This window comes from Haliotis rufescens, unplaced genomic scaffold, assembly GCF_023055435.1.
Source record: "Haliotis rufescens isolate VD_foot unplaced genomic scaffold, xgHalRufe1.0.p SCAF_31, whole genome shotgun sequence".
Lineage (NCBI taxonomy): Eukaryota > Metazoa > Mollusca > Gastropoda > Lepetellida > Haliotidae > Haliotis > Haliotis rufescens.
Genome location: NW_025964013.1, coordinates 5,625,623 through 5,748,115, shown reverse-complemented (window position 1 = coordinate 5,748,115; position 122,493 = coordinate 5,625,623). Strand labels below are relative to the sequence as shown.

At 43.4% G+C, this 122,493-nt stretch overlaps 5 protein-coding genes across 13 annotated transcripts; 1 reads left to right on the top strand and 4 right to left on the bottom strand.

Annotated features, from left to right (window-relative positions):
- Window positions 1–4,148: 4,148 nt before the first annotated feature.
- LOC124114756 (abl interactor 2-like) lies at window positions 4,149–21,925 on the bottom strand. 3 transcript variants are annotated; one of them, XM_046475490.2, is made up of 8 exons: window positions 21,414–21,924; window positions 17,741–17,908; window positions 16,363–16,551; window positions 15,178–15,595; window positions 14,623–14,655; window positions 12,226–12,276; window positions 9,079–9,300; window positions 4,149–7,368 (listed from the first exon to the last, which is right to left on the bottom strand). In XM_046475490.2, exons 1-8 carry the CDS (start codon window positions 21,534–21,536, stop codon window positions 7,205–7,207), a joined length of 1,368 nt encoding a protein of 455 aa, XP_046331446.1. In that variant the 5' UTR covers window positions 21,537–21,924; the 3' UTR covers window positions 4,149–7,204. The 3 variants fall into 3 exon arrangements, with proteins under 3 accessions (XP_046331446.1, XP_046331448.1, XP_046331449.1); XM_046475492.2 differs by lacking the exon at window positions 14,623–14,655 and having other exon boundaries at window positions 21,414–21,925; XM_046475493.2 differs by lacking the exon at window positions 12,226–12,276 and having other exon boundaries at window positions 21,414–21,923.
- Window positions 21,926–22,658: 733 nt separating this feature from the next.
- On the bottom strand, window positions 22,659–39,712 carry LOC124114757 (abl interactor 1-like). 4 transcript variants are annotated; one of them, XM_046475494.2, is made up of 8 exons: window positions 39,570–39,712; window positions 38,522–38,689; window positions 35,117–35,305; window positions 34,353–34,737; window positions 33,772–33,813; window positions 31,845–31,910; window positions 28,042–28,230; window positions 22,659–27,315 (listed from the first exon to the last, which is right to left on the bottom strand). In XM_046475494.2, exons 1-8 carry the CDS (start codon window positions 39,690–39,692, stop codon window positions 27,152–27,154), a joined length of 1,326 nt encoding a protein of 441 aa, XP_046331450.2. In that variant the 5' UTR covers window positions 39,693–39,712; the 3' UTR covers window positions 22,659–27,151. The 4 variants fall into 4 exon arrangements, with proteins under 4 accessions (XP_046331450.2, XP_046331452.2, XP_046331451.2 ...); XM_046475496.2 differs by lacking the exon at window positions 31,845–31,910; XM_046475495.2 differs by lacking the exon at window positions 33,772–33,813.
- A 2,461-nt stretch (window positions 39,713–42,173) lies between these two features.
- On the top strand, window positions 42,174–68,678 carry LOC124114759 (max-like protein X). 4 transcript variants are annotated; one of them, XM_046475502.2, is made up of 9 exons: window positions 42,174–42,234; window positions 50,888–50,927; window positions 51,644–51,757; window positions 58,053–58,150; window positions 62,431–62,527; window positions 63,429–63,528; window positions 65,004–65,088; window positions 66,128–66,244; window positions 67,972–68,678. In XM_046475502.2, exons 2-9 carry the CDS (start codon window positions 50,894–50,896, stop codon window positions 68,029–68,031), a joined length of 705 nt encoding a protein of 234 aa, XP_046331458.1. In that variant the 5' UTR covers window positions 42,174–42,234; window positions 50,888–50,893; the 3' UTR covers window positions 68,032–68,678. The 4 variants fall into 4 exon arrangements, with proteins under 4 accessions (XP_046331458.1, XP_046331457.1, XP_046331455.1 ...); XM_046475501.2 differs by having other exon boundaries at window positions 50,888–50,933; XM_046475499.2 differs by lacking the exon at window positions 42,174–42,234 and adding an exon at window positions 49,946–50,037 and having other exon boundaries at window positions 50,888–50,933.
- Window positions 68,679–72,875: 4,197 nt separating this feature from the next.
- Window positions 72,876–99,973, bottom strand: LOC124114761 (pneumococcal serine-rich repeat protein-like). The gene is made up of 10 exons (XM_046475503.2): window positions 79,822–99,973; window positions 79,471–79,553; window positions 78,956–79,014; window positions 77,273–77,481; window positions 76,533–76,638; window positions 76,197–76,400; window positions 74,822–75,027; window positions 74,346–74,398; window positions 73,989–74,044; window positions 72,876–73,428 (listed from the first exon to the last, which is right to left on the bottom strand). Exons 1-9 carry the CDS (start codon window positions 99,959–99,961, stop codon window positions 73,991–73,993), a joined length of 21,114 nt encoding a protein of 7,037 aa, XP_046331459.2. The 5' UTR covers window positions 99,962–99,973; the 3' UTR covers window positions 72,876–73,428; window positions 73,989–73,990.
- Window positions 99,974–121,961, bottom strand: LOC124126495 (pneumococcal serine-rich repeat protein-like; the record flags this gene model as incomplete). The annotated part of the gene is made up of 2 exons (XM_048380501.1): window positions 121,949–121,961; window positions 99,974–121,701 (listed from the first exon to the last, which is right to left on the bottom strand). Coding segments are annotated over exons 1-2 (21,741 nt in total), but the record flags the coding sequence as incomplete, so codon positions are not given.
- Window positions 121,962–122,493: the final 532 nt, after the last annotated feature.

The following is a 122,493-nucleotide window of genomic DNA, read 5'->3' as shown; positions in this document are numbered from 1 at the left end:
GTTGACAACTGTAAACATATTACTTAACACTGTCTAGGGATAACCTGTTTACTTGTTCAATCATATCCTCAATACGAACTGTACAATGAAACAAGTTAGTTCATATTGTACCATGCGCAGTGAAGCAGATGTTCAAGCATATCCTCAATATGAACTGTACAGCAAAACGTGATAGTTCAGATGAAGCAATCTGGATCAAAAAGAAAAATGTCTGTAATAACGAGAGCGCCAGTCATGTCTAAAGCTGCTTTGAACAGTGTTTCAGTTATATCAGAGCGTGTCAGCTTCATGTGGTACCGTTTGTCATGGTTGCGGTGCTGACAAACCAAGGATCACAATCAGGGATTCAAACCCATGACCATGATTCTGGCATGTTAAGGGACGTAACTCTGTAAACTTAGACAACTTTATCACTGGGTGTCCGTCTCTGGACAAACAGTTTTCCTGGAAATAGCCAATAGCCTGTGAAAATATTGAGTATTATTTCTGACATTCACGACTGTAAGTTTACTTGATACTTCTAGACAGTAGGGGCGTCACAATACGATAATATCACATACATATACTGCTAATTACCCCAATATAGGGTACATATCAGTACACGGCAATGTGGTCTATAACAGCTTCCGTGTACAACATCAGCAACTTGCACAGCTATCATCAATGAAGGACTCTCTGAACCGCTCCGAGATCAATATAGTTCAATATTAGACTCATACCAGAAGCAATGCCAGAGTGCGCTGATACAGTTTGAACAACATGGGAAATCACATCACCTGCACAGGGACATGCTCTGCCAACGCTAGGCCTTATGTACTTTATCAGTTTACAAGACCTAAAATGAGAAGAAGAAAATACTTTTGACACAGTGAGGTGAGTTCTCAGCAATATCCCAGTTGAAAATTGAAGTCCAAAAATAGGAACAAGTTATGAATCGTAGGTCCCTATTAGGGCTGGGACGAGTCCAAATTTATTACCCGGGTACCCAGCCCCCAATTACCTATTACATCATTCAATATCATATGTAATTGCAATCCAGAAATTGTCAAAAGCTATTTGCACAGACTAAACTGAGATGTAAACGACTATCTTCCCATATGAAACAACTCTACTTCAGAGAGGCGACACAGCAGCACAAACCGGCAAACTAACAACCACGTTCAGAGTAGTTATAACAATAATTACAAAATACTCATTCTCCAAGATTTACCAGCAGTGTGTGTTGATGTCACTCAGCAATATCCCAGTCATGTCATGGCTGAGGGACACGGAATGGCTACACACATTGTACCCATGAGAAAGCAGGTTTGATGGCCAAAAGCTTTAACAAACAGGCTACACCTGTGAAGCACTGCCTTGTTATCTAGGTGTGCCCTATATGCAGGCATCCACTCTTGGTCATCACAAAAGGCTGCAACAGTGCTGACAATATGCATTCATTCTTTGTTGAATCTGAAATTGGCCATCTATTCACAATACTGGCTATTAATTTTAACAATGGCATTATTTACCACCTCTTAAGTTTTTGATATTAATTATTCAAATTGTAAAACCTATCCATATCAATCATAATGATACTTGATTAATTGTGTCCACACAGTAATCAAAATACAAACAGTATTCAAATGAGATCTGTATGAAAAAAAAAAAAATTCAGCGTTTTCCATCACATTTCTAGACATGTATGAACTAGAGTTGATGGACATACTGAAAGTCAGGATACAAGACATCATGATGCCCTCATAATACTGCCTTAATATATGCTTTTATTGTTATAACACAGAAAAACAAAAGCAGGTATGTTTGTCTACATCAGCTCATGATGTCAGATGTTATTTCAAGACAAAGGTATTCTAGTATAAGACAGAGTAATAGAACTGACAAAGCCTAAACGTCAAACAGTTGAAATTTGAAGTACAAACAAGTTATGGATGGTAGGTCCCTATTAGGGCTGGAACGAGTCCAAATTTACTACCCGGGTACCCAGCCCCCTATAACCCTACCTTAGCCAGTACAAAATATCCGATTGGGAACAGTTTGACCTTAGCCTTGGCCAAATATATTTAGATATGTGTATAAAACGATCTGGATGTGAATACCCTGAAGTTGACTGCAAAGAAATGCGAACATTAGTGACTTGTAGTGTAACCATGGCCTTCTAGATAAGTTTTGTCATTAAACAATTAATCACGAGACTAACCACAGGCTTGGGTAGTCCTGTGGGTACCCGGGTCCTACTCAGTACCCACACGACCCGAGTAACGAGTTACCCGTCCCAGCCCTAGTGCGTATACAGAATGAAGTAAATACTGTATCACATCCTTCAGAATAATATCAAGGTGAATCAGAGTGAATCTTATCAGCCTCAGTATCAACAAACCTTGAAAGTTAACATCAGGTAATATACCAACGCCAATAAAAGCAAGAAATCCTCTATCTCACAATTTCACATACACTACGAAGTGATGCTACCTGTCTCAGGACCCGAAGATGGAACAAACTACACAAACATAAAATAGAAACTATTTTATGCATTTTAGAAAAATACAAAAGATAGAAAATAAATTAAGAGTTGAAGATTTACACTTGAATTGTTTGACAAGGTAAGTCATATACCAGTAGATCATAATGGTCTAAAGATTATATGTAACCATGGTAACTGCTGGAATAAGTTAACAAATAGGTTTTAGATGGGGAACAATACAACAAGAAGATAGCTGCTACACAAGTATAAATATGCATGTGATTGTATAGGTATTGAGTAAACTGCAGTCAACAACAGTGTAAGGATGGAATCCCAGGTTGTCGCTGATACTGAAGCACTGATGCTTCCAAAAGATGTGTCAAATACTCACAAGTCGGTATCAGGGACTCTTTCAAAATATGTAAATCAAAACAAACTGAAATAACAAAAACATTACTCAGTTCAAGGTAAAATATAAGAAATGGCACAGAGGTAAAACTAGGTGTGCTCCATGAAAAGTGATATTTACCATGTCTGCCATGTGTACAGCACTCCAATAAATTCATTACTCTTCAAACTTTGGACAATTTTAGTATGTTAACTTTACTTCTAAAATTAAACAAACTAATGGACACATTTGAAACACTACACTGTAAGTAGCAGGTCTTGACTAGATCGTATAATGCACCATTTCAACGTCATAAATAAGACTTAAACATCATTCAATATCATATGTAATTGCAATCCAGAAATTGTCAAAAGCTATTTTGCACTGACTAAACTGAGATGTAAACGACTATCTTCCGATATGAAACAACTCTACTTCAGAGAGGCGATACAGCAGCACAAACCGGCAAACTAACAAACACGATCAGAGTAGTTATAACAATAATAACAAAATACTCATTCTCAAAGGTTTACCAGCAGTGTGTGTAGATGTCACACATCATTGATTGGTATGTCCACATGTAAACAGTGGAACCTTGGTAATCTGGACATAAACATCCCTGGGATCAGCCAGGTCAACACAGTTCACGTAACGACTCATGGGTATGTAATCATGTACTCAGACACTACAAGGCTATTGGTATATATTTGTGTTTCTCATCTCCCTATACTGTCCTGCTAAAAAGTAGTTAACGTTTTTATATCTACCATTTGCCCACTTGAAATATATATTGTCATGCCCTTGAAATAAAACATAGAAATTCCCATTTTTCATTAAAAACATTCTGCTTTGTTATAGAAATACAAGCTCCTCACAGCGATAGTACGTTCCCGGAGCTCTCTATACTATCGCTGCCACCAGTCAAAACTCTGTGAAAAGGTGGCCACAACCATGCTTGGAGTTGAATTCGCAACCGAATGACCGTTATGTTTACAAACAAGTGACGACTGTCGTGACGCCGAATACACTTATCGCTGCTAAATTACTTTCTTAGTTTGTCGATTTGAATTTCTGTTTCATTAAAACTATCGTGTTATTGATATAGTAAGAATGTAAGGGAGAAGTTGGTTGATTTTCCATTAGTCTGCAATCTCGAACCAATCTGATTATCAAAACAACAAAGTAAATTTATCTGGAAAACATGGTCAGTCGTAAACCTTTTCAAATTGAAATATAATGGCATTCCCAAAGACATAAACAAAAGTATAAACGTTACTACATATGGGGTTGGAGGGCAAATTTCAAGATTCTTGTAATGGCCGCGCCCACACTGGTGGCAGCGATGTTACCGAGAGTGTAACGAAGGTGTCACGCGCTGGGAAGGAGCTTGATAGAAATATTCAAAAGGGAGGTAACTCTGTTTATTGCTTTTGAACCCTCCACTTCCTACTCATAAAACTCTAACTTCATTACAGAAACAGTTGCAAGTCGAACACAGCACAATGACAACTAAACTGTGGACACATATCGAACATACAACTTGTCATTTGTATTCTCAATCAAAGCCATTTTCATATATTTTTTTTAAATATTTCCAGCCCAACTACTGCCTCTGAAACTGATGATGGAGATAAGAAACACACATATCATCCATCCATGACCAAACAGTAAATCTTCAGAAGGTGAAACTTACAAGGTCCAGATTAACAAGGTTCAACTGTGTATATCCAACCTGGTACAGCCAGTAACAGTGGTCCTCACCCGACTACTGATGAGATATATATAAACTAACTAATGTGACTTGAAGTGTGTACATGCCATTTACAGGGGACCCTATATCAAGCAATTACATTGCCAACATTCATCTCCTAAGGTATCAGTTTGATTAATAAGCAGCAACAGGAAACTACATTTCTAATATTGTTGAAAACATACCATCAACTGTTTTGACTTGCATTTGCACAAAAACATCTTTGATTTGTATATTGCACGGTTCATAAACATATTTACTAAACTGTAATTACTACATCATATTTCAGTCAAATATCAAATGCGGCAAACATCTACAAAGCTATCAGTCTAAGCTACATAATGCTTATTATGCTTTAGGTAAATGTCACACAGATTTATCAGAAACAACGTTTGTGGGCCTAGTGAGTGAGTGAGTGAGTGAGTATGGTTTTACGCCGCTTTTAGCAATATTCCAGCAACATCACGGCGGGGGACACCAGAAATGGGCTTCACATATTGTACCCATGTTGGGAATCGAACCCGGGTCTTCAGCATGACGAGCGAATGCTTTAACCACTAGGCTACCCGACTGCCCCTTGTGGGCCTAGTACTGATGACAGCACTATACAGGGGCACCTGCTGCAGATGGTCTGGCATTCCACAAGGGGATCTTCACACTAAGACCTCCATACTTAACATACACTAACAACAGACTGTTGTACGTGGCCCTTAATCCCACTAACTCTGAAGGATTACTGATGAAGGGAGGTAACTCTCCCCAACTATAGGTGCAGGCTGAAGCACATTCAGTTAATGTGATGTGTATGGGGATCAAGCTGTGCTCCAGCCTACAGCCATACACCTACTGCAATACAAGACATTTCTTTGTCATATAACGGATAGTATTCTCGATGCCATAAATTAATCCAATAACCTTGGTTTGGTCTCACGATCTGATAAAGTTTCCAAAACATCAAGTATGTAAAGAATGACCATGACCATGACCAACCATATTACAGTAAAACATTAAGTAAACTGAAACAAATTAAGACCTCTTGAAGATACTGTTGGAAAATAGTATTTAGTAATTCTCACAACATCGTGTCCTCCCATGTCCTGTTCCGCAACAGTGATCTTAAGTTGATCATAACTCATATTCTTTAACATAGGTTTATGACAGTCATAGCTCTATGTGATCGAACACGGAACAGGACCCAGTTCTATATCATAACACAACCTTGGAGTTTTGGCTTACAGTCCGAGAAGAACAATGGCTGAAAACAACCAACTGAATGATTCTAAAAAAGATTGCTTGTGTTGAACTGTCTCTCGGACATATCAAAAAGATCTTATTAGGTACATATCTTGGACGTCAGCAAGAATGTGAGGTCACAATACCCTTATTCATAACTGGACATCAAAGCTGCAATCAGAAGATGCATTTCCCTCAAATGAATATAAGTTTTCAAAATATGTAATTTGGATGTTATTATTTTGAAAAAATCGTGCCATTACTTCTCTCAACTAAATTCTCACATTAAAACCCACATTAAACATGTGCTTCAAAGTACTTCAGTCTATGTTTTGGATGGTGGGCCCCCATACCGCATGTTATGTAAACCTGTGTTCATGGCTGAGAATGTGTGCGAGTGTGAGCCTGTAGAGTAATGTATAGTGAACAAAAAAAGTTAGGGATCGTGGATATTTTTTTGGAAATTATATTTTTAGTGAAGACTTTGCACACAATTTCATCAAGTATCACCCCAAATATTCACGCCTCAACTTTTATTGTTGTGTATATGTCCTGGGGAGATGCACAGGTGTATGGGAGGAGGAGGGGGCCCCATGCTGAAGGCAACTACAATCACCACGTCCAACACAATGCCGAGTACACATGTTGATATTGAGCACAATTTTGATTTAAGTGAAATGACAATCTAATGTAACAATGACACCAATATCCATCGGATTATCTTGAATATTGCAATAAAACTGACTTGTGATTGTAAAAATAAACATAAAATAACCATCCAACAATTTCTATTATAAGACAAGATGAAATGCAACTGACAAAAGCTGACAGATATAAATCAATACAAACATAAATTGTGACTAAAAAGTCTCAGAAAATAACAAAACACATTTATGCACATAAAAAGCAATGAAAGCATGTATACCCTTATAAAGCAATATATTCTGAAAGTAACACTTGATTCCAAATATAATTATGATTAAATATGTAATGGTGAAATACGTAATAAACTTCATGGTAAGGACTGAAATATTCAGTGTAATACTTGTCATGTCAAATACCTGGAAGACAGCCACAACAGGGAGCTAGCTACCCTTCGTACTAATCGAGTTAAGAGTATGAACAAATTACTGACCATAAAAATGGCCTTTTGTCTAATATCAAGAGGGTGAAACTGAAGTTGAGCGTCTCAGCTCTCAACTAACGCTGTTAAGGTGTCTATAATCTTAAGTAGTTATTACATAAATATGTGCGTTCCAACAAATGGTTAGATTCTACACCTTGGACAAAACAACTCGGTGAGAATGTTACAGAACATAAAGGTGAGATTCCCCTGCTGGTTGTCTGTGTGATTGTGGCGCTAGACAGGTCAGATGCAGGGTTCCACGTAGTTGGAGGGGAACAGCCCTGTGGTGCCGTCCATCACACCCTCCCACCAGCCGTCGTCATTCTTCTTTATCACATAGATGACTGCATTCTCAGAAAATGTCAGCTCGTCGCCCTTGTCAGCATCATAGTCAAATATTGCAACCACTGAAACATTCCATTGCCACGTTAATTTGCATTTCTCAGCGACAAATAACATTTTTAGTCCACTATTCCTTATAATGATAACATAGCAAAACCCTTCAAAATTGGCAAATTTCTACTAGTCTTTATTATACCTTAACTATTGGGCAGTTTCGCAAGGACTACAGGACTAGTGCCAATTTCTAACACTGTGTCTTCTCAGTGTACTTCCCATTCCGGGACAGAATAGGTCAAGACAGTTGACAGGAGACTTTGTTCCAGTGGTAATGCGACCTGGCTTATTGTGCAGCCTTTGAAGTTCACGCTAGTCTGCTAGCCTGCGACACCTAACCTGTGTTGTGGACAAGCAAGAATCAAATGATAGTAGGCCTCATTACCAGGGGTTATTATTCTTAACCTGTTCTCAATGACTTAATTTTGCTACGAATTGGTAAAGAATGAAACTGACAGAAAATGTAAACACTGTAAACGTCTTGTTCAAGCAGGCCTAGCTACAGAATCTGAGGATCAGTGACATCAGATTATACTTCCTCTGGACCAGTTGAAAAACAAAACTAATTTCTGAGTCTGACTGACTGTGTCATTATGACTACTCTGTGATGTGGAAGGTTCCATGGCCCAAACCCCATTATTCACGGGTCGCCATGACATAGCGGGAATATTGCTGACTGCGGCATAAAACAACAATAGTTCACTTCCCCGAAAGTTATGAAGTAAATTGCACCCACAAAGAATAATGTGGCAAGGTGCAACACAGACGGCACATCTACCTGGGACACCTGGGCCACCCCCACAACTGTGCACAACTCTGGTCCAACAGCTGGTATGTTGAATTGGTCACCCCCACAACTGTACACAACTCTGGGACAACAGCTGGTGTGTTAAACAGGCCTCTCTCTCCCTGGGTCATCCTCTACCCACCTTACCCCGGAATCTCCATGCCAGTTATACTTGCTGATACTGCTGTGACGTGGAGTGTGACCCACCTTACCCCATAATCTCCATGCCAGTTATACTTGCTGATACTGGTGTGACGTGGAGTGTGACCCACCTTACCCCGGAATCTCCATGCCAGTTATACTTGCTGATACTGGTGTGACGTGAAGTGTGACCCACCTTACCCCGGAATCTCTATGCCAGTTATACTTGCTGATACTGCTGTGACGTGGAGGGTGACCCACCTTACCCCGGAATCTCCATGCCAGTTATACTTGCTGATACTGGTGTGACGTGAAGTGTGACCCACCATACCCCAGAATCTCTATGCCAGTTATACTTGCTGATACTGGTGTGAAGTGGAGTGTGACCCACCTTACCCCGGAATCTCTATGCCAGTTATACTTGCTGATACTGGTGTGACGTGGAGTGTGACCCACCTTACCCCGGAATCTCTATGCCAGTTATACTTGCTGATACTGGTGTGACGTGGAGTGTGACCCACCTTACCCCGGAATCTCTATGCCAGTTATACTTGCTGATACTGGTGTGACGTGAAGTGTGACCCACCTTACCCCGGAATCTCCATGCCAGTTATACTTGCTGATACTGCTGTGACGTGGAGTGTGACCCACCTTACCCCGGAATCTCTATGCCAGTTATACTTGCTGATACTGGTGTGACGTGGAGGGTGACCCACCTTACCCCGAAATCTCTATGCCAGTTATACTTGCTGATACTGGTGTGACGTGGGGTGTGACGTGGAGTGTGACCCACCTTTCTCCTGGTACTCCTTGGGCACCCAGGCTGGCTGGGCGGTAAACTGCGGCCCCGTGGCGGCGTAGGGATCCTCCTCCTTGTGCTGGTGGTTCTGCGGATGCTCCTCATAGTCGTCGCTGAAGTTGTGGGGTGGGGGAGGGGCCGACCCTCCGTATTCAAACTTAGGGGGACCAGGGCCAGGTCGAGCATGCTCTGGGGGAGGGGGGAGAGGTGGGGATGCTGAAATAGTAGGTTACATACATCACTGGTGGCAGACATGATCAATGACTAAGTGTACAGGTGTGGACTTTATGTAAAAAATGTCAGTAAGCTCAAATGTGATTTATCAGGGGTTTATCTAAACATACTCAGAGGATGATAGTCAGCGCCCTGTATGCAGCAAATGTGAAAAAAGAAATTCCTGGATTGGGATTAAAATGTCAATATGGTTTTAGCCAATGTTAGGCTGTAAAGGTGACTTGTTTGTCACTGATATCATGATCAGTAATGAGGAACAGGCTGTATTGCTTAGACTTACAATGCCATGTTAAAATAAAGTGTTAAAGTAAACGTACCCTTTATTAAGAACATAAGAACTTATGAAAATATCAATTTTGAACAACAAAACAACTATTCTTGTCTCTGGGCACTTAGTCCTAGATAAATGCCTGTTTCATAAAACGACTGTCTATTTATCATGTTCATACTTAGGTCAAAGTAAAACAAGATATTTTATGGATGACAACTTCTTATTCAATTATTTTGCGACGTTTAGGCTAATAAAAATAAAAGAATTGGTTCTCAGACAATGACTTTTGAAAATATAGTGTGGGCAATATTTTGCTTTTTCAAACTAGTACGTAACCAAACAAGTGCAAAAGTGAGCGTGACTCACTAATACCCCTGACCTGCCTAGTGTGTCAGTAGTTACAAATTAAATAGCTAGGATAGGGTTAGGGTTTGAAAAATTCATAAAAAAATGGAAAACTAATAAATACAATATTTTACTTTTGACTGCATCCCTCCATATGACACATATTATATGTACTAAGTTTGAGATGAATCCACTGAATAGTTTAAGAGAAATCGCGCGGACAAAGTTTTCAGACAGACGTTAGGGTTTGAAAAATTCATAAAAAAATGGAAAATTAATAAAAACATTTTTTTTCTTTTGACTGCACCCCTCCATATGACACAGATTACTAAGTTTGAGATGAATCCCCTGAATAGTTTAAGAGAAATTGCGCGGACAAAGTTTTCGGACGGACAGAACCTTGGTATAACTATATACCCCCGACATTTTGTTGGGGGTATAATAAACAGTTGTGTACCATCAACCTGGGATAGGGCCTCCCAACATAAACAAGCAAACAAACTCCCATTGCCTCCATGTCCATAACAGGAGATGCACAGTAAAGCAGTGCGCATGTAAAGGGAAGTAACTTCGTGCTATATTGATTGGATCACATTGTATTTAAGCAATAGGATTTGTAAACAAGAGTGCTCTAAGAGCACAACATCCCCCGCATGAATTTTTTTAACGAGTCAAACGAAGCTCCGTAAAACAGGGGCCGTAAACTCTGTCAAAATTAGTCGAAACGAAACGGGACTGCGATATGCGTATCATCAACATGTCGACATCTTGTGTGTAGACACTGTAGAGTGTCAGGGATATTCTCTGGAAACTGTAGGAGGAGTTGATTTCACAAGCTTAGTACCCTCTCTCACAATTAGGCAAATAAAGCTCCGTAAAACAGGGGCAGTAACTCAGTCAAAATTAGTCGAAATAAAACGGGACTGCGATATGCGTATCATCAACATGTCACCATCTTGTGTGTAGAGTGTCAGGGATATTCTCTGGAAACTGTAGGAGAAGATGATTTCACAAGCTTAGTACCCTCTCTCACAATAAGGCAAATGAAGTTCCGTAAAACAGGGGCAGTAACTCAGTCAAAATTAGTCGAAACGAAACGGGACTGCGATATGCATATCATTAACATGTCAACATCTTGTGTGTAGAGTGTCAGGGATATTCTTTGGAAACTGTAGGAGGAGTTGATTTCACAAGCTTAGTACCCTCTCTCACAATTAGGCAAATGAAGCTCTGTAAAATAGGGGCAGTAACTCAGTCAAAATTAGTCAAAACGAAATGGGACTGCGATATGCGTATCATCAACATGTCGACATCTTGTGTGTAGAGTGTCAGGGATATTCTCTGGAAAGTGTAGGAGAAGATGATTTCACAAGCTTAGTACCCTCTCTCACAATAAGGCAAATGAAGCTCAGTAAAACAGGGGCAGTAACTCTGTCAAAATTAGTCGAAACGAAATGGGACTGCGATATGCGTATTATCAACATGTCGACATCTTGTGTGTAGAGTGTCAGGGATATTCTCTGGAAACTGTAGGAGGAGTTGATTTCACAAGCTTTGTACCCTCTGTGGGACGGACAGATGGACGGACTGTGGCACGACATAATCCCCCTTTGGCCATTCTGGCCCAGCGGGGGATAAAAAAACTATTTAAATGGAAACAAAAAAGAAATGTGCTGCAGACTTTCTGATGATGCAGGTGGTGCCTGAGAACCAAGTTTGGAAGCCTTAGGTAAAGATTCTTATACCACTGTCAAGCAAAAGTTGCTTGATAACAGTATAGGGATCAATACCAAAACGTCTCATCATAATAGAATAAAGAAGACGTCATCCAAAAAAATATCTTGTCTTTACTGATACTTCTAAAGATGTTAATCAAACAGTTCATATCTAGGTAACATATATTAAATTTCAAGGCCAATACATCAAGCTTAAAGTGGATAAGATAATTATGGATCTTATTTGGAGGAAAACCAGTGGTTGATATCATGAGCAGCATCACACACTGTCCAGATACAAGGACACGTAATAAACCACATCACCAAGTATGACCACCCAACTATCTTGGTTGCTGCTTATGACAAGCAGTACTATATAGATACCTTGTCACTGACCAAGCAACATGTGCATGTATCTTTAGGCTAAACATGTTTAGTGACACACTAACTACAAACAATACTAACTTTGTACATCAATCTACATGATGCCAGGCTAAACAGTAAAGGACACAAATCCATGTAACTTGAAGACAGAAAGTCACCAGTTGATGATGATGAGAATAGAAGCATGCAAACCTGGTATTGTCATGACATCGACCGAGCGGTTGACATCTGGAGGCGGGGGATCTGTAATATACACAATCATGCAACATTCACAACACCTACAAGCAAAAGGAATAGAAAAGTAGTATTATATATACCAAAACCCTGAAAACAGACAAAGTCTGGCTGGCTAAATATGTTCAACTGAATGAGAGTCAGACACAGATCACACACTAGTCACAGTAGGAGATCTGACTTGACACAGACAAACTTGTGTCTGACAGTGTAAACATGCGTCCAGTCTGTCTGGGGCATCCCCCATTATGCAGTGTAATGTCCTATCAAGTCTATGTTGGTAAATACCCTGGGCCAATCACTTACAAAGTTTTGTTTTGGGTCTGATTTGAATGACACAAACTAAAAATAGCCCTAGAACCTGTACAGGGGATGCAACTCTTGCATCATATTCGGAGGAGATCTTTCCCAAACTCTCATTCAGACAAGTGAGAAAACTCATTTTGATTAGTTGTTGACTTCAAACTCACATGGAGGGAAAATCTGTGGCAAGCTAAGAGGGATGGAGACATTACTTCCCAACAGAAGCTATGGTAGCTAGCGGGTCCAGGGTAGTTATCATAGTGGAACGGGGATATAACACACTGGACAATGGAGGATGTCTCACGGAATGACGACACCAAAGTACTACCAGCCAGGTCACAGCAGACCGTAGTCATCCCATACCATCAAGGCAACTTCACAGCTCAGTGTGAGGACCAAGTGTGAAACCCAAGTGAAACCCAAGTGTGAAACCCAAGTGTGAGGCCCAAGTGTGAAACCCAAGTGTGCGGCCCAAGAGTGATACCAAAGTGTGAAACCCAAGTGTGAAAAGGCCCAAGTGTAAAACCCAAGTGTGAAACCCAAGTGTGTGGCCCAAGAGTGACACCAAAGTGTGAAACCCAAGTGTGACCCAAGTGTGAGACCCAAGTGTAAGACCCCAGTGTGAGACCCAAGTGTGAGGTTTCAATGGACCTGATAGATGTAGATCATGGAAAGTCATGGTAACAATGTCATGTTTACTGGGCAGGTTCTACTTACACCCAGTAATAACAATATGGCTACAAAATTACATATTTTCTAATTTTTCTATGGATTATTCTATTACAGATATTCATGTTCTTGTTGCCCTGTGAGTGAGTTAGTCAGTGAGTCAGTGAGTGAGTACAAGGGCCTTCACAGACAGCGCACATCAAACAGCCTCAGTGTGGTGAGGGAACACACACGTTTCCACATCTCAGTAAGTTATCCTACTGACAAGATCAACCACCTAAGACTTTCTTGCGTGTGATGTCAAAGTCATGAAGAAAAAAGAAATCATACAAGGATAGCACCATAAACAATCTGAATCCAGTACACAATTCATGCAGTTCCTATTGCGACTACTGCAATATGTGAATATATGCACAAGCAACTATCTCTCCTGAGACAAAGGCTGGCACCATGTTCATAAAGCAATGTTAGCACTGTGTCATGTGTCGGTGTGCTAACATGGCTTTGTGAAATGTTCCTAGATAAATTCAGTGGGACTACTACTAGTCTAACACACAGAGGTGGTCAAGATGAAATGAATGCCAGAGGCACAGGGAAGCAGAACATCACCAAACATTGTGCAGTAGAAGAAAGGGCGAAGGCTGCACCTTTCATTGTTTTGCCACCGTCCTAAAATGACAACCGGTAGTTATCACTGATAACGCCTACCTGGGTGACACAGAACCTATTTGTTCCGACCATTCCCCTAAATGGCGATTCTAAGACTAAGCAAGGATATTCTCAGTTCCAGACATGGGTACATCATCAAACACATTGTTTCTGCTTTTGAGCTTAAGTCAGGGTAAGAGAAACATGAGGACAAATTTTACAAAAAAGTATAATAATATAATAAACTGACACAAATTCTTCTCCACCAGTACAATACTTAGGACAGTTACCCAACTTCCATGCAACTTGGTTAAGATGGCACACAATCACAAAACCATGAAAACTGATGCAATGAATTTGTTAGTTACTTTTTTGTTTAACACCACACTTTGCAATATTCCAGCTATATGATGGCAGCCTGTAAATCATGGAGTCTGGACCAGACAAACCAGTGATCGATATTGTGAGCAACACTCCATGACATAGGGGTATTATGACCACCCAATCCATTTCTTCGCCTCATACGACCACCAGGTTGCAGGCCAAGAGCATGGTCTATTACTAACAAGCATGGGGAACCTGGGAAGCTGGATATGTTACTGCTGAATACACTGCTACATATACACATCAAGATATATGTCCTAGTCTACGGTTGCCATAGTCTATGGTACAGAAGATAGAGGGTGAGAGACCATGCAGGATGGAGAAGGAGGAGGAGGAGGGGGAGTATCTCACCTTTCCAGCCATGGCTGGCATATCGGAGCTGAGCTGTAGGGAACAAGAGACAGATCATGTACAACACACGTCTACAGGTAACTGGACAAACCAAGACAAAGTGTTCACATAAACAGGTGAATGAATGCAATATCCCAGCTATATCAGCCTCAAGGTTTAACATGTTTAATCTAGCCTGGATAAAGGAAACCAGTGGTTGACAGTATGAGCACCTTATAACAAGGACACCACATGAGCCAGGCTACAACAGTAAATGTTGATGACATCACCTCAAATTTCACTGTAGCTGCAGCGTTCATGGGTTACTATGAACACAAAATTTGAACTTGCACAAAACTTTTCAAATTAACATGTACTCTAGGATGTTTTGTATTCACTACAGAAGCAAAACCAACATTTCTAGTTCTTAAAAAAAAAGGACTTTGAAGAGGAAAGCAAATTTTCTTCATGAAGACTTCCAGTGTCAAGTCTCAAGTTGTATACAGTTACATACTCGTCAGTGAACCTATACATAACACATACAAACATGCAGAACATACATACAAATATACATACCAACTGAATCTTGGTAGGCCAATGGTGGCTGTGTGGGTCGTACCATACTGGGAGATGCTGGGGGGCCAGGCCTTTGTGAAATGGGTCGTGCCATTCCAACAAGGGGGGGTGAGTGCACTGTCCCCATGACACTGGGGGCATAGTTCATCTCGTACCGCTCCCTGGGACCTGGTTGAGGAGGGTGGTGGATCACTTGGCCAAAATGTGAATGCTGATTGGCTGGCACAGACGGTGGAGCCACTGGGGGTGCGACGGAGCGGTAATGGCCTCCCTGGCTCCGCCCAAGGGTTCCTGAGTTGGAGCTAGCTGTAGAGCCAGACCTTGTAATGGGTGGGGTTGGTGGTTTCGTCGTTGGTGCTTGGGAGCCTTGGCTGCTGATGGATGGTGTACGGTTGGGCCGTGGAACAGACGAATGCAACTGAAAATAATTAAGAAACATTATAAAATGTCAGTAACCATAGTAACACTTTACTTCCACCTGTTGAATGGACAAAAACATCTCTGAATCACTGTTTATTCTAAACATGCTAAAGCCGTTTGTTGTTGAGATTTTTCTCTATGATGTGCCACGCAATTTAGTGCAGGTCAAGATGTCATTTGTACCGGGGGTGAAAATGACTGGGTAGTCACTGAAATCAGTTATTACTAAAATATATATGAGTGAAGAACTCAAATTACATTTGCTATCCTGCCAATTTGGCAAACCATGATATCTCTCAGATCCTGACATGATATTTAGTTACAGAATTCAGTCTGCTGAAATCTTTTTGTTTTTGTTTGTTTGTTGTTCAATGCGACACTCTGCCATATTCCAGCTAAATGACAGCGACCTGTAAATAATTGAGTCTGGACCAGACAAACCAGTGATTGACATCATGAGCTACAATCCACACAATTGGGATAAGATGACATCCATCAACCAAGTCAAAGAGCCTTACCACCCCATCCCGTTAGTCACCTCTTATGACATGCATAGTCGCCTCTTACAACAAGCATGGGTTGCTGAAGACCTATTCTAACCCCGATCTTCACGGGTGCTGCTGAAATCTAAGTGACAGTAAAGAACTCTGCAATATTTCTTATCCATGTGATATTGTGCTTTGTAGTTTTATAACAGCCATTCTTTCTAAGCATTTTGAAGAGGTAGGGGAAAACATGACCGATAATGATGTTTGTAGATTTTACCCTAACTCCGTGGCCAATGTCATCCAATACTGTGTAGTCAATGGGTTTGCGGGTATATTTGATTGGTCGTTCAGCCTGCTCAGGGAATACAATACCACTCTTCACTCCCAGAGGGCGGGTTGAACTTCTGTTTGTTGTCAAAACACCAATTTCTCTTCTTGCAACTTTCTCCTTGTGGATGTTTACAATCTGAAATAATAATGAAAATAATAACACCATTTTACATCACAACACAAACTAAGCTATATGGTACCTGTGAGACGGTTGACACTGAGAGACTACGTGGTACCTGTGAGATGGTTGACACTGAGAGACTATATGGTACCTGTGAGATGGTTGACACTGAGAGACTATATGGTACCTGTGAGATGGTTGACACTGAGAGACTATATTGTACCTGTGAGATGGTTGACATTGAGAGACTTTATGGTACCTGTGAGATGGTTGACATTGAGAGACTATGTGGTACCTGTAAGATGGTTGACAATCAGTTACTATGTGGTACCTGTGAGATGGTTGACAATGAGAGACTATATGGTACCTGTGAGAGGTGGTTGACACTGAGAGACTATGTGGTACCTGTGAGATGGTTGACACTGAGAGACTATATGGTACCTGTGAGATGGTTGACACTGAGAGACTATATGGTACCTGTGAGATGGTTGACAATGAGAGACTATATGGTACCTGTGACAGATGGTTGACACTGAGAGACTATATGGTACCTGTGAGATGGTTGACAATGAGAGACTATATGGTACCTGTGAGAGATGGTTGACACTGAGAGACTTTATTGTACCTGTGTGAGATGGTTGACACTGAGAGACTATATGGTACCTGTGAGATGGTTGACACTGAGAGACTATATGGTACCTGTGAGATGGTTGACACTGAGAGACTATATGGTACCTGTGAGATGGTTGACATTGAGAGACTATATGGTACCTGTGAGATGGTTGACACTGAGAGACTATATGGTACCTGTGAGATGGTTGACAATGAGAGACTATATGGTACCTATGAGAGATGGTTGACACTGAGAGACTTTATTGTACCTGTGTGAGATGGTTGACAATCAGTTACTATGTGGTACCTGTGAGAGATGTTTGTTTGTTGTTTAACGCCGCACTCAACAATATACCAGCTATATCATGTATATGATGGCCATCTGTATATAATTGAGTCTGGACCAGACAATCCAGTGATTGGCATCATGAGCATCAATCCTGTGAGAGATGGTTGACACTGAGTGACTATGTACTACCTGTGAGAGATGGTTGACACTGAGAGACTATATTGTACCTGTGTGAGATTGTTGACACTGAGGGACTATATTGTACCTGTGAGAGATGGTTGACGCTGAGTGACTATGTACTACCTGTGATAGATGGTTGACGCTGGACTCCATCTCGGCCAGTTGGTTCTGCTGCAGGTCGAGGAGCTTGAGGAAGTTGGTTGCCAGGCTGTTGATCTGGTAGGCCACACTGGCCAGAGAATGTGTTGTATAGTTTTTAGTTTCTTCCAATGCATGGCGCTTGTCCTTGGCCTACAAACATGTAGAATGCTCAGTATTAGCAACATGGCTGGGTACAACAAAGATACATTTGGTTGAACATGTTGAAACTAAGGATGTAACAGCACACTGATGCAACAATGTCAACATGTATGTTTTAATGCCACTTTTAGCAATATGAGGGGACACCAGAAATGGGCTTCACATATTGTACCCATGTGTTATGCAGTGATGTGTTATAAGCTACCATGGTCATAAGAAATTAACGATGAGGAGGACTTGTTTATCGTACAATATTTTTTTAGATGTGAAGTTTACATGATATATGGCTTTTCCATTGGATGAGAGGTCGGTCACATGACCGTGAAATTGACACTCATAAGTGTATGAATGACAAAAGTTGACGTTCATATGTTTATCACGAGACGGTTACAGGAAGTGATGTAAACACTACTTCCACATTCCTCGGGTAACCCCTGGCTTTCACTGGCACGAATACATACAGAATACATACAGAATACATACAGAAGTGTTGTTTCTGATCAATTAGACCCTTTAAAAAATCTTGAACTCAGAGTATTAGCATACATTGAGAAATGTCAGAGAGTTTGACTGCATGAGTGTTCACAAATATCCTTGCAACGACCCATACTAGCGAAAAAAGAAAAGAAATGCACATTGTAACTATCGTAGTATCGCCTCGATCCGTGTCTAGACTGACAAGTGACAGCCTACAGAAATCGATGATTTTACCTTAATATCTATAGGACACATCTCTATAAACACCCTTCAATGATCGGCTAACTGATCAATGATGATCAACAGATATAACTGCCACATGTTCATTATTAACAACTTTGGAAATCTCTCCTGTCACACGTTTATCGTGTCGGCCGTATTAACGTCTTGTACTTGATGTAAATGTATTACAGTACGCTGTCATTCTGACTGATTTGCTGAGGTCATTCTTTACACAACTTTCTCATCCAAAGACGATATTATTTGAATATATTTGTTGTAAACAAACTACAACAGTTTTCTGTGGAGCAAGTTGAGCATACATACGCTATTGTCACCTCCCTTTTTGAGCAACTATCTTATTCCATGAAACAGATGGTTGTTGTACGGCCTTCTAGTCACACTAGATACTAAATAAAATTGTGTATAGATCTCAACCTACATCCTTCCAGGTAAACATTTGTGATATACAAGGTGAAAGTCAATTCTTATAATTTTTTATATCACTAATTTTTACAAGATAGACACAATTTTATGGATAACAACTTCTTTAATACTGTAAAAAGCGACGTTTCGGTATAGATCCTTATACCGTTGTCAAACAAGACTGAATGAGGGACATAGTGCAGAATATATATAGCAAGTGGAGGATTAACAGTAGAGGATTAACAGTAACAACAAGGGCATACATGAGTGGGATAACATAGGTAGGTGTGACAACAAGGATGATGCTATCACAACACGATGGACAGAAAACACATAGCTAGAAGCCAATGGGGCATGAAGCCAATAAACAGGTGATTATTGTTTGATGAGTTCATAGTAGGCGGATGGGATGAAATAGCCTTGATCTCTGTTGATTGATGGGTTGTGGCAGCGAATGTGGACTGCTTCTGTTAGTTTTCTTTTGGTGAAATCATGGAGGTTGTTGGCGAGGATTTGGACGTTGTCCCAGTTGATGATGTGATTGGGACAGTTGATATGGTCCGAGATGGCTGATTTGCTGTCGGATTTGATGGTGGAGGTTTTATGCTCTTTGATTCTAGTGTTGATTGGGCGGGATGTTTCACCTACGTAAGATTGCCGCAGTTGCAGTCAATTTTGTAGACTACACCTTTAACCTCTTGGGGTTTAGATGTGTTCCTGCCGTTGGCTCTTAGCAGGGTGTTGAGGGAGTTGGAGCTGGTGAAGTGGGTGTCGATGTTGGCTTGCTGTTTGAGGAGGCGGCTGATGATGTGGGAGGCTTCTCCTATGAACGGGAGGGCGATGCGGAAGGGCGCTGATTCGGGTTTAAGGGCCGCAGGTCTGGGTGTGGGATAGAGTACAAAGGCGATGACTTTGTCGACTAGTTTGGCCGGATAATTGTTGAGGTGGGTGAAGACTTGGCGGAGGTGTGCGATCTCAGGTTTGGGGTCAGCAGAGGAAAGGTTGATGGCACGTTTGGTAAGGGTGGAAATCATCCTTGTTGTCACACCTACCTATGTTATCCCACTCATGTATGCCCTTGTTGTTACTGTTAATCCTCTACTGTTAATCCTCCACTTGCTATATATATTCTGCACTATGTCCCTCATTCAGTCTTGCTTGACAACGGTATAAGGATCTATACCGAAACGTCGCTTTTTACAGTATTAAAGAAGTTGTTAACCATAAAATTGTGTCTATCTTGTCATCCACCAACTTCTAAGTAATGCCTATCAAACACACTAATTTTTACCTCGAAGGATATAGGTTGAGATCTATGCACAATTTTATTTAGTAAAATGAACTCCAATGAACTCATACAAGGTGAAAGTCAATTCTTATAATTTTTTATGAGTTCATTGGAGTATGAACCTTCAAAGTGTGAGGGCCAAACATTGTATGTACTCATACAAAGGGAAAGCCAATTCTTAAATAAAACACTGCAGGGAGAATAAACCATGAGGGGTGCCCTACCCTCTCAAAATTAAGGTTGTCCAATTTTTGACGCCATCGAAGTTGTGTGTGTGTGTCCGAATCTCGAGAAATGACATAATGATAGAACAATGTTTTAACATGAAATAAACCATGTTTCGTTATTTATTGTTCTTGATGATTTATCACATAGATATCTCACATTAACTTAAAATACCAGGTGCTAAGAAGTATGTATATAATTTTTTTTTTTATTTATTTATTTTATTTTATTGGTGAAAGACTGGAAAAAAATGGAAGTGGACACAATAAGACTATTTCAACTCACTACACACCACTGCATTTCTAGCAATGTCCTAAATTTGCTAAATATATGGTAGTTGCAATCAATTTTATCACTGGAGTCTGATTTCGAGTGATATGACATATGACACTTTGACATCCCCACTGCTCTGTACCCGTATAATACTGTATCTTCATAAACAGGACATCCAAAGCACATACAACAGTAGGGGCACCTCAACTCGTACTCGAAACAATCGATTTCTGTGTTTATTATCGTCAAGGACAATTTTCACCATATTTTTCATAACACTGTCGTCAGTGTCCCAGACATAAAAATAGTGATCGGACATTTGCCGGCATATAATAGCAATTGTTGGGAATTTTGTTGTACTGCTTGCTGTTTTCTCTTTTATTTATTCTTTCTTTTTTCCTCTTTACGTATTAAAATCAGACCATTTTACGCATCGTATAACACTCTCGGCCCAGGATACAGACACGACATCGATTATAATCTAGCCTATGTGAGATGTTTATGAAAAACAATGTTTTGAATGACAGGTGCGTTCATGGACGATGTCGTCTGTATTTAGGACGCAATAGCAATTAAAGTTATCTCAACCTGAAGGTAGTTTCCTTCGCAATACTGTGCAACCCTTTCCAAGTTGGCATGGCTGTCCTGTAAACTCTGGCGTCCCTCTGGAAGCTCTGCCTCAATCAACTGCATCACTTCGTTTGCAGCCATTTTTGTATCCGACTTCCGGTAAGCGCATTCAGAACATCTCGTTATCCTCCGACTCCCTCATCACTTCGTTGTCACTCGCTCCTTCAGTAGCCGAGCTGCGGATTACGTCGCGCTTTTCGAACGCGAGGACATTCGGGTTACTTCGGCGTATTCCGTAAAAGTAGATGTGACCTAGTGACTAACATATATTTTGTGACGCCACACAATATTAGTGAATCAGCCGTGATCAGTCAGCTGAATTTAAGAGATGAGCTTTTGGTACCATGCACGTTCACAAGGCTCGCGTCCTTGGGTGTAGCCTGTCTCCCTGAACCATATTATCCGTTCCACTCAGCCCTAACTGTGATGCACATGCCTTAAATGAAGCAAGTCTAGATTTCCCTCAGGTTCTTAATCACTCATCTCAATGGGACTCCTTTCCAATTTCAGTGGAGTTATTTGTTTCTATCAATATTATATGTTTTCAGAGACATAGCGTTAGTCTACCTTGGATGCTGCAATACTACCAACTCATTTATTGGTGGCATCATACTTCGTATTTCTGAAAGATTTTATGCCGCTTCATTTAATAATTTGTTATGTTACATTATTTAAAGTGATCATCAGTTTTTTAACTCCTCTATTTTGGGGGTAAAAATCACTCCAAATTTAATAAAGCATAAATATCAATTTTGGGGATTTTTTTCGTATTGCTTGCTGTTTTCTCTTTTAATTGTTCTTTTTTTTCTCTCTCTTTACATATTAAAATCAGGACCTTTTACACATCCTATAAAACACTATTTAATGTAGTGATGAACCAAATTCCTCGAGTCTCCATAACAGAAATTGTTTTACAGAATTTGATTCTGTGTGTAGAACCCAAATTGCCTTGACTGTCATTCAGGAGTTGTTACTGCTTCACGTACCAACAGCTGAAATAACAAATAGGACTACTATGCTTGTCAGGTGATGGTTTCCAAATCAACTACTGCCATCATAGGTTTCTTCCCAAAATATAAATTACTACCCAAATTGTAAAACAGACAATCTTCTAGGTCTTCATCCAAGTTCAAATATCCATTCCCAGGGTCATATCGTTCGTAACCGGGTTCGCATATGGTCCAATAACAACATCACATACAATATCACTCAACTTGATTTTATTCTTAAGTGTGATAATGGAAGAGCATTTGTACAAGTAATACTGCATAATAAATGTAAAACAAAAATCTTGTTCATTATCAGGTGGAAAGTATCAGCGGTATTATCACTAATGGCTACTCTGTAGTCACTACTCAAAATCACCATGGCAACACAAGTGTTATTTCTAGGATAAGAGAATTGAGAATGCCTATTCAAAACTGAAAAAAACCCAAACCTTTGACAAAACTTCAACCTGTATGTAAACCGTGACCACCATGGCAATATTATATAGGAAGACAATTAGGCATGAATTCTATCAATTCTTACATCAGTAATATTTTTTAAAGTAATAATTAATGAACACGAAAACATCATGTCAATAAAAAAACAACCCTCCCAAATGTTTTAGCTACAAAACTCATGTAAGTGAAAAAAAGAGTTTAAATTTCCCTAATTTCTCTATCTTCAAAAGCAAATTCTGTGTAAAGTGAAGAAATCAACAACTGTGTGACATCTGAGCTGAAATAACAACAGTGCATCAACAATTAAGGAAATGTCCCTCAACACACAAGTCCATAAACATGATAAACAGTACAAAGATCTTAAAACTCATTCAAAAATATATTCATCAATGGACCATGGATTTTGAAAATTTACAGAAAATAAATTCATCCCAAGGAGTTGAGATTTTATGCCCCTTATAAAATGTTTTCCGTCAAAGCACACAGCACCACAGGTCAACAATGTTCAAGGACAACAGTGTTGAGGCACGCATGGTAATATTTCATTAATAGGGAAATACTATGACTTTGTACACATAACTAATGCACATATCAAGGCACATTAATATTTGCAGTTAAGAAAAACATGTCTTTTACACATCTGTCACTAAATTTTCACCCAACCCCTAAAACACACCAGAAATAAATGACAAAATCTTAACTTGGACCATTTCCAACAAGGAGCGTGAGTGCACATTTATTCTAGTGAATCATTGAAGCTACACTAAATAATCCTGAAGACTTAATAATGACTTTAACACTGCACTCAGACATATTCCAGCTATATGACAGCGGCTTGAAAATTATCAAGTCTGGACCAGAAAATCCATTGACTGACATCATGAGCATCAATCAATCAATGCAATCAACCAAGTCACTGAGCTTGACGACCCGATCCACTTTATTGCCTCTAATGAACGGAATAGAGGCGATCCCCTTGTACAAATGCTCCAGTGGCCCTTTCTCTGTCTGTGAGTCCACCTAAAACTAACTTCTTATATCTTATGAATGCAACTGTGTCAAACAACTACACTCTGTTATTACCATACATGACATGCTAAACACTAAGGGTATGTGAATCTCTTTCAATGTTGGTGCTTATTATGACTATCTATTTAACTTTGATTTAACCAACCCGTGAAGATCTGGGGTCTTCAGCAACCCATGCTTGCCGTAAAGGTCAGTTGAAGTTAGGATTTCAAAATGTGCGGAACCCTTTTCAAGGCCCGAGTGCATTGTCTATCTTATACAGCATGAGAGTTACAACAAGGCAAGCTAGTGAACTTCACTTGGTGAACACAGTGTGATAGGAAATGAATTGTAGCCATGGCAACAGCATGTACATGACATGACTGACAAGCAACTGCAGGAACAGGAAGTAGTTGTGCATGATTGTCATTTGCCAAATATGGTAATGAACCTAGTCCTTCAGAAATATTGCAAAATTCTCACCTAACAATAGAAACTATGGCAGATGGATATTGTTTGAACGAATTCTTAATAAAACAAATTGCTTAATTAACACAACAGAATGAATGGAAAGAAATGAATGACATAGTTAAGTTTTACCATACTCCTTACTGTCAGATTTATTAACTAATGCCCCTTTAACAGAATCCTTAGAACTGGTATATTTTATAAAAACAAAACATTGATATTATTCAAAATGATTTTCCTAACAATAACACAAAATATGACAAGATTTGACAAATAAATATGAAAAAACTCAAAATCAGATCTAAATACAGAAACAGACAAAAAAAAGAAGAAGAATAATCTGTTTGATCAATGTAAATAATCAATCTAAAAAAAAGAACCACAGGTGAAAATAATGCCATGTCAACCAGTGCAGTGTCGGGTGTACATATGGAAATATCTATTCTCTGGAAAACAATGAGCAATAGTGACTATGAGACAATCGCCAGTCTAACATCAATGCACCTCAATATGAAAGGAGTGAGTCGGGTTAACTCCAACTAGAGTGAGTGAGTATGGTTTTACGCTGCTTTTAGCAATATTCCAGCAATATCATGGCGGGGGACACCAGAAATGGGCCTTCATACCCATGTCGGGAATCGAACCCGGGTCTTCGGCATGACGAGCAAACGCTTTAACCACTAGGCTACCTGACCCCCCCAACTCCACCTAGAACAGTATTTAGTCCCCTGGACTGCAAGCCTAAGTTACACAGGTTGTAAATGTTCACCAGTACAGCAAACATGGTGCTGAGGGACCAAGGTAACCGCTAACCAGGACAATATGGGATTCCAACCACTTATCAGCATATTTTGGCTGGCTTAGGATAAAAAGACCAGATAACATGACACAGATTTATCCAAGGTTTCAAAAGAAGTACCCAGGGCAGGCAAAATGGGAAAATATCTTTTTGTTCAAATTTGGATTTTTGTTCAAGTTGTTATTTTCTTAAATTCAGTGCTATATTAATGTTGCATTCAAAGCAACAATGTAAAACTAAGCATTTAATCCTGTTCCTCTTTATTGGTCCTGCTAACTGTTGGGTAACTAATTGGGTAAGTTTTTAATTCTACTTTGGGAATTCTTTCTCTGACATTGCTGCAGACTTGGGGCTGAATATCAGGCCCTGAGCAGGTCAAGAGATATATCACTGGATACCATGTACTCAACACCAATGAGCAATGCTGCTCGTCAGATACATGATTCAAAACTAGGTAGCTGGTCAGTTAACATAATAATCATGCTTATATTACCAGGGCTGACAAACCCAGTATTATCAGCAATTGGCACAGCAAAGGGACACAACTCTGCAAAGCAATATTAGTGCACCTGTAGGTCAGAACACTTATAAACATACATCTACATACAAATAACAATATGTCAGGTTCTACTGAAACCCTAGCACCCATAACACAAACATAACAAACACAGTTTCCTTGAGAGTGATTTATCATGAAAATAAACAATAATCACAGTTTTTGAAGGCCTTCTGGAATGAATCATATCATTGGAATGGTCCAATATCTACATGTATGGTATTAATATGTTTAACATTGCTTGAACATGCTGTTGGCACCAAGCTTAAAATAATTTTATATATAAAACTATTAAAACCTTATGGCAAAATGGAGTAACAGTGATAGAAACTAACAATTTTAGCCCACTAGTCCTTATAATGATAACATATACCGGTAGCAAAAACCTTAAAAAGTACAAATTTCTACATGACCTTGAGATACCTTAAACTAACGGGCAGTTTGGCAAGAACTATAGGACTAGTGCCAATGTCTATCGCTGGAGTAAGGCAAGAAAGTGACAAGGCACGGAGAAACTGTGGTCATTTATCAATGTGGATTCACAAACTCCTTGTTACGAAAATATGCATAAATCTCATTAGAGAAAGGTCAATGGAATTTGTGCTCATTTGAAAACATATTGGCTCTTCAATTTTGACCAAACATATACATGAAACAAGACCTGACGAGACCTGATACAAAATAAATTCTGACAATGACACACCATCATAAATATATTACATATCAACCTAGCAAACCAACAACAACAGTTGATAGTTTCTACTTGCCACAATGTACACAAGTGCTTCAAGGGATACAATCTGTATATGGCATAGATTATGTTTTCCATTAACATCACAAATAAAATAATATAAATTGTATAAACAAAACAGTTTGCTAATTGCTAGTCTTTTCTAAGATGCAAACTGAACACTTCATTCTGTGCATACACATGCTGAAGCTATGGAATGATAAGAAATAATAAATGTCATGACACAGTCTGCATGTGACTTAATGCAATATATTACATGCTCTAGTAAGGCCCCATCTAACTTTGGATATAAAGAAGTCTGTTGAACTGAACTGTACTTATGACACTATTATGACACTAACCAAAAATGATGAAACCTGACAGGTTACTGTAACAATGACGTGTATGATGAGACATCAATTTGCTCTACAGTCTAGCACTTCTATCTTGGCCCATGATGTTGTAACTAGTGACTTGTCAAGCCCAGGTATGGCCAGTGCATAAAGGCACCATTATCAATAACTGGTAGCTGGTCTAGTCACTCAAATAATCTACACCTAACAAAGTGACTCAAAATGACTTGATTCAAATGTGCAGGGTGTGCCAAATGACCTGGGTGGTGAGAGCCTAGCTATTGGGATATACATCTGTGTTGAAGTGTGCATATTTGTTGTGACACACTTGTGTAGTCTACATGCAGGGTTCCACGTAGTTGGATGGGAACAGGCCACGCTGTCCGTCCATCACTCCCTCCCACCAGTCGTCCTCATTCTTCTTCAGCACAAAAATCAGCGAGTTCTCCGAAAATGTCAGCTCATCCTCCTTCTCTGCCTTGTAGTCATAGATGGCTATAACTGAAGACACAGACAACATTTATACATCACACACTGCAATAACTGGGCTACAAAATCAATAATTTATACATCAGTGATCATTAATTGCTGAAACTGAAGCAAAAAGAACATATAAGACAGGGCTGGGACGTATAACTTAGGTCCTTGGGTCTGGTAATAGGGGTATGGGTACCCGGGTAGTAAATTTGGACTTGTCCCAGCCCTAATATTTAACAAAACCTATTGCAGAAATTGGGGGATAAAACAATACTTTATATATCTAACACTGCTATAGCTGAAGATAAAAACCGTTATCACACAGCTTTCAGCATGCACATGAGAGCCAAGGCTTCCACTGATGGTGTGTTGTGATTGTTGCAGGAATGAACAGTTATTGTGAAGAGGTTTTTATATGAACTTGCCTCTGAACCCTCTCTGGTGACATGACTCATTTGCATATGGTAGGAGTGCTCCTTATATGGACTGTGTTTGTTACCCTACCATGCCTACCTTCATTGTTCTTTCTATGGTATATATTTCCATACACAGCAGTACAATTGTTTGACTGATCCTCTTTGTGTTTTGTATGTCACAAGAACATTTGGGTGTAGTTCCAACATGGATTAACTGCAGTGCTGGCAGAGAAGACCATCAGCACCTCTCTCTATCAACATTAGATCATCACCGTTAGAACATCATTAAATCTTTATTAGGTCATCATCAGTCTAACAGTGCATGACTAGTTACCCTTTTCCTGGTACTGTTTGGGGATCCAGTCCGGCTGCGTGGTGAGCTGGGGCCCTGTCTCCATGTAGGGGTCATCAGGGGGTGGAGGCGGGGGCTGACTGTCTGTGTCACTGAACTCAGGGGGTGGCGGAGGAGGGTCACTGCCATGGGGATACGCAGCCTGGGGAGGTGGGGGTGGGGGTGGCGACACTAGTGATGGAAGAAAGGCCAGTCATTAGATAATCATAATTCGTAATTTCACAATTATTGAATTATTTGGGTTTATTAATCTTTGAAGTTTTTTCACAGCAAGTCAAGAGGAAGGCTCAAAGTGACCACGGTCACAGACTCCCGGAGACATGGTGCAGATAGACCAAGGGTCAAGCCCAACCTGTGATGAAAAGCCACCATATTGGATCCTGGCATGGCTTCATGACACCTTAGACCAGTGGGACACTTTATCCAGCCTTAGAAATACTTTTTCTTCAAAGACTAGCCTGATGACTAGGGTAAACTTATTTCACTAGTCCTCAGAGTTTGTAGCTAGTTCTGCTTGAACAAGACAGAAATGTTTACTATTTTTGCATTTTCTGTCAGTCATGTTTTTGTTTGTTTGTTGTTTGACACCGCACTCAGCAATATTCCAGCTATATGATGGCAGTCTGTAAATAATCAAGTCTGGACCAGACAATCCAGTAACTGACATCATGCACAATTGGGATACGGTGACATGAATCAACCAATCATGAAATCCGATATGAAGTTCCAATTAGTAGCAAAATTAAATCATTGAGAACTGGTTAAGTATTATAGCCCTATAAAATGCTAGTAGTCAATGAGGATGACCATCATTGCATTTTTACTAGTCCTCAGCACAATTTAGTAGTCCCAGGCTAGCAGACTAGCATGAACTGAGCTGTGCATCCCTGGTAAGACTTTTGACTGACAGCTTATGTTTCAAGTGCAGCTGTATCTTGCATCTGTATCAACTAATACGACTAGCACAGGCCTGTGTCTAAAGCAGGGGTCTGGAAACGCTCATATGCGCCTGACGTGTCCGATTGGGAATCTCAAATGTCCGGTTTAAAATATTGCTTACCGGACATTTAAATTTTTCTGTTCGGACAATTTTTAAAACAAACGGGGTCCAAATAATTGATGAGCGTTATCGTATCCCTTCAGCGAATTCAGGTGAATAAACAGGTATAACAAACTTGGTCTATAAACGTATGAAATTTGACATAAAACATCACTAGTTATGATGATTTAGCATTTAAAATGTATTTCCTGCTCTCCAAGGCATTGTTTTATATGCAGAGATTAAGATTAACATGAGTATTTTCTCGTAAACTAAGCCGGAAATAGCAATCAGCTGTGCACACGTTTCCTCCCAATCTACCGGTGATTCAGTTAAAACGTTCCCAATGATACAACTTCAAAGAATTTTGATGCAGTGGTCAGAAGAAATTGTATCTGAAATTATTATTTTATCAGGAATAAAACATTCCAATATCATGTTATTTTAGTTGCAGCTTCCACCATATAGACTCTAAAGATATGTCTGGAGCAGAGCAGTTAGTCTGGACTTTGGTTATTAACCCTTGTTTCACATCACAGGTTGTGTTTGTTGTTTAATGCTGCACTCAGCAATATCTCAGCTATATGATGGCTGTCTGTAAATAATCAATTTTATATTGTTATACCTCTATTAAGAATCTAGCAATTCCATTGGTTAATCCATAGCACGTGACGAAACAATACATTTATATGAAGACCCCAAGATTCTGTGACTGACACTGACCTTGAATATTGACTCTTCACATGATCAGTGCTGATACTGTCATGTGATGAATATTGATTCATCTGATAGAATACAAGGTGGCGTCTTATACTAACATTTCATGGTTCATGTTACCACAATGAAACAGGACGGTTTAAAGTCTTCATAAACTCTAAATTGAATTTCGGTATAACAAAACGATTGATTCCTCTTGACGAGGTCAATATGCAAAAAGAAGGACCCTCAGACCTGACCCCTTCGGCAGTCACACCAGTCCTTGTTTTTGCATATTGACCTGGCCAAGAGTATTGTATTATTTATATATTGTGAATATCAGTGTCACTCAGTTAGTCAGGTATATGTTATCCTTGTATATTATCATTATTTGATCATTATCATCAGATGTTATCACCTGAAGCTGCTGGGGATAATGACATGATACAACTAGTGGTGTCACAATTCACCGATGTATTGATGTTACCATGGTTACCCTTGACATTAGGATACACTTACCTATGTATCATGCATATCGATCCATATGATCGTTCGTTTGTGATTTGCAAACAGTATTGCAATAACCTATCCTGGTATCACCATGATCACAAAACAACACGCAAAATCTGATTGCCTATTGCTGGCGGAAAAAGCCTACTTAACCAGTCATGGTGTTCGACACAAACTGGTTGATCACAACAACCTCTTGTAGCTGAATGTCACTCAAATAAGTTGCAAATTAAGTATCACAATACATAGTGAATCAAGCATTGTGATTTGTATCGATACGTACGCTTGGCATATTGTGACACCCTTAGATACTATACATACGATGTACCAAGTATCACCTTTAACATCCAAGTAAATAATTTCACCCCCCTCAGGCTTGAACACGGGTATGTCATCTTTTCATACCGAAACTGCCAAGAGAGAGCCAGTAACACTGTGTAAGAGTATTGTGATGCCCAGAATTTTGGATCAGGTTTTACACCCTACTGACCTGGTTATACCACACAAACAAGCAGTGTCCGAAAGAGCTGCCTGCCCGCCGGCCTGTACCTGGCAACTTTTCTGTCGGCTGCATGAAATTTTACTTCACCTGCCCGACTGTCTGGCAGATAATGTTAAGACTACTTACTTATCAATCTCATTAAAATCAGATCTTAGTTCTCGCTACCACTTAAAAAAGATCTGAGGACATTCCATTAGGGGTCATGTCAGAACGACCTTTCATCTGTCCAAACAGAGCGTCACTTACCAGATCATTTAAAGGACAGTCTGAATGTGATTTCTAATCATGCAACCCCGAAAACTTTAACACAGGTTATTCCGAACGATAGTTACAGACTTAGCGACTGAATCCATACAATCTAGACCATCTAGTTAGCCATTCCAGAATGTTCTTTTGTTCAGGTTTCAAATTTTTAAGCGAGAATTTGTCAAAACATGTTTCGAAGCATAGAAATTACTGCCATAAAGCATGAGAAGGCTGCCTTCTGATTGGATAATGTCGACTTCTTGTTAGTCATTCCATTGGTTGGTCAGAGTTCACGAAAGGTCGTTCTGACGTGACCCGTAATGGGATGTCCTCAGATCATTGTTTAGTGGTAGCGAAACTAAGATCTGATATTAACGAGATTGACTTATTCAAATATATTCCTTGTAGGTTCTCTAGTAATTGTTTGCATTATTTTAACTGAATCAAGACAGGATTCATCTCTTAGTTTTTGTGATTTTTCCATATTTATAATGTCTGAATGAGGGCAGGTAACTTTGAAGATGGGCAGGCAACACTTATGGGTCACCAGCCCAACTGCCTTGTTTGGTTATAAAATTATTTTAAACACAGCAAATAAATCCTCCAACATAGTTGTCAGCAGGAAGTGCCTACTCAGCACATCTACATCTAGCTGAAGCACTGCTCTCTAGAACAAGCATCTTTGTAAGAACCTACTAACACTGCGATTATAATAGTTGGTTAAAAGAGGGGCGTAAAGCGGGATGGGCAAAGAGGGTAAGGGTGGCGACAATAGCGCTGAATCATGCCGACCTGTTGAAGCAAGGGCATCCTGACCTTCATTGTCCATGGCTGGAGGGGGAGGAGGCAGCGGCACATCTGTAACCATGACAACACAACATGCAGGAAGCATACACCCCATTACCTGGCAAGCTGGCTTACTACAACTAATTCTACTATATAACTGCAATGTATACGCTAACAGCTTTACTGCTGCATACATATCTAGAGTAATGAAACATGAACATGGTCAGTCATAAAAATGTGTAATTAACCGACATTATTTCTACTTACCCGTACATCTGTCTCGATCTCCTAATTCATGACTCTCCTGAGTATATTTTCCTATACTCCTATCACCCAGACACATTGTCTGCACAACACCTTCATGTATATTAACCTTAATCAAGAATAATCCTAGGAAAATTGAATTTTCATGCTTCAGAGTTGATGAAGAGAATAGAACAAAAAAAAGAGATACTTCAAAAACGGTCCACTTTGGAAATAATCCTTGCAATAATCCAGAGGTTTGCAAAATACCAGATGGAAAATTGAACAGAAGTTGAACATAAAGCAAGGATCTGGACATGTTGGCTCAAAAAGATCAGAAAAAAATTCAGACTGACCAAGTTGCCAAAGTTATGAGATGATCGTTCACCTGTATCAATTTTAATCATTCTGTTCCGAATTGACCACTTCTTCCCAAATATTTACATGTCCTATTGCTACACAAATGATCTCAAGCCTATGACTATACCATGATTACGTACTCAAGTTTTATCTTTCCTAAAAACACCCGAATATCACTGAAGCTCAACAACAAGGCATTTGTATGTTTTATGTTTAACGAACCTCTAACTGCCTAACGATTCAACGACACCTACGATATCATCGATACTAAGGCACAAACAATACTTGTATTGTCAGTCTGTGTGATCGTTACACGCTATAAATAGAACAGAAACTGACTAGAGTTACCTCCTGTAAAGGCTGAAGAAGCATTGCGCAACTTGTAAGCATAGTGCAACTTGTAAGCATAAGGTTAAAAGTTAAATTTCCGTGACTTCATCATTTCTTACTATTTGTTGGTGTATCGTGATAGCAGCGGTATCATGTCTGTATCGTGATACATATTGCATTGCAAGATACCAGGCGAAACTCAGCTCTAATATACGCTGTTGTTGTTGTTTGTTGTTTAACGCCATACTCAGCATTATTCCAGCTATATGACGACAGTCTATAAAAAATCGAGTGATTGATATCATGAGCATCGATCCTGGCAATTGGGATACGATGACATGCATCAACCAAGTCAGGGAGCCTGAGCACCAAATTCCGTTAGTCGCCTCTTACGAACAGCATAATCACCTTCTACGACAAGCATAGTAGCCTTCTACGACAAGCATATTCACCTTCTACGACAAGCATAGTCGCCTTTTACGGCAAGCATGGGTTGCTTAAGACCAATTCTACCCCGGATCTTCACGGGTCTAATATACACTGATAACAGAGAGGTACATCTGAAGAGAGGAGAACAAGGCAGATCTGGCGACATACAAGGTACAGCAACAGCAGCAACAGCAGCCCGAATATCGGCATAGCAACCAGACACAAGGTACAGAAGCCTGGCACCACTATAGTCTTATGCTAGCATACTACATGGAAGCCATCAACTAACATGGACATAGTTGTTGTCAGCCTTCATACTAAATAGAGTACAGGTATGGTGCTGACAAACCAAGAAACATGATCAAGGAGAATCTGGGATTTAAACCCATGGTCTTTGGTTCCTGACATGCCTAAGGGACACAACTCTGTAGAGAGAAATGTGGCACTTTAGACAACTTAGCTTCCCATCAACGTATTAACTAAAAGCTGACTATAGACTAATCTCTGCACCATACAGATGCCATTCTCATGCATTATACTGGAGTATTCATTCCCATGCAGGAAGTCTCACCACGCCTACTTGCATTCTGGTAACCCATGTATGAAAACGGAGCTGTGTTGATAAGATAGAACATGTCATATGAAAATTAACGGATACTTAACAGATGAAATATAAACATGATAAAATTGACAGCAGAAAAAATGGTCATGAATTATTCACAAAATAATCTAATTGGTGTTAAATAGATACAAGTAAAAAAAGCAGAAAAAAACAAAGGTCCTGGGCCCGGTTCCACAAAATGAGTGAGTGAGTGAGTGAGTGAGTATGGTTTTACGCCACTTTTAGCAATATTCCAGCAATATCACGGCTGGGGACACCAGAAATGGGCTTCACACATTGTACCCATGTCAGGAATCGAACCCGGGTCTTCGGCGTGACGAGCCAACGCTTTAACCACTAGGCTGAGTCCCATCCAGGATTCGGACCTGCACTCTCACAGTGTGGCACCTAATTGCCAGCACACAAAGTCTGTGATCTAACCCACTCAGCCAACTAGGCTTCCACAAAAATGGAAGTCTGACAACTGGTAGTCTAGATCAGCCCCCTTGGCCAAAAGCTATGAATAAAAATTTATATATATCTCTACTTACCACCTGTTGATTCCCGATGGTAGGACACCCTGTCTGACACGGGGCGTGCCATTCCAACAGGAGGGGGTGAGTGGACTGTACCCATTACACTGGGGGCATACAGCATTTCATATCTGTCCCTGGCACCATGCTGGGATTGACCCGGGGCGTACTGTTGACCGACTGGGACAGATGGCGGTGCGACGGGGGGAGCCACTGATCGGTAATGGCTTCTTCCCAGGGTTCCATAGATTGTACCCGATGTGGAGACCCCAGAGATGGATCCTCCTGACACGGAGCCGGACCGCGAGATGGGTGGTGTCGGGGGTCTGGTGGTGGGAGCATGAGAGGAGCCCTGGCTGGCTATAGAAGGGGGTCGGCTGTTCTTGGGGGCAGCAGATGGTGCCTACATAGCAAGAAACATAAGTCAGAGAGAGAAACTTCAGAGAAATCGCAAAATGTTTCTGATGTTCTTTGATGTAATCATATCCAATGATTTAAATATGCTAGTCATTAAATCATTTGGACTTTATGTAGCGTTATTAGATTTAAGGAGAAAACAACATGTCGGTCGACTATGATTCTGAAAGAAAGACCACAGGATAGATATTTTGCTCCGACCATGATGTTATAAAGTTCAAAGGATTTTGTTACTTTGTATTTTATGTCAGAAAACATAAGCGTAACTGGAACCTTCTTTGTAACGATGTCTAGTTACTTGTGCCTTATCCATAACATCACCCTCACAGCTAATGTTATGATACAAATGAAACAACTGCTTTCACCTTGATTCCATGTCCAGTAGAGTCCAGTGTCGAGTAATCTACGGGTTTGCGCTGATATTTGACTGGACGTTCAGCCTGCTCGGGGAATATGATGCCGTTCTTGGTTCCAACTGCCCTCAGTGAGGTCCTGTTGGTCGTGAGAACACCGATCTCTCGTCTGGCCACCTTCTCTTTGTGTATGTTTACAATCTACAGAGACAGAACAAGAGATTACAACAACAATAATACAATAATGAAAACATTACTGCTGCACACACACTAGTCCTTCAGCAGCATGGGTGTTAGCTCATGTTGGACATCACTTCATCAGCCATGGTTTTCTTGCCACCAACATTCATGTAAAATAATTTGACAAATGATAATGTCAAGGGCTCATGCCATCATGTCACATGACTTGTACCCACTGTCAACATGGTCAAGAGAAGCTTGTTATTGAGAGAAGAATATAAAACATGCGCCATTACACCCAAAGCCATCTGCCCAAAGAAATATTCGAGTGAGTGATCAAAGGCATTTCCAATACATATTCACTGACAGATTGAGTTGGAATACATCTACCAGCTAGTCCTTCTTACAAACCAGCTGATGTGGTACCTTTGAGAGATGGTTGATGCTAGCCTCTACCAGCTAGGACGACATATATACCAATAGCTGATGTACCTGTGAGAGATGGTTGATGCTAGCCTCTACCAGCTAGTACTACATATACGAATAGCTGATGTGGTACAGTCATGCCCCGCTTATAGTGACTTCAGATATCCGGAAACCTCGGTTGGGCGATTTTCATTCAAAACGAAATAATTACTACATAAATTTACCCGTATATATATATACGGAAATTCAGTTTCCGGAACCGGATGGTCATTTTCATACACAAAACACTGAAAATGCACACAAAATTGTCTCACTTACCCGGACAATACACTTCCGCTGGTGGTAGTCAACCAGCGAAACGTAAGCGACAAGCAGTTACAGCACGCGAAAAAAGGGAAATTTGTCTGTTTAAGGAAAAACACCCGTCAGCAAGTTTGGAAACCATCAGTAAGCATTATGGCACTGAATTTGGACATACCATAGGAGAATTGACAATTGGTGACATTTTAAAAGACAAACAGAAATGGCTTAATCTCCTGGAAAATTCAAATGACTTATCACAATCCCGTGTAGCAAAACACCAGAAGCTGGAAGATGCATTATATCTTTGGTTGTGTGACATGACAAGTCGTAATGTGACCGTTAATGATGAAATACTGATAGAGAAAGCTAGCGATTTTGGTGGCAAAATGGACATTTCTGACTTGGCATATTCTCATGGGTGGCTCACTCGATTCAAATCCAGACTCAAAATGTGGTAAAGTTCAAACTTCCATGACAGATTTTTTTAAATGTGTATGTCTTGAATAAAGATTGAGTGGATGTATCTGTTTGCTCTGTCATCTGTCATGAGTTGCATAATTGAAGGGAAGTAACTCTTCCAGTAAGAAGCTGGTTTCAGTTATATGGACGAATTGTGAAATGACGCAAGTGTCCGTATAAACGAGGCACGACTGTACCTGTGAGGGATGGTTGATGCTAGCCTCTACCAGCTAGTACTACATACACCACTAGCTGACGTGGTGCCTGTGAGAGATGGTTGATGCTAGCCTCTACCAGCTCGTCCTACATATACCACTAGCTGACGTGGTACCTGAGAGAGATGGCTGATACTAGCCTCTACCAGCTAGTACTACATATACAATAGCTGATGTACCTGTGAGAGATGGTTGATGCTAGCCTCTACCAGCTCGTCCTACATATACAATAGCTGACGTGGTACCTGTGAGAGATGGTTGATGCTAGCCTCTACCAGCTAGTACTACATATACAATAGCTGACGTGGTACCTGTGAGAGATGGTTGATGCTAGCCTCTACCAGCTAGTACTACATATACAATAGCTGACGTGGTACCTGTGAGAGATGGTTGATGCTAGCCTCTACCAGCTAGTACTACATATACAATAGCTGATGAGGTACCTGTGAGAGATGGTTGATGCTAGCCTCTACCAGCTAGTACTACATACACAATAGCTGATGTACCTGTGAGAGATGGTTGATGCTAGCCTCTACCAGCTAGTACTACATACACCACTAGCTGATGTGGTACCTGTGAGAGATGGTTGATGCTAGCCTCTACCAGCTAGTACTTCATATACACTAGCTAATGTGGTACCTGTGAGAGATGGTTGATGCTAGCCTCTACCAGCTAGTACTACATACACCACTAGCTGATGTGGTACCTGTGAGAGATGGTTGATGCTAGCCTCTACCAGCTAGTACTACATGCACCACAAGCTGATGAGGTACCTGTGAGAGATGGTTGATGCTAGCCTCTACCAGCTAGTACTACATACACCACTAGCTGATGTGGTACCTGTGAGAGATGGTTGATGCTAGCCTCTACCAGCTAGTACTACATATACAATAGCTAATGTGGTACCTGTGAGAGATGGTTGATGCTAGCCTCTACCAGCTAGTACTACATATACAATAGCTGATGTGGTACCTGTGAGAGATGGTTGATGCTAGCCGCTACCAGCTAGTACTACATATACAATAGCTAATGTGGTACCTGTGAGAGATGGTTGATGCTAGCCTCTACCAGCTAGTACTACATACACCACTAGCTGATGTGGTACCTGTGAGAGATGGTTGATGCTAGCCTCTACCAGCTCGTCCTACATATACAATAGCTGACGTGGTACCTGTGAGAGATGGTTGATGCTAGCCTCTACCAGCTAGTACTACATATACAATAGCTAATGTGGTACCTGTGAGAGATGGTTGATGCTAGCCTCTACCAGCTAGTACTACATACACCACAAGCTGACGTTGTGCCTGTGAGAGATGGTTGATGCTAGCCTCTACCAGCTAGTACTACATACACCACAAGCTGACGTGGTACCTGTGAGAGATGGTTGATGCTAGCCTCTACCAGCTAGTACTACATATACAATAGCTGATGAGGTACCTGTGAGAGATGGTTGATGCTAGCCTCTACCAGCTCGTCCTACATATACAATAGCTGACGTGGTACCTGTGAGAGATGGTTGATGCTAGCCTCTACCAGCTAGTACTACATATACAATAGCTAATGTGGTACCTGTGAGAGATGGTTGATGCTAGCCTCTACCAGCTAGTACTACATACACCACAAGCTGACGTGGTGCCTGTGAGAGATGGTTGATGCTAGCTTCTACCAGCTCGTCCTACATATACAATAGCTGATGTGGTACCTGTGAGAGATGGTTGATGCTAGCCTCTACCAGCTAGTACTACATATACAATAGCTGATGAGGTACCTGTGAGAGATGGTCGATGCTAGCCTCTACCAGGTAGTACTACATATACAATAGCTGATGAGGTACCTGTGAGAGATGGTTGATGCTGGACTCCATCCCCGAGAGTTGGTTTCCCTGCATGTCCAGCAGGTTGAGGAAGTTGGCTGCCAGGGTGTGGATCTGGTAGGCCACGCTGGCAAGAGAGTGGGTGGTGTAGTTCTTTGTCTCCTCCAGGACCTGCTGCTTGTCATCTGCCTGTTACAAAACACAGCATAAGTAGTGAGCAGTACGGGACTTACTGGACAGAGCCAATAGTAGGCGGTCTTGGTCTTAAGTCATAGTTAAACGACAGTGACGTTGCTAGAGACAAACATCATAAAGATATATTCATGATTTTAGCAAATTATGACGGGTTATTCTTCCATATTATCACTAATATCTTTAGGATATTTTGGATAACAATCGGTCAACGTCAGAGAAAATGAACCAATCTGAAACTCTGAATGATCACTTCTACTTAAAAAAATAATAATTTCATGACACAGTATCTTCATGTTCACATGATGTTTTCACACTTTGAAGCAATAAACATACAATTCTAAACAAGGGTGTCATATTGTAGTGTTCTTTTCCTCAAAAACAATTTGCTTCAGTAAAAATCAACTATTTGAATACTAGGAAACAATATGTATCAAAATAGTGTTGCCAAAGTTAGTTCAATGATCATGTGATAAATTGTGTTTGTTTATATAGAAATAGAATTTCAATTCACCAATATTTGCCTACTGCCACTGCATATTGGACAAATGTAGAGTAAAATGCACTCGGATGCTGACAATACCAACTCGAAAGGCCTAATTCTGTGAAATCTGCTGCTTTTGATGTCATGATGTTGAATTGGACATGTCGAGTCATCTTATCTTGAAACAGTTTTATCAACACTGGAGTACACTAAGTAACAGACAAGGGGTGACACTAGGATACCCACTGGTTACAATATAATCACCTGTCAGCAGCATTCCAGTTCCTGCATTGAACTGAAAACTGAAATATGATGAAAATGAAATGTAAACAGACACCTGTTGATTCAGAATATGAATCACGTTCTCATTTCACCATAGTCATAGCAATGTACCTCTTTATATCGTTCCTCGCAGTGTTCGGCGAGACGTTGAAGGTTTGCATGGTTTTCCTGTAAATTCTGACGGCCATTTGGGATGTCTGTGTCAATCAGCTGGAACACCTCGCTGGCAGCCATCTTAAAAACTTCCGGCTACTCCCAAAGTTTTTCGTTCTAATGCGCATGCGTGTGGAAGTAGGGTCACTGTTCATTCAGGGCGCGAATTTTAATCAACAGTCGACTTCAATATATTATTTGCGTTATTTAGGTATAATAGGTGCATACTGCGATAGTAAATTTACGCACATAGGCTTTTACTTTTATAATGACTCCAAAAAGGCAAACAACATATTGAAGCCTAACTATTTTAATTATAACTAAAAACGTCAGCAATATTAACTTCACAGACTGATCATTTAATCAGTACGAAGGCAGTGACATCATTAAAAAAAACGTACAACTTTATGGATAACAACTTCTGGTTTATTGCATATAGCGACGTTTCGATGTAGATTCCTGCACCGTTATCAAGTTGGAGTCACTCCAGAATATACAACGTCACACGTCGGTATATGCAATATACCAAAAGTTCTCATCTATAAAGTTGTACGTACGTTTTTCTTAATTATTTGCCAACTTCTAGAATGCCAATCAAACAGTTATCAGTGCCATCGCTCAGCGCAAGAACGCAACAAAAGACCCTCCCATTGTATGCTCAGCCAGTCAGGACACAGTAGACCTTTAGCGGGAGTGGCCTATATAAATCTATAGCTACACTTATTTTTCCAACTCTTTCGGTTTGTAAACAATAATATCACCAGTTAAGTGTCTTGGGTGTAAAAATTAAAGGTGAGGTGAGGTGAATTGGGGTTTAACGTCATGTCTAAGATTATTGCACTTATATATAGCGACCTGTATGCGCGGTTGTACTAGTCCGGACTGATGCCGATTTATAGTGCTAGTTCACTGAGATATCATGCCGCAGTTTCACATGAATACCCCACTCAGACACAGTATACTGACTCCGAGCCGACCAGTCATTGTTTTAGCCCCTTAATGCCGAGCGCCAGTCAGGGTAACAACAAGTACCATCTTTTAACATTTATATCCGCTCCCCGGGCGGACGCTCTACCACTAGACCTCGGAGGCGGTCGTAAAAATTAAAGCAAGCCAGATATAGTTGCAGAGCGATTAGTGGTAACGGACGACGTCACACTTGTCTGCAATGGTCCGTAGAAAAAGATGATGATGATAAATAGAGGATATTATAGTGAGTTAGTATGGTTTTACGCCGCTTTTAGCACTATTCCAGCAATATCACGGCGGGGGACACCAGAAATGGGCTTCACACATTGTACCCATGTCGGGAATCGAACCCGGGTCTTCGGCGTGACGACCGAAAGAGGATATTATATGAGTGTTCGTGTCATACTATGTTTACGACACGACTGTCTAAATTCCGGTATTTCCCGAGCGAGAGCGAGTATTGAGATAAACTACTGTTTCGATGTTGAAGGGCAACATTCGAGTTATAGATCATTTCTTTTACGATGAAAAGGGGAGACTCTACGTACATTGATTATTTAAACCTGCGGAAAATTGAGATAAGTGAGTCCTCTCAGTAGTATTTGCATGCTTCTTTGGAATATCCTGTACTTAGTATATCTGTGTTTATGGAAATTGGAAATTAGAAAGAAAAGAAATATTAGAGGGGGACATGGACAACACACGACATTTAATACACACTGTCATTATGATATTGTATTGCATAGTATTGTACAAACACACAGCACAGCACGCACGCACATACGTCTTTGTTCCAGCATAGCCTCGAAAAAACCCATATATAGTCACTTCGGTCAAATATGTAAATGACAGTTCAGCCGGCTTACGTGTAAAATAACCAGCATATATTTATTCTTGTAATGATTGGTAGTGTAGAGCAATTATTTAGTTGTTTACATTACAGGGACAATGATATTCAATATTATTATGTATATATATTTTTAGATTAATTGAATGGGGCATCCCCATGATGTCATTTAATAACTCGGAGCAGAATACACGTACCTGACCATAAAAAAAACACAATGCATGAAATCGACACGTCATCGTGCAAATTTCAAAGAAATTGACCACCAAGGTCACGATATTGAGATCACCAGTTTGAAAAGAACTAATCTTGGACAAAGTTATGTGATAAACATTGCATGTTTGATATTGCATACCTGTAGAACTGTACAAGCCCGTGCAAGAAGTGGTGCACTTTTTCTATCTTTATATATAGGCCTATAATGACAATATAAAATCTGTATATATAAGAACACAGTTCGGGTACTATTCCGTAAAAATCAAAATTGTATTTGCTAAATAAGACAAATAATGGCAGAAATAACGAAGTCATTTAAAATTAGCACTGGGCATAGACCTCATAATTATTCTATGCTGAACTAGTCCATCAGGTAATTAAGAAACTTCTAACATTAGTTTAAGCAGATTAACCATTTCATTTTTACACCCTATCGGGCAGTTGTGGACGGGGAACCTAATTTTGTAACGCCGATAAGCTAGCTGTTACCTCAGCGCACACCCATTTGCTCTTGTAATGTTATTGTCCGGATTTTAACAGGACGTGACGTCAGTGTCATGGCGGCTTGAGTAGGACCACAACAAATCCTTGGTAGGTTCACTTTTTTAGTAATCTTGACCCTTTAAGATCCTCTATCAACCTTCAACACCATAGCCGATACTTTCTCGACTGGCTATGGTTTTGTCTGGCATCAACATTCGCGACGTATCGGTATCGCACGCGATAAAATGAGTTCGTGAATTGATATCAATAGACAGCTGCTGTCACAAGTGACGAAACCTCCAACCACGAGTGCTGATCGGCAAAGAAGTACCCGCAGCATGCTGATCAGCACGAAGTGACACCAGTTTCTGATGTGTGTAGTTAATCCTGTACTTTTTGTAACATTTCAAGTTAAATGTTTGAAAAATAGGAGGGGAAAGAGGAAGTGTTGTAAGTAAATATTGTGGAAGCGTCTGTAAAATCTATTTAGGTTGACACAGAAATCCAGTTGCCTGTTCTAAAGGTCGCTAGCCAAGTTACCGTACCCCCCCCCCCCCCCCCCCCCCCCCCCCCCACACACACCCAACACACACAGACACCACCCATTTCTTGTTAAATCAGCTAGATCTCTTTGATATAACACTTCTCAATTCTGTACTGGGTTGCCCAAGAAGCTCATTGATCAGATTTGATTCTGTAAACAGCTAGTCATAACCTTGACTAGGTTGCAAACTGCTGTCCTATATTGTTTGATAGGCTTTTTTTTAAGGAGATGACAGATGACAAGGTAGACACAATTTATGGGTAAGGTCATAATAAACTAATTGCTAGATTATCATTCACTTGTCTTTCAAAATAACAAAGATAATAAATAAACAATGATTTTAACACTAGCAGTTGGATGTATCTGTGTCAAACCTGTTTTAGATTGCCATGCCTCAACTTGTACTCATGCATTTATGAATTATTCTCAATTGTCATTAACTTGTCAAGTTTCCCACAAGCAAACTTGTTGAAAATTTCCATAAGAGCCATGGACTTTGTCAAAGGACTGGAATACTAGTCTTTAATCATGTTAATGGTCATACCAGTCTTTAATTTTCAAAATAGCGAGCACCATCTTGACAGCTGGCAGCAATCAGACGATAGGCTGGCTCCTACCAAGAGTCAGTTGTAGACCAGTTTAAGGCATGTTGTAAACATGAAATGGTCATTTGACAGCTGAAGTTGTTACAGTAATCTAAACATTTCACTCCGACAAATAAAATGAATTTGTCAGGGGTTAAGTTGTGTGTCTGAAGGGGATGATAATCTAGGAATTCATTTATTAATGCCTAAAAACTTCTTTGATATACTATTATATATAGTCACATTTCGGTTTGGATCCTTATACTGTTGTCCAGCAAGACTGTCTAATCTGAGCATGGTACAGGATTATACATGGTTGGTGAAGAATTAACACTTACAGTATAAACAGTTTTATTGTGACAACGGGATGGAGAGAGAACACATGGTGAGGAAGCCAATTAAACAGGATTAAGTATATATTGGTTGGATGTTTGATCGAGGAGATATTCAGCCGAAATTGCCTAGGCAGAAGGCGACCTCTTAAACACTTAATGCAACAACAACATCAAGGAGATGGAGCTATAGAGGAATGGGATCACCTTTACAATACAGCACTACAACTTCTTGTGAGAATGATCACTGCCTTAGGTCACATGTCACTAAGACAAGCAACCACTTTTTGGGAGAATCCGTTTGACGTGAACTCACGAACTTTAGATCGTTAGCCCGACAGATAACCAACAGAGCTACGTCCACACTGTTAAACTTTGTGCAAATTTAACTAGTCAATCACTGTCATACCTAAGACATTAGGGAACTGAACGGAAAGGGTGGTATACGTGACGGATACTTACAATGGTGTCCAGTGACTTTAGTCTATGGACACTTACGAGTGATCCCGATGCCATTTGGGACACTCATCCCATTCTGTAATCAATAGTCAATATGGCTAAAACTGAAAACAGCTCATGGTGTCAAATTCGCGGGTGCGCTTGAATGACATGGTATTTAATAACTCTGGGGTGATTTAGTGACAGAAAAGTGTGGAAGGGAACACTGTAAGGAGAATGTGGATCATAGTGTGGAACAAGGAAGGCATAAGGTGATGACACAAGAGTGGATTGTTTTTTTAATCATTACTGAACAGTGAAGCTGAAGACAGTCATTGAAGCCAGAGCCATAGTCACAAAAACTGAGCCTACAAACATAATTGATTTATTGCAAAAAATGTCCAATGGTAGATAGTGTTCAGACTGGTGACAATTGGATGTGTGCAGCATAAAAAATAATATAAGAAAATTAGTTGCCATTTATGATCCTTTTAGTCCAATGAATTAAGTTGAAACTGAAATATAAAATATATTAATAATAAAAGTGCTTTCATAAACTAATGCTTGATATTAAATGCACCGCAGCAGGCTGTATTTCCTTAACAAATATTCAAAACTCTCAGCATCGCTGGAATTATTCAATGACATTGTGTGTAGAGATGACAGAACACAGAGAGGAGCTTATGCACTCCGATGACTCAAGCAACTCTGTTACTTGGCTGATGTCACATGGCATTGTTTTGCAACAAAATGTTGCAAATATATTGCTGGAATATTGCTAAAAGCGCCGAAAACCATACTCACTAACTCTATACCCTACTATGAGCCAATGGCAGAAACCCCACCAAAACCCTAGAACCTGAAGTTGTTGTTTATAAAGTTGATTAAATGGACAATCCTATAGGTGAAACATTCTGCCGTGTTAAAGATGAAACTTTGTTTGTAGTATTTCATACTATTTATGTTGTTTAACTACATACAAATATTTAAAAAAAATGATCAACATTGAAATAAAATAAACTCTGCAAACAAGAAACGCAAAAGTGATTTTTAATATAAGTTTATATATCAACTAAATAATCAACAGATGGTAATCAATTGTTCAAAATTGGCACACATCATTGTCATTGACCCAGGTTCCATATGGTGCACATGGAACAGTAGATTTTCAAGGTGAAGGTTATCTGTTCTCAATATCTTGTATGGCCACCATTAGAGTGGCATCGTTATTGTATGGAAGCAATGAGATCTCGAATTGTAGCCTGGGGAATGTTCACCCACTCTGCCTGCAGTGCTTGTTCTGTGCTTGTTGCTGACATGCTCACACTTGTTGAATCGATTGGGTTTAAATCTGGATGTTGTGATTCCTGAAAAAGGCTGTTGTTAGTCTTGTTGTTTGTTGCATAATGGGAAGGACGTGTGGCCGAAGAATCTCATCCTTGTAACGTTGTGCCGTTAAGTTCCCAAGAACTTGCACCAAGTCTGTTCTACCAGTGCAGGAGATGGCTGCCATGAGGTCTACTATCCGCACGGCGAAGCATAAAAAGTGACTCGTCACTAAACCAAATTTTTCTCTATCGCAGTTGTGGCCATACTCTGTGACCTTGACACATTGATGTCACAACCGACAATGCAGCTTTGTCAAAATGACACCTCAAACTGGTTTAGTGCGAATACTTTGTACCTCTAGCAAGTAAATGGTTCCTCACTCATTACATCTTGTCCGCCTATGAAAATCGAATCAAGCTATAGACTGTTCAATTGGGATCCAATCAGCTTGTCACAACACATTTAAACATTTAATCCTTATCCTTACTGTATATCTGTCTTCATTGCCCTTGTGCTTCCTTACCTGTGTGCTATTTGTTATTCTTACTGTACATTTGCAAATATACCCAGAGCTCCAGATAAGCTTTTGGTGTTGTGGGTATTTTACCCATGCATTTTAAAATCATTGGGTATCAGTAATTCTATCTGCGTATTCAAATTTCTGTTACCCACTAGTTTTTACACATGTGGGTATTTAAGTTAAATATTTAAAAACACTATTCATCTAGTCCCTGCAAACTGGTGTCGTGTGGGTTCGAGAGCTTTATAGGACTCCAAAATACAACGATACTTCCACACGAAAGTGTGATGGCAAATGATCATGATGTGACTGTCATCGTGGAGTTTGGCAAGGTTGACGGAATGCCCGTTTATAATTTCAAAATAAGTTGCTGATTTGCTAAACGAATATGCAGGGTTACTTCACAATATTTTGATGATACGCACAAATTTTATTTTTGTAGCGTATCTGTAATGTTCGTTGTGTATTTGATACGCTTGGATTATATTTTACTGCGTATTTCTGCATTTCTGATGCGTATTTCACGCAGATACACAGCTTATCTAGAGCTCTGATACCTCTCATCACTTGGCAGCGGTAGAAATTGGCACTAGTCCTGTAGTCCTTGCCAAACTGCCCAATAGTTAGGTATCATAAGGACTAGTAGAAATTTGCCATTTTTAGGGGTTTTGCTATGTGTTATCATTATAAAGACTAGTGGACTAAAACTGTTAGTTTCTACCGCTGCTTGGTTGTTGTCACTCCAGCTTGATAGCAGTGTAAGAATCTACATCGAACAACACTATATGCAATAAACCACAGTTTGTTATCCATAAAGTTTCTCACCAACTCCTAGAATGCCAATCAAACAGTTATCAGATGATTGTTGTACTTGTTTAAGAGTTGTGACATGTCTGATGTACTCGTGATAGGTGACATGTCTGATCTACTTGTAATACAATGCTGGGCTGGAAGAACATGGAGAGCACACAATAACTAAAGAAGCACATGTAAAATCTCTCCTGTGGATCATTACTTGCAAATACATACCCAGCTATCATACCACTCTGGTGAAACCCACAGCACAAATACCTAGAAACACACTTGTGGTGAACTGGATTCGAACCCACAGCACAAATACCTAGAAACATACTTGTGTTGGACTGGATTCGAACCCACAATCATAGGTTTCTGGTGTACCGAATAGGTGCAACTCGGCACAGAATTGAGGCACCATAGATGACAGGGCCACCTGTGTCCCCTAATAACTGACCATGTTCTGAGCATCATTGTTTACTAAATCCAGTGGCCCGTGAAGACACTGGGGTAGAATAGGTCTTCAGCAACCCATACTTGCCATAAAAGGTGACTATGCTTGTCGTAAAAGGCGACTAACAGGATCGGGTGGTCAGACTCACTGACTTGGTTGATGCATGTCATCGTATCCCAATTGCGTGGATCGATGCTCATGATATTAATCACTGGATTGTCTGGTCCAGACTCTATTATTTACAGACTGCCGTCATATAGCTGGAATATTGCTGAGTGCGGCGTTAAACAACAAACCAACCAACTAAATCCAGTAATAGTTAATATCTGTAATCAATTGATGGAAGTTATTGTATTCACCATGTCCGTATCTCATATGTATATTGATGCAGTTTTTGCTGCCAATAGATATATATTGATTGCATAGACCAACCATCTCTACTTGTCAGATGACTGACCAGTTTTGTATCATTCAGCCTATTGGGTCAATACATAAGCAGATAACTGCCCTGAGCTTTGTTGAACAGCCTCAACAGAGCATGGAGAAACTCATCTTGGATTGGCCTTAGATGTAGTTCATAGAGACACCCGACAAATGTGTTTCAAATCTTGTATTTCTAATACACGGCGTTTGAAGACTACTTCTTGGAAAGCTTAGAAACTCCTTATTTTTGGGGAGGGGGTTGAATGGCTCTGCACGTTTTCCATCTGACAAAATCAACTTGATTTTTCAATGTTTTTTTATGGTAACTAAACTAAGCCTATCCTTTTTTCATTCATATGCTGATTGGAGATGTCATTTAAAATACATCCTGTCTTTCCGCAAGGCAGGGTTTTAATCAAGGCTGGCAATTGCTGTAAGTCCATACAGTGCCGTGCAGGTTCAATCTATGAAAACCTTACAAATAATTTTCAACACCTAGCAAAATAAACTTCAGTCGATGAGCGTTTTGAAAAAGCAGGGCAAAACACAGGAACTTGTGACAAAAGAGGTAACTTAACTCTAGAATTCAACATTCAACAAATTATTTTTGGGGGGGTCTCAAAACTTAAGGAATTAAGTTGTTTGTTCGACATTGAACTTTTGAACTGGTCCCTTACCAGTGTTAGAAACTAACAGTTCGAATCCACTAGTCCTATTAATGATAACATAAAGCAAAACCCTTAAAAATGGCAGTTTCTACTAGTCCTTATGATACATTAACTATTGGGCAGTTTGACAATGACTATAGGACTAGTGCCAAATATTGAAAAGTGGTTGGTATTGTCAGTGAAACATGTGTTGGCAATTGTTTTGTAGCATGTACTGTTGTAGAGCATACACTTCATCCCCGCTCGAACGCACTTGGTTTGTAAAAGACATTTCTCTTTCTCTGGTATATTGGCCAAGGGATCTAGTGGCAGCGTATTGACGGTGTAGAGATATAAACAGTGAGTGACCACATATATGATACTATGAAGCGATGATTTCATTACAGCCAGCGAATTGTTTGTCTTCAACAGCGATAATGTTGGTAAAATACATGTCACCCAGTGCCATTCTAGAAGTCCTGAGGTAGGCCCCCTAGAAGGGGATACAATTTAAACATAAGGTACAAAATGTCTAATGTTGTTGAGGCAAGTCTTAAGAAGTTAACATGGTTAACTGGAAAATAAACATTATGAGGCTATGTTTAAGTTAAGGGAGTAATAAGTTATTCAGAAGATTTAAGATTTAACAGTGTTTTAAGGGAAATAACACTAAAGTTTGAAAGAATTAAAATATGTATTGTCTTTTTCTTCGCTGATTCTTTGCTCTTTATGGACTAATATTTTGATAGTTTGACTTGTGTTCGGTGCTATTCACACGGCACTGTGTGAAGTGACTCCTATCGGATGATTAAAATGAGAAGCCATATATATGGGAGTTTTTGTGAGAATCCGTGCAAACTCGCGGCCTTCAGATTGTTTGCCTGACAGCTAACCAACTGACCTGAGCTACGTCCCCACTGTGAAATAAAGTGCAAATTTACCTTGTCATCATGTTAACCTCTTTGGTCATGTGGACAAGGTGTCCAACCTCAGATCAGAATGTCCGTGGTTCGAATCCCATCATGGTACTTGGAGATTTTATGTCTGCTACCCAACATTTTACAGTATTTATTGGGTTGACTACTGTAAAGCGTTTCATAAATTTGCCAAGTTCAAGCAGGAAGTGTTTATGTCTATTTTGAGCAGCACCAAGTCTTTGCCATCTGATGTTTTGTCTGTGTGGCAGTGACAGCACAAGTGAATTGCTGAACCTCCACATGTGACACAGATCAATACCATCTACATATTATAATAACCTGTTTTCTGAGGACACTTCTCCTTTAGGCTTGAGATGCACACATGTGTTCAAGTCATGCTTGATATTCATGGCCAAAATATATCATGGAGTAAAAGTACAAAGGACACTTTTCCCAACTTCAACTGTTGCTGTGTGGAGAACTGATAGTTGAGTTTGCCTTGTACTGCAAGGCTTGTGATGAACCATGATAGACTCCATGCACTGTCAGTGAGCAGAGGAGCTTGAGTTGTTATTGACGTTTATAGGCATGGCATGATGCTTGCCTGATGAAAGGATGTTGTTTACGTTGTATTTGAGATATCAGGTAGTGGTAATGTATTACTCCTGATTATGTTGATCAGTTCTCAGACCAGCATGTGTCACCTCAGCTTGTTGGGAGAGTAGCAAACTAGTGGAAGTACATGCTCTTCAGAGAACCAGATGACAAGTGGGACAATGTGTTAAAGGCTCTGGGACTGTGCTTTCTTGTATGATTGGATTACTGTTGATGCTGATAATTGTTTGGAATGACTTTGTGTCACATTTTCACAATGCAGAGGAGAGGTATCCCAAGTTGGATTGAAGATGTGTTTGGGGGCACCAACACAGTTGAGTTTGCAGAGCATTATCTGTTTAGGGCTTGAAAATAGGAAATTTCATGTGAACCTTTGTAAAAAAGTTTTTAAGACTGTGTTGTCAAACATATTGAACATGTTGTTGTAATTGGTTCTAGTTTGTCATGGGTTAGGTTATGAATGCCAGTAGGTTTATGAAAGAACTGGGTATGGTAATGGTTCTCATCACTGAGGCCGAAAAATATACTGGTCTTTTAGACGTTACACAGCTCTCTTTTTTAGAACAGAAGGTTTTTTTTTGCATGGTAGCAGTTTTTAACTGCAGATGTCATTGCATATTGTGGCAAACGATATATTAGGTATATTGCGGTAAATTGTTAATGTTGATGCTGTGCTAGTGCAAATTTGTGAATATTGATACCAAATTAATAGTGCGCTGTCACGGAAACGTTAACATTTATTAAGATTATCATGGTTGAGATGGGACAAGAATGCAGACAATTCAAACTTTTACATTTTATGGATCATCCCAGTTCATATTTAGCATTACACTGATTAATTGCAGGTCGACATCATTTTTGTCAGTAAACATACAAAATAATTATATTGTGGTACTTTTAAGTTGATATATATCAATACATGTACTAAAATATGACACCCCTGAAACTGATGGTCAGGTATTAAATGATTAAATATCATATATCTGAGGAAATATTTATCAGTTCATCAGTCCAATTTTCCAAGTTTTCTGACACATGAGAATCTATGTGCTTTGGTTCTCAACAAGTTGAAGGTTTCTACAGATCAGTTGAAAACACTTTATAAACTAGCAGTTGTTCCATATTCTTCGTTAGCACCAACCATGTTCTACTTTATTTTTCAGTGCAGGATGGCGGACAACTCATTTGATTCGTTTGACCAGAGTACGTGTAAGTACTTCCCCCTCAGTGCACGAACCCCCTCACCCCACACCTGCACCCTGCACCTGACTGCTGTGGTGCCAGCCCTGTGAATGCAGTATGTGTTGGATTGAAGTGTGTTGAGAGCTGTGCAGGGAGATCACTCAGAAAGGGAATATATGACATTGATAGCTCCCCTTTGAGATTACGATAGATTGTTGGTTTAAAAACAGTGGTTGTGAATACGGTTTGAACAAGCACACCAAAGCTGTTTAAGGAAGCCCAATATGGAGCCAAAAAAGGAAAAGTTGTACAAATTTGCCAGCCAAGGGTATTCAGATTAGAATCCTAGACATTATGTCCCTGTGAACTGTGAAAACTGTGAAGTAGTCTCATTGCAGTAGTGTCCAGGCCTCATGTGCTGACTGAGTAACCACCCCTGATATATTGCCTGTATCAGCATTAAACCCAACACACCAGTCCCAGATGATTTCTGCAGTATAATTATAAAATTCTGCAGTAAAATTACCAAAATCCTGCAACAAATTCTGTGGTAAAATTGAATAGAAGACTTTGAAAATAATGAAAATTAGTGTATTGATTTTTCTGCAATTCAGCGGTAATTTACAATTTCTGTAATCCTTTCCACAATCTCGGAATCGCAGAATTCATGTGGGACTGCCACACTGACTCATGCACTTGTACAGGCAGTGTGAGAGTTGGTCTGTGATTGCTTTCAGTGATGGAGGGGGACCTGAAGACTGAGTCAAGTCCGACAAGCAACCAGCAGTTTTCCTTTCAGCGAACCAACAGCACTGGCTGTGCGTCCTCAGCATCGTCTGCACATAACACAGGTAAACCTTAACCACATTCCTGTATCCATCTGATTTCATGTTGTGTTTGTAAGCATGCTTGCCTTTAACACTGAAGTGGAATTAATAACTAATACATCGGGAAAATAATCTACAACCAAGGAATTGTTTGATCTATAAGTTTACAATAAGGCCCTAAAAGATATGTTGTATTGGTATTGGACGTTACTTGACCTAACCACCCTTTCATTTTTTTTCAAGTAGAGAAAACTCCTCAAACTTTGTGACTTTAAATGCAACTATTATTTTTAAGGGTGTTACAGCAAGGTCACGATATGATACGTATCACATTACATAGGTCACGATACGATATGTATCGCGATACACATATTTACGTCAAATCGGATGGAACTTCTTGACAATAAATATTTCAGAGCAAGTTCAAAAGGAAAAGCTAGCTGTAGACATGTGTTCGTAGTGGCTATTTTTAGTAGTGAAATTACAACACATTTTGCAAAATCTTACTGACAAAAATGTCAGGAATCATTAAATGAGTATGAAGTAATTCATTTCAGCAAGTGTATTGTCTTGTATCGATACAGAAAAAGACGTATCATGTATTGTTTCGTCACATGAAAACTCAAGATGCACTGGCGCACCGATGTATCGTTTCACCCCTAACTACCGGTATTTTACTTTTACTTAGAAACCATCTCTGTTATCTAAAAGATAGATATTTGTATATTTAGTCTAACAGACTGTGGTGACCTTGTATATATATGAATCACAGAATCTGGGGATCAGTTTGACTTGTCTCTGACATGAAAATATGTTACAGAAGAAACAGTTATTAAATTGTCTTAATAAAATATAATAAAAAGGAGCCCAGATATCCTCTTCAGTGCAGTGATCTAGACTTGCCAACTTTTATAGACGTGCATAGGCTGTATTTGGTGTTTTATTGTACATTATTTTCAAGAGGGGAGTGTCCAGTGAGCTGTTCCCCATAGATGAAGCTGGGCAAAATAGATAAACGCAATGGTGCTAAACGATTGCATCCAAAAATGAAGGAGATATGACAATCAGCATAGGGAGATAAGGTACAGATACTAAAGAATATCTTTAACCCCCTGTACATAGAATGGACTTGACTGATTGTTTTCATGGAGTCATCATTGTTGAAATACAGATAAATATTTTATGCTTGTACATTTTCTTGACATCCTTAAAGAGCCATAATTTGGATATTACATATGAGTAATAAATGACTCGTGGTCGTTATTTATTTGTACAATAAAACACTGGAGGGAGAATTATCCACTCGGTGCTGACTCCCTCATGGTTTATTCTTCCTAAAGTGTTTTATTGTACGATAAATAACAACAAGTCGTCTTTCTTAAATATATTACACAGATGCAAACCGTTACCATTTTGAGCAGACTCATGTAGATATTTTGAAGAAGCTTCCACCAAATTGATTAAGTGAACAATTTTTTTAGCTCACCGGGTCCGAAGGTCCGTCGTCCGTCAATCCGTCCATACGTCAACAATTATTCAAACAACTTCTTCTTCTGAACCACTAATTGGAAATAAACAAAATTTGAATGGAAGCATCCCTAGATGGTGGGCATTTAAAATTGTACAAATGGTGGGGCTGACCCCCCAGGGGCTGAGGGGCAGGGCCAAATAGGGGTAATTGGCTATATTGCTTTAAACGACTTCTTCTCGGGAACTAAGAGATAGATATCAACCATATTTGGTTGGAAGCATCCCTAGTTACCTTGACCATAACATGCAAACCGATATTAAACATATACATTGTTTACATTTGTTTTTTATGAAGAGAATAATACCTTTAATATGATTTATCCTGGAGCATAACATGGAAACGGTTCAGATCTTTGTATCTAGAGAAATACACATTCATGCTGCCAGATTTGCCATCCACCCATTTTAATTGCTGACAGTCAAAATTACGAAATATTTGCAGTATTTTGTACGTACACAATGCAAATGTATATTTGTCATGATTGCGTAAATATCCAGGTAGGCAATACAGGCCCTATTGTCCTCTTGTTTATACTACCTAAAAGAAGTTAAAGAATACCAGATTCTTTCATATTACTATAATTGCCATGCCATGACAAATTAACTACAGTTTATATGAAAAATTCAGGTGCTCTCTAACTTCTTTTGAGTAGTATACAACAACTGATAATAAAGTGCCCTGGTAATGTCTTGTTTCAGCTTGTGTGGGAAGGTTTACATATTTCCATAAAGATTACATATTTTTCCAAAATCAAATATCATTCAAATGGTGACTATTTTCCTCACAAATTACTAATATGCGACTCCAGTTTCTATCCCACGTGTTCCTTATTGCATCAGTTTAATGTTGGCATCTGTATGTTCCTGAGATATGATTGCATCATCACCTCCCCCAGAAATCTATGACATGTAGAAAATAGAATCAAGAGTTGAATCTGTGGCCTGGAACTTGATGAGACTGCTGATGATTTCTTGATTGGTGTGGTGGGTCTATCTTGTGGAAGGTTATTGACTGCCTGGGGATTGTCACTGACAGTGTACACACAGTCTCAGGGCTGCAGACAATACCTCTTCTCCATTCTGTTTGTTATGTTGTAGAAGATTACTGGTACTTTTTACTGCTGTTTGGAGTCGGTTAATATTACCTGTGTTTTGTTTGGTTTGAGATATCAGCTGTTGATAGATTAATGAATGAACATGAACGACCATAGAAATAATACAATAATACCCTTCTTTCTCTATATCCTTCATGTAAACAATAATGAATCAGCAAAACTTTTCAAAATAATATTGGCTGCAGCACAAATCTATAAGGCAACGTAAACAGAAGCATCTGGCCTTGAACCATGTCGTTACATCATGTACCTGTTGAACTCAATTTTATTATCTTTCAGGATCTCATTAAATACTTTATTATGAGAAATTATTAATAATCATATGATTTATAGCTAAACCTATGCTCCTTCATCCAGATTATATGGAACAAAACTATTTATTTTTTATTTAGACTTTACCACATGTTTTGTTCTGTGTGTTCATATTTTCAGTGTAAAGCCCTGAGTTATGTTTGAAAGGGCCCCCCTCACTTGCCCCGCTCCTATTGTTCTCTTGTTTAGAAACCGGGAAGGTTGATAGTCCGTAAACAATGGGCATGTGGGTATAGTCCATTCCACATAACATACTGTGATATGCTCTAGTAAAACAAGGTTAAGTTGCAACATTGTTTATGCATATCCTTTCATTGACTTTTACTTCCATTTGCACATTTGCATCGTTTCATCAAAAAAAATTAAGTTCACCCCTCAGAAGACACACTAAAGCCAATGAACTTCACAACACTTGTTCTCAGATGTATATATAACATTTAGATTGACATTTATTTCATAATTTATACTGAAATTTATAAGTATATAAATTTATATGAATAAATAAAACAAAACATTCTGACATTTATTTCATCTCCTTAGGTGAATATTTTATTATGTTCCTACTCAGTGATTTGTATCTGTTTACTTTAATACTTTTAATAGCTTCACCTGTACCCAAAACAGTGTGTGATTTTGTTCCCATGTAAAGCTAAAACATTCCTGCAACATTTTCACCATAATGCCCATAAGGAAAATACAAAATTTGTCATTATTTTTTGCTCATCCCACCCAAAATGCAAAAAAAACAAACTTTTTGTTTCATTTGTATTTCGATCACTGAAAAAAGTTTTGAGTAAAACAGTCTGTCAATTTGTGAATCTCTTTTACTTTTAAAATCAATGAAAATAAATGCAAATATATATTTGTGGGACTACAGACAGGCCTTGTGAATGACTCACAGTTCTAATGACATCACTGTGTATAACTGTTAACTGTCCAACCTATCAGCTTCTCAATGCACCCTTGCAGTCTGTTACTTCAGTCCGTAGTCTGAGTCTAGTAAAATTTCTTGTGGTCTTGTAAACTTCGCTAATAAAAGTTCATACATCAACACTAAGATCTACTGAAAATGATGTCACATGTCGTTTCGGGCAAATAGACACATTTATTAATCTCTGTGTATCGCAGTGAATGGTTCTTATCTATCCTGGGGTTCATGAACAATTCATATGATGTTAAAAGAAAATGATGATATTGGTATTCAAATATTATATACCGTATTCGACGTTATAAGCGCCCAGGGCGCTCTCAAAATTAGAAATAGGGGGCTCTTATTTGAAAATTATTTTGGTGAAAAAACAGAGTTGAAAGATAAATTTCATGGTTAATGCTGACAGCCTGAAATGTTTATGTACGACAGATATATTTTTCCAAATTAAATGCCCATATTTAAGGGTGCATGTAACACATGAGTGCGTATTATACGCGAATAAATAAGTCTTGTGTACATTGATCAATCGGATGGGGCGCTAACTGGGATTGTTCACTAGCCAAATTCTTAGAAAATGTCGCCGTGGGCGCTTATTAGAGCGGGGCCCTTATTTCGTCGAATACGGTATATATAGTGATGGAAAGTGAAAATATATGTAACATGTTTTATTTCAAGGGCTACAATTGGCCAGTCCATAATTCCCTCATCACTTTTTATCGGAGTCCCATGATTTGATCCTGTGCATGCTTTAGTGTGTAGCAGGGTGACAGTGTTGGAAGTGACCACCCAGATGTGCCCTGAACACTGATACCTGTCGAGGTATTGATTACCCGATGTGTGAAAGGGATGTGTATTTCTGAGTCTTACACGTTATTGATCTGCTGTGCTCTACAAATGTTCATCCTTCTCAAGCATTCTTCAACACAAGTTGAATCAACAAACACCTACTACTAAGTGGCCAGTCTGAGTCATTTGTAATCAGAGCAATAGTAGGAATGCTAATTGGTTGCCGTGGCGGTTGTGGTGTGTCACGTGGCACGGGCAGGGACGGCAGTGCTCACCCTCGTGCTGGCCGGGTGACAGCTCTCTGTTCCACATGTGACAGGGATAAGCAAACACACATGGCATTGCCATTGCATCACTCCGCTCCCTGAGATCAATAGTGTGGAGTTGAGGATGTGTATGCTATTGTCTTACTGAATTGAAGATTAGGATGGACAAATAAATTAGAATGTAAACCAATATTTATGTCTATAGATTTTGATCTGGGTCCTTAGAACTTGCATTGTTATAAGCATACATATGTACAAGCCTAATGTAAGTCCACTACTGACAATTTTAAGAGTCAGCGAAGACAGATATGTAATTAATGAGGATGAAACTATAGTTCTTTCTCCCCACGAGTGTAATTATGTTTATACCTAGAGATGACTGAAGTCAGGTGTCGTTGGTCAGAGTGATTATACTTGGTATAGACAGTGTTAGGCTGGAGTTCACAGGTGGATGATGAGTGAGTGAGTGGGTGAGTGAGTGAGTTGGGTTTTACGTCGCTTTTAGCATTATTCCAGCACTGTCAAGGCGCAGGACACCAAAAATGGGCTTCACACATTGTACCCATGTTAAGAATTGAACCCGGTTCTTTGGCCTGACTAGTGAACACTTTAACCACTACCCTTTCGCCACTGGTTGATGACACTATAAAAAAAGACGATGCAAAGATTCTTAAGATGACTCTTTGCACTTGATGTTCAGTGAATAAGTACTGCATATTTTACCCCATGTGATGTGAGCCAAATGTAAACACAGGTCAGGAGTTTATCTATTGACCTGATGAGAGGCTGAAATTTGGCCTTAAGTCTGCAGCAAATGTCATAGTCTGTCCCCAAACCACAGTGAAAAACTCAAGTCTAGAATAATTTGACAAGTCTAGATTGCCTCAGCCTGAAATTAAGGATTGTTCTGGGCTCCATTTGGATTTAATTTTTTTATTTTGTAGGTATATGTTTTTAAATAAGATAACTTTATTCCTGGGACTAGATGTCAGTCAACAAATGTTAGTAAAAAATCCCAAATTGGAATTCAACATTTTGGAATTCATGCTGTTATATTTAAAACTTATATCATATGGCTTTGTAAATTGACTTGTATTTCAGTGTGAACAGGACTGATTTAGAGGAAGAGGATTTTATGCTTTGTTTTTTCATTGTTGTATTGATTCTGAAACTGGACAACTTAGCCGCAAATGTAAGACAAAGGATAAATTGATCAATATATTTTCAAAATGACATAGGAGAGTTAAAAAGTAACATGTGTTTATTTTGTTTTCAGATAAGTTGATAGGCTAGAATTACATGAGAACTTTGTTCAATTGATCAGTCAGGCTCTAATGGCATGTTCTTGTATTGATGTTGTGAGGATTCTGTTGTTACAGACGATGAGGACAGTGACACCAGCAAGACCCTGAGTTACAAGGACAGGCGACGTGAAGCCCACACGGTCGCAGAACAGAAACGCAGAGACGCCATCAAGGTATTGATTGTACAGAGAAGAGATCTTATAAAATTACTTCATGAAACTCTATTTACAGAACATTTTGTGCTTGACAGACAGTGTGCGAGCTCAGGCTATGTTACCGCTTATAGATGAAAACCAAGCCTCGCTTTCACACAGGTTATAAATAGATTCAATGCTAAAGGCCCCATAGTGACGTCACAGCCCCTGTCACAGGAAGTGAAAAATCCTGGGCTCTACACCTACCTCATATAAACCTTTTATTACAAATCCTATATGTACATGTAATGTTTTCATATATTTCCCATTTCCACATATGTCAATTTACCAAAATAATACCTAAATATAACCCATCCATGCACTGTAGAAGCTGTGAGAACATGTTTATTGAAGTCACGTGACCTCAAAATATTCTCTCACAGGGTAGAAGTCATTCACAAAAATATGGGTTCCATCTATCTTAGAAGGAGGAGGGGCCAATTCCTATGTTTCCTGCAATCACTGATCACTAAGCTTACTATATCCAACTTAAAACAGGAGGAGCTACAAATGTAAACATGTTTTTAATTGGATAAAAGACAGTCCCCAGTTTCCCCCTCGAAGTGACCAAGAAGTCCCACACAGAGCGGCCAGAAACATAAATAAATCTGGCATCTTACTGATAGCATCACATTCTAGTGACAGATATGTTACTTTAGGGCAGTTTAACACCGTTTGTTTAAATTTGAGTTGACTGGTATGTCATTGAGGGACTAATGTGTGTGTCAGGGGTCTAAACTGATGGTTTACAGGTTGTGGTGTTTGACATTTGGTTCTTTCTGTCTTAAGCTGTCTGGACATAGTTTGTCAGTGTTATCACACTGAACAGCCATTTGCACTTAAATAAATCAGAACTTAAATCTCAAATATGTATTGGTTTGTTAGTTTTAATTAGGGAAAGTAACCCTTCACACCACCGGAAGTTGTCAAGATTTTAGTCACGTGACCTCTATCAGTAAAATGATTGGCTCAAACCTATCGTCTGCTGTAGCAGTATACTTCTTTTACTGTTGTGGTGGACGATTACTTTTGGATTATACCTTGGCTATTGCATTTTTATGCTCGGTCATGGCTAAATTGTGTGTTTCAACTGTTATTTTCTTGGAACTCACTTGGAATACCAGTCTCTTACTTACTATTTATCATGATGCAACTTCCAAGTGACACCACTGGAGATTTGACAAGAAAGGTATGAACATATTGGAATTCTGGCACCTCTATAACTAATGAATTTTCAAGTGGAAAATATCAAGAGTACATTTATACCAATAAGGCTTGTGTATGCATTAATATTATATAGAAGTTTAAACGCTAGTAGAATTTTGCATCTTGTGAATATATGTGCATTTATGCCATCCAACAAGTCAGAAAAAATAGAAACAAAAGAAAAAATAATGGCATTCCTCCTGAGAAAAATGTAAGACATCGTAACATAATGGTAGCCAATGTCGTCCTTGTCAGGTATGCATACAGTTGGGACAATTTAAAAAAAGATGATCCTCATCATGAAATGAATAAACCTTATTATCCAGGTGAAAAGCATTAATATCCAGTGAATATATTTTGTAACATGGAAAGCTAATAAAAGTACAAAAAAGTTGTTTCAGTAGAAACCTCTGTTTAAAAACTCCAGTTGACAGAGACTATAGAGTGAATATGTCATCTGCTAGCAAATTGTATTTACTGTTTGTAGGTCGCACTTGAGAACGAGGCTTGGTTTTTACGGGAAAAGATATCAATTACAAAATTGAGGCTAAGCTCGCACACTGAGATACAATCTAAGTGCCAATAACAGTAAACTATGGTTATAACGAACACGCTTATAACAAACTAACGGATATAATGAACTAACTTTTAAGTCCCGACTATATGCTGTAGTTATGCTGTATATATGCTTATAAAGAATTATGGTCATAAATTAGTAGTCCCTTTGAGTTCGTTATAACTGTAGTTTACTGTATCTGTGTAGGTTAAAGGAATTTGTCAAGACCTGCTCAAAGGATGATATTCTGTCCCTAGACTGCTGCAAGTTCAGTTAATGTTCGCAAATTAAAAAAATTAATTAAAAATCCTGTTGTTAAAGTTGTAAGTTATATGATGGCTTCCCAGAGGCTGGTACACCACAGATATCAGGACAAATCAAGGGGAAGAAGCCTAAATGCTTACTTATAGATTATTCTACCATAAATTTGGAAGTTACTCGATTCTGATTGGTCAATCAGAGGTTGTCAAATCACAATAAACCCCCTCTGATTGGAACAGCTGATATGATGGCCTCATCACGTCGGAAGCTAATATTCATTGTCGGTAGGCATATTTATATATTAATTTCTACAATTATAGGTTACAAAATACAAAGTTGCGGTTACTACAATATTCAAGGGATGTGTAGCAGTACATTTTGTGTAGAAAACACGATAGACATCTACAAAGAGAATGTATTTTAAGTTTTTGGGACAACAGAGCTTGCTAATTGGGGCTTTTCTATATATGACTGTGACATAATATCTTTTGCATCACAATGAGCGATATGATGTCATAATGGGGACATGCGGTGTAGAACAAAGCTTTGCAATGCTTTCTTAGTTTTCTTTAAGGATGCCCACCTCATGTTAACTTACCAAGTTGCCATGCTTATATGTTTTCAATGCCTGTCATATGTTTGAGTGCAGTATCACAGTGTAAACAAACTGCTTGAGCATATACAGTACCATGTTTTGTTTAAAGGCTGTTGTCGGTGATTCCATAATTCAGATCGACAACCCACTCAAAATACTGGACTCAACCCATGCCGCTTCACTCAATATATTTGCTAACACCAAAGAGTTAACGTTTTATTTTGTCATGATAGAATGGAGATAAACATGCCATGTTTTCAATGTAGAGCCAGGTTATCTGTAGATTTAACCACGCTGAATTTAACATTTGAAACCTCACGCTACATGTTCGGTTCCAAATTCAATTTAGTGCAGTTAAAACCACAGGTAACCTAGATCTACATTGAAAACACAGTACCGGGATATGTTTATCTCCTAATTGATTTATGTGCTGGTCCCTTGGTCCGTGGCCTGCAAAAATAGCAGAGGCCCAATGGGCAGTTGATTCAACAATTAGAAGTATTCACACAAATAGATTATCGTGTCTTTAGGGGTAGTAGTATTGTCTTTGTGGTCTAGAGGATAGAGCATCTACCCAGAGAATCCCCGGCAGCGTCATTCCAAAAGACATTAAAAGATGTAAAACCTCATTTCCCCACACCTTGCCTCAAGGACAGTAGGGCAGCCATGCACCACCGTGTTTACCTTGTGTGTTGGCGAACAGTATAGAGCTACTAAGGGAACACTCCCATGAGTCATCAATACTTTGGGGTTGGTTGGGTAGCCTAGTGGTTAAAGCATTCGCTTGTCACGCCGAAGACCCGAGTTTGATTCCCGACAGGGGTACAATGTGTGAAGCCCATTTCTGGTGTCCCCTGCCGTAATATTGCTGGAATATTGCTAAAAGCCATGTAAAACCAAACTCACTCACTCATCAATACTTTATGAAACTTGTTATTAATGAAACTACCTCACAGAACACAGGAGGGTCTGTATGAACTGTTTGAAGTTAACGAAGTAGTCCGGATGATCAACTTCTGTTGTACAGTTGTAACAACATCTGATATAGATTGGAACACAAGGCAATTTTGGTTTTGGTTCAATATGTATACTGACAAGTGTGCAACTCGAGCCACGAAGGCCAAAGCTCAAGTAGTGAAACAGCTGCTCCAATAGTCGTCCTTATACTAACACTAGCCTCCACTGAACATTGTCACCATGATGACAAGAGACAAGTTTGGGGTAGTACCAAGAGGTTCAAATGTTTTTGGCCCATACTGCTGACACTGTAATCAAACAAGCTTGATTAAAGTTGATACCCATACTATTCTGTTTCACTTAAAGATGGACTCGTGGTAGAATAGATCTTCAGCAACCCGTACTTGCCGTAAAAGGCGATTATGCTTGTGGGAAGAGGCGACTAACTGGATCGGGTGGTCAGGCTCACTGACTTTGTTGACGCATGTCATTGTATCCCAACTGCATGGATCGATGCTCATGATGTCAATCACTGGATTGTCTGGTCCAGACTCGATTATTTACAGACCGCCTTCGTATAGCTGAAATATTGCTGAGTGCAGCATTAAACAACAAACAAACAAACAAACAAACAAACACTTTTTGCCACTTAAAGATTTTGATGAAGAGTTTCTCTACCCACAGAAAGGGTACGATGAGCTGCTGAGTATCGTGCCTACATGCCAGCAGCCGGACACCCTGAGTGGACAGAAGATGAGCAAGGCCACCGTGCTGCAGAGATGTAAGATATAGGGTGCAACTATACTCACTGACAAGGGAAACACAAATACCATACATGTTGGTTAATATAGGAAGAATTACTCATATTCAAGAGATATTAGATTGGCTCGAATCACAAACATACTGGTATGCAGCTATTGTGTACATCCAGTGTTTGTGTATGCAGCTGTTGAATACATCCAGTGTTTGTGTCTGCAGCTTTTGAATACATCCAATGTTTGTGTGTGTAGCTTTTGAGTACATCCAGTGTTTGTGTCTGCAGCAATTGAGTAAATCCAGTGTTTGTGTCTGCAGCTGTTGAATACATCCAGTGTTTGTGTCTGCAGCTATTGTATACATCCAGTGTTTGTGTCTGCAGCTGTTGAAGACATCCAGTGTTTGCATCTGCAGCTTTTGAATACATCCAATGTTTGTGTGTGTATCTATTGAGTACATCCAGTGTTTGTGTCTGCAGCTATTGAGTACATCCAGTGTTTGTGTGTGTAGCTATTGAGTACATCTAGTGTTTGTGTCTGCAGCTGTTGAGTACATCCAGTGTTTGTGTCTGCAGCTATTGAATACATCCTGTGTTTGTGTGTGTAGCTATTGAGTACATCCAGTGTTTGTGTGTGTAGCTATTGAGTACATCCTGTGTTTGTGTCTGCAGCTATTGAGTACATCCAGTGTTTGTGTGTGTAGCTATTGAGTACATCCTGTGTTTGTGTCTGCAGCTATTGAGTACATCCTGTGTTTGTGTCTGCAGCTATTGAGTACATCCAGTGTTTGTGTCTGCAGCTATTGAGTACATCCAGTGTTTGTGTCTGCAGCTATTGAGTACATCCTGTGTTTGTGTCTGCAGCTATTGAGTACATCCTGTGTTTGTGTCTGCAGCTATTGAGTACATCCTGTGTTTGTGTCTGCAGCTATTGAGTACATCCAGTGGCTGATCGGGCAGAAGAAGAAGCAGGAGGATGAGCTGGACTCCCTCAGGAAGGAAGTGATGGCTCTCAAGATTATGAAGGCGTAAGTAATGAAATATAGTGACACTCTTAACTTGAAGTCCATTAACTCGATATATAGTTCCAGTACTCATTGGGTGATGATGGTTATGTGTTTACAATGTTTGACCTTCCGCAGGGGCTTAGCTGCTGCTCACACAGGCAGTCCCTGTCTGCCAGATTGTGTGTCACCCTTCGGCAGGAGCGTAGCTGCTGCTCACACAGGCACTCCCTGTCTGCCTGATTGTGTGTCACCCTTTGGCAGGAGCGTAGCTGCTGCTCACACAGGCACTCCCTGTCTGCCTGATTGTGTGTCACCCTTTGGCAGGAGCGTAGCTGCTGCTCACACAGGCACTCCCTGTCTGCCTGATTGTGTGTCATCCTTTGGCAGGAGCGTAGCTGCTGCTCACACAGGCACTCCCTGTCTGCCTGATTGTGTGTCACCCTTTGGCAGGAGCGTAGCTGCTGCTCACACAGGCACTCCCTGTCTGCCTGATTGTGTGTCATCCTTTGGCAGGAGCGTAGCTGCTGCTCACACAGGCACTCCCTGTCTGCCTGATTGTGTGTCATCCTTCGGCAGGAGCGTAGCTGCTGCTCACACAGGCACTCCCTGTCTGCCTGATTGTGTGTCACCCTTCGGCAGGAGCGCAGCTGCTGCTCACACAGGCACTCCCTGTCTGCCTGATTGTGTGTCACCCTTCGGCAGGAGCGTAGCTGCTGCTCACACAGGCACTACCTGTCTGCCTGATTCAGATTTGATTATTTTCAGGCCACAGTGATGCAGCTGTAGTTGCCACATTCATATGGAGAATCCTTGGCACGCTTCTGACTTGAACTGTCGACGACAAGATTTATCATACCTCCAGATTAGATCTGATTGGTTCACATGATCATGATAAAATACTATGTATCCTGCCTGGGAGGGAAATACATTTCAGAACGGGAGAATAAATCCCTTATATCCCGCCCTAAGAAGACAGGCTGCATGTGGATTTCTGAGAGGGAGAATAAATCCTTTATAATAGATTTGAAGCAAAAGGCCACAGGTCGAATAAAAGTCATGTGACATGATCATGACACATTATTTCTGACTATATCTCACTGTAAAAGGGATATAACTCATAATAGCCATTGGTGGAGCTGAATATGGCAAGGGTGGAAACTGGACCTTTACAGACAGTTAACTCCCTTGCCTAGGGAAGATGGTAAATCACGTGCTTCCAAATACATGTCTCACCCAAAAGTAAAGTTTGAATAAGGATTCCAGATCGAAAACAAAAACCAATAGCTGGTTGGGAAGACAAGATTGCAGCTTTGTTATGCCTGGTTGTGTTTTGCAGGATTATGTAAAGTTGCCTGGCTATGTTTGCAGGATTATGTAAAGTTGCTTCGTATGTTTGCAGGATTATGTAAAGTTGCGTTGCTATGTTTGCAGGATTATATACAGAGACCTTGCTATGTTTCACAGGATTATGTACAGAGACCTGGTTATGTTTGCAGGAACTATGAGCACATTGTGAAGACACACCAGAACACTCCTGTCCACGGCCAGAACCAGGTTTCAGATGAGGTCAAGTTCCAAGTGGTCAGTATTACTTTCACATTGCAGTGCCTCATGCTTGTTGAAAAAGCTGACAACATTGTGGTTCGGGTACTATAGCACCAAGTGCTTGTCACAATGCCCTGATGGCATAAATTGTTCTAGCACAGAGCATTGAAATAATAATCCTATGGGTGTTCCTAGGACAGAGCCTTAAAATAATAACCGTATGGGGATTGCTAGGACATAGCCTTGAAATAATAACTCTATGGGGATTGCTAGGACAGAGCCTTGAAATAATAACCCTATGGGGATTGCTAGGACGGAGCCTTGAAATAATAACTCTACGGGGATTGCTAGGACGGAGCCTTGAAATAATAACTATGGGGATTGCTAGGATGGAGCCTTGAAATAATAACCCTATGGGGATTGCTAGGACGGAGCCTTGAAATAATAACTCTATGGGGATTGCTAGGACAGAGCCTTGAAATAATAACCCTATGGGGATTGCTAGGATGGAGCCTTGAAATAATAACTCTATGGGGATTGCTAGGACAGAGCCTTGAAATAATAACCGTATGGGGATTGCTAGGACGGAGCCTTGAAATGATAACCGAATGGGGATTGCTAGGACATAGCCTTGAAATAATAACCCTATGGGGATTGCTAGGACAGAGCCTTGAAATAATAACTCTATGGGGATTGCTAGGACGGAGCCTTGAAATAATAACCCTATGGGGATTGCTAGGACAGAGCCTTGAAATAATAACCCTATGGGGATTGCTAGGACGGAGCCTTTTAATTCCTTTGGATTCCCAGGCAGCATTGATCCCTAGGACCCATACTTGTTGTGACAGGAGATCAATTAGGATGAACTGGTTACAATGTGTGATCTGGCTGATTGTGTCATAGCACATTGGAGTGGAGAAATGTTCATGCTGTCAACCACTGGTTTGCCTGACAGTGAGTCCGTTGTGTGCAGGGAATCAATGATATGTCTGGAGTATTGATGATTCATCCTCATCCATTCACTCCCTCACTCACCCTGAACATTCTTATATTAACCAGGTTATTGTTTTCCCAGTTTCAGCAGATCATGGACACACTGTTCCAGTCATTCAATGCCTCTATCTCTGTGGCCAACTTTGCGGAGCTGTCAGCGTGTGTGTTCAGTTGGCTGGAGGAGTACTGCAAGCCCCAGGTGAGTCAGGACACCCAGTCCTCCCTGTTTCCCCAGCCCCCAGCTGAGTCAGGATGCCCAGTCCTCTGTGTTTCCTCGGCCACAAGTGAGTCACGATGCCCAGTCTTCCTTGTTTTCCCAGCCCCAGGTGAGTCAGGACGCCCAGTCCTCCCTGTTTCCCCAGCCCCCAGCTGAGTCAGGATGCCCAGTCCTCTGTGTTTCCCCAGCCCCCAGCTGAGTCAGGACACCCAGTCCTCCCTGTTTCCCCAGCCCCCAGCTGAGTCAGGATGCCCAGTCCTCTGTGTTTCCCCAGCCACAAGTGAGTCAGGATGCTCAGTCCTCTGTGTTTCCCCAGCCACAAGTGAGTCAGGATGCTCAGTCCTCTGTGTTTCCCCAGCCACAAGTGAGTTAAGACAACCAGCTCTCCCTATTTCCCCAGCCACAATTGAGTCAGGTTGCTCAGTCCTCTGTGTTTCCCCAGCCCCTGGTGAGCCAGGACACCCAGTCCTCTGTGTTTCTTCGGCCACAAGTGAGTCAGGACACCCAGTCCTCTGTGTTTCCCCACCCACAAGTGAGTCAAGACACAAAGCTCTCCCTATTTCCCCAGCCTCAAGTGAGTCAGGATGCTCAGTCCTCTGTGTTTCCCCAGCCCCTGGTGAGCCAGGACACCCAGTCCTCTGTGTTTCTTCGGCCACAAGTGAGTCAGGACATCCAGTCCTCTGTGTTTCCCCACCCTCAAGTGAGTCAAGACACAAAGCTCTCCCTATTTCCCCAGTCCCCAGCTGAGTCAGGATGCCCAGTCCTCCTTGTTTCCCCAGCCACAAGTGAGGCAGGACACCCAGTCCTCCCTGTTTCCCCAGCCCCCAGCTGAGTCAGGATGCCCAGTCCTCTGTGTTTCCTCGGGCCACAAGTGAGTGAGGATGCCCAGTCCTCCCTGTTTCCCCAGCCCCAGGTGAGTCAGGACACCCAGTCCTCCCTGTTTCCCCAACCCAAAGTGTGTCAGGACCCACAGTCCTCCCTACATGCTGGCTATATCAGAAATAAATGACTCATGGTTTTTGTTTATCGTACAATAAAACACTGCAGGGAGAATAAACCGCTCAGGCCGACCTGTGACTGTCTGTGAAAATTGCATATTACCGGAGTTATGATACCATGTACCATTTAATGCCTTTATCAAATGTTCCAAAATAGACATGGAAAATAATAATGCAGTAGAATGCAATTTTGAAGCATGAGCTGATATAGCAAGTTGAAAAAGTAAATATTAACAAATGAACTTTATGTTTGTGTGTTATGCAGTTGCATCTCTGTAATGTAATTTTAGGGGCACCTGTCAGGGTTTCAGGTCACTTGATCACTAGTACTTAGCATAAAGAAGAGTAACATAGGGATCAGTAGGCCACAATGGCCACTGACATCTGGGAGGATCAGACAGGGGAAGACAACTCTCAGCTGTGACCAGACTGAATAGTCTCCCCTAACCCTTATTGTTGATCAGCTCAGGCCGTATCCATCTCGAGGGGGATTGCTCTGAAGCAGCGTCTTTTTCTTGTATTGATACTTGTACGTGATACTGCACGTTGAAGATTATGGCACTTGTATAGAGACATGTATGTAAATGTGTGTGTTGCTGCTTGTAGTAGTCCAGACTTATGCTGGTTTTATTGCACCATGCCACAGTTTAATATGGATATTCCACTCAGACACAGTTGGTTCCATTGATATCAATGCAATATATTTTTCAGTCTCTTCGAGAAGTTGTCCTTGGCATCTTGCGGCAGCTTAACTCCCAGCTGAACCACTGATACAAGGTCAAGGTGACCATTATTGAAGGTCAAGATTGTATGTTACATCCACCCAATCATCTCAAGTTGACATATCATACAATCAACGTGTAATCTTCTTGGTAATGTGAATAATTTCAATTGTACAAAAGAATGGTATGTATTTAGTAATTGTTTACATGTATTTAATATTATATAATAATGGTTTGTCAATTTGATATGGATATACAATAAATCATGTTCGTGGCTCATATAGATTCGCATGAGAGGAAGGAAGATAAGAGAAAATTGATTTATGAAGAATTCCCGTTAGTTTGGTTTGTTTTATTAATCGTGAATGGTGTATCAGTTTTCGCTTGAATCTTGTCATGCTGTCAATTCCAGGTAGTGGGTGCCATTTGGCAACAATGTCTCAGTATTGATAGAACTGACTCCTCAATAATCAATAGCCTCTAAGCAACTATTATCTAGAACCATTCGTCACCACTCGCCCCTTTCCGTAACCACCAAGAAGACTGGTCCCCCTTTTGATGAATGTTAGGTGCGAAAATATGACAAACCAATCAGAATGACTTCACGTTCTTCGTCAAAGAATCCCTCAGAAATAATTTTTTATTTTACATATATTTTGCATCTAAAATATACCCAAGATACAGTTAAATGTGTTTAATCATACTGTATAATTCCGCATGTCCCGATGTGCTTTAAATTCCATCTGAAATATATATAATATATGGGGAAATATATGTGAAGCATTACGCAACAAGTTGACAATTGTTTTAGGTATGCCCGTTTGCGCAAAGACAGAACCCGGTCACAAAAATGGCCATGAGAGGGGCACGAGTCGTTATTCGGCCTGTCACGGAATAACACAAGTTGGTCATTAATGATCTAGAACCTGTTTTAGTGCCATCAGTGTATGTTTGTGTATATCAAAATGATAAAATATGTAAACTTCTACATGTATATATTGACTCAGAATAAGAGACAAGTATTTGGCAAAGTTTAAATTTGACTTTAATTGAGCAAATGTTTCTGTCTGCACTCATGCTCCTGTGATTTAAGGACAATAGGATTTTTCAGTTTATGCCTGCTCTTGTTGGCTGTGAAAATAGTAAGCGTTACTAAACCAATATGTTTTCTGTTTTTTTGTTGGAGAGGTTTCCATAGGTTTGAGCCAATGATGACCTAACATAGAGTTTTACTAGATTATGTATTGTTCTTCTATCATAATGAGGATAAAAAACTTACAGGAATGTGTATGGTACACTTTGAAAAAAACAAACTATTTTCATACTTTCTTTCTCATCCTTGTTGAATACTGTTTCACAAGGTGGTATTGCCTTGTGTTAGTGTCATCATGGCATCTCTGCCATATATAGACAAAACGAAACTTCATCGCTCTGCCCATGTTCAAGAAGTGGCAGGCACCATGGGCGTAGTAGCCTGATTAATCTACAGTTTGTTGTAAGTTTGAAGAATGTATACATTTCACTTTTTTCACTTGGACGCTGCATTTGTGATGATACATTCTTACCCTTCCACATGCCACATTAACTGTTCATGCGTTACAAATTTGATGTTGTAAGATGATTGTATCTAACTCAATGTTTCGTTTACTTGGTCCCAAGGCTGATATAACAACTGTATCTTGGCGCAATATTCACTAACATTGTCATGGTTACCATATTTGCCACAACCTACTGTGGAACAGCCAGGTGAACTTACCTGCAGTCTTGATGCTTATGGTAATGTAATATTTGAGTTTTTTTAAGGTATTCATGAATAAAAATACATTTTTTGAAGTTTTTACAAATTTATCCTGCTATTGTAGATATTTAAAAAATATATATCTGACAGTTTAAGAAATAGGTTGTATGGATATGATGTATTGATCTTTTCATTGAATTTTGATCATTTATCCAACATGGTTTTTACCAGTTTTGTACCCAAAGAAACACCTGGTTTGGTTTTATTTTCTTGGTCAGTGCTTTCGATAGTAAAGTTGTATGATTCATTCCTTTAGAAAGTGGTCATTAGTTTGTTTTGTTGTATAATGTTTTATTATGTCAACAACTGCTGTCATATAATATTGTAGATAGGTATTTTTAACAGTTGTTATAGGTGAGCATTTAGGCGTGAAGCAGACAAAGCTGGTTATCTATATTCTGTATGGAAACGTTCAGGTATTACTGCAATTTTAAATAAACCCTTTTAGATTACTTTTTGTGAGTTTGCAGCGGTCTGTGTTGAAAGCAGGTACATCTTTGTTATCTCCGACAAGGAAGGATGTAACAGTGCATGAGGATATATTGTCTTCACTGAAGACCCTCTAATGTTATTTTGCTCTGTTCTCTTGTTGCCGTATATTTTGTACACTTTTAGAATACAACATCCTCTGTATCTCCAGGGCTCATATTACGGTAAACCTACACTGACGCCTGGATCCAATCCATGGTTCTCCATTCTTAAATGACCTGCCCTTGATTTTCTTTAGCAAATATGATTTGCTATTTCGCCAGTCTAACGGACCAATCAGAATGCAAGTCACAAACCAACCTCAGTGTATGGTTGGTATGATCAACATGGTGACCAGTCCCATGGATTAGAGTTTGTGAGAAATTCAACATTGAAAAACTGACTGACATACAGAGAAAGCCCCAGAATTATTTTTGATGGAAAGGATGTCTTCATGTCTTCCATGCCAATTAAAACATGTCCCTTGTCACCAAGCATTCCCATTCTCTTTTTCCTTTTCTCGACATTTGATTGGTCGGTAAAATGTTAATGAAAATCGAGATATGATTTAACAAAATATAGGTTTACCAGAATGTGAGCCCTGGAGATACCTAGGATGAGAATACAGTGTCAGTACTGTTCTCTCTAGTACTGTTGATTTCTACTATTAAGCTGTATTTTCCGCTGTTTTATGCAGAGAAAAGTTTATAAAAATCAATAAAATCAAGAGGTTCAATGACATTTTTTGTCATTTGTGTTTTCAACTAATTTAAAAAAAGGTTATACAATGGCATTGCATTATGCTCATCCCTAAAAGGAACCCTGGTGATATTTGATTAGGAATCAAATCTGTCGGTCACATGAATAGACAAGTTTGGTGAGAGACTGCTTTGTGGACTTTTAATTTAGCCATAATAAATCACCTCCGGGACATTATGTAAGCAGCACCTCTCTCAAGATCATACACTCAGTGATGTATTATGCTCTTTTAATTTATAAAATGCTTACTGTAGTAGGAGTGAGTGAGTGAGTGAGTATGGTTTTACGCTGCTTTAAGCAATATTCCAGCAATATCACGGCGGGGGACACCAGAAATGAGCTTCACACATTGTACCCATGTCGGGAATCTACTGTAGTAGGAATAAATTCAGTACATATCATCTCTAAATGTTGATTTCAAGAAGCCTACGTTTTGCGTTCACTCGTGGGCCATTGACCATGAAAGGTTTTCTGATCGACCGCACCCAGATGTCCAGGCTTCAGTGTTTTACTCTTACGTGGGGTGTCCAAGAGTGCATTCATCAGACGTGTTTGAATTTTCCGTGCCTCGTCCATTGCAGGAATTCTTGTTTGTTGGTTGGTTAACGCAGCACTAAGCAATGTTCTGCTGATGACCATATTGAGTGAGTATTGGTTTATTCCGCTTTTGGCAATATTCCACCAGTGTCAGGGTGGGGGACACCAGAAATGAGCTTCAAACATTGTATCCATGTGGGGAATTGAATCCAGGCGTGACGAGTGAACACTTTAACCCCAATGCTACCCCACCATCCCTTATACTGAAAAGATATGCATGGCAGTCTGCGAGTTGGAAGAGTGATGATTACATTGCAGTCCACTGTTGAACACAGAACGCCACGAAAAACATAATTCATTTATTCATCCGAATTGTAAAATATTATAAATATTAACAATGTATAAAATATATATTTCTCAGTTGCCAGGTATCTGTTTGTTTCTTCCATTGTTACAATGAAGCAACAACAAAACAAAAGGCTATTGTACGGACCACGTTGCATCAATAGAAGTAGGACGTTGCTTTGTGCACCGAATCAAGATGTTGTACCTATTTGTGTGTATATATATATATATATATATATATATATATATATATGCATCAATGTGAAGATAAATATTGTAATTTGTCTCAATGGTGCCTTGTAAGGTATTTGGTCCAGATATATTACCCCTCAATTTACCAAGTATTTGTTATTTGACATAATTTGAGTAAAGAGAGCAAAAGTTATTGGGTCTCAACTTTACTGGATCAGTTGATCATTATGATATATTTCCTATCATGCAAATAGGATGAGTTTGTATATATTAAGTATTGTTTATGTTTTTTGGGTCAAATGTATGATTTTTGCTATGATATATTATTGGATAATTGACGGAAATGATGGTATTGGTTAGTGATAGTCAGTTAACACATGGGCACTTTGGCACTTTGGCACATACATTCTTATTAAAGGTTCCGTCCATGTACGAAAACGTGGAGTCATAGCGATGTACAAGCTCTGAACAGAGCATAGCGGTGTGCAACAACCAGTTAGAGCATAGTGATGTACAAGAACCAACCAGAGCAAAGCAATGTATAACAACCAATCAGATCATAACGATGTACAACCTCTGAACAGAGCATAGCGGTGTGCAACAACCAGTTAAAGCATAGTGATGTAAAAAAAACAATCAGAGCACAGCAACGTATAACAACCAATCAGATCATAGCGATGCCAACAACCAATGAGCATGTCGATATCAACATCAAACATGGCACAGCTACGTCAACAACCTACCATACCATAGCTATATTAACAGATTGCGATGTCAACTTCCGAACAATCATATTGATGTTAACATCCGATGTGTGCATGGATTAACAGTCCTTCAGATCTCCCAACAAATAAAAATAAACATCATGATATTCCTTAATTACCGGATATACTTTCTCTTTCGCAAACACCTGGTGTCATCACTGATTTTCAGTGATTCATTCATATGACCGTCACCACTATTTTGCCTTTGGCGCTTGGAGACACCTATTTACTATTACACTCAATGGACAGCATGGCGCACAATGTGACTTGAGCCACATATAATTGGTACCACGTCTGCCTTGTCACCGGAATCTTCTACTTGTGATGAGACTCTGAATGATGAATATGAACTGTTTCTGTCCTGACAATGTTTTATTGCGTTCCTCCGGCTGATCATGCGAAATGTGTATATTCAGCCTGTATCGACTGGGAACCACGTCGGTAGGGGGCGTCAGTTCACCTTGAAACAATTCCGGGAGATGAAACCTCGTTTCTTCACCTACACCCGTCTCTAAGCCTTCCTGACGAAAACCGAAATACTTGGCACAAATCTCTTGAATTCAACCAGTCATAACGTCAGACACTGTTGGTGGAATAAACAGGATTAATAAATACAATATGATTGTACTGTATGGATATCTAGACACTGTATTTGTCAGTATTGGAAATTCATAATGTTTGTATTTCTACAATGAAAACAATAGTATAACAATAAATAATTATCGAAAAATTCGCCCAAAAACCCCCAACATTCTTGTCATTCAAGACCTTGATTGATGCCATCGTCTACACTATCTGTATGTAGTTAACTGACGAGTGTAAGTGTTACCACTAACCCTATAACATTGCCTCCTACCTGTATTTATACTTGTCAACCATACTCTGTATATCACTTGCTTGATAAGGGTGTTAGAACCTACACCTCAACGTAGCTCTTAATTGTAATAAAGAAGTTGTTCATCCATAAATTCTTATCCCTACTCACTTACCCTATGCTTGAAGCCTATGTGATAGAATGGACAGCGGGTTTGAATTCTGTATCATACGTGAAACATGTAAAGTACTGTAACAGTTTGAGCAATGTTAAGAGATTAAAAATACGCTTTCGTTTTTCATTATTATACTGAGCATTGTGAAACTTACCATTAACGGTACGGTATTAGGGGCGTTGGCTGCACTACAGGCCTATCGATTCGAAACTGAAATAAATATATAAATATCCAAATATCCAATGCATGACGATAAACAGAGTCATTGAAGAACAGTATACAACATCATGTACTGCACACAGGCTTACGTAAGTGTGTGACTTGTGAAACAGAACCTGACATTTAAGTGAGAAGTTGCTTTTTGTCGGATACAAAGTGCGATAATTATCAAGAAAACACGATGTCTTTAAATCAAATGTATCTGCAAATCAGAACAAAATATCAGTATGTAAGTTCATTGGCACGAGATGACATGTATATTATTCACGCTTAGCATGGCGGGTAGACTTACATCAATATTCGGGTCCAGAGCATCAAAGTACCACACCGGGTTAATGGCGGAGGCTGCAGAGATAAAAGGGTGTACATGTTAGGGGACCCATGAAGATCCAGGGTAGAATAGGTCTTCAGCAACCTATGCTTGCCGTAAAAGGCGACTAAGCTTGTCGCGACTAACGGGATCGGGTGGTCAGGCTCGCTGACTTGGTTGATGCATGTCATCATATTCCAGTTACGTGGATCGATGCTCATGATGCCAATCACTGGATTGTCTGGTCCAGACTCGATTATTTACAGACGCCGTCATATAGCTGGAATATTGCTGAGTGCGGCGTTAAACAACAAATAAACAAACAAACAAAAGATGTTAGGGTATACAGGCGAGGTGTAGTGCCTGCCTTGGACATACATCCTGACATTACTATACATTAACACCTTCTCGGTCAATGACTTCTACGTATTTCAACGTGTTATGCTATGGCTATTCACCGTCTGAGCTATGCCTGGAAAACACGTCAGTGACGTCGTCATCGTCGGCGTCGTGGGGGTAGATGATGGGGTAGTCGAAGCCGCGGAACGAAGGTGCCTCGATGTCGGCGTCTCCCATGCTGGACATGCTGCCGAAGTTAGAGAACTGGCGCCAGTTGCGGGTATAACGAGGTTGGAAGGTACTTGTGGGCATGGTGAACGAGGCGCTAGAGGGAGGAAACAACATCCGGGTTAGTGTGTGTTTCCTGTTTTACGCCGCGCGGCGTGTAAGTAATCGAGTAATCAGGCAGACAACACACGACTGAAAGAATAATAGGAAACGCAAAGGCCGAATAATCAGGTCGACTATCTGAAGAAACAGATTCCACTGGGCGTGAAAGGCCAAATAGTGGTGAAAAAGATATGAATGGATCACTGAAGATCGGCGATGGCACCAGGGTAAAGGGTAAGCATGTCCTGCCCTCCCGGTAGCCCCCGCCACACACAAAACGTCCCTTGCCTTTTGGAGTCCTAGAGTCTGACCACCCAACGCAATGTAGACACATCTTGCGGCTAGCAGTAGTGTTCTGGGGAGTATCTTGCGGCCAGCAGTACTGTTCTGGGGAGTATCTTGCGGCCAGCAGTAGTGTTCTGGGGACTATCTTGCGGCTAGCAGTAATGTTCTGGGAAGTATCTTGCGGCCAGCAGTAGTGTTCTGGGGAGTATCTTGCGGCCAGCAGTAGTGTTCTGGGGACTATCTTGCGGCCAGCAGTAGTGTTCTGGGGAGTATCTTGCGGCCAGCAGTACTGTTCTGGGGAGTATCTTGCGGCCAGCAGTTGCATTCTGGGGGACTATCTTGCGGTCGGCAGTTGTGTTCTTGGGCACTGTTCCTACCCGTGTCTCCACAGACATTCTCTTATACACACAGTACAATAATGAGGACAGTACAGAAGAGTGCCAAATTTATAGTAGAACACCCGACAAACATGGACTATGAGTTCTGAAATAAATGGATAGACCTACCGTGACAACTAATGTCTTTATATTACTTCTCTGATGTCCTTTACCAACACGAGGTTCTGTTACTGTCCACTGTCCACTATGGGTAGCGAAAATATTATCACATCGGACATTGGCTGACGTTTGGTCCAGCCGTAACTTAAAGTTGAGATTCCAGATTGTGTTGATAATGTCAGGCAAAGAAAACAACCATACTTTCATATAAGCTTAAGATACTCTTAGCGCTAAGATGGCTTTGTACAACTGGACCCAAGTGTTTGAGAACCGAGAATACTTTTTTCCAAGCTTTGAATAGGTTAAGTAAATCTACCGCATACTGAGATACTGTTGGGACAACCTATGCACTCACTCACAGAACACGCATGTCCAACCTTACCTGTCATCAAGCGGAGGACGGCGTCTTCGTCGACGTCTCCGGTACATTGCTAGTCCACAGCACGATGCTAGAAGGGCGACCACGGCCATGATGGCGACAGGAACAAAGATGGAGACAAGGTAGTCATCGTTTGGAGGGACGGTGGGTCTCGGGGCGTGGACTGCTAGGAACTGACAAAACTCACCATTGCGAGTAGATGGGCATCTGAAATTGTAAGTCCAGATGGAATATTGACTATGGCCATAAAGTCTTATGTATATGTATAAATCAACAGTTACATATAACCTGGAGATATCAGCAGCATATAAAGGTCTATGAGAAGTCTGTGGTTGTCACCTGCACATTGCGTCAGTGTTGTTAGCCATGCAGTACCCGTCGTTACAGTCCCCCGTGGCGTTGTATAGGGAACATGGGTTGTAGGTGACGTTCACCCCGATGTCCACTGAAACAGAAAACTGATCTACAGTGTGTGTTCAAACGGTTATGACTTACGAGTCGGTGCCAACAGGAACGGAGAAGATTAATTTTTCAGGGGAAGACACTATTGACATGTCTCAGGGGGAAAGGCTAAAGGCATGTTTCAGGAGGGGAAGAGGCTATGGACATGTTTCAAGAGGAGAAGAGGCTATTGACATGTTTCAAGAGGAGAAGAGGCTATTGACATGTTTCAAGAGGAGAAGAGGCTATGGACATGTTTCAAGAGGAGAAGAGGCTATGGACATGTTTCAAGAGGAGAAGAGGCTATGGACATGTTTCAAGAGGAGAAGAGGCTATTGACATGTTTCAAGAGGAGAAGAGGCTATTGACATGTTTCAAGAGGAGAAGAGGCTATGGACATGTTTCAAGAGGAGAAGAGGCTATGGACATGTTTCAAGAGGAGAAGAAGCTATTGATATTTTTCAGAGGAAGAGGCTCATTTGACCTTTGATTTTCGCATCTCTATATGACCCCAACGGATTTCGTTTTTATCCGTTGTTTTTTCCTGCCGAGAAACCTACCCGTTATAGGATATATAAACATATTATTTTGCCCCGCTACCCAATGAATCACACAAGAAATGATTACTCCCCACTCACCACATTTTTCTTGACAAGTCTGTTTGTCGATGTCACAGACACGAGGTGTTAAGACATTCACTTCACAGGAAGTATTGGGAATAAGAAACGTGGGTGCCTTGGATTCCAGAAAGTTTCTTAAACTGTTGGTTGACCTGAGCTTGTCGCGGGGGTCTTGTCTATGTCCAGGCACATATATCAGGTGTACTTTGAGCAGGGTACCGTTGTCACTGGAGACAAGAGGTACACGGAATCACATTTTTCACAGTCTATTTTCGTATTAGCAGATGATTATTCAGCAAGAAAGTTGTAAGATATCTGTATCAATAATTAGAGGTCAAACTATTGGCAACCCGCGTCTTGGGACATACATAATACTGAGAAGAAGTTGAAGGACAACCAATTTTTTCAAATTACTATAGTTATGAAAAAATCGGGTGTACTTTAACTTCTACTCAGTGGTATATTAATGTAACGGAAGAATCTATTTCCATTGAACATGGAATGAGGTGAAGTGTGACGCGCTAGTGGTTTTACACACTGTACCCATGTGGGCTTCAAACCCGGCACTTCGACGACTTGACGAGCTAGCACTTTAACCACAAGACTACATCACCGTCCCCTATGCACAGCTGCCCCGAACGCATGTACTATTTTAATCATGTATGTTGATTTAAGTGATTAAATATATTCATGAAACTGTGAACGCATTTATTTTACGAAAGTAATATTACCCCATGATTAAATTTGCAGCTATTTCGGAGGTGTTGCAAAGACGTATTTACACATATTTGCTCTCTATGTAAATTGCTCATGTAACGCGAAGCAATGTTACTCACGGGAGTATTTTATTTGAACTTTTCACTACAGACTGTTACATCACATCTATTTTAGTATCAGTCTAACTACAATGACGCCAGTCTCAAGACAGACACACCGCTTCATGTTGTTCTCTGTTGGCTTGATTGAGCATTGGCATGATTTCTTCAAGGTGAGGTGAGGTGAAATGGGGTTTAACGTCGCGTCAAAGATGATTTCATTTATATAGCGACGTGCATGCACGTGTGTGTGCCTGCTTGTACTATCCCGGACTGATGCCGATTTATAGTGTTAGCACACTGAGATACCATGACGCAGTTTAACATGAATACCCCACTCAGACACAGTATACTGACTCCGAGCCGACCAGTCCTTGTTTTAGCCCCTTAATGCCGAGCGCCAGACAGAGTAACAAGTACCATCTTTTAACGTCTTTTGGTTTGACGCGCCCGGGGATCGAACCCCGGACCTTCCGCTATCCGGGCGGACGCTCTACCACTAGACCACGGCGGCGGTCTTCTTCGATGTATAAAGAATATACAAGAGGACAAACATGTATAGATGCAAATCTCGCCATCTTGAGGTCTAGATTTAAACTAGAAATGTTTCAAACGTGATTGCCGATATTAGTGATAAGATATATTCTCGTTTTGTTGCAACCACGCGAACACATAACTGTTTTACTGTTACTTATGTCAGGAAATGAACTCCTCAAGATATTTTTTATTCATAGGAGTAAATTTAATTCATGCAGTCGAATTGTTAGATGTGACAAGACACAAACTTGCTTCGATCACAGCCAACATTATGCTGTCATGACATGTTCCAAAAGATGTAGCCCGCCAACTAATTTATTAGCAAACGTTACCTGAACTGACTACTTACACAACCGAGACTTCAACTGCAGTGACGTTAGGAAGATCTGCAAACACTTCATTCTGAAACTTATAAAGGTGACTTGTTTGAGTAAATTTTGAGAATTAATAAAAATAGGAATTAGAATGCACTGTGTTCATGATTGCTAGAAGAATGACTTTCCTAGGATTTATTTAACCATGTGTTCTTTTGAAATTCTGTTTGGCCAGTGTCAGATGTTGAAGTTAGTACGGAACACGATTTTAACGAAGAGAGTGAGTATGGGTTTGCCCCGCTTTAAGCATTTTCCAGCAATATCACGGCGGGGGACACCAGAATTAGGCTTCACACATTGTACCCATGTGGGGAATCGAACCCAGGCCTTCAGCGTGACGAGCGAACGCTTTAACCATTAGGCTAGCCCATCGCCCCCTTTTAATGAACAAGGTCCATACTAAAGTGACAGTATGGGGATCACCATGAGAAATATTGACATGAATCTCAAATAAGTTAGTAAAGCATGAATAACATATAAATACATTCACCATCATCCCCAGTTGTTGGACATTTTCACTCTTCAAAGAACTGTTGCACTGTATATCTAATGAAAACATTGCCTTTGTTGATTCTGGAAAAGAGTCCACAGAGTTACAATGTGAAGTTTTGCAGGGCAAGATTCATCGTCTACTAAAAAGGTTGTTCTATTAGCAATTTCAGTTTAACTTGTGCTTGAATACACTTAGCTTAAGTGAAAACGTTTTAATGTATTACAAGACACATTCATAAAAATATTAACACATTTAAACTACGGATACACCGGATACCAAGCGACCGACCAAGACTCATACAGGCAGTACACCTTCTAAATATACCATATATAATGGGAAGATACTGACTTGCGCTACATTGTTCTGTAGATGATATAAGCGTGGAGGTCTCGATTGATGGTGTGAAAATCTCTTTCGTGGTGGGTGTCAACAGAGTTGAAAGCGTGGAGGTCTCGCTTGATGTCTCTGTGGCAGAAGAAATGGTTGTGGTAGATGTAGTTTCTGTTACAGCTGAGGATGCGTCAGTCACCATTTCTGACGTCGAGCTTTCCTCTGTTGTTGAAGCAGTAGAGGTTGAAGACGCCCAAGTCGCTGTGGTTTCTTGCGTCGTTGGCTCCACTGAGGAAGATGAATATGCAGTGGCAAGAGAGGCAGTGTCTATGGAGGCCGATTCAGTGGAAACAGTCAACGTTTCACTTGTTTGTGTGGTCGACGTTGTTTCTGTAGATTCCAGAGTGGACATTGTTGAGGTGGCTTTCATCGTAGTGGACTTGGTGGCGGAAACGTCAGTCAGCTGCCTATCTGTTGAAATTGATGCTTGATAAGGGCCAGGAGTTATGGTACTAGACGTTTCCTCTGTGGCTGTAGCAGTGGCCACTGCCGGGGGTGAAACCGTCTGTGTTGAAGATTCCTCTGTTGAGCCTTGAGTGGTATATTGGGCTTGGCTGCTGAACGTTGACTCGGAGGTGCTTGCTGCACTGGCCGAGCTTAACACTGAAGAGGTCATTGCTTCAGTGGTACTCTGTGAAGCTGATGTTGAGGTGGTGGATTGCTGAGAAAGAGTAGATCCTGTGTTTGTGACTTGGAACGTTGTTTCCGAGGGGGTAGAGTCAGTGCTAGCTTCTGATACCGTGGACGCTCCTCCCATTGTTGTATCAGTGGAGAGCTCTGTTGTCCGAGTGGAAGCAGCTGTTGTCGGTTCGATTGATGGTGTGAAAATCTCTTTCGTGGTTGGTGTCAACAGAGTTGAAAGCGTGGAGGTCTCGGTTGATGTCTCTGTGGCAGAAGAAATGGTTGTGGTAGATGTAGTTTCTGTTGAGGATGCGTCAGTCACCATTTCTGACGTCGAGCTTTCCTCTGTTGTTGAAGCAGTAGAGGCTGAAGACGCCCCAGCCGCTGTGGTTTCTTGTGTCGTTGGCTCCACTGAGGAAGATGAAGATGCAGTAGCAAGAGAGGCAGTGTCTGTGGAGGCCGATTCAGTGGAAACAGTCAACGTTTCACTTGTTTGTGTGGTCGACGTTGCTTCTGTAGATTCCAGAGTGGACATTGTTGAGGTGGCTTCCATCGTATTGGACGTGGTGGCGGAAACGTCAGTCAGATGCCTTTCTGTTGAAATTGATGCTTGATAAGGGCCAGGAGTTATCGTACTTGACGTTTCCTCTGTGGCTGTAGCAGTGGCCACTGCAGGGGGTGAAACTGTCTGTGTTGAAGATTCCTCTGTTGAGCCTTGAGTGGTATATTGGGCTTGGCTGCTGAACGTGGACTCGGAGGTGCTTGCTTCACTGGTCGACATAAACACTGAAGAGGTCATTGCTTCAGTGGTACTCTCTGAAGCTGATAAGGTGGTGGATTGCTGCGAAAGAGTAGATCCTGTGTTTGTGACTTGGAAGGTTGTTTCCGAGGGGGTAGAGTCAGTGCTAGCTTCTGATACCGTGGACGCTTCTCCCATTGCTGTATTAGTGGGGAGCTCTGTTGTCCGAGTGGAAGCAGCTGTTTTCGGTTCGATTGACGGGGTGATAGTCTTTTTCGTGGTTGGTGTCAACAGAGTTGAAAGCGTGGAGGTCTCGGTTGATGTCTCTGTGGCAGAAGAAATGGTTGTGGTAGATGTAGTTTCTGTTACAGCTGAGGATGCGTCAGTCACCATTTCTGACGTCGAGCTTTCCTCTGTTGTTGAAGCAGTAGAGGTTGAAGACGCCCCAGTCGCTGTGGTTTCTTGCGTCGTTGGCTCCACTGAGGAAGATGAAGATGCAGTAGCAAGAGAGGCAGTGTCTGTGGAGGCCGATTCAGTGGACACAGTCAACGGTTCACTTGTTTGTGTGGTCGACGTTGCTTCTGTAGATTCCAGAGTGGACATTGTTGAGGTGGCTTCCATCGTAGTGGACGTGGTGGCGGAAACGTCAGTCAGATGCCTTTCTGTTGAAATTGATGCTTGATAAGGGCCAGGAGTTATGGTACTTGACGTTTCCTCTGTTGCTGTAGCAGTGGCCACTGCAGGGGGTGCAACTGTCTGTGTTGAAGATTCCTCTGTTGATGCTTGATAAGGGCCAGGAGTTATTGTACTTGACGTTTCCTCTGTGGCTGTAGCAGTGGCCACTGCAGGGGGTGAAACCGTCTGTGTTGAAGATTCCTCTGTTGAACCTTGATTGGTATATTGGGCTTGGCTGCTGAACGTGAACTCGGAGGTGCTTGCTTCACTGATCGAGCTAAACACTGAAGAGGTCATTGCTTCAGTAGTACTCTCTGAAGCTGATGTTGAGGTGGTGGATTGCTGAGAAAGAGTAGATCCTGTGTTTGTGACTTGGAAGGTTGTTTCCGAGGGGGTAGACTCAGTGCTAGCTTCTGATACCGTGGACGCTTCTCCCATTGTTGTATCAGTGGAGAGCTCTGTTGTCCGAGTGGAAGCAGCTGTTGTCGGTTCGATTGATGGGGTGATAGTCTCTTTCGTGGTGGGTGTCAACAGAGTTGAAAGCGTGGAGGTCTCGGTTGATGTCTCTGTGGCAGAAGAAATTGTTGTGGTAGATGTAGTTTCTGTTACGATTGAGGATGCGTCAGTCACCATTTCTGACGTCGAGCTTTCCTCTGTTGTTGAAGCAGTAGAGGTTGAAGACGCCCAAGTCGCTGTGGTTTCTTGCGTCGTTGGCTCCACTGAGTAAGATGAAGATGCAGTAGCAAGAGAGGCAGTGTCTGTGGAGGCCGATTCAGTGGAAACAGTCAACGGTTCACTTGTTTGTGTGGTCGACGTTGCTTCTGTAGATTCCAGAGTGGACATTGTTGAGGTGGCTTCCATCGTAGTGGACTTGGTGGCGGAAACGTCAGTCAGATGCCTTTCTGTTGAAATTGATGCTTGATAAGGGCCAGGAGTTATTGTACTTGACGTTTCCTCTGTGGCTGTAGCAGTGGCCACTGCAGGGGGTGAAACCGTCTGTGTTGAAGATTCCTCTGTTGAACCTTGATTGGTATATTGGGCTTGGCTGCTGAACGTGAACTCGGAGGTGCTTGCTTCACTGATCGAGCTAAACACTGAAGAGGTCATTGCTTCAGTAGTACTCTCTGAAGCTGATGTTGAGGTGGTGGATTGCTGAGAAAGAGTAGATCCTGTGTTTGTGACTTGGAAGGTTGTTTCCGAGGGGGTAGACTCAGTGCTAGCTTCTGATACCGTGGACGCTTCTCCCATTGTTGTATCAGTGGAGAGCTCTGTTGTCCGAGTGGAAGCAGCTGTTGTCGGTTCGATTGATGGGGTGATAGTCTCTCTCGTGGTGGGTGTCAACAGAGTTGAAAGCGTGGAGGTCTCGGTTGATGTCTCTGGGGCAGAAGAAATTGTTGTGGTAGATGTAGTTTCTGTTACGATTGAGGATGCGTCAGTCACCATTTCTGACGTCGAGCTTTCCTCTGTTGTTGAAGCAGTAGAGGTTGAAGACGCCCCAGTCGCTGTGGTTTCTTGCGTCGTTGGCTCCACTGAGGAAGATGAAGATGCAGTAGCAAGAGAGGCAGTGTCTGTGGAGGCCGATTCAGTGGAAACAGTCAACGGTTCACTTGTTTGTGTGGTCGACGTTGCTTCTGTAGATTCCAGAGTGGACATTGTTGAGGTGGCTTCCATCGTAGTGGACTTGGTGGCGGAAACGTCAGTCATATGCCTTTCTGTTGAAATTGATGCTTGATAAGGGCCAGGAGTTATTGTACTTGACGTTTCCTCTGTGGCTGTAGCAGTGGCCACTGCAGGGGGTGAAACCGTCTGTGTTGAAGATTCCTCTGTTGAGCCTTGAGTGGTATATTGGGCTTGGCTGCTGAACGTGGACTCGGAGGTGCTTGCTTCACTGATCGAGCTAAACACTGAAGAGGTCATTGCTTCAGTAGTACTCTGTGAAGCTGATGTTGAGGTGGTGGATTGCTGAGAAAGAGTAGATCCTGTGTTTTTGACTTGGAAGGTTGTTTCCGAGGGGGTAGACTCAGTGCTAGCTTCTGATACCGTGGACGATTCTCCCATTGCTGTATTAGTGGAGAGCTCTGTTGTCCGAGTGGAAGCAGCTGTTTTCGGTTCGATTGACGGGGTGATAGTCTTTTTCGTGGTTGGTGTCAACAGAGTTGAAAGCGTGGAGGTCTCGGTTGATGTCTCTGTGGCAGAAGAAATGGTTGTGGTAGATGTAGTTTCTGTTACAGCTGAGGATGCGTCAGTCACCATTTCTGACGTCGAGCTTTCCTCTGTTGTTGAAGCAGTAGAGGTTGAAGACGCCCCAGTCGCTGTGGTTTCTTGCGTCGTTGGCTCCACTGAGGAAGATGAAGATGCAGTAGCAAGAGAGGCAGTGTCTGTGGAGGCCGATTCAGTGGACACAGTCAACGGTTCACTTGTTTGTGTGGTCGACGTTGCTTCTGTAGATTCCAGAGTGGACATTGTTGAGGTGGCTTCCATCGTAGTGGACGTGGTGGCGGAAACGTCAGTCAGATGCCTTTCTGTTGAAATTGATGCTTGATAAGGGCCAGGAGTTATGGTACTTGACGTTTCCTCTGTTGCTGTAGCAGTGGCCACTGCAGGGGGTGCAACTGTCTGTGTTGAAGATTCCTCTGTTGATGCTTGATAAGGGCCAGGAGTTATTGTACTTGACGTTTCCTCTGTGGCTGTAGCAGTGGCCACTGCAGGGGGTGAAACCGTCTGTGTTGAAGATTCCTCTGTTGAACCTTGATTGGTATATTGGGCTTGGCTGCTGAACGTGAACTCGGAGGTGCTTGCTTCACTGATCGAGCTAAACACTGAAGAGGTCATTGCTTCAGTAGTACTCTCTGAAGCTGATGTTGAGGTGGTGGATTGCTGAGAAAGAGTAGATCCTGTGTTTGTGACTTGGAAGGTTGTTTCCGAGGGGGTAGAGTCAGTGCTAGCTTCTGATACCGTGGACGCTTCTCCCATTGTTGTATCAGTGGAGAGCTCTGTTGTCCGAGTGGAAGCAGCTGTTGTCGGTTCGATTGATGGGGTGATAGTCTCTCTCGTGGTGGGTGTCAACAGAGTTGAAAGCGTGGAGGTCTCGCTTGATGTCTCTGGGGCAGAAAAAATGGTTGTGGTAGATGTAGTTTCTGTTACAGCTGTGGATGCGTCAGTCACCATTTCTGACGTCGAGCTTTCCTCTGTTGTTGAAGCAGTAGAGGTTGAAGACGCCCCAGTCGCTGTGGTTTCTTGCGTCGTTGGCTCCACTGAGGAAGATGAAGATGCAGTGGCAAGAGAGGCAGTGTCTGTGGAGGCCGATTCAGTGGAAACAGTCAACGGTTCACTTGTTTGTGTGGTCGACGTTGCTTCTGTAGATTCCAGAGTGGACATTGTTGAGGTGGCTTCCATCGTAGTGGACGTGGTGGCGGAAACGTCAGTCAGATGCCTTTCTGTTGAAATTGATGCTTGATAAGGGCCAGGAGTTATTGTACTTGACGTTTCCTCTGTGGCTGTAGCAGTGGCCACTGCAGGGGGTGAAACCGTCTGTGTTGAAGATTCCTCTGTTGAGCCTTGAGTGGTATATTGGGCTTGGCTGCTGAACGTGGACTCGGAGGTGCTTGCTTCACTGATCGAGCTAAACACTGAAGAGGTCATTGCTTCAGTAGTACTCTGTGAAGCTGATGTTGAGGTGGTGGATTGCTGAGAAAGAGTAGATCCTGTGTTTTTGACTTGGAAGGTTGTTTCCGAGGGGGTAGACTCAGTGCTAGCTTCTGATACCGTGGACGATTCTCCCATTGCTGTATTAGTGGAGAGCTCTGTTGTCCGAGTGGAAGCAGCTGTTTTCGGTTCGATTGACGGGGTGATAGTCTTTTTCGTGGTTGGTGTCAACAGAGTTGAAAGCGTGGAGGTCTCGGTTGATGTCTCTGTGGCAGAAGAAATGGTTGTGGTAGATGTAGTTTCTGTTACAGCTGAGGATGCGTCAGTCACCATTTCTGACGTCGAGCTTTCCTCTGTTGTTGAAGCAGTAGAGGTTGAAGACGCCCCAGTCGCTGTGGTTTCTTGCGTCGTTGGCTCCACTGAGGAAGATGAAGATGCAGTAGCAAGAGAGGCAGTGTCTGTGGAGGCCGATTCAGTGGACACAGTCAACGGTTCACTTGTTTGTGTGGTCGACGTTGCTTCTGTAGATTCCAGAGTGGACATTGTTGAGGTGGCTTCCATCGTAGTGGACGTGGTGGCGGAAACGTCAGTCAGATGCCTTTCTGTTGAAATTGATGCTTGATAAGGGCCAGGAGTTATTGTACTTGACGTTTCCTCTGTTGCTGTAGCAGTGGCCACTGCAGGGGGTGCAACTGTCTGTGTTGAAGATTCCTCTGTTGATGCTTGATAAGGGCCAGGAGTTATTGTACTTGACGTTTCCTCTGTGGCTGTAGCAGTGGCCACTGCAGGGGGTGAAACCGTCTGTGTTGAAGATTCCTCTGTTGAACCTTGATTGGTATATTGGGCTTGGCTGCTGAACGTGAACTCGGAGGTGCTTGCTTCACTGATCGAGCTAAACACTGAAGAGGTCATTGCTTCAGTAGTACTCTCTGAAGCTGATGTTGAGGTGGTGGATTGCTGAGAAAGAGTAGATCCTGTGTTTGTGACTTGGAAGGTTGTTTCCGAGGGGGTAGAGTCAGTGCTAGCTTCTGATACCGTGGACGCTTCTCCCATTGTTGTATCAGTGGAGAGCTCTGTTGTCCGAGTGGAAGCAGCTGTTGTCGGTTCGATTGATGGGGTGATAGTCTCTCTCGTGGTGGGTGTCAACAGAGTTGAAAGCGTGGAGGTCTCGCTTGATGTCTCTGGGGCAGAAAAAATGGTTGTGGTAGATGTAGTTTCTGTTACAGCTGTGGATGCGTCAGTCACCATTTCTGACGTCGAGCTTTCCTCTGTTGTTGAAGCAGTAGAGGTTGAAGACGCCCCAGTCGCTGTGGTTTCTTGCGTCGTTGGCTCCACTGAGGAAGATGAAGATGCAGTGGCAAGAGAGGCAGTGTCTGTGGAGGCCGATTCAGTGGAAACAGTCAACGGTTCACTTGTTTGTGTGGTCGACGTTGCTTCTGTAGATTCCAGAGTGGACATTGTTGAGGTGGCTTCCATCGTAGTGGACGTGGTGGCGGAAACGTCAGTCAGATGCCTTTCTGTTGAAGTTGATGCTTGATAAGGGCCAGGAGTTATTGTACTTGACGTTTCCTCTGTTGCTGTAGCAGTGGCCACTGCAGGGGGTGCAACTGTCTGTGTTGAAGATTCCTCTGTTGAGCCTTGAGTGGTATATTGGGCTTGGCTGCTGAACGTGGACTCGGAGGTGCTTGCTTCACTGATCGAGCTAAACACTGAAGAGGTCATTGCTTCAGTAGTACTCTCTGAAGCTGATGTTGAGGTGGTGGATTGCTGAGAAAGAGTAGATCCCGTGTTTGTGACTTGGAAGGTTGTTTCCGAGGGGGTAGAGTCAGTGCTAGCTTCTGATACCGTGGACGCTTCTCCCATTGTTGTATCAGTGGAGAGCTCTGTTGTCCGAGTGGAAGCAGCTGTTGTCGGTTCGATTGATGGTGTGATAGTCTTTTTCGTGGTTGGTGTCAACAGAGTTGAAAGCGTGGAGGTCTCGGTTGATGTCTCTGTGGCAGAAGAAATTGTTGTGGTAGATGTAGTTTCTGTTACAGCTGTGGATGCGTCAGTCACCATTTCTGACTTCGAGCTTTCCTCTGTTGTTGAAGCAGTAGAGGTTGAAGACGCCCCAGTCGCTGTGGTTTCTTGCGTCGTTGGCTCCACTGAGGAAGATGAAGATGCAGTAGCAAGAGAGGCAGTGTCTGTGGAGGCCGATTCAGTGGAAACAGTCAACGGTTCACTTGTTTGTGTGGTCGACGTTGCTTCTGTAGATTCCAGAGTGGACATTGTTGAGGTGGCTTCCATCGTAGTGGATGTGGTGGCGGAAACGTCAGTCAGATGCCTTTCTGTTGAAATTGATGCTTGATAAGGACCAGGAGTTATTGTACTTGACGTTTCCTCTGTTGCTGTAGCAGTGGCCACTGCAGGGGGTGAAACCGTCTGTGTTGAAGATTCCTCTGTTGAGCCTTGAGTGGTATATTGGGCTTGGCTGCTGAACGTGGACTCGGAGGTGCTTGCTTCACTGATCGAGCTAAACACTGAAGAGGTCATTGCTTCAGTAGTACTCTGTGAAGCTGATGTTGAGGTGGTGGATTGCTGAGAAAGAGTAGATCCCGTGTTTGTGACTTGGAAGGTTGTTTCCGAGGGGGTAGAGTCAGTGCTAGCTTCTGATACCGTGGACGCTTCTCCCATTGTTGTATCAGTGGAGAGCTCTGTTGTCCGAGTGGAAGCAGCTGTTGTCGGTTCGATTGATGGTGTGATAGTCTCTCTCGTGGTGGGTGTCAACAGAGTTGAAAGCGTGGAGGTCTCGCTTGATGTCTCTGTGGCAGAAGAAATGGTTGTGGTAGATGTAGTTTCTGTTACAGCTGTGGATGCGTCAGTCACCATTTCTGACGTCGAGCTTTCCTCTGTTGTTGAAGCAGTAGAGGTTGAAGACGCCCCAGTCGCTGTGGTTTCTTGCGTCGTTGGCTCCACTGAGGAAGATGAAGATGCAGAAGCAAGAGAGGCAGTGTCTGTGGAGGCCGATTCAGTGGAAACAGTCAACGGTTCACTTGTTTGTGTGGTCGACGTTGCTTCTGTAGATTCCAGAGTGGACATTGTTGAGGTGGCTTCCATCGTAGTGGACGTGGTGGCGGAAACGTCAGTCAGATGCCTTTCTGTTGAAATTGATGCTTGATAAGGGCCAGGAGTTATTGTACTTGACGTTTCCTCTGTGGCTGTAGCAGTGGCCACTGCAGGGGGTGCAACTGTCTGTGTTGAAGATTCCTCTGTTGAGCCTTGAGTGGTATATTGGGCTTGGCTGCTGAACGTGGACTCGGAGGTGCTTGCTTCATTGATCGAGCTAAACACTGAAGAGGTCATTGCTTCAGTAGTACTCTCTGAAGCTGATGTTGAGGTGGTGGATTGCTGAGAAAGAGTAGATCCTGTGTTTGTGACTTGGAAGGTTGTTTCCGAGGGGGTAGAGTCAGTGCTAGCTTCTGATACCGTGGACGCTTCTCCCATTGTTGTATCAGTGGAGAGCTCTGTTGTCCGAGTGGAAGCAGCTGTTGTCGGTTCGATTGATGGGGTGATAGTCTCTCTCGTGGTGGGTGTCAACAGAGTTGAAAGCGTGGAGGTCTCGGTTGATGTCTCTGTGGCAGAAGAAATTGTTGTGGTAGATGTAGTTTCTGTTACAGCTGAGGATGCGTCAGTCACCATTTCTGACGTCGAGCTTTCCTCTGTTGTTGAAGCAGTAGAGGTTGAAGACGCCCCAGTCGCTGTGGTTTCTTGCGTCGTTGGCTCCACTGAGGAAGATGAAGATGCAGTGGCAAGAGAGGCAGTGTCTGTGGAGGCCGATTCAGTGGAAACAGTCAACGGTTCACTTGTTTGTGTGGTCGACGTTGCTTCTGTAGATTCCAGAGTGGACATTGTTGAGGTGGCTTCCATCGTAGTGGATGTGGTGGCGGAAACGTCAGTCAGATGCCTTTCTGTTGAAATTGATGCTTGATAAGGGCCAGGAGTTATTGTACTTGACGTTTCCTCTGTGGCTGTAGCAGTGGCCACTGCAGGGGGTGCAACTGTCTGTGTTGAAGATTCCTCTGTTGAGCCTTGAGTGGTATATTGGGCTTGGCTGCTGAACGTGGACTCGGAGGTGCTTGCTTCATTGATCGAGCTAAACACTGAAGAGGTCATTGCTTCAGTAGTACTCTCTGAAGCTGATGTTGAGGTGGTGGATTGCTGAGAAAGAGTAGATCCTGTGTTTGTGACTTGGAAGGTTGTTTCCGAGGGGGTAGAGTCAGTGCTAGCTTCTGATACCGTGGACGCTTCTCCCATTGTTGTATCAGTGGAGAGCTCTGTTGTCCGAGTGGAAGCAGCTGTTGTCGGTTCGATTGATGGGGTGATAGTCTCTCTCGTGGTGGGTGTCAACAGAGTTGAAAGCGTGGAGGTCTCGGTTGATGTCTCTGTGGCAGAAGAAATTGTTGTGGTAGATGTAGTTTCTGTTACAGCTGAGGATGCGTCAGTCACAATTTCTGACGTCGAGCTTTCCTCTGTTGTTGAAGCAGTAGAGGTTGAAGACGCCCCAGTCGCTGTGGTTTCTTGCGTCGTTGGCTCCACTGAGGAAGATGAAGATGCAGTGGCAAGAGAGGCAGTGTCTGTGGAGGCCGATTCAGTGGAAACAGTCAACGGTTCACTTGTTTGTGTGGTCGACGTTGCTTCTGTAGATTCCAGAGTGGACATTGTTGAGGTGGCTTCCATCGTAGTGGACTTGGTGGCGGAAACGTCAGTCAGATGCCTTTCTGTTGAAATTGATGCTTGATAAGGGCCAGGAGTTATTGTACTTGACGTTTCCTCTGTGGCTGTAGCAGTGGCCACTGCAGGGGGTGAAACCGTCTGTGTTGAAGATTCCTCTGTTGAGCCTTGAGTGGTATATTGGGCTTGGCTGCTGAACGTGGACTCGGAGGTGCTTGCTTCACTGATCGAGCTAAACACTGAAGAGGTCATTGCTTCAGTAGTACTCTCTGAAGCTGATGTTGAGGTGGTGGATTGCTGAGAAAGAGTAGATCCCGTGTTTGTGACTTGGAAGGTTGTTTCCGAGGGGGTAGAGTCAGTGCTAGCTTCTGATACCGTGGACGCTTCTCCCATTGTTGTATCAGTGGAGAGCTCTGTTGTCCGAGTGGAAGCAGCTGTTGTCGGTTCGATTGATGGTGTGATAGTCTCTCTCGTGGTGGGTGTCAACAGAGTTGAAAGCGTGGAGGTCTCGCTTGATGTCTCTGTGGCAGAAGAAATGGTTGTGGTAGATGTAGTTTCTGTTACAGCTGTGGATGCGTCAGTCACCATTTCTGACGTCGAGCTTTCCTCTGTTGTTGAAGCAGTAGAGGTTGAAGACGCCCCAGTCGCTGTGGTTTCTTGCGTCGTTGGCTCCACTGAGGAAGATGAAGATGCAGAAGCAAGAGAGGCAGTGTCTGTGGAGGCCGATTCAGTGGAAACAGTCAACGGTTCACTTGTTTGTGTGGTCGACGTTGCTTCTGTAGATTCCAGAGTGGACATTGTTGAGGTGGCTTCCATCGTAGTGGACTTGGTGGCGGAAACGTCAGTCAGATGCCTTTCTGTTGAAATTGATGCTTGATAAGGGCCAGGAGTTATTGTACTTGACGTTTCCTCTGTGGCTGTAGCAGTGGCCACTGCAGGGGGTGAAACCGTCTGTGTTGAAGATTCCTCTGTTGAGCCTTGAGTGGTATATTGGGCTTGGCTGCTGAACGTGGACTCGGAGGTGCTTGCTTCACTGATCGAGCTAAACACTGAAGAGGTCATTGCTTCAGTAGTACTCTCTGAAGCTGATGTTGAGGTGGTGGATTGCTGAGAAAGAGTAGATCCCGTGTTTTTGACTTGGAAGGTTGTTTCCGAGGGGGTAGAGTCAGTGCTAGCTTCTGATACCGTGGACGCTTCTCCCATTGTTGTATCAGTGGAGAGCTCTGTTGTCCGAGTGGAAGCAGCTGTTGTCGGTTCGATTGATGGGGTGATAGTCTCTCTCGTGGTGGGTGTCAACATAGTTGAAAGCGTGGAGGCCTCGGTTGATGTCTCTGTGGCAGAAGAAATGGTTGTGGTAGATGTAGTTTCTGTTACAGCTGAGGATGCGTCAGTCACCATTTCTGACGTCGAGCTTTCCTCTGTTGTTGAAGCAGTAGAGGTTGAAGACGCCCCAGTCGCTGTGGTTTCTTGCGTCGTTGGCTCCACTGAGGAAGATGAAGATGCAGTGGCAAGAGAGGCAGTGTCTGTGGAGGCCGATTCAGTGGAAACAGTCAACGGTTCACTTGTTTGTGTGGTCGACGTTGCTTCTGTAGATTCCAGAGTGGACATTGTTGAGGTGGCTTCCATCGTAGTGGATGTGGTGGCGGAAACGTCAGTCAGATGCCTTTCTGTTGAAATTGATGCTTGATAAGGACCAGGAGTTATTGTACTTGACGTTTCCTCTGTGGCTGTAGCAGTGGCCACTGCAGGGGGTGCAACTGTCTGTGTTGAAGATTCCTCTGTTGAGCCTTGAGTGGTATATTGGGCTTGGCTGCTGAACGTGGACTCGGAGGTGCTTGCTTCACTGATCGAGCTAAACACTGAAGAGGTCATTGCTTCAGTAGTACTCTCTGAAGCTGATGTTGAGGTGGTGGATTGCTGAGAAAGAGTAGATCCTGTGTTTGTGACTTGGAAGGTTGTTTCCGAGGGGGTAGAGTCAGTGCTAGCTTCTGATACCGTGGACGCTTCTCCCATTGTTGTATCAGTGGAGAGCTCTGTTGTCCGAGTGGAAGCAGCTGTTGTCGGTTCGATTGATGGGGTGATAGTCTCTCTCGTGGTGGGTGTCAACAGAGTTGAAAGCGTGGAGGTCTCGGTTGATGTGTCTGGGGCAGAAGAAATTGTTGTGGTAGATGTAGTTTCTGTTACAGCTGAGGATGCGTCAGTCACCATTTCTGACGTCGAGCTTTCCTCTGTTGTTGAAGCAGTAGAGGTTGAAGACGCCCCAGTCGCTGTGGTTTCTTGCGTCGTTGGCTCCACTGAGGAAGATGAAGATGCAGTAGCAAGAGAGGCAGTGTCTGTGGAGGCCGATTCAGTGGAAACAGTCAACGGTTCACTTGTTTGTGTGGTCGACGTTGCTTCTGTAGATTCCAGAGTGGACATTGTTGAGGTGGCTTCCATCGTAGTGGACGTGGTGGCGGAAACGTCAGTCAGATGCCTTTCTGTTGAAATTGATGCTTGATAAGGGCCAGGAGTTATGGTACTTGACGTTTCCTCTGTGGCTGTAGCAGTGGCCACTGCAGGGGGTGAAACTGTCTGTGTTGAAGATTCCTCTGTTGAGCCTTGAGTGGTATATTGGGCTTGGCTGCTGAACGTGGACTCGGAGGTGCTTGCTTCACTGATCGAGCTAAACACTGAAGAGGTCATTGCTTCAGTGGTACTCTCTGAAGCTGATGTTGAGGTGGTGGATTGCTGAGAAAGAGTAGATCCTGTGTTTGTGACTTGGAAGGTTGTTTCCGAGGGGGTAGACTCAGTGCTAGCTTCTGATACCGTGGACGCTTCTCCCATTGTTGTATCAGTGGAGAGCTCTGTTGTCCGAATGGAAGCAGCTGTTGTCGGTTCGATTGATGGGGTGATAGTCTCTCTCGTGGTGGGTGTCAACAGAGTTGAAAGCGTGGAGGTCTCGGTTGATGTCTCTGGGGCAGAAGAAATTGTTGTGGTAGATGTAGTTTCTGTTACAGCTGAGGATGCGTCAGTCACCATTTCTGACGTCGAGCTTTCCTCTGTTGTTGAAGATGTAGAGGTTGAAGACGCCCCAGTCGCTGTGGTTTCTGGCGTCGTTGGCTCCACTGAGGAAGATGAAGATGCAGTAGCAAGAGAGGCAGTGTCTGTGGAGGCCGATTCAGTGGAAACAGTCAACGGTTCACTTGTTTGTGTGGTCGACGTTGCTTCTGTAGATTCCAGAGTGGACATTGTTGAGGTGGCTTCCATCGTAGTGGACTTGGTGGCGGAAACGTCAGTCAGATGCCTTTCTGTTGAAATTGATGCTTGATAAGGGCCAGGAGTTATTGTACTTGACGTTTCCTCTGTGGCTGTAGCAGTGGCCACTGCAGGGGGTGAAACTGTCTGTGTTGAAGATTCCTCTGTTGAGCCTTGAGTGGTATATTGGGCTTGGCTGCTGAAAGTGGACTCGGAGGTGCTTGCTTCACTGATCGAGCTAAACACTGAAGAGGTCATTGCTTCAGTAGTACTCTCTGAAGCTGATGTTGAGGTGGTGGATTGCTGAGAAAGAGTAGATCCCGTGTTTGTGACTTGGAAGGTTGTTTCCGAGGGGGTAGACTCAGTGCTAGCTTCTGATACCGTGGACGCTTCTCCCATTGTTGTATCAGTGGAGAGCTCTGTTGTCCGAGTGGAAGCAGCTGTTGTCGGTTCGATTGATGGTGTGATAGTCTCTCTCGTGGTGGGTGTCAACAGAGTTGAAAGCGTGGAGGTCTCGGTTGATGTCTCTGGGGCAGAAGAAATTGTTGTGGTAGATGTAGTTTCTGTTACAGCTGAGGATGCGTCAGTCACCATTTCTGACGTCGAGCTTTCCTCTGTTGTTGAAGCAGTAGAGGTTGAAGACGCCCCAGTCGCTGTGGTTTCTTGCGTCGTTGGCTCCACTGAGGAAGATGAAGATGCAGTAGCAAGAGAGGCAGTGTCTGTGGAGGCCGATTCAGTGGAAACAGTCAACAGTTCACTTGTTTGTGTGGTCGACGTTGCTTCTGTAGATTCCAGAGTGGACATTGTTGAGGTGGCTTCCATCGTAGTGGACGTGGTGGCGGAAACGTCAGTCAGATGCCTTTCTGTTGAAATTGATGCTTGATAAGGGCCAGGAGTTATTGTACTTGACGTTTCCTCTGTGGCTGTAGCAGTGGCCACTGCAGGGGGTGAAACCGTCTGTGTTGAAGATTCCTCTGTTGAGCCTTGAGTGGTATATTGGGCTTGGCTGCTGAACGTGGACTCGGAGGTGCTTGCTTCACTGATCGAGCTAAACACTGAAGAGGTCATTGCTTCAGTAGTACTCTCTGAAGCTGATGTTGAGGTGGTGGATTGCTGAGAAAGAGTAGATCCCGTGTTTGTGACTTGGAAGGTTGTTTCCGAGGGGGTAGACTCAGTGCTAGCTTCTGATACCGTGGACGCTTCTCCCATTGTTGTATCAGTGGAGAGCTCTGTTGTCCGAGTGGAAGCAGCTGTTGTCGGTTCGATTGATGGTGTGATAGTCTCTCTCGTGGTGGGTGTCAACAGAGTTGAAAGCGTGGAGGTCTCGGTTGATGTCTCTGTGGCAGAAGAAATTGTTGTGGTAGATGTAGTTTCTGTTACAGCTGAGGATGCGTCAGTCACCATTTCTGACGTCGAGCTTTCCTCTGTTGTTGAAGCAGTAGAGGTTGAAGACGCCCCAGTCGCTGTGGTTTCTTGCGTCGTTGGCTCCACTGAGGAAGATGAAGATGCAGTAGCAAGAGAGGCAGTGTCTGTGGAGGCCGATTCAGTGGAAACAGTCAACGGTTCACTTGTTTGTGTGGTCGACGTTGCTTCTGTAGATTCCAGAGTGGACATTGTTGAGGTGGCTTCCATCGTAGTGGACGTGGTGGCGGAAACGTCAGTCAGATGCCTTTCTGTTGAAATTGATGCTTGATAAGGGCCAGGAGTTATTGTACTTGACGTTTCCTCTGTGGCTGTAGCAGTGGCCACTGCAGGGGGTGAAACCGTCTGTGTTGAAGATTCCTCTGTTGAGCCTTGAGTGGTATATTGGGCTTGGCTGCTGAACGTGGACTCGGAGGTGCTTGCTTCACTGATCGAGCTAAACACTGAAGAGGTCATTGCTTCAGTGGTACTCTCTGAAGCTGATGTTGAGGTGGTGGATTGCTGAGAAAGAGTAGATCCTGTGTTTGTGACTTGGAAGGTTGTTTCCGAGGGGGTAGACTCAGTGCTAGCTTCTGATACCGTGGACGCTTCTCCCATTGTTGTATCAGTGGAGAGCTCTGTTGTCCGAATGGAAGCAGCTGTTGTCGGTTCGATTGATGGTGTGATAGTCTCTCTCGTGGTGGGTGTCAACAGAGTTGAAAGCGTGGAGGTCTCGGTTGATGACTCTGTGGCAGAAGAAATGGTTGTGGTAGATGTAGTTTCTGTTACAGCTGAGGATGCGTCAGTCACCATTTCTGACGTCGAGCTTTCCTCTGTTGTTGAAGCAGTAGAGGTTGAAGACGCCCCAGTCGCTGTGGTTTCTTGCGTCGTTGGCTCCACTGAGGAAGATGAAGATGCAGTAGCAAGAGAGGCAGTGTCTGTGGAGGCCGATTCAGTGGAAACAGTCAACGGTTCACTTGTTTGTGTGGTCGACGTTGCTTCTGTAGATTCCAGAGTGGACATTGTTGAGGTGGCTTCCATCGTAGTGGACTTGGTGGCGGAAACGTCAGTCAGATGCCTTTCTGTTGAAATTGATGCTTGATAAGGGCCAGGAGTTATTGTACTTGACGTTTCCTCTGTGGCTGTAGCAGTGGCCACTGCAGGGGGTGAAACCGTCTGTGTTGAAGATTCCTCTGTTGAGCCTTGAGTGGTATATTGGGCTTGGCTGCTGAACGTGGACTCGGAGGTGCTTGCTTCACTGATCGAGCTAAACACTGAAGAGGTCATTGCTTCAGTAGTACTCTCTGAAGCTGATGTTGAGGTGGTGGATTGCTGAGAAAGAGTAGATCCCGTGTTTGTGACTTGGAAGGTTGTTTCCGAGGGGGTAGACTCAGTGCTAGCTTCTGATACCGTGGACGCTTCTCCCATTGTTGTATCAGTGGAGAGCTCTGTTGTCCGAGTGGAAGCAGCTGTTGTCGGTTCGATTGATGGTGTGATAGTCTCTCTCGTGGTGGGTGTCAACAGAGTTGAAAGCGTGGAGGTCTCGGTTGATGTCTCTGTGGCAGAAGAAATTGTTGTGGTAGATGTAGTTTCTGTTACAGCTGAGGATGCGTCAGTCACCATTTCTGACGTCGAGCTTTCCTCTGTTGTTGAAGCAGTAGAGGTTGAAGACGCCCCAGTCGCTGTGGTTTCTTGCGTCGTTGGCTCCACTGAGGAAGATGAAGATGCAGTAGCAAGAGAGGCAGTGTCTGTGGAGGCCGATTCAGTGGAAACAGTCAACAGTTCTCTTGTTTGTGTGGTCGACGTTGCTTCTGTAGATTCCAGAGTGGACATTGTTGAGGTGGCTTCCATCGTAGTGGACTTGGTGGCGGAAACGTCAGTCAGATGCCTTTCTGTTGAAATTGATGCTTGATTAGGGCCAGGAGTTATTGTACTTGACGTTTCCTCTGTGGCTGTAGCAGTGGCCACTGCAGGGGGTGAAACCGTCTGTGTTGAAGATTCCTCTGTTGAACCTTGAGTGGTATATTGGGCTTGGCTGCTGAACGTGGACTCGGAGGTGCTTGCTTCACTGATCGAGCTAAACACTGAAGAGGTCATTGCTTCAGTAGTACTCTCTGAAGCTGATGTTGAGGTGGTGGATTGCTGAGAAAGAGTAGATCCCGTGTTTGTGACTTGGAAGGTTGTTTCCGAGGGGGTAGACTCAGTGCTAGCTTCTGATACCGTGGACGCTTCTCCCATTGTTGTATCAGTGGAGAGCTCTGTTGTCCGAGTGGAAGCAGCTGTTGTCGGTTTGATTGATGGTGTGATAGTCTCTCTCGTGGTGGGTGTCAACAGAGTTGAAAGCGTGGAGGTCTCGGTTGATGTCTCTGGGGCAGAAGAAATGGTTGTGGTAGATGTAGTTTCTGTTACAGCTGAGGATGCGTCAGTCACCATTTCTGACGTCGAGCTTTCCTCTGTTGTTGAAGCAGTAGAGGTTGAAGACGCCCCAGTCGCTGTGGTTTCTTGCGTCGTTGGCTCCACTGAGGAAGATGAAGATGCAGTAGCAAGAGAGGCAGTGTCTGTGGAGGCCGATTCAGTGGAAACAGTCAACGGTTCACTTGTTTGTGTGGTCGACGTTGCTTCTGTAGATTCCAGAGTGGACATTGTTGAGGTGGCTTCCATCGTAGTGGACTTGGTGGCGGAAACGTCAGTCAGATGCCTTTCTGTTGAAATTGATGCTTGATAAGGGCCAGGAGTTATTGTACTTGACGTTTCCTCTGTGGCTGTAGCAGTGGCCACTGCAGGGGGTGAAACCGTCTGTGTTGAAGATTCCTCTGTTGAGCCTTGAGTGGTATATTGGGCTTGGCTGCTGAACGTGGACTCGGAGGTGCTTGCTTCACTGATCGAGCTAAACACTGAAGAGGTCATTGCTTCAGTAGTACTCTGTGAAGCTGATGTTGAGGTGGTGGATTGCTGAGAAAGAGTAGATCCTGTGTTTTTGACTTGGAAGGTTGTTTCCGAGGGGGTAGACTCAGTGCTAGCTTCTGATACCGTGGACGCTTCTCCCATTGTTGTATCAGTGGAGAGCTCTGTTGTCCGAATGGAAGCAGCTGTTGTCGGTTCGATTGATGGGGTGATAGTCTCTCTCGTGGTGGGTGTCAACAGAGTTGAAAGCGTGGAGGTCTCGGTTGATGTCTCTGGGGCAGAAGAAATTGTTGTGGTAGATGTAGTTTCTGTTACGATTGAGGATGCGTCAGTCACCATTTCTGACGTCGAGCTTTCCTCTGTTGTTGAAGCAGTAGAGGTTGAAGACGCCCCAGTCGCTGTGGTTTCTTGCGTCGTTGGCTCCACTGAGGAAGATGAAGATGCAGTAGCAAGAGAGACAGTGTCTGTGGAGGCCGATTCAGTGGAAACAGTCAACGGTTCACTTGTTTGTGTGGTCGACGTTGCTTCTGTAGATTCCAGAGTGGACATTGTTGAGGTGGCTTCCATCGTAGTGGACTTGGTGGCGGAAACGTCAGTCAGATGCCTTTCTGTTGAAATTGATGCTTGATAAGGGCCAGGAGTTATTGTACTTGACGTTTCCTCTGTGGCTGTAGCAGTGGCCACTGCAGGGGGTGAAACCGTCTGTGTTGAAGATTCCTCTGTTGAGCCTTGAGTGGTATATTGGGCTTGGCTGCTGAACGTGGACTCGGAGGTGCTTGCTTCACTGATCGAGCTAAACACTGAAGAGGTCATTGCTTCAGTAGTACTCTCTGAAGCTGATGTTGAGGTGGTGGATTGCTGAGAAAGAGTAGATCCTGTGTTTGTGACTTGGAAGGTTGTTTCCGAGGGGGTAGACTCAGTGCTAGCTTCTGATACCGTGGACGCTTCTCCCATTGTTGTATCAGTGGAGAGCTCTGTTGTCCGAATGGAAGCAGCTGTTGTCGGTTCGATTGATGGGGTGATAGTCTCTCTCGTGGTGGGTGTCAACAGAGTTGAAAGCGTGGAGGTCTCGGTTGATGTCTCTGGGGCAGAAGAAATTGTTGTGGTAGATGTAGTTTCTGTTACAGCTGAGGATGCGTCAGTCACCATTTCTGACGTCGAGCTTTCCTCTGTTGTTGAAGCAGTAGAGGTTGAAGACGCCCCAGTCGCTGTGGTTTCTTGCGTCGTTGGCTCCACTGAGGAAGATGAAGATGCAGTAGCAAGAGAGGCAGTGTCTGTGGAGGCCGATTCAGTGGAAACAGTCAACGGTTCACTTGTTTGTGTGGTCGACGTTGCTTCTGTAGATTCCAGAGTGGACATTGTTGAGGTGGCTTCCATCGTAGTGGACTTGGTGGCGGAAACGTCAGTCAGATGCCTTTCTGTTGAAATTGATGCTTGATAAGGGCCAGGAGTTATTGTACTTGACGTTTCCTCTGTGGCTGTAGCAGTGGCCACTGCAGGGGGTGAAACCGTCTGTGTTGAAGATTCCTCTGTTGAGCCTTGAGTGGTATATTGGGCTTGGCTGCTGAACGTGGACTCGGAGGTGCTTGCTTCACTGATCGAGCTAAACACTGAAGAGGTCATTGCTTCAGTAGTACTCTGTGAAGCTGATGTTGAGGTGGTGGATTGCTGAGAAAGAGTAGATCCTGTGTTTTTGACTTGGAAGGTTGTTTCCGAGGGGGTAGACTCAGTGCTAGCTTCTGATACCGTGGACGCTTCTCCCATTGTTGTATCAGTGGAGAGCTCTGTTGTCCGAATGGAAGCAGCTGTTGTCGGTTCGATTGATGGGGTGATAGTCTCTCTCGTGGTGGGTGTCAACAGAGTTGAAAGCGTGGAGGTCTCGGTTGATGTCTCTGTGGCAGAAGAAATTGTTGTGGTAGATGTAGTTTCTGTTACGATTGAGGATGCGTCAGTCACCATTTCTGACGTCGAGCTTTCCTCTGTTGTTGAAGCAGTAGAGGTTGAAGACGCCCCAGTCGCTGTGGTTTCTTGCGTCGTTGGCTCCACTGAGGAAGATGAAGATGCAGTAGCAAGAGAGGCAGTGTCTGTGGAGGCCGATTCAGTGGAAACAGTCAACGGTTCACTTGTTTGTGTGGTCGACGTTGCTTCTGTAGATTCCAGAGTGGACATTGTTGAGGTGGTTTCCATCGTAGTGGACTTGGTGGCGGAAACGTCAGTCAGATGCCTTTCTGTTGAAATTGATGCTTGATAAGGGCCAGGAGTTATTGTACTTGACGTTTCCTCTGTGGCTGTAGCAGTGGCCACTGCAGGGGGTGAAACCGTCTGTGTTGAAGATTCCTCTGTTGAGCCTTGAGTGGTATATTGGGCTTGGCTGCTGAACGTGGACTCGGAGGTGCTTGCTTCACTGATCGAGCTAAACACTGAAGAGGTCATTGCTTCAGTAGTACTCTCTGAAGCTGATGTTGAGGTGGTGGATTGCTGAGAAAGAGTAGATCCTGTGTTTGTGACTTGGAAGGTTGTTTCCGAGGGGGTAGACTCAGTGCTAGCTTCTGATACCGTGGACGCTTCTCCCATTGTTGTATCAGTGGAGAGCTCTGTTGTCCGAATGGAAGCAGCTGTTGTCGGTTCGATTGATGGGGTGATAGTCTCTCTCGTGGTGGGTGTCAACAGAGTTGAAAGCGTGGAGGTCTCGGTTGATGTCTCTGGGGCAGAAGAAATTGTTGTGGTAGATGTAGTTTCTGTTACGATTGAGGATGCGTCAGTCACCATTTCTGACGTCGAGCTTTCCTCTGTTGTTGAAGCAGTAGAGGTTGAAGACGCCCCAGTCGCTGTGGTTTCTTGCGTCGTTGGCTCCACTGAGGAAGATGAAGATGCAGAAGCAAGAGAGGCAGTGTCTGTGGAGGCCGATTCAGTGGAAACAGTCAACGTTTCACTTGTTTGTGTGGTCGACGTTGCTTCTGTAGATTCCAGAGTGGACATTGTTGAGGTGGCTTCCATCGTAGTGGACTTGGTGGCGGAAACGTCAGTCAGATGCCTTTCTGTTGAAATTGATGCTTGATAAGGGCCAGGAGTTATTGTACTTGACGTTTCCTCTGTGGCTGTAGCAGTGGCCACTGCAGGGGGTGAAACCGTCTGTGTTGAAGATTCCTCTGTTGAGCCTTGAGTGGTATATTGGGCTTGGCTGCTGAACGTGGACTCGGAGGTGCTTGCTTCACTGATCGAGCTAAACACTGAAGAGGTCATTGCTTCAGTAGTACTCTCTGAAGCTGATGTTGAGGTGGTGGATTGCTGAGAAAGAGTAGATCCCGTGTTTGTGACTTGGAAGGTTGTTTCCGAGGGGGTAGACTCAGTGCTAGCTTCTGATACCGTGGACGCTTCTCCCATTGTTGTATCAGTGGAGAGCTCTGTTGTCCGAGTGGAAGCAGCTGTTGTCGGTTCGATTGATGGTGTGATAGTCTCTCTCGTGGTGGGTGTCAACAGAGTTGAAAGCGTGGAGGTCTCGGTTGATGTCTCTGGGGCAGAAGAAATTGTTGTGGTAGATGTAGTTTCTGTTACGATTGAGGATGCGTCAGTCACCATTTCTGACGTCGAGCTTTCCTCTGTTGTTGAAGCAGTAGAGGTTGAAGACGCCCCAGTCGCTGTGGTTTCTTGCGTCGTTGGCTCCACTGAGGAAGATGAAGATGCAGTAGCAAGAGAGGCAGTGTCTGTGGAGGCCGATTCAGTGGAAACAGTCAACGGTTCACTTGTTTGTGTGGTCGACGTTGCTTCTGTAGATTCCAGAGTGGATATTGTTGAGGTGGCTTCCATCGTAGTGGACTTGGTGGCGGAAACGTCAGTCAGATGCCTTTCTGTTGAAATTGATGCTTGATTAGGGCCAGGAGTTATTGTACTTGACGTTTCCTCTGTGGCTGTAGCAGTGGCCACTGCAGGGGGTGAAACCGTCTGTGTTGAAGATTCCTCTGTTGAGCCTTGAGTGGTATATTGGGCTTGGCTGCTGAACGTGGACTCGGAGGTGCTTGCTTCACTGATCGAGCTAAACACTGAAGAGGTCATTGCTTCAGTAGTACTCTCTGAAGCTGATGTTGAGGTGGTGGATTGCTGAGAAAGAGTAGATCCCGTGTTTGTGACTTGGAAGGTTGTTTCCGAGTGGGTAGACTCAGTGCTAGCTTCTGATACCGTGGACGCTTCTCCCATTGTTGTATCAGTGGAGAGCTCTGTTGTCCGAGTGGAAGCAGCTGTTGTCGGTTCGATTGATGGTGTGATAGTCTCTCTCGTGGTGGGTGTCAACAGAGTTGAAAGCGTGGAGGTCTCGGTTGATGTCTCTGTGGCAGAAGAAATTGTTGTGGTAGATGTAGTTTCTGTTACAGCTGAGGATGCGTCAGTCACCATTTCTGACGTCGAGCTTTCCTCTGTTGTTGAAGCAGTAGAGGTTGAAGACGCCCCAGTCGCTGTGGTTTCTTGCGTCGTTGGCTCCACTGAGGAAGATGAAGATGCAGTAGCAAGAGAGGCAGTGTCTGTGGAGGCCGATTCAGTGGAAACAGTCAACGGTTCACTTGTTAATGTGGTCGACGTTGCTTCTGTAGATTCCAGAGTGGACATTGTTGAGGTGGCTTCCATCGTAGTGGACTTGGTGGCGGAAACGTCAGTCAGATGCCTTTCTGTTGAAATTGATGCTTGATTAGGGCCAGGAGTTATTGTACTTGACGTTTCCTCTGTGGCTGTAGCAGTGGCCACTGCAGGGGGTGAAACCGTCTGTGTTGAAGATTCCTCTGTTGAGCCTTGAGTGGTATATTGGGCTTGGCTGCTGAACGTGGACTCGGAGGTGCTTGCTTCACTGATCGAGCTAAACACTGAAGAGGTCATTGCTTCAGTAGTACTCTCTGAAGCTGATGTTGAGGTGGTGGATTGCTGAGAAAGAGTAGATCCCGTGTTTGTGACTTGGAAGGTTGTTTCAGAGGGGGTAGACTCAGTGCTAGCTTCTGATACCGTGGACGCTTCTCCCATTGTTGTATCAGTGGAGAGCTCTGTTGTCCGAGTGGAAGCAGCTGTTGTCGGTTCGATTGATGGGGTGATAGTCTCTCTCGTGGTGGGTGTCAACAGAGTTGAAAGCGTGGAGGTCTCGGTTGATGTCTCTGTGGCAGAAGAAATTGTTGTGGTAGATGTAGTTTCTGTTACAGCTGAGGATGCGTCAGTCACCATTTCTGACGTCGAGCTTTCCTCTGTTGTTGAAGCAGTAGAGGTTGAAGACGCCCCAGTCGCTGTGGTTTCTTGCGTCGTTGGCTCCACTGAGGAAGATGAAGATGCAGTAGCAAGAGAGGCAGTGTCTGTGGAGGCCGATTCAGTGGAAACAGTCAACAGTTCACTTGTTTGTGTGGTCGACGTTGCTTCTGTAGATTCCAGAGTGGACATTGTTGAGGTGGCTTCCATCGTAGTGGACTTGGTGGCGGAAACGTCAGTCAGATGCCTTTCTGTTGAAATTGATGCTTGATAAGGGCCAGGAGTTATTGTACTTGACGTTTCCTCTGTGGCTGTAGCAGTGGCCACTGCAGGGGGTGAAACCGTCTGTGTTGAAGATTCCTCTGTTGAGCCTTGAGTGGTATATTGGGCTTGGCTGCTGAACGTGGACTCGGAGGTGCTTGCTTCACTGATCGAGCTAAACACTGAAGAGGTCATTGCTTCAGTAGTACTCTGTGAAGCTGATGTTGAGGTGGTGGATTGCTGAGAAAGAGTAGATCCTGTGTTTTTGACTTGGAAGGTTGTTTCCGAGGGGGTAGACTCAGTGCTAGCTTCTGATACCGTGGACGCTTCTCCCATTGTTGTATCAGTGGAGAGCTCTGTTGTCCGAGTGGAAGCAGCTGTTGTCGGTTCGATTGATGGTGTGATAGTCTCTCTCGTGGTGGGTGTCAACAGAGTTGAAAGCGTGGAGGTCTCGGTTGATGTCTCTGTGGCAGAAGAAATGGTTGTGGTAGATGTAGTTTCTGTTACAGCTGAGGATGCGTCAGTCACCATTTCTGACGTCGAGCTTTCCTCTGTTGTTGAAGCAGTAGAGGTTGAAGACGCCCCAGTCGCTGTGGTTTCTTGCGTCGTTGGCTCCACTGAGGAAGATGAAGATGCAGTAGCAAGAGAGGCAGTGTCTGTGGAGGCCGATTCAGTGGAAACAGTCAACGGTTCACTTGTTTGTGTGGTCGACGTTGCTTCTGTAGATTCCAGAGTGGACATTGTTGAGGTGGCTTCCATCGTAGTGGACGTGGTGGCGGAAACGTCAGTCAGATGCCTTTCTGTTGAAATTGATGCTTGATAAGGGCCAGGAGTTATTGTACTTGACGTTTCCTCTGTGGCTGTAGCAGTGGCCACTGCAGGGGGTGCAACTGTCTGTGTTGAAGATTCCTCTGTTGAGCCTTGAGTGGTATATTGGGCTTGGCTGCTGAACGTGGACTCGGAGGTGCTTGCTTCACTGATCGAGCTAAACACTGAAGAGGTCATTGCTTCAGTAGTACTCTCTGAAGCTGATGTTGAGGTGGTGGATTGCTGAGAAAGAGTAGATCCCGTGTTTGTGACTTGGAAGGTTGTTTCCGAGGGGGTAGACTCAGTGCTTGCTTCTGATACCGTGGACGCTTCTCCCATTGTTGTATCAGTGGAGAGCTCTGTTGTCCGAGTGGAAGCAGCTGTTGTCGGTTCGATTGATGGTGTGATAGTCTCTCTCGTGGTGGGTGTCAACAGAGTTGAAAGCGTGGAGGTCTCGGTTGATGTCTCTGTGGCAGAAGAAATGGTTGTGGTAGATGTAGTTTCTGTTACAGCTGTGGATGCGTCAGTCACCATTTCTGACGTCGAGCTTTCCTCTGTTGTTGAAGCAGTAGAGGTTGAAGACGCCCCAGTCGCTGTGGTTTCTTGCGTCGTTGGCTCCACTGAGGAAGATGAAGATGCAGTAGCAAGAGAGACAGTGTCTGTGGAGGCCGATTCAGTGGAAACAGTCAATGGTTCACTTGTTTGTGTGGTCGACGTTGCTTCTGTAGATTCCAGAGTGGACATTGTTGAGGTGGCTTCCATCGTAGTGGACGTGGTGGCGGAAACGTCAGTCAGATGCCTTTCTGTTGAAATTGATGCTTGATAAGGGCCAGGAGTTATTGTACTTGACGTTTCCTCTGTGGCTGTAGCAGTGGCCACTGCAGGGGGTGCAACTGTCTGTGTTGAAGATTCCTCTGTTGAGCCTTGAGTGGTATATTGGGCTTGGCTGCTGAACGTGGACTCGGAGGTGCTTGCTTCACTGATCGAGCTAAACACTGAAGAGGTCATTGCTTCAGTAGTACTCTCTGAAGCTGATGTTGAGGTGGTGGATTGCTGAGAAAGAGTAGATCCCGTGTTTGTGACTTGGAAGGTTGTTTCCGAGGGGGTAGACTCAGTGCTTGCTTCTGATACCGTGGACGCTTCTCCCATTGTTGTATCAGTGGAGAGCTCTGTTGTCCGAGTGGAAGCAGCTGTTGTCGGTTCGATTGATGGTGTGATAGTCTCTCTCGTGGTGGGTGTCAACAGAGTTGAAAGCGTGGAGGTCTCGGTTGATGTCTCTGTGGCAGAAGAAATTGTTGTGGTAGATGTAGTTTCTGTTACAGCTGAGGATGCGTCAGTCACCATTTCTGACGTCGAGCTTTCCTCTGTTGTTGAAGCAGTAGAGGTTGAAGACGCCCCAGTCGCTGTGGTTTCTTGCGTCGTTGGCTCCACTGAGGAAGATGAAGATGCAGTAGCAAGAGAGACAGTGTCTGTGGAGGCCGATTCAGTGGAAACAGTCAACGGTTCACTTGTTTGTGTGGTCGACGTTGCTTCTGTAGATTCCAGAGTGGACATTGTTGAGGTGGCTTCCATCGTAGTGGACTTGGTGGCGGAAACGTCAGTCAGATGCCTTTCTGTTGAAATTGATGCTTGATTAGGGCCAGGAGTTATTGTACTTGACGTTTCCTCTGTGGCTGTAGCAGTGGCCACTGCAGGGGGTGAAACCGTCTGTGTTGAAGATTCCTCTGTTGAGCCTTGAGTGGTATATTGGGCTTGGCTGCTGAACGTGGACTCGGAGGTGCTTGCTTCACTGATCGAGCTAAACACTAAAGAGGTCATTGCTTCAGTAGTACTCTCTGAAGCTGATGTTGAGGTGGTGGATTGCTGAGAAAGAGTAGATCCCGTGTTTGTGACTTGGAAGGTTGTTTCCGAGTGGGTAGACTCAGTGCTAGCTTCTGATACCGTGGACGCTTCTCCCATTGTTGTATCAGTGGAGAGCTCTGTTGTCCGAGTGGAAGCAGCTGTTGTCGGTTCGATTGATGGTGTGATAGTCTCTCTCGTGGTGGGTGTCAACAGAGTTGAAAGCGTGGAGGTCTCGGTTGATGTCTCTGTGGCAGAAGAAATTGTTGTGGTAGATGTAGTTTCTGTTACAGCTGAGGATGCGTCAGTCACCATTTCTGACGTCGAGCTTTCCTCTGTTGTTGAAGCAGTAGAGGTTGAAGACGCCCCAGTCGCTGTGGTTTCTTGCGTCGTTGGCTCCACTGAGGAAGATGAAGATGCAGTAGCAAGAGAGACAGTGTCTGTGGAGGCCGATTCAGTGGAAACAGTCAACAGTTCACTTGTTTGTGTGGTCGACGTTGCTTCTGTAGATTCCAGAGTGGACATTGTTGAGGTGGCTTCCATCGTAGTGGACGTGGTGGCGGAAACGTCAGTCAGATGCCTTTCTGTTGAAATTGATGCTTGATAAGGGCCAGGAGTTATTGTACTTGACGTTTCCTCTGTGGCTGTAGCAGTGGCCACTGCAGGGGGTGAAACCGTCTGTGTTGAAGATTCCTCTGTTGAGCCTTGAGTGGTATATTGGGCTTGGCTGCTGAACGTGGACTCGGAGGTGCTTGCTTCACTGATCGAGCTAAACACTGAAGAGGTCATTACTTCAGTAGTACTCTCTGAAGCTGATGTTGAGGTGGTGGATTGCTGAGAAAGAGTAGATCCTGTGTTTGTGACTTGGAAGGTTGTTTCCGAGGGGGTAGACTCAGTGCTAGCTTCTGATACCGTGGACGCTTCTCCCATTGTTGTATCAGTGGAGAGCTCTGTTGTCCGAGTGGAAGCAGCTGTTGTCGGTTCGATTGATGGTGTGATAGTCTCTCTCGTGGTGGGTGTCAACAGAGTTGAAAGCGTGGAGGTCTCGGTTGATGTCTCTGGGGCAGAAGAAATGGTTGTGGTAGATGTAGTTTCTGTTACGATTGAGGATGCGTCAGTCACCATTTCTGACGTCGAGCTTTCCTCTGTTGTTGAAGCAGTAGAGGTTGAAGACGCCCCAGTCGCTGTGGTTTCTTGCGTCGTTGGCTCCACTGAGGAAGATGAAGATGCAGTAGCAAGAGAGGCAGTGTCTGTGGAGGCCGATTCAGTGGAAACAGTCAACGGTTCACTTGTTTGTGTGGTCGACGTTGCTTCTGTAGATTCCAGAGTGGACATTGTTGAGGTGGCTTCCATCGTAGTGGACTTGGTGGCGGAAACGTCAGTCAGATGCCTTTCTGTTGAAATTGATGCTTGATTAGGGCCAGGAGTTATTGTACTTGACGTTTCCTCTGTGGCTGTAGCAGTGGCCACTGCAGGGGGTGAAACCGTCTGTGTTGAAGATTCCTCTGTTGAGCCTTGAGTGGTATATTGGGCTTGGCTGCTGAACGTGGACTCGGAGGTGCTTGCTTCACTGATCGAGCTAAACACTGAAGAGGTCATTGCTTCAGTAGTACTCTGTGAAGCTGATGTTGAGGTGGTGGATTGCTGAGAAAGAGTAGATCCTGTGTTTTTGACTTGGAAGGTTGTTTCCGAGGGGGTAGACTCAGTGCTAGCTTCTGATACCGTGGACGCTTCTCCCATTGTTGTATCAGTGGAGAGCTCTGTTGTCCGAGTGGAAGCAGCTGTTGTCGGTTCGATTGATGGGGTGATAGTCTCTCTCGTGGTGGGTGTCAACAGAGTTGAAAGCGTGGAGGTCTCGGTTGATGTCTCTGTGGCAGAAGAAATGGTTGTGGTAGATGTAGTTTCTGTTACAGCTGAGGATGCGTCAGTCACCATTTCTGACGTCGAGCTTTCCTCTGTTGTTGAAGCAGTAGAGGTTGAAGACGCCCCAGTCGCTGTGGTTTCTTGCGTCGTTGGCTCCACTGAGGAAGATGAAGATGCAGTAGCAAGAGAGACAGTGTCTGTGGAGGCCGATTCAGTGGAAACAGTCAATGGTTCACTTGTTTGTGTGGTCGACGTTGCTTCTGTAGATTCCAGAGTGGACATTGTTGAGGTGGCTTCCATCGTAGTGGACGTGGTGGCGGAAACGTCAGTCAGATGCCTTTCTGTTGAAATTGATGCTTGATTAGGGCCAGGAGTTATTGTACTTGACGTTTCCTCTGTGGCTGTAGCAGTGGCCACTGCAGGGGGTGCAACTGTCTGTGTTGAAGATTCCTCTGTTGAGCCTTGAGTGGTATATTGGGCTTGGCTGCTGAACGTGGACTCGGAGGTGCTTGCTTCACTGATCGAGCTAAACACTGAAGAGGTCATTGCTTCAGTAGTACTCTCTGAAGCTGATGCTGAGGTGGTGGATTGCTGAGAAAGAGTAGATCCCGTGTTTGTGACTTGGAAGGTTGTTTCCGAGGGGGTAGACTCAGTGCTTGCTTCTGATACCGTGGACGCTTCTCCCATTGTTGTATCAGTGGAGAGCTCTGTTGTCCGAGTGGAAGCAGCTGTTGTCGGTTCGATTGATGGTGTGATAGTCTCTCTCGTGGTGGGTGTCAACAGAGTTGAAAGCGTGGAGGTCTCGGTTGATGTCTCTGTGGCAGAAGAAATGGTTGTGGTAGATGTAGTTTCTGTTACAGCTGAGGATGCGTCAGTCACCATTTCTGACGTCGAGCTTTCCTCTGTTGTTGAAGCAGTAGAGGTTGAAGACGCCCCAGTCGCTGTGGTATCTTGCGTCGTTGGCTCCACTGAGGAAGATGAAGATGCAGTAGCAAGAGAGGCAGTGTCTGTGGAGGCCGATTCAGTGGAAACAGTCAACAGTTCACTTGTTTGTGTGGTCGACGTTGCTTCTGTAGATTCCAGAGTGGACATTGTTGAGGTGGCTTCCATCGTAGTGGACGTGGTGGCGGAAACGTCAGTCAGATGCCTTTCTGTTGAAATTGATGCTTGATTAGGGCCAGGAGTTATTGTACTTGACGTTTCCTCTGTGGCTGTAGCAGTGGCCACTGCAGGGGGTGAAACCGTCTGTGTTGAAGATTCCTCTGTTGAGCTTTGAGTGGTATATTGGGCTTGGCTGCTGAACGTGGACTCGGAGGTGCTTGCTTCACTGATCGAGCTAAACACTGAAGAGGTCATTGCTTCAGTAGTACTCTCTGAAGCTGATGTTGAGGTGGTGGATTGCTGAGAAAGAGTAGATCCCGTGTTTGTGACTTGGAAGGTTGTTTCCGAGTGGGTAGACTCAGTGCTAGCTTCTGATACCGTGGACGCTTCTCCCATTGTTGTATCAGTGGAGAGCTCTGTTGTCCGAGTGGAAGCAGCTGTTGTCGGTTTGATTGATGGTGTGATAGTCTCTCTCGTGGTGGGTGTCAACAAAGTTGAAAGCGTGGAGGTCTCGGTTGATGTCTCTGTGGCAGAAGAAATTGTTGTGGTAGATGTAGTTTCTGTTACAGCTGAGGATGCGTCAGTCACCATTTCTGACGTCGAGCTTTCCTCTGTTGTTGAAGCAGTAGAGGTTGAAGACGCCCCAGTCGCTGTGGTTTCTTGCGTCGTTGGCTCCACTGAGGAAGATGAAGATGCAGTAGCAAGAGAGGCAGTGTCTGTGGAGGCCGATTCAGTGGAAACAGTCAACAGTTCACTTGTTTGTGTGGTCGACGTTGCTTCTGTAGATTCCAGAGTGGACATTGTTGAGGTGGCTTCCATCGTAGTGGACGTGGTGGCGGAAACGTCAGTCAGATGCCTTTCTGTTGAAATTGATGCTTGATTAGGGCCAGGAGTTATTGTACTTGACGTTTCCTCTGTGGCTGTAGCAGTGGCCACTGCAGGGGGTGCAACTGTCTGTGTTGAAGATTCCTCTGTTGAGCCTTGAGTGGTATATTGGGCTTGGCTGCTGAACGTGGACTCGGAGGTGCTTGCTTCACTGATCGAGCTAAACACTGAAGAGGTCATTGCTTCAGTAGTACTCTCTGAAGCTGATGTTGAGGTGGTGGATTGCTGAGAAAGAGTAGATCCTGTGTTTGTGACTTGGAAGGTTGTTTCCGAGGGGGTAGACTCAGTGCTTGCTTCTGATACCGTGGACGCTTCTCCCATTGTTGTATCAGTGGAGAGCTCTGTTGTCCGAGTGGAAGCAGCTGTTGTCGGTTCGATTGATGGTGTGATAGTCTCTCTCGTGGTGGGTGTCAACAGAGTTGAAAGCGTGGAGGTCTCGGTTGATGTCTCTGTGGCAGAAGAAATTGTTGTGGTAGATGTAGTTTCTGTTACAGCTGAGGATGCGTCAGTCACCATTTCTGACGTCGAGCTTTCCTCTGTTGTTGAAGCAGTAGAGGTTGAAGACGCCCCAGTCGCTGTGGTTTCTTGCGTCGTTGGCTCCACTGAGGAAGATGAAGATGCAGTAGCAAGAGAGACAGTGTCTGTGGAGGCCGATTCAGTGGAAACAGTCAACGGTTCACTTGTTTGTGTGGTCGACGTTGCTTCTGTAGATTCCAGAGTGGACATTGTTGAGGTGGCTTCCATCGTAGTGGACTTGGTGGCGGAAACGTCAGTCAGATGCCTTTCTGTTGAAATTGATGCTTGATAAGGGCCAGGAGTTATTGTACTTGACGTTTCCTCTGTGGCTGTAGCAGTGGCCACTGCAGTGGGTGCAACTGTCTGTGTTGAAGATTCCTCTGTTGAGCCTTGAGTGGTATATTGGGCTTGGCTGCTGAACGTGGACTCGGAGGTGCTTGCTTCACTGATCGAGCTAAACACTGAAGAGGTCATTGCTTCAGTAGTACTCTCTGAAGCTGATGTTGAGGTGGTGGATTGCTGAGAAAGAGTAGATCCCGTGTTTGTGACTTGGAAGGTTGTTTCCGAGGGGGTAGACTCAGTGCTAGCTTCTGATACCGTGGACGCTTCTCCCATTGTTGTATCAGTGGAGAGCTCTGTTGTCCGAGTGGAAGCAGCTGTTGTCGGTTTGATTGATGGTGTGATAGTCTCTCTCGTGGTGGGTGTCAACAGAGTTGAAAGCGTGGAGGTCTCGGTTGATGTCTCTGTGGCAGAAGAAATTGTTGTGGTAGATGTAGTTTCTGTTACAGCTGAGGATGCGTCAGTCACCATTTCTGACGTCGAGCTTTCCTCTGTTGTTGAAGCAGTAGAGGTTGAAGACGCCCCAGTCGCTGTGGTTTCTTGCGTCGTTGGCTCCACTGAGGAAGATGAAGATGCAGTAGCAAGAGAGGCAGTGTCTGTGGAGGCCGATTCAGTGGAAACAGTCAACAGTTCACTTGTTTGTGTGGTCGACGTTGCTTCTGTAGATTCCAGAGTGGACATTGTTGAGGTGGCTTCCATCGTAGTGGACGTGGTGGCGGAAACGTCAGTCAGATGCCTTTCTGTTGAAATTGATGCTTGATAAGGGCCAGGAGTTATTGTACTTGACGTTTCCTCTGTGGCTGTAGCAGTGGCTACTGCAGGGGGTGCAACTGTCTGTGTTGAAGATTCCTCTGTTGAGCCTTGAGTGGTATATTGGGCTTGGCTGCTGAACGTGGACTCGGAGGTGCTTGCTTCACTGATCGAGCTAAACACTGAAGAGGTCATTGCTTCAGTAGTACTCTCTGAAGCTGATGTTGAGGTGGTGGATTGCTGAGAAAGAGTAGATCCCGTGTTTGTGACTTGGAAGGTTGTTTCCGAGTGGGTAGACTCAGTGCTAGCTTCTGATACCGTGGACGCTTCTCCCATTGTTGTATCAGTGGAGAGCTCTGTTGTCCGAGTGGAAGCAGCTGTTGTCGGTTTGATTGATGGTGTGATAGTCTCTCTCGTGGTGGGTGTCAACAGAGTTGAAAGCGTGGAGGTCTCGGTTGATGTCTCTGGGGCAGAAGAAATGGTTGTGGTAGATGTAGTTTCTGTTACAGCTGAGGATGCGTCAGTCACCATTTCTGACGTCGAGCTTTCCTCTGTTGTTGAAGCAGTAGAGGTTGAAGACGCCCCAGTCGCTGTGGTTTCTTGCGTCGTTGGCTCCACTGAGGAAGATGAAGATGCAGTAGCAAGAGAGGCAGTGTCTGTGGAGGCCGATTCAGTGGAAACAGTCAACGGTTCACTTGTTTGTGTGGTCGACGTTGCTTCTGTAGATTCCAGAGTGGACATTGTTGAGGTGGCTTCCATCGTAGTGGACTTGGTGGCGGAAACGTCAGTCAGATGCCTTTCTGTTGAAATTGATGCTTGATTAGGGCCAGGAGTTATTGTACTTGACGTTTCCTCTGTGGCTGTAGCAGTGGCCACTGCAGGGGGTGAAACCGTCTGTGTTGAAGATTCCTCTGTTGAGCCTTGAGTGGTATATTGGGCTTGGCTGCTGAACGTGGACTCGGAGGTGCTTGCTTCACTGATCGAGCTAAACACTGAAGAGATCATTGCTTCAGTAGTACTCTCTGAAGCTGATGTTGAGGTGGTGGATTGCTGAGAAAGAGTAGATCCCGTGTTTGTGACTTGGAAGGTTGTTTCCGAGTGGGTAGACTCAGTGCTAGCTTCTGATACCGTGGACGCTTCTCCCATTGTTGTATCAGTGGAGAGCTCTGTTGTCCGAGTGGAAGCAGCTGTTGTCGGTTCGATTGATGGGGTGATAGTCTCTCTCGTGGTGGGTGTCAACAGAGTTGAAAGCGTGGAGGTCTCGGTTGATGTCTCTGTGGCAGAAGAAATGGTTGTGGTAGATGTAGTTTCTGTTACAGCTGAGGATGCGTCAGTCACCATTTCTGACGTCGAGCTTTCCTCTGTTGTTGAAGCAGTAGAGGTTGAAGACGCCCCAGTCGCTGTGGTTTCTTGCGTCGTTGGCTCCACTGAGGAAGATGAAGATGCAGTAGCAAGAGAGACAGTGTCTGTGGAGGCCGATTCAGTGGAAACAGTCAACGGTTCACTTGTTTGTGTGGTCGACGTTGCTTCTGTAGATTCCAGAGTGGACATTGTTGAGGTGGCTTCCATCGTAGTGGACTTGGTGGCGGAAACGTCAGTCAGATGCCTTTCTGTTGAAATTGATGCTTGATTAGGGCCAGGAGTTATTGTACTTGACGTTTCCTCTGTGGCTGTAGCAGTGGCCACTGCAGGGGGTGAAACCGTCTGTGTTGAAGATTCCTCTGTTGAGCCTTGAGTGGTATATTGGGCTTGGCTGCTGAACGTGGACTCGGAGGTGCTTGCTTCACTGATCGAGCTAAACACTGAAGAGATCATTGCTTCAGTAGTACTCTCTGAAGCTGATGTTGAGGTGGTGGATTGCTGAGAAAGAGTAGATCCCGTGTTTGTGACTTGGAAGGTTGTTTCCGAGTGGGTAGACTCAGTGCTAGCTTCTGATACCGTGGACGCTTCTCCCATTGTTGTATCAGTGGAGAGCTCTGTTGTCCGAGTGGAAGCAGCTGTTGTCGGTTCGATTGATGGTGTGATAGTCTCTCTCGTGGTGGGTGTCAACAGAGTTGAAAGCGTGGAGGTCTCGGTTGATGTCTCTGTGGCAGAAGAAATGGTTGTGGTAGATGTAGTTTCTGTTACAGCTGAGGATGCGTCAGTCACCATTTCTGACGTCGAGCTTTCCTCTGTTGTTGAAGCAGTAGAGGTTGAAGACGCCCCAGTCGCTGTGGTTTCTTGCGTCGTTGGCTCCACTGAGGAAGATGAAGATGCAGTAGCAAGAGAGACAGTGTCTGTGGAGGCCGATTCAGTGGAAACAGTCAACGGTTCACTTGTTTGTGTGGTCGACGTTGCTTCTGTAGATTCCAGAGTGGACATTGTTGAGGTGGCTTCCATCGTAGTGGACTTGGTGGCGGAAACGTCAGTCAGATGCCTTTCTGTTGAAATTGATGCTTGATTAGGGCCAGGAGTTATTGTACTTGACGTTTCCTCTGTGGCTGTAGCAGTGGCCACTGCAGGGGGTGAAACCGTCTGTGTTGAAGATTCCTCTGTTGAGCCTTGAGTGGTATATTGGGCTTGGCTGCTGAACGTGGACTCGGAGGTGCTTGCTTCACTGATCGAGCTAAACACTGAAGAGGTCATTGCTTCAGTAGTACTCTCTGAAGCTGATGTTGAGGTGGTGGATTGCTGAGAAAGAGTAGATCCTGTGTTTGTGACTTGGAAGGTTGTTTCCGAGGGGGTAGACTCAGTGCTAGCTTCTGATACCGTGGACGCTTCTCCCATTGTTGTATCAGTGGAGAGCTCTGTTGTCCGAGTGGAAGCAGCTGTTGTCGGTTTGATTGATGGTGTGATAGTCTCTCTCGTGGTGGGTGTCAACAGAGTTGAAAGCGTGGAGGTCTCGGTTGATGTCTCTGGGGCAGAAGAAATGGTTGTGGTAGATGTAGTTTCTGTTACAGCTGAGGATGCGTCAGTCACCATTTCTGACGTCGAGCTTTCCTCTGTTGTTGAAGCAGTAGAGGTTGAAGACGCCCCAGTCGCTGTGGTTTCTTGCGTCGTTGGCTCCACTGAGGAAGATGAAGATGCAGTAGCAAGAGAGGCAGTGTCTGTGGAGGCCGATTCAGTGGAAACAGTCAACAGTTCACTTGTTTGTGTGGTCGACGTTGCTTCTGTAGATTCCAGAGTGGACATTGTTGAGGTGGCTTCCATCGTAGTGGACGTGGTGGCGGAAACGTCAGTCAGATGCCTTTCTGTTGAAATTGATGCTTGATAAGGGCCAGGAGTTATTGTACTTGACGTTTCCTCTGTGGCTGTAGCAGTGGCCACTGCAGGGGGTGCAACTGTCTGTGTTGAAGATTCCTCTGTTGAGCCTTGAGTGGTATATTGGGCTTGGCTGCTGAACGTGGACTCGGAGGTGCTTGCTTCACTGATCGAGCTAAACACTGAAGAGGTCATTGCTTCAGTAGTACTCTCTGAAGCTGATGTTGAGGTGGTGGATTGCTGAGAAAGAGTAGATCCCGTGTTTGTGACTTGGAAGGTTGTTTCCGAGGGGGTAGACTCAGTGCTTGTTTCTGATACCGTGGACGCTTCTCCCATTGTTGTATCAGTGGAGAGCTCTGTTGTCCGAGTGGAAGCAGCTGTTGTCGGTTCGATTGATGGTGTGATAGTCTCTCTCGTGGTGGGTGTCAACAGAGTTGAAAGCGTGGAGGTCTCGGTTGATGTCTCTGTGGCAGAAGAAATGGTTGTGGTAGATGTAGTTTCTGTTACAGCTGAGGATGCGTCAGTCACCATTTCTGACGTCGAGCTTTCCTCTGTTGTTGAAGCAGTAGAGGTTGAAGACGCCCCAGTCGCTGTGGTATCTTGCGTCGTTGGCTCCACTGAGGAAGATGAAGATGCAGTAGCAAGAGAGGCAGTGTCTGTGGAGGCCGATTCAGTGGAAACAGTCAACAGTTCACTTGTTTGTGTGGTCGACGTTGCTTCTGTAGATTCCAGAGTGGACATTGTTGAGGTGGCTTCCATCGTAGTGGACGTGGTGGCGGAAACGTCAGTCAGATGCCTTTCTGTTGAAATTGATGCTTGATTAGGGCCAGGAGTTATTGTACTTGACGTTTCCTCTGTGGCTGTAGCAGTGGCCACTGCAGGGGGTGAAACCGTCTGTGTTGAAGATTCCTCTGTTGAGCCTTGAGTGGTATATTGGGCTTGGCTGCTGAACGTGGACTCGGAGGTGCTTGCTTCACTGATCGAGCTAAACACTGAAGAGGTCATTGCTTCAGTAGTACTCTCTGAAGCTGATGTTGAGGTGGTGGATTGCTGAGAAAGAGTAGATCCCGTGTTTGTGACTTGGAAGGTTGTTTCCGAGTGGGTAGACTCAGTGCTAGCTTCTGATACCGTGGACGCTTCTCCCATTGTTGTATCAGTGGAGAGCTCTGTTGTCCGAGTGGAAGCAGCTGTTGTCGGTTCGATTGATGGTGTGATAGTCTCTCTCGTGGTGGGTGTCAACAGAGTTGAAAGCGTGGAGGTCTCGGTTGATGTCTCTGTGGCAGAAGAAATGGTTGTGGTAGATGTAGTTTCTGTTACAGCTGAGGATGCGTCAGTCACCATTTCTGACGTCGAGCTTTCCTCTGTTGTTGAAGCAGTAGAGGTTGAAGACGCCCCAGTCGCTGTGGTTTCTTGCGTCGTTGGCTCCACTGAGGAAGATGAAGATGCAGTAGCAAGAGAGACAGTGTCTGTGGAGGCCGATTCAGTGGAAACAGTCAACGGTTCACTTGTTTGTGTGGTCGACGTTGCTTCTGTAGATTCCAGAGTGGACATTGTTGAGGTGGCTTCCATCGTAGTGGACTTGGTGGCGGAAACGTCAGTCAGATGCCTTTCTGTTGAAATTGATGCTTGATTAGGGCCAGGAGTTATTGTACTTGACGTTTCCTCTGTGGCTGTAGCAGTGGCCACTGCAGGGGGTGAAACCGTCTGTGTTGAAGATTCCTCTGTTGAGCCTTGAGTGGTATATTGGGCTTGGCTGCTGAACGTGGACTCGGAGGTGCTTGCTTCACTGATCGAGCTAAACACTGAAGAGGTCATTGCTTCAGTAGTACTCTCTGAAGCTGATGTTGAGGTGGTGGATTGCTGAGAAAGAGTAGATCCCGTGTTTGTGACTTGGAAGGTTGTTTCCGAGTGGGTAGACTCAGTGCTAGCTTCTGATACCGTGGACGCTTCTCCCATTGTTGTATCAGTGGAGAGCTCTGTTGTCCGAGTGGAAGCAGCTGTTGTCGGTTCGATTGATGGTGTGATAGTCTCTCTCGTGGTGGGTGTCAACAGAGTTGAAAGCGTGGAGGTCTCGGTTGATGTCTCTGTGGCAGAAGAAATGGTTGTGGTAGATGTAGTTTCTGTTACAGCTGAGGATGCGTCAGTCACCATTTCTGACGTCGAGCTTTCCTCTGTTGTTGAAGCAGTAGAGGTTGAAGACGCCCCAGTCGCTGTGGTTTCTTGCGTCGTTGGCTCCACTGAGGAAGATGAAGATGCAGTAGCAAGAGAGACAGTGTCTGTGGAGGCCGATTCAGTGGAAACAGTCAACGGTTCACTTGTTTGTGTGGTCGACGTTGCTTCTGTAGATTCCAGAGTGGACATTGTTGAGGTGGCTTCCATCGTAGTGGACTTGGTGGCGGAAACGTCAGTCAGATGCCTTTCTGTTGAAATTGATGCTTGATTAGGGCCAGGAGTTATTGTACTTGACGTTTCCTCTGTGGCTGTAGCAGTGGCCACTGCAGGGGGTGCAACTGTCTGTGTTGAAGATTCCTCTGTTGAGCCTTGAGTGGTATATTGGGCTTGGCTGCTGAACGTGGACTCGGAGGTGCTTGCTTCACTGATCGAGCTAAACACTGAAGAGGTCATTGCTTCAGTAGTACTCTCTGAAGCTGATGTTGAGGTGGTGGATTGCTGAGAAAGAGTAGATCCCGTGTTTGTGACTTGGAAGGTTGTTTCCGAGGGGGTAGACTCAGTGCTTGCTTCTGATACCGTGGACGCTTCTCCCATTGTTGTATCAGTGGAGAGCTCTGTTGTCCGAGTGGAAGCAGCTGTTGTCGGTTCGATTGATGGTGTGATAGTCTCTCTCGTGGTGGGTGTCAACAGAGTTGAAAGCGTGGAGGTCTCGGTTGATGTCTCTGTGGCAGAAGAAATGGTTGTGGTAGATGTAGTTTCTGTTACAGCTGAGGATGCGTCAGTCACCATTTCTGACGTCGAGCTTTCCTCTGTTGTTGAAGCAGTAGAGGTTGAAGACGCCCCAGTCGCTGTGGTATCTTGCGTCGTTGGCTCCACTGAGGAAGATGAAGATGCAGTAGCAAGAGAGGCAGTGTCTGTGGAGGCCGATTCAGTGGAAACAGTCAACAGTTCACTTGTTTGTGTGGTCGACGTTGCTTCTGTAGATTCCAGAGTGGACATTGTTGAGGTGGCTTCCATCGTAGTGGACGTGGTGGCGGAAACGTCAGTCAGATGCCTTTCTGTTGAAATTGATGCTTGATAAGGGCCAGGAGTTATTGTACTTGACGTTTCCTCTGTGGCTGTAGCAGTGGCCACTGCAGGGGGTGAAACCGTCTGTGTTGAAGATTCCTCTGTTGAGCCTTGAGTGGTATATTGGGCTTGGCTGCTGAACGTGGACTCGGAGGTGCTTGCTTCACTGATCGAGCTAAACACTGAAGAGGTCATTGCTTCAGTAGTACTCTCTGAAGCTGATGTTGAGGTGGTGGATTGCTGAGAAAGAGTAGATCCCGTGTTTGTGACTTGGAAGGTTGTTTCCGAGTGGGTAGACTCAGTGCTAGCTTCTGATACCGTGGACGCTTCTCCCATTGTTGTATCAGTGGAGAGCTCTGTTGTCCGAGTGGAAGCAGCTGTTGTCGGTTCGATTGATGGTGTGATAGTCTCTCTCGTGGTGGGTGTCAACAGAGTTGAAAGCGTGGAGGTCTCGGTTGATGTCTCTGTGGCAGAAGAAATGGTTGTGGTAGATGTAGTTTCTGTTACAGCTGAGGATGCGTCAGTCACCATTTCTGACGTCGAGCTTTCCTCTGTTGTTGAAGCAGTAGAGGTTGAAGACGCCCCAGTCGCTGTGGTTTCTTGCGTCGTTGGCTCCACTGAGGAAGATGAAGATGCAGTAGCAAGAGAGACAGTGTCTGTGGAGGCCGATTCAGTGGAAACAGTCAACGGTTCACTTGTTTGTGTGGTCGACGTTGCTTCTGTAGATTCCAGAGTGGACATTGTTGAGGTGGCTTCCATCGTAGTGGACTTGGTGGCGGAAACGTCAGTCAGATGCCTTTCTGTTGAAATTGATGCTTGATAAGGGCCAGGAGTTATTGTACTTGACGTTTCCTCTGTGGCTGTAGCAGTGGCCACTGCAGGGGGTGAAACCGTCTGTGTTGAAGATTCCTCTGTTGAGCCTTGAGTGGTATATTGGGCTTGGCTGCTGAACGTGGACTCGGAGGTGCTTGCTTCACTGATCGAGCTAAACACTGAAGAGGTCATTGCTTCAGTAGTACTCTCTGAAGCTGATGTTGAGGTGGTGGATTGCTGAGAAAGAGTAGATCCCGTGTTTGTGACTTGGAAGGTTGTTTCCGAGTGGGTAGACTCAGTGCTAGCTTCTGATACCGTGGACGCTTCTCCCATTGTTGTATCAGTGGAGAGCTCTGTTGTCCGAGTGGAAGCAGCTGTTGTCGGTTCGATTGATGGTGTGATAGTCTCTCTCGTGGTGGGTGTCAACAGAGTTGAAAGCGTGGAGGTCTCGGTTGATGTCTCTGTGGCAGAAGAAATGGTTGTGGTAGATGTAGTTTCTGTTACAGCTGAGGATGCGTCAGTCACCATTTCTGACGTCGAGCTTTCCTCTGTTGTTGAAGCAGTAGAGGTTGAAGACGCCCCAGTCGCTGTGGTTTCTTGCGTCGTTGGCTCCACTGAGGAAGATGAAGATGCAGTAGCAAGAGAGACAGTGTCTGTGGAGGCCGATTCAGTGGAAACAGTCAACGGTTCACTTGTTTGTGTGGTCGACGTTGCTTCTGTAGATTCCAGAGTGGACATTGTTGAGGTGGCTTCCATCGTAGTGGACTTGGTGGCGGAAACGTCAGTCAGATGCCTTTCTGTTGAAATTGATGCTTGATTAGGGCCAGGAGTTATTGTACTTGACGTTTCCTCTGTGGCTGTAGCAGTGGCCACTGCAGGGGGTGCAACTGTCTGTGTTGAAGATTCCTCTGTTGAGCCTTGAGTGGTATATTGGGCTTGGCTGCTGAACGTGGACTCGGAGGTGCTTGCTTCACTGATCGAGCTAAACACTGAAGAGGTCATTGCTTCAGTAGTACTCTCTGAAGCTGATGTTGAGGTGGTGGATTGCTGAGAAAGAGTAGATCCTGTGTTTGTGACTTGGAAGGTTGTTTCCGAGGGGGTAGACTCAGTGCTAGCTTCTGATACCGTGGACGCTTCTGCCATTGTTGTATCAGTGGAGAGCTCTGTTGTCCGAGTGGAAGCAGCTGTTGTCGGTTCGATTGATGGGGTGATAGTCTCTCTCGTGGTGGGTGTCAACATAGTTGAAAGCGTGGAGGTCTCGGTTGATGTCTCTGGGGCAGAAGAAATGGTTGTGGTAGATGTAGTTTCTGTTACAGCTGAGGATGCGTCAGTCACCATTTCTAACATCGAGCTTTCCTCTGTTGTTGAAGCAGTAGAGGTTGAAGACGCCCCAGTGGCTGTGGTTTCTTGCGTCGTTGGCTCCACTGAGGAAGATGAAGATGCAGTAGCAAGAGAGGCAGTGTCTGTGGGTGCCGATTCAGTGGAAACAGTCAAAGGTTCACTTGTTTGTGTGGTCGACGTTGCTTCTGTAGATTCCAGAGTGGACATTGTTGAGGTGGCTTCCATCGTAGTGGACTTGGTGGCGGAAACGTCAGTCAGCTGCCTTTCTGTTGAAATTGATGCTTGATAAGGGCCATGAGTTATTGTACTTGACGTTTCCTCTGTGGCTGTAGCAGTGGCCACTGCAGGGGGTGAAACCGTCTGTGTTGAAGATTCCTCTGTTGAGCCTTGAGTGGTATATTGGGCTTGGCTGCTGAACGTGGACTCGGAGGTGCCTGCTTCACTGATCGAGCTAAACACTGAAGAGGTCATTGCTTCAGTAGTACTCTGTGAAGCTGATGTTGAGGTGGTGGATTGCTGAGAAAGAGTAGATCCTGTGTTTGTCTCTGTGGCAGAAGAAATGGTTGTGGTAGATGTAGTTTCTGTTACAGCTGAGGATGCCTCAGTCACCATTTCTGACGTCGAGCTTTCCTCTGTTGTTGAAGCAGTAGAGGCTGAAGACGCCCCAGTCGCTGTGGTTTCTTGCGTCGTTGGCTCCACTGAGGAAGATGAAGATGCAGTAGCAAGAGAGGCAGTGTCTGTGGAGGTCGATTCAGTGGAAACAGTCAATGGTTCACTTATTTCTCTGGTCGACGTTGCTTCTGTAGATTCCAGAGTGGACATTGTTGAGGTGGCTTCCATCGTAGTGGACTTGGTGGCGGAAACGTCAGTCAGCTGCCTTTCTGTTGAAATTGATGCTTGATAAGGGCCATGAGTTATTGTACTTGACGTTTCCTCTGTGGCTGTAGCAGTGGCCACTGCAGGGGGTGAAACCGTCTGTGTTGAAGATTCCTCTGTTGAGCCTTGAGTGGTATATTGGGCTTGGCTGCTGAACGTGGACTCGGAGGTGCTTGCTTCACTGATCGAGCTAAACACTGAAGAGGTCATTGCTTCAGTAGTACTCTCTGAAGCTGATGTTGAGGTGGTGGATTGCTGAGAAAGAGTAGATCCTGTGTTTGTGACTTGGAAGGTTGTTTCCGAGGGGGTAGACTCAGTGCTAGCTTCTGATACCGTGGACGCTTCTCCCATTGTTGTATCAGTGGAGAGCTCTGTTGTCCGAGTGGAAGCAGCTGTTGTCGGTTCGATTGATGGTGTGATAGTCTCTCTCGTGGTGGGTGTCAACAGAGTTGAAAGCGTGGAGGTCTCGGTTAATGTCTCTATGGCAGAAGAAATGGTTGTGGTAGATGTAGTTTCTGTTACAGCTGAGGATGCGACAGTCACCATTTCTGACGTCGAGCTTTCCTCTGTTGTTGAAGCAGTAGAGGTTGAAGACGCCCCAGTCGCTGTGGTTTCTTGCGTCGTTGGCTCCACTGAGGAAGATGAAGATGCAGTAGCAAGAGAGGCAGTGTCTGTGGGTGCCGATTCAGTGGAAACAGTCAACGTTTCACTTGTTTCTGTGGTCGACGTTGCTTCTGTAGATTCCAGAGTGGACATTGTTGAGGTGGCTTCCATCGTAGTGTTTGCGTAGTTGTTTGTGTCATTTGCTTCAGACCTTGGTTCTGATACATCCAACTTTATTATGTTTTCCATTTTCAGCATATTTATATTTTCTTTGGTATTTTTATCGTTGTTTGCACGGGTCGATAGAGAACTTCGCACTTCGAAAATCTGGAAGAAATTTGGTTTCATCGTTTTATATTAGATTTAAAACACGCATTCCGCACATTTTAATCTGAAGAGATGGGACTATTGCGTTGTACAATTACACTAGCATACTTTGAATACACTTTCAAAATGAGAACCCACGTGGTTTGACCATGGTAGTTAATATCCGAAAGTGGTAATTATGAAATGTTTCTCATGTTAACTTAATTAGGATCCGTATGTTTCACATTGATGTTGGGAAGAAATTGGCTATTACCTCAGAGGTGTTTGATAGTGCTCGCATCCAAGTGATATTGGAGCCTTCAATATGTATAGGTACATTCTCCTCACGCTGTTGTCCAGCAGTTTCTGTAAGTTGGAGAATTCTGTGTTAGAGTAATATACATCTGGTTATTAACTTTAATCAACCTGGTCATATGTCCTGTGAAGATTCTGGGTTAGAATTGGTCCTCAGCAACCCATGCTTGTACCACGCACCTAATGGGATGGGATGGTCAAGCTCGCTGATGCATGTCATCGCATCCCATCTGCGTCAATCACTGGGTTATCTGATTATATGGCTGAATGCGGCGTTAAACAACAAACAAACACAAAAACACACAAACATACCTATTCATACCGTACCGTCGTTTTCATTTTGAGTATAGTTTTACTGAGTGGAAATTGTATTTTGCTTTGAAGACGGG

What these genes read in the sequence shown, in the direction of transcription:
- LOC124114756 (XM_046475490.2), bottom strand. Translation starts at nt 21,536, where the DNA reads ATGGCTGCAAACGAAGTGATGCAGTTGATTGAGGCAGAGCTTCCAGAG. An exon ending in GCGAAGGAAACTACCTTCAG is followed by an intron (nt 17,909 to 21,413) that starts GTTGAGATAACT and finishes ACATGTTTGTAG; the next exon opens with GCCAAGGACAAGCGCCATGC. An exon ending in CGATGTCATGACAATACCAG is followed by an intron (nt 9,301 to 12,225) that starts GTTTGCATGCTT and finishes CTACTATTTCAG; the next exon opens with CATCCCCACCTCTCCCCCCT.
- LOC124114757 (XM_046475494.2), bottom strand. Translation starts at nt 39,692, where the DNA reads ATGGCTGCCAGCGAGGTGTTCCAGCTGATTGACACAGACATCCCAAAT. An exon ending in GCGAGGAACGATATAAAGAG is followed by an intron (nt 38,690 to 39,569) that starts GTACATTGCTAT and finishes GTTTTGTAACAG; the next exon opens with GCAGATGACAAGCAGCAGGT. An exon ending in CCAGAATGCAAGTAGGCGTG is followed by an intron (nt 31,911 to 33,771) that starts GTGAGACTTCCT and finishes TCATGGTTACAG; the next exon opens with ATGTGCCGCTGCCTCCTCCC.
- LOC124114759 (XM_046475499.2), top strand. Translation starts at nt 49,957, where the DNA reads ATGACTTTGTGTCACATTTTCACAATGCAGAGGAGAGGTATCCCAAGT. An exon ending in TGTTTGGGGGCACCAACACA is followed by an intron (nt 50,038 to 50,887) that starts GTTGAGTTTGCA and finishes TTTATTTTTCAG; the next exon opens with TGCAGGATGGCGGACAACTC. An exon ending in AGGAGTACTGCAAGCCCCAG is followed by an intron (nt 66,245 to 67,971) that starts GTGAGTCAGGAC and finishes TATATTTTTCAG; the next exon opens with TCTCTTCGAGAAGTTGTCCT.
- LOC124114761 (XM_046475503.2), bottom strand. Translation starts at nt 99,961, where the DNA reads ATGTCCACTCTGGAATCTACAGAAGCAACGTCGACCACACAAACAAGT. An exon ending in TACAGAACAATGTAGCGCAA is followed by an intron (nt 79,554 to 79,821) that starts GTCAGTATCTTC and finishes ACTCTTTTCCAG; the next exon opens with AATCAACAAAGGCAATGTTT. An exon ending in CTCTGGACCCGAATATTGAT is followed by an intron (nt 74,045 to 74,345) that starts GTAAGTCTACCC and finishes TATTTATTTCAG; the next exon opens with TTTCGAATCGATAGGCCTGT.